Source organism: Meles meles, chromosome 9 (assembly GCF_922984935.1).
Source record: "Meles meles chromosome 9, mMelMel3.1 paternal haplotype, whole genome shotgun sequence".
NCBI classification, from domain to species: Eukaryota; Metazoa; Chordata; class Mammalia; order Carnivora; family Mustelidae; genus Meles; species Meles meles.
In genome coordinates, this window is record NC_060074.1 from 110777091 (window position 1) to 110921269 (window position 144179).

Here is a 144179-nt window from a genome sequence, read left to right on the forward strand (position 1 = left end):
ATGCAAGGGTAGAAAAGATGAAGGAAGAAATAAATTGAATGGGCATCTATTCTATATGGGAAATCACCCTGGGAAATGTGTAAGTATAATCTCATTATTTCTACGATTATTCTAGAAGGTAAGTACAATTATCATTTCATTTTGATAAATAAGAAAGTTATAAATAAATAAATAAGAAAATTAATTATTTGCCTCAGAGAAATTAAAAATAAATTTCCGTGGTCACAAAGAGGAAAATATGAAATTCAAATTCTGGCTGACATTGAGTCACTCAAACAGGCCATGGTTAGTAATGTAGGAGTTAAAAGTGAAAGGTAATCCTTTTTTAGCCTGGCTGGTCAGAGAAGGTATCATGGAAGATTGGTAGGGTTTATGGTGAGTCTTGGTAGAAGGCAGGAAGATAGAGCTTGGTAACGGATTTGTATAAGAGATGAGTTTGAAAGAGTCAAGTCAAATGTTTTGAGGAGGGACTTGAGAAAAAGAAATCATAAAAATCCCTAAAATATGGCAGAAATAAAACTTAAATAAAACTTAAAGAAAGACACTAAATCTTTTATGTATAATTTACTTTAACTTAGTTTGGATTAGTTGTGTTTATTGAGAAAGGATTTAATGAGTATAGGCATTGAAAATTAATACAAACTGCCTCCCATTTTTTAACATTCTCTAATTAAGTACTATTTGTATGCAATTTAGAAAATATAAATTCACAAAAAAAGAGAAAAAAATTGTCAGTCATTTCTCCCTTATACAAGGTTTTGGTGAATATTTTTTCAGGACTTTCTTTCCACCTAATATACTTGGGATCATCCTGAATATACTATGTCATAGGCATACTTCATAATGCATTGTGAACTTTTCCTATGCCATTTAGTACCTTTATACAACAACATATTTTAACATATATTCCATATTCTAAGAAAATGATAAATCTTGATTTATTTAATATTATTATTTTTCCATATTTACATTTATCTTCCAAATTTTTACTTTTTAAAGAAGTAAAACAGAATTTGTAAGAAACCAAAAACAAGATAAAAAATCAGTAAATAGAATAAAATGTTAAAAAATGTTTTAAGAATGCATTAAAAGTAAAGATTAAGGATAAATAAAACAAGAGTAAATAGCAATGGTCAATGATGAATTATTTCCCCCATCAATCAAATGTCAACATAATTAATTTGCTTTTGACCAAAATTTCTTTCATTTAATGTACTAAATTCATAACATGCTTATATATATATATATATATATATATATATATATATACCCTTTCAGAATTAGTATATTGGGAAAACCTGTCTGTTTAGCAGATAATACACTTTTTTTTTTTTTAAGACTTTATTTGTTTATTTGACAGAGATCACAAGTAGGCAGAGAGGCAGGCAGAGAGAGAGGAAGGGAAGCAAGCTCCCCACTGAGCAGAGAGCCTGATTCAGGGCTCAATCCCAGGACCCTGGATATGACCTGAGCTGAAGGCAAAGGCTTTAACCCACTGAGCCACCCAGGCGCCCCAGATAATACACATTTACTCTTCAATAGTGTTAGCACAGATGGATGACAACAACAAAAGGAATGATAATAATGAAATGATAAAATGTTTAGATATATGCTAATTCACTCTTGACAAATGATTAAAAACAGTGAGACTTTCTTATTTCCATTATACAGATGGAAAGATTAAGGCTCTTTGAGTTTCAGTAGTTTATCCAAGATGCAGAACAGGTAAGAGATGCATGTAGAATTTCAGAGACTTGTTAATGTCAAAGCTTTAGCATTTTTTACTCACAATTACTCTTCTACAAAAAGTGTTTAAAATATTAAGATGAGTGGTGGGTGTGTGTGCCTATGTGTGCTTGGTCTTGTGTGCCTGTGCAGGCACACACATGTGTGTTTGTGTGTACATAGGGAAGGTGGTGCACAAGTGAAAGAGAAGGGAAGCTTCTGTCCTGGTTCTGGCACCTCAATGGGGCAGCAACACAGCACAGCTAATAGAGATTGTTCCTGGGGAATACCTATCCCAGGTATTGAATACCTATCAATGACTGCGACTTACTGTCCCATTAAATCATTAAAGATTCATATGTTACTGAAAAGCTTTACCAGGGACCCCGTTGCCCAACTATTGCCTGATAGTAATTGCCCTCTGTTTCTTTCTTACCATTCTGTGCCACTATGGGGTGAATCTCAGCCAGTGAATAACAATAGGGGTGAAATTTGGCCCCCTTTTCTCAAATTGGAAAAATGTTGGCTCAGTTTATAATCCAGTTATAATCCTGTACCGAGCTGCATCTGCTTAACCAGATTCCACAATTACAGTTGTGTACAGTCAGTGATATTCAACAGTTATATCTGGGTCAGGGCTGTAAGGATATGGAAATCAGATAGAAAGTCCCATTATCAGCTCATCTGTTCATTCCTAAATCCATTTACTTGCTCACCCACTTGTACATTCACTCATTCATTTAATTACTTGTTTATTTAAAACATTACATGAGCATTGTTATGTTTGTTTATTTGCTTTAAAGTGCAAGTACTCAATGTGCTGAATCCTGAGAGTATAGAAATTACTAACACGGAGTCCATCCATTCAAAGGATTCACGGCCTAATGGAAGAAACAACCATATACCCTAATGTATCACCCTAATGTATCTGGTGTTTTATATGAGAAACTACAAGTGACAAGAGAGCAGTATGGTTGGGAGGATCACATGCCATCAGAAAGGCTTTATTCAGGAGGAAATACTTGATTTATTGTTTGCTGGTGAGAGGATGGTATAGGTGGTTCTCCAAGAGAAGAAAGGAGGGAATGGGTATTTTAAACAGATTACTGGTGAGGCAAAGAGCAATGACATAGTCAAGTTAAACACACTCAGAACAGCCAGAGCTCAGAACAGGGGGAGAAGGGTCAGGAAAGAGGTGCCTGGAAGGAAGTCTCCAGACAGAGGTTCTGAGTGCTGTTGCAGGGCTGAGAATCCACTCTATGCCAACAGTCAGCTTTTACCAGTGGACTTGGCAGCCAAGCCAGATGCCTCAGGCCTACCACACTGTAGTGAGTCGGTTGGAGAAACATGGTTGTTGAAATAGAGAGGACCCTTCATCGATCACCTTCTCCTGGAACAGAGAAAATTAGGAGAGCAGAATTGACAAGACATGGTCCCACTTTGTGAGTAGGGGTAGGAAACAAGGGTGAGGATGAACCGAGGAAAAAGAACTCAGGTTCTCCACAAGGATGACTACTACAGCCTAGTACACTGGCATCATGTTCACATATTCTTTGAAGCCTTCTTTCCAGAAAGAGATGTTGCTTAAATTCCACGATTTTTTAAAAAATAATAAATGCTTGATAATCCATTAAGTAGAACAGTCTCTATCCTGAGAGGAACTATACATCTCCCACTTCAGCAGGTTTTCCATGAATTTGATCACAGAACACAAATATCTCCCTTTGTGTAACTTCTCGTTTTTAATACCTTGGCAGTTTTGAAGCAGATTTTTCTACTCACTCAGCCTTAATTAAATCTGCAAATACAAAAGTGGGTTATTTCCAAAGGTTGTATTATTCCATCTAAATACCATGGCTTAATGCTTTTTTTGGCTTATGGAATAATGAAAGCATACAGATAAAAATAATCTTTAATATATTTCAGGTATACCAACAAGGAAAGTTGGAAATCTGAGAGTTCATTTAATCTCAATTTCTATCTTTAATATTATTTAAGGAAATTTCCCGTACAGTGTTGGGGCGGGAAGGAGGGGTGACGTAAGTGTCCATCCATCATCTTGTGCTAATGTTTAAGGTGTGTGCACCCAAAGCATTAACAGTTAATTTTAACAAGCAATTATTAAGCTTTTCTTAGTACCTAGTGCTTATTCATATATTCAGCCTGCCTTTTATGGTAATAGAGGGAAGGGAATAAATATTTTTAAGTACCTACTAAATGTCAGATATAATCACAAGCCGCTTTCGTGAGACACTTCACCTGATCTGCACAACAGCTCCGTGTGCTCTAATCTTGGTGAGCAGGCAGAGGCTCAGAGAGGGAAAATGCCACACAAGGGCAGTGCTAGGATTCCAGAGGGGAACTCCGAAAGGATTCCTCTCTAGGGCCAAGGCTCATGTTCTTTTTTCATCTGCCTTGTCATATCTTATTTTGATTTATCCTAAGTGATTCTTCCAAAATTAGATGAAGCTCTTCTACTGTTAGAATTCTAGAAGTGAAGCATACTTTTTACTTATAAAACTCAGATTGTTTAGAAGCAAATAAAAAGAGTAAACTAGAACTTAACTTTTGCCACTGTTTAAAGGAAGACAGGAAATAAAGACTGCAAATATCAATTTCATTTTTGCTTGGAATGAGCGAGGCCGAACATTTTCTTTGAAAATAAAAACTACAAATGGTATCCTATTAGTTTAATAGATGAGGTTTTGTATCCTCTTGAAACTTCCTGCCTTGAAATGGCCATGCCTTCCTCTGTGGCTGCCGAGTTCTTTTTTTTTTTTTTAAGATTTTATTTATTTGACAGAGATCCCAAGTAGGCAGAGAGGCAGGCAGAGAGAGAGAGGAAGGGAAGCAGGCTCCCTGCTGAGCAGAGAGCCAGATGCAGGGCTCAATCCCAGGACCTTGAGATCATGACCTGAGCCGAAGACAGAGGCTTTAACCCACTGAGCCACACAGGCACCCTGGCTGCTGAGTTTCTATGTAGGTTTCTTCGGTTTGGTTGGTCCTCATCATCCTAAGATATATCCCGAGATGAGTGGCTCTTGTTCACCTGTGTGAAGCCTTGGCCTTGTCTCCAGGACTAAGTGGATCAAATATCCACCTGCAGTCAATGCATGAGAAAACTAATTTCATTTCAGATGGTCACTCCAAGGGGTTCCTCTTAATGATGGAAATGTATGAGGACAGCTTATTTGTTCTTGTTGCTTTTCTCTTTTTAATTAGGTTATTAAGGGAACAGAGTCATATCAGCCATTTGTGTGCTCATTGTAATAAAGCTGGCAGGAATCAAATCAATTTTAAAATGGCCAATTAAGGAAACACAATTCCTAATTCCTAAGTTCAAGACAATTTAAATAGGGGCAACAGGCTTGCATGATAAAGATAATCCAATTGTTACTTATCTTCACATCTTTTTATTGAATAATACTTATAGATACTGCTCTAAGGTTTTTATGAATATTAACTCGTTTATTGCTCTTAACAGCCTCGTTATTATAACACTCCTAAATTATCACCCATTTTTCAGATGAAGACAGAGTCACGGAATTAAGTGACTTGCCTAAATTCTCACAGTTTATAAGGAAAGAGCAGATTTAAAACCAGTCAATCGGGCGTCTGGGTGACTCAGCTGGCTAAGCGACTGCCTTCAGCTCAGGTCATGATCTCAGAGTCCCAGGATCGAGTCCCGCATTGGACTCCCAGCTCTGTAAGAAGTCCACTTTTCCCTCTCACCTTCTCATCTCTCATGCTCTCTCTCACTCTCTCTCTCAAATGAATAAATAAAATCTTAAATAAATAAGTAAATAAAACCAGCCAGTCAACTTTCCATCCTCTGTTTGTTCTGTCCTACCTCTAGCAGCGAGCTAAGGTGTTTGTTTCATCCCTTCCAACACATTTGTTCATGCCTCCTTCCCACCATAGTGCTACCAGAGGTGAACCACATCAGTGAGAGAGAGGATACAAAGGCTCACTCACATACAGCTGACCTGTATTGAAGAATGTGCTCTCTAGACAAAATTTTACCCAAAGACATGATGATGTCAGACACATAGGATAAAGGACTACAGGAGGAAAATAACAGAGAGGTGCCATTTTTAGAATCCATATTGAGCAAACGTCGTGCTGATTGAAAGGCTACTGAATGCTAGCAGTAAAAACTATTTTTGCCGTGGCCTGAACCCCTCACCTGCTAAGGAAAAATGTACATTCTTTCTACTAGAGAAATGACCTAATATATCTCTCTAGTCATTTCAGAACTTAGCAGCAGTATCACATGAAGGACTTCCGTATTTATTCACCACACGACCTCACAAAAAAGATTTATTTTTCATGTCCATCTTCCAGATGGGTTCACTGAGCTTTGAGCTTCACAGATTTGATGTTGCCTACAGGTACACGGCTTCTAAGATAACACTGAAACCTAAAATTAAATGTAGACCTCCTTTTTTTTTTTTTTTTTTTTTTGAGGTAATCTCCCTAGATGCTGTCTTGAGACCAACCGACTAATCCTGAAAGGGCAATTCTGTAAAGAGAGGATGGTTTTCCACATAAAGTCCAGGGATAGATTACCTTTGGTTATTTCTCATGTCTTCCTCCTTCATGGCTATAATTATAAAAGTAAAGGCATGATGTTTAAGTTGATTTATGACCAATTACTACCATTCTGTGCCTATATCCTGTTCTGAACTACCCTGAAGGGAGAGTGAGTCAAAGGAATAACTTTCCCCAAATTCTTGTAAATTAGCAGAAATGTAGTTTTCAGCAAACCTATTGTTTGATATAATACTCTCCTCTTTTCAAATGTTTTTCCCCTTGACATTCCTCTGTGCCCTAAAGCTAGACTATAAACACTGCATCTACTTTGCGCCCTTGGTTCCTGATTATATCTGTGATACTAAAAGTGAAAAGAAAACTCATTATGAAGCTTCACTTATGATCCTGTCGTTATTTGAAAATTACAGGAGCTATTGCAAACAATTTCAGATCGGCATTTTCTTTTTATCATCTTGAATGTGTAATTAATTATAGCAGACCTGAGTTACACAAAAGTTGGGACTTTCATAGTTTTTATTTCAAGCAGAGATTATTCATATTTGAATATTATAATAATGCCTACCATTTAAAAGATCAGCATGTAATTTGGTCAAACCTTTTTGATTCTGAACAATAATGAAAGGAATAAGAGGTTAATAAATGGCAGATAAGATTGTCTATGGATTTGTCTTTTAGAGCTTATATTAATCTTTTCTGGATAGATAGGTATTTAAAAATATTAGTCCGGATAAACATATTGCCAATCTTGCCTTTCATTTCAATGAATCCCATTTCTTTTGTTTGCATTTAAATCCCCTTTGAGGAGTCACAAATAAAATATATTATATCATAAGAATAATAAAATGCAGGTGTTGAGATGAAAGAGCATCTTAGCACCTGCATTTTATGGGGATATAAAGGAGATATATACTACAGTTAAAAGAAAGTTTGCTTTGTCTTTGTTTCCTTTGAGAAAGAATTTAAAAGTATTTGGTCTATCAGGAAAGAAATATGCCAACCTAGCAATGTGTTTAAAAATAAAAGGGGGTAAAGAAAAGATATAGAAAGCCTTGGTTTAGGGTAAAACCATTCATGTACACATATTAGAAGATGCTTTAATAAATGACATTATAAATACAAAAAGTGAAGATAATTAAGAATGCATATACTATAACTGCCACTTATGACTTTCTAGCTTATTTGTATTTCTAAGAAATCAAAGTGGGTACAACTCTAAAAGCAGTCACCACATACAGAATGCATGCCTTGTCTGTGTACCTGAGGTGCAGGTGTACATGTAAAGCCTGCCAGGAAAAATGATAGGTGAGCCTAGGGTCAGCTTTGGCATCCTCCAGGACACCAAACAAATGCAAATTTATAGATCAAAGGCAGCCACAATCAATCCACTGTCTGATACTGGCAGCCAGGACATTAAAGTAATGTTAAGAGAATGTCTCAGAAAAAAGCAAAATCAAACAGCTTCACCAAGAGGAATATCCATCTATGTTTAAAGGGGCTTAACACTAGATATTGGTCTATTCAGGTTGTCAATTTCTTCCTGATTCAGTTTTGGAAATTTATAGGTTTCCAGGAATGTATCCATTTCATCTAGGTTGCTTAACTTATTGGCATATAACTGTTGATAATAATTTCCGATGATTGTTTCTATTTCCTTGGTGTTAGTTGTGATATCTCCCTTTTCATTCATAATTTTATTAATTTGGGTCCTCTCTCTTAGTTTGGCCAGTGGTTTATCAATCTTATTGATTCTTTCAAAAGCCAGTTTCTAATTTTGTTGATGTGTTCTACTATATCTCTACTTTCTATCTCATTGGTCTCTGCTCTAATCTTGATTATTTCCCTTCTTGTGTGTGGGGCTGGATTAATTTGTTGTTTATTCTCCAGTTCTCTAAGGTGTAAAGAGAGCTGGTGTATTTTGGATTTTTCAATTTTTTTTTGAGTGAGGCTTGGAGTTTCTAAGAAGTTCCTCCTTAGGACTGCCTTTGCTCTATCCCATAGGTTTTGGACCAATGTGTGTTCATTCATATTGGTTTCCATGAATTAAGTTCTTCTTTCATTTCCTGAAATGAAAACAGTGTGGTCTTAAGCCTCCAAATGTTTAAATTCCTTCCATACTTTTTTGGTGGTTGAGTTCCAGTTTCAAAGCATTGTGGTCTAAGAATATGCAGGGAAGAATCTCAATCTTTTGGTATCAGTTGAGCCCTGATTTGTCACCAAGTATGTGATCTATTCTGGAGAAAATTCCATGTGCCCTCAAGAAGAATGAGTATTCTGTTGTTTTAAGGTGGAAGGTTCTGTATTTATCTTTGAGGTCCATTTGGTCCAATGTGTCTTTCAATGCTCTTGTTTCTTTATTGATTTTCTGCTTAGATGATCTGTCTATTATTGAGATTGAAGCAATGATCAAAAACCTCCCAAAAAACAAGAGTCCAGGACCTGATGGATTCCCTGGGGAATTCTACCAAACTTTCAAAGAAGAAATAACACTTATTCTCCTGAAGCTCTTTCAAAAAATAGAACAGAAGGAAAACTTCCAGACTCTTTTTATGAAGCCAGCATTACCCCAACCCCCCAAACAGGCAAAGACCCCACCAAAAAGGAGAATTTCAGACCAATACCACGGATGAATATGGATGCTAAGATTCTCAACAAGATCCTAGCAAATAGGATCCAACAGCACATTAAAAAGATTATCCACCATGACCAGGTGGGATTCATCCCTGGGTTGCAAGGATGGTTCAACATTCGCAAATCAATGTGATCGAACAAATCAATAAGAGAAGAGAGAAGAACCACATGGTCCTCTCAACTGATGCAGAAAAAGCATTTGACAAGATATAGCATCTGTTCCTGATTAAAACCCTTCAAAGTATAGGGATAGAGGGAACATTCCTCAACTTCATATGAAAAACCCACAGCGAATATCATCCTAAATGGAGAAAAGCTGACAGCCTTCCCTTTAAGATCAGGAACACTACAAGGATGTCCACTCTCACCACTGTTGTTCAACATAGTACTAGAAGTCCTAGGAACAGCAATCAGAAAACAAAAAGAAATAAAATATATTCAAATTGGCAAAGAAGGGCTCAAATTCTCTCTCTTCACAGATGACATGATACTTTATATGGAAAACCCCAAAGCTCCATCCCCAAATTAGTACTCATACAGCAATTCAGTAATGTGTCAGGATACAAAATCAATGTACAGAAATCAGTTTCTATTTTAAACATTAACAACAAAAATATAGAAAAGGAAATTAGAGAACCAATTCCATTTACTATAGCACCAAGAACCATAAGATACCTGGGAACAAACCTAATCAAAAAGGTAAAGGATCTGTACTTGAGGAACTATAGAACACTCATGAAGGAAATTGAAAGAAGGCAAAAAAGGTGGAAAAGCATTCCATGCTCATGGATTGGAAGAATAAACATTGTTACAATGTCTATACTGCCTAGAGCAATCTATACTTTCAGTGCCATCCTGATCAAAATTCCACTGGCCTTTTTTAAAGAGCTGGAACAAACAATCCTAAAATTTGCATGGAACCAGAAGAGACCCCTAATTGCTAAGGAAATGTTGAAAAGGAAAAACAAAACTGGGGGCATCATGTTGCCTGACTTCAAGTTTTACTACAAAGCTGTGATCACCAAGAAAGCATGGTCCTGGCACAACAGACACACAGACCAGTGGAATAGAGTAGAGAGCCCAGATATGTACCCTCAACTCTATGGTCAAATAATCTTTGACAGAACAGGAAAATATATACAGTGGAAAAAAGACAGTCTCTTCAATAAATGGTACTGGGAAAATTGGACAGATATGTATGTAAGAATGAAACTTGACCATTCTCTCACACCATACACCAAGATAAACTCAAAATGGATAAAAGGCCTCAACGTGAGGCAGAAATCTATCAAAATCCTAGAGGAGAACATAGGCAGTAATCTCTTTGACATCGACCACAGCAACTTCTTTAAGACATGCCCCCAAAGTCAAAGGATACAAAAACAAAAAGTGAACTTTTGGGACTTCATCAAGATCTAAAGCTTTTGCACAGCAAAGGAAATAGTCAACAAAACAAAAAGGCAACCCACAGAATGAGAGAAGATATTCACAAATGACACCACAGACAAGGGGCTGATATCCAAGGTCTATAAAAAACTCCTCAAACTCAACACACACAAAACAGATAATCATGTCGAAAATGGTCAAAAGACATGGACAGACACTTCTTCAAAGAAGACAGACAAATAGCTAATGGATACATGAAAAAATGTTCATCATATTAGCCATGAGGGAGATTCAAATCAAAACCACATTGAGAGACCACCTTACACCAGTTAGAATGGCCAAAATCAACACGACAGTAAACAACTAGTGTTGGAAAGGATGTGGAGAACGGGGAACCCTCTTACACTGTTGGTAGGAATGCAAGTTGGTGCAGCCACTTTGGAAAATTGTGCGGAGATTCCTTAAGAAATTAAAAATAAAGCTACCCTATGACCCTGCAATTGCACTACTGGGTATTTACCCCAAAGATACAGATGTAGTGAAAAGAAGGGCCATCTGTACCCCAATGTTCATGGCAACAATGGCCGCAATCACCAAACTGTGGAAAGAACCAAGATGCCCTTCAATGGATAAATGGATAAAGAAGATATGATCCATATATACGATGGAGTACTATGCCTCCATCAGAAAGGATGAATATTCAACTTTTTATCAACATGGACAGGACTGGAAGAGATTATGCTGAGTGAAATGATCCGAGCAGAGAGAGTCAATTATCATATGGTTTCACTTACTTGTGGAGCATAAGGAAAAACACGAAGGACATTTCGAGATGGAGAGCAGAAGTGATTTGGGGGAAATCACAGAGGGAGAGGAACCATGAGAAACTGTGGACTCTGAGAAACAAACTGAGGGTTTTGGAGGGGAGGAGGGCTGAGGGGTTGGGTGAGCCTGGTGGTGGGTATTAAGGAGGGCATGTATTACATGGAGCACTGGGTGTGGTGCATAAACAATGAATTTTGGAACACACAAACACACACACACACAATTAAATTAAAATTAAATTAAATTTTTAAAAAGGGGGGGCTTAACACACAAAGTCAGGCTCCAGGACCAAGTAAACACCTGTGAGGTTTTAAGTGGATGCCTCCCTTCAGGTTTTAAGTGGATGCCTCCCTTTAGGTTTGAAGGGTCCTGATCCTGGCTCTGCCTTTTCCTAAGATTGGACAGGTAGAATTAAGCTAACATCCTTAACTTCCTTTAGCTCCTGGAGGTGGTGTGTTGCCTTCAACAAATGGAATCTCACACTGGCTGCTAAAAGCCTCCAATGTTTCATGCTAAAAACTACTGGCAGAACTCATCTCTCACTCCATTCTTTAACTGTGCTCTTCCAAATTTAATGTTTAAAAGTGTTCAGCAAAGATGTTCTCCACCAAACAATTGATTTTCTTAAGCAAAACAGAATTCGTTTACAGAATAAATTCAAGGACAAAGTTGTGAAGCTACTGAATTTGGTAATAAAACTTCTCCTCTAAAATGTCTTCATTGGGGGTTTTCTGACAGACATACCATGGGCAACAAACTGGCAACAATCAAAAAGCTACCCTGGGGCTCTAGGGGACAGGGCTCGATCTGATTTTCTTTTCTTTTCTTTTCTTTTTTTTTTTTTACATGTGAGAGGAGCCACAGATTAAAATTACCATGTTTAACTTCCTTTCTGGAGCAGAGGGCCATTAAAGAGGAAAGTTGCATTACAAGGCTGACCATAAATAATTCTAAAAAGTAATGGGAAGAAAACAGAGGGAGAAAAACCCAAAAGAATGGTGAGTAACAATGCAACCAAGATATGGCAGATCACTCCATGTGGGCTGCTTATGTTATCTTCCCTAGCACTCACATCTCCCTGTGAGGTTAGGCTAACATCTTCTCTTACAAATGACCAACCTGAGGTTCGCTAATGAATATTTTAATTTCAGCTAAAATAAGTTCTGAAAGAAGATTGCTTATCCCTTTGGGTGCACACCTTCCCACACTGCACTTTTATTGTGTTTACACATGCAAGGGTTTGTGTTTTCCTAATGGCCATGATAGGGCTCACTCTTTGTGTGAGGGGGGTTAGGGAGAGGAAGGTTCATAGTTATGTAGCTTCTCGTTGTCATACCACTTAAGGACACACTCAAAATTCCAACTTTTCGCTCTTGATGTTCACATTTGGGTCACAACTGGCCTCATATCATTTCCAATGTGTATTCACTAAAGAGTAACAAAATAAAGTCAATTTATTGACTGAACATGTCTCATCCATCAAATTATTTTAAAATGTAAAGATCTAAAAATCTGTTCTTGAAATGGTCAGTTATGTAACTCAGTCTTCAGAATGAATGAAAAAAATTGTTCCTGGAGCCCCCATAATTTAATTTGAAGTTTGATATGTTGTTTATATTTTCATCAAACCATTCTAAATATTCTCTCCAAATCTGATAAAAATCCATTAATCCATTCTTATTTCATGGGGTAACAAATCAATAGACGTTAAGACAGAAACAGAACTTTATTTCTGTGTTTTGGCATCAAAACTCTCTGAGACAACAAGAGTTGGCCAGATTATTTTGCATAAGGCAAGGTGAAGACTTTTTACTTTGATTCTGAAGAAATGAAGGAAAAAAAAGATGGGAGGAAATTTAAAAGAGAACTGAAACTAGAAGAAAGTTGAGATGAACAAGAGAGAGGCACCTGAACAATGGATTACAAGCTGGGAGTGGTCAAGTAATCCATTTCAAGCTGCATGTCTTGCTTTCCAGTCATCACATCTGTCTTGTGATAATTTTGAATTGGTGTTAATGAAGAAAATGGATGATGGGTTTGGGGGCATGTAGGGTGTAATGAAGACATGATTCTAATACTAGAAAGTAGCTTTAAGCTGGGGTGAACAGTTAATGAAGGATGTTTAGAGATGAGCTGGACACTGAAGGAGGGCTCTGGGATTCCTGAAGGAATCTTCCATCGATGGTCTTCTGCACCCCTTTTTAGCTCAGGAGTTAGAGGATAGCCATTGACATCTTGACTACATACATGTTATATACCAGTACACATACATGCTACATCTAAACATATGTATATACGTACTTTTAGGTCTACTAAGAGCCTTGTATTCACATGTCTTATTTAATCCTTATAACATTTTTAAAGTAATTTTTGTTCGGAGCCTCATTTTGCACATGAAATACAAGGGCCCAGGAAGATTAGATACTGTTTCATAAATACATATATATTTAGAATATCATGGACTTAAATGATTCCAAAGTCCACGATTCCAAAATTCCATGATACTGAGCACTAAAATTTCCTGATTTAAATAAAGTAATAACAGTAATCATAGCAAAAACATGTTTTGTACACTTACCATGTGCCAGCACTATTTTAAGAGCATCTGTGTACTCTTTACATCTCCGTAATCATGATGTATTACTAATATCCTGCTTTAAGGAAGAGAGGGAAAGCTGTGGTAACTAGCTCATGGTCACCATGCTGCCTAACTGAGGATTCAGGATGTCACACAGGCAGTATCCCTGGAGTCTCTGTTCTTTACTCCTTCCCTTCACCGCATCTCCCGCGTGTCACAGAAACCACTTGAAAGTTCCATGTCACATAAAATATCTGTTATTTAAATATTAAATAGCAGTCTCAGGTTTTAGGCCAGAGTCCACAGTGAAAACCAATGCAACTTCTTTTTTTTTTTTTTAATTAGTAGTTCTCAGATTTCAAAGATTTGTAAAATAAGATATAAAAAATACCACCTAATAGTATTATATCGCATATTTGAAAGTTAATAAGGAAAGCACTACTTAAAAATTCTTATCACAAGAAAAAAATTTTGTAACTCTGTATGGTGATAGATTTAATTCGACTTATCATGGCAATCATTTTTGCAATATATATAAGTATTGAAACATTATACTGTAAACCTGAAACCAATATAATGTTATATGCCAGTTATACCTCAATTCCAAAAAAACAAAAACAAACACACACAAAAAAACCAAACTAGATTGGTTCTACAAGTAAATGATGATTTCAGAGGTCACTTCCAGCATCCTATCTGGTTAGCAAGAGAGATCAAATCCTGAGCATTTTAAATTCTGTTTAACCCATTCAATTCAAAGTTAATACATTAAATGCAGCTCAGAGACACCTGACATAGAGGAGAATAAATTTTAATAATGATGGTATCAGTAACAGTTATTAATGTTGCTATTCACTTCAAAAGTGAAGGAGTTCATAATTTTCAAATGTTTCCTTTCCAGAGTACAGTTCCTGCAGTATTACTGACCATAAGACAAACAAAAATTTAACAGAAGTCTAAAAAAGGTTCCCTTGTCAATTTTCCCTGTCAAATTTAAATAGAGAATTTAAACTCTAGAAATGAATTTATAGGAAAAACAGCAGTAGTACTCAACATATAAATGTCTCTCCCACCACCTAATTGGAATATTAAGGCTTAAATCAAGAGTCCATAAATAAAGTACTATATAGTAAATGCAATAAAAAGGAAAGGAAGTCTCTATTTCCTGCAGCCTTCTGTCAGCACTAAAACAGGAACACTTCATCTCAGAAACAGAAAATCTTAAACCCTTCACAGTTAGCACAGTATTTTAATGTAGAGCTTAATGTTGCAGGAATTTTTCAGACCCTAAAAAACAATTAAAAAAAAAACAAAACCACCATCTCTCCTGATCATTACATAAAAGAACATTTTAACACCAAAATATACAAATATCACTCTGGGTTTTTTGTATTTTTGTTGTTGTTGTTTTTAAAGATTTTATTTGTTTATTTGTCAGAGAGAGATAAAGAGCACAAGCAGGCAGAGGCACAGTGACAGGCAGAGGCAGAGGGAGAAGTAGGCTCCCCACAGAGCAAGGAGCCAGGTGTAGGACTCAATCCCAGGACCCTAGGATCATGGCCTGAGCCTAAGGCAGCCACTTAACCCACTGAGCCATCCCCCAAACCTTAAACACTTTGAAAAATCTCCTTCTGATCCTGTCCATGCCACGCCTTACCATTATCTTATATACAAATCTGGAGAAGTATTTGGAGAGCCTATTCGATAAACTAGGCTTTAGTTTTTTACAATAATAGTTGACAACAATAAGCAGTTTATATCTATCCCTCACCCAAGGGTGTATTTTTTCCCCCTCACAATACTTTATTTTTTTCACTTTTTTAAAATTTCTTTTCAGCGTAACAGTGTTCATTGTTTTGGCATCACACCCAGTGCTCCATGCAGTACGTGCCCTCCCTATTACCCACCACCTGGTTCCTCAACCTCCCACCCCCCCCACCCTGCCGCCCCTTCATAACCCTCTGGTTGTTTTTCAGAGTCCATAGTCTCTCATGGTTCATCTCCCCTTCCAGTTTCCCTCAACTCCCTCTCCTCTCCATCTCCCCATGTCCTCCATGTTATTTGTTATGCTCTACAATACCCAACTTTTGTAGCAACGTGACGGGACTGGAGGAGATTACGCTGAGTGAAATATTCAAGCAGATAGAGTCAAGTACCATATGGTCTCACTTGTTTTTTTAAATTCTATTACAGACTGGTATTCCTCGTCATCATCACCTAGTCTTCTTTGGGGAGTAACTTAATTAATGTCCGTTGATGGAAGCTTGGGGGACACATGACCCCAGGGGAATATTAAGAAACACACAGAGAGGGGCACCTGGGGTGAATCAGTAGGTCAAGCACCTGCCTTCAGCTCAGGTCATGATCCTAGGGTCTTAGGATTGAGTCTTGCATGGGGCTCCCTGCTCAGCAAGGACCATGCTTCTCCCTCTGCCTGCTGCTTCCCCTGCTTAGGCTCGCTCTCTCTTCCTCTCTCTGACAAATAAATAAATAAAATCTTAAAAAGAAGAAAAAAGCAAGCACATGGAGTATTCTCTGTGAAACCAAAAGGACAGTGGGGTCATGTGGGAACAGCAGGCTAGTGCACTGGCAGTAGGAAAGACAGGGTGGAGGCTTGGAGCAGTGTTGGGGCTTCCAGAAGCGTCAGGGCACCAAGGCCAAAGCTCTACTATTGCCACAGGCCAAGGCAGGGGACGATGCCCTGAAGACTCCATGATATGCGTTTTTAGTGTCTGCAGATTTTAGAGCAAAATGTGGTTCAAAAACCCAGTGGTAAACAAATATCATCGTGCTACATCCCAGACCTTTTCCAAAAGAAAACAAGTGGCATATTTGCTCATCTATCTCTCTGCTTATAAATTGAGGCCTTTGAAGACAACTTAAATATTGGTTCCTCGTCGGAGAAGATTTATTCATTACCCTGTGGATTTGATTATTAGATTGATATTGCAAATACTGAGGTTTGTTAATTAATTTTTGAAAGAGTATTTCTGCTCAGCTTTAGAGTCGAGAAAATTCACTTCACTAAATGTCACATGAGAATGGGAAGAAAGAGACCTAAAATTTGGACCTCAATGCCATAATTATTTTTTCCCAAATATAGATTTCTTAGCAAAAATAAAAAATCATGGAATTATGCTCTTTATATGTTTCCTTTCAGAAAGACTAAGCTTGAAACATATAGAGGAAACATGAGTTTCAGCATTGTTTATTCAAGTCAAGTAAATACTTAAGTATTTAATTTGTGATTTTTTTGAATAATAATACTGCTACATTATTCATACATTTTCTTTTGGACATGTAAAGGATTTACTCAGAAATCTTTAACCATAGATTTCCATGATATTTAATAAATATGTTTCCAGGAAACATATTCAAACTATCTACCTTGCTCTCTACATAAGGACAAACTCCATTCTGCCTTTTTTTGATTTTTCTTTATCTGATCCTTTGTGTTCTCCCATAGATCAGCACTTTTTTTGTGAATGGTGGTGAGATTATGCCATTCACTACTTTTGAAAATAAAAATAACTTTTTGCTTGGGGTAACTATGGAAAGAAATTACCTTATTAAAAAGGCCCATGACAGCAGATCCTTAGAAATGCCTGTACTGCATGTCAAATATCTGAAGGAAATTTACATTTAGTGACAGAACCCTCTTAAGAATCCTACAGCTCCCTCCACCACCTTTCCCTCATTTTGAGCTCTGAAATAGAGTTAAGTGACAACTAGAGATTCTGATTCAATGCCAATTTTGTGGAAGACTTGCTCTTATAATAAACTGTGTCTCCTTTCACTTCATTATTATCTTCTCATCAAAATCTCCATCCACCTATCCACCTATCCATACATACATCCATCTCCTCATGATGACATGACTTGGTCTGATCTTCAAACACAGAAGAATTAGGGTAAAAATGAGAAAACAAACTCCATTATTTTTAAAAAGAAATTTTATTTTATAACAAGGACAGACTTTTGCTCCATGTAAAGTTATATTTTATGGAGACATCATATTCTTGAAATTTCAGATTCTGTATTGTTATTTGTACATTGTCTTAAATGTAATGATTTTTTTCAGCTATATCTTTATGCCACTGCCATGATCAATAATCTTTTGCTAGGGAGGCAGTTTTGTGTCATTCTGTTCATTCATTCATGTTTAATACATGAACATGAATGAATGAATAAAATCATTCAACAATTGTACATTGTATCCCTACCATATGCAAAATTATCCTAAATATTGGAAATAAAATAGTGGATGATATGCCATCTCTACCCTCAAGGACCTTTGGACTAGTGGAAACAGACAAGTCCAGTTATGATGAAATTTTTCTGTGTCTGTTAGCCTCTGTACAACCCAAGATATTTGCCAAGTACTTCCCCACTATCAGAAATCATGCATGGCTTCCTAGGAGAAATAAATTATGAATTAACACAATGACCTTGGGTACTGGAGTCCCAAAGACCTGGATTTGAATCCTGGCCAACCAAATAGCTAGTCTTGGGATTCTTTGAGCTTCCTCACTGGTAAGCAGTTGTTAATAACAACTGTTTTATAAATATATTGTGAACAGCAGATGAAGAAATTATAATTAATCCATCCCTTCAACAAATCTTTATGTCCCCTAAATATGCCAGGCACAGCAGTGAACAAAGTCCCTGCCCTCATTCTCTAATCTGGAAGAAAGACAGTAAACAAATCAAAAAATGGATATGAAAAGTAATGTTAAGCAACTAAAAGTGTTATGAAGAAAATATTGATGGATGAGCTGCAGGTTAAAAAATGCAGTTTGACATAAAGGACCTCAGTGATAGGATGACATATGGGCAGTCATGAGATAGAGGATGAACTCATTCTAGGCAAATTCACCTAGGGTGTGAGCTTGTTTAGTCTGTTCAAAACACAGGAGAGGGGTGCCTGGGTGGCTCAGCGGGTTAAAGCCTCTGCCTTTGGCTCGGGTCATGATCCCAGGGTCCTGGGATCAAGCCCCGCATCGGGCTCTCTGCTTGGCTGGGAGCCTGCTTCCTCCTCTCTCTCTCTTTGCCTGCCTCTCTGCCTACTTGTAATCTCTATCTGTCAAATAAATAAATCTTAAAAAAAAAAAAAAAAACACAGGAGAGCCCAGGTCAGCTGATCATAATGAATGGAAGGAGAACAAAATTAGAGCTATTAGCAAGAATACATTATATATGGCCTTGCACAGCTACCTTTGAATTCTCTTCTAAGATGGCTGGGAACTATTGGCATGTGTTGAACAAGGGAATAACATGATCTAACTCACAGACCTCTGGCTGTCACAAGAAAGACACCTGTGTGTATGGGAAGCGAAGTGAAATGAGATTATTTAGGAAGCTATTGTCCTTAGGCTAGATGGGAGAAGACTATTTTGTAAAAATGCTAAGTGATGAGAAGTGGACAATTCAAATTGTGCTAGAAGGTGGTCCTTACAAGATAGGTTGATATGCTGGGTTTGCTCTGTAAGTAGCAGTGTGTTGGTAAATGTTTAACAACCAACTTTCTGAAATGAAAAAGTCCTGATATGTCATATTTGACAGTTTCACTGGTGTACATATTCCCAATGTGGGTGATATCAAGCTACAAATCTGATTCCACTGAACACAGAGTTAGAGAATAATTTGCACAGTCCACTCTCCTGAGGCCATGCCCATCAGCTCAGCTCAGCACACGACTTGTGGAAGACAGCCTTAAAGATGACTCTCAGTGATGTCCACTTTCTGGTATTCGTCGTGGTGATGTAACAAACCCCTCCACTCGAGGATGAATAAAAGGTGGCAGAAGTGATTGAATATCACTTGAAGATCAAATGACCAGAAGACTGTGACTTTCCTCTTGAGCACACACTCTTGTTTTCTCACTGACTCTTGTTCTCACCCTCTATTGCTTGTTTCACTCATATTGGGGACAGCAAGCGGCCATGTTGTAAAGGGCTCCACTGGGAGGCTCAAATGATAAAGAAAGGATCCAAGGCTCTAGGTCTAAAAACCCATCAGAAATGGAAGCATGAAAAAACTATACAAAGCAAACTTTTCAAACACAGTGAAGTCTAGAGATGACTGTAACCCTGGAAAAAAGCTATCCTGTAACCTGGGGAAAAACTTTGAGCCAGATATCCACAACTAAGCCATGCCTTGACTCCTGAATCACAGAAATGGTAAGATAATATGACATTTAATTTAAGCCATTACATTTGGGGCAATTTGTTATGCAGCAGTATGTGAGTAATGTACACTTGTACGAGAAAGAGAGAGGTAGGATGACTCTAAATTTTGGTTTCTGAGCATCTGGGTAGTACTGCGGCTGTTTAGTGAGTGAGATAACACTGAGGGAAAATCAGGTTTGGGGATAGAAATTAAAGATTTGGTAAGGCCAGGGAAATCTTAAGAAAGATTTTAAACATTCTAGTGGAAATGTCAGGTAGGTAGTTATTTATATGAACCTGAGATCAGGGAAGGTATTATGGATAAATATATAAATTTGGGGGCCATCAGCTGGCCTTTAACTATACGGAGTTATTTGTATCATCTAGAAAGTTAAAGCAGATTGAGAGGAGAGAACATTAGAAGATAAGGCAGAGAGGAGAGAGGAAGTGAAAGGACTATAGAACATGTGAGTCTGGATGAAGGAACTGCTTGAAGAAAATGTGATCAATTGGGTCAAGTATAGGCTCTGAGGTGAGTGGGATGGATATTGAGAATTTACCATCACATATCTCATTATTGAGGCCATGAGTGAATTTGACGATGTGTCCTTAGGTATTGTTAGAAACAATGGCCCAAGAGAGAATGGGAGGTGAGCAAATGGAGGTAACAAATATTGACTAATGTTTTTAGATAATGTTTTCATAAAGATGTGTTCAGACAAGTGGAGCAGTGGTCATGGGGATAGTGTATCCCTTTGAATGGGAAGAAAAAAATAGCATATAGGTATGAATAAGGATGAAGAAAGATTTAGCTGTGAGGAGATCAAAAAAGTGCTAACTGATTGGTTTTATTTCCTCAGTGAAACAAGAAACAAGATCAGGAACTGAAAATGAGAAAAGGCGATGTGTCATGGAAGTCTGAAGAGCTGTTGATATGGGAATTTGCCTTTTCAGAAACTGAGACAGTGATTTGTGAAGAGGTGCATACTGGAATTGCTAGACAATGCTGATATCCCACTTGAGATTTCCCTATTAAACATTTCAGTGAGAGCGGTCAGCATTTTTCTGTTTGTTTTCCCCAAATATGATCAGCTGTCCTTGTGAAGGCACATAGTAGGAAGAGAGTGGACTTAACCAAAGATGTTTTCCTAGGAGAATACAAGAAAAAGGTAATGTTATGAGGGTGTGGAAATAGTGGATTATTTGAAAGTGCTGGCAAGGAGAACCCTCCTTCCAGTCAGTGCCAGCAGAAATGAGGACTAGAGGACATGGAGAACCACCTCTTTAAATGGAAGCAACGTCCTCAGAGTTCTTTAGACTTATGTTAGAGCAAGAAGGAAAAGCAAGTACTCAGAGAAGAAGTAGAAGAAATGAGGCATATTGCTTATAGACAAGCAGCACAAATGAAGAATTTAGGGGACCTGGGAGAAAGGCAGACTGGGCCTAATTAGGAGGTTCCTATCCCTATGAAGATGGTGGACACACATGGGTTTGTTGTGTTTTCTGAGATCATGGGGATGAAGACATGAGAGGATTATCCTGAAAATGTATGTGTGTACACGTGTGTGTTGTGGGGAAGCCTGTTGTGTGTGAAAGATCAATTGTAAGTTTACCTCCTGCCAAGGAATGTTTCTAGAGGTAGGAGGTGGGGAGATAGGGTCCCACCAGAGGAATAAAGGGTTCAGTGGACCCCTCAGACTTGCTGGGGCAGGCACTGTCTTTTAATATAGTTATCGTAGGAAAATACATTTCTCAAAAATAATATCAACATGAAACACTTGTACAGGAGCATGCACTAATCTTTGAAAGAGTCCTGCTTGATCCCTGTTGTGGGTGGAAGTTATAAAAGGACTCAGCCTGTCTTTTATTTTAACTCAGATAATGAAGGTCTGAGGTAGTGCCCTTCAGGAAATTGTGTTTGCAAGACATTAAGAAGGCATGAAACACTCTCGAAATGCCTTTTTCTCATATTTGGTTCTCACCGAAGCAAAAACAACAACAACAACATTATTTTGGAAGTCTTATCAAGGTTCTATCAGCTCATTAATATTCTTTTAATCTTCCATTTTCAGCAGTTTAATTTAGTTGATGTTTCTAATTTACATAGAGACAACATTCTTAATTGATTTAATCCCAGCTTCTGTCCTTCTAGCAAGCCTATTGCTATTTATTGATTTTCATTAATATATGCAGACCTCAGATTTCAGCTTTGAAATCCAAAAGTTCTCCTTTTGAACGGTCTTTCCTTTTGAACTAGAATATAACAGTTTTCTCTCTGCACCTGCCTATTCATTAATGTATTCATTTATTTATTCAAAACATTCACTGAGTATTTATTATGTCCTAGGCAATATACGAGGTTTGTTTGCTGGGAGAAAATGATAATAAACAAATCATATGGAGTGATGAGGGAACATATCTCTGATTAAATGACATTAAGGCTGAGACCTTAAAATGAAAACAATCCTTTATGGAAAGAATGGGATACAGAGATTTGTCAGAGCAAGAAGCCACACATGGGGGCGCCTGGGTGGCTCAGTGGGTTAAAGCCTCTGCCTTCAGCTCAGGTCATGATCCCAGGGTCCTGGGATCGAGCCCCGCATCAGGCTCTCTGCTCCGTGGACAGCCTGCTTCCTCCTCTCTCTCTGCCTACCTCTCTGCCTACTTGAGATCTCTGTCTGTCAAATAAATAAATAAAATCTTTAAAAAAAAAAAAAAAAGAAGCCACACATGCAGAATTGTTGGGCTTATACAGAGCCTGGTGGACCACAGACAGAATGGAGTAGAGAAGATGGGGAGATTGACAAGGATCTCTGTATGTGGAACTTCAGAGGTCATGATGGGGAGTTGTGGATATTACTCAATATGAAAAGAAAATAAATGGAAACATTTTAGGCAGGAAAATAACACAGTTCTATTTATATGTGACCAAGACTGCTCAGAATGACAGTTCTCCTGTCAGTCATAACCCCATGTGTTAGCACATGTAATTAAGAGTCAGAAAGATCTAGTTAGAAACCCCACTCTCAATGCTTACCTGCTGCAGTGTAATTTAACCTTTAAATATATTATCTGTAGAAGAGGGATGATGATAATCCGTGGTGTGGCTTAAATGATTGAAGAGATTGTAAAGAACACAGAATAATACTGGCATAAAGTAAACATTCAAAATGTAAATTCTCTGGAAATCTCATAATTTATATTAGCTACATCTAGCCTTGTATGGATGTAATATAAACAATAAATGCATAGGGCATTTTATTTCATTTAAGGAAGAGAGCAAAACAGATTTATATAATCAATTTAACAATATACAATTTACAACAATATACAATTTAACCACTGCTACAATCAATATATAAAACAGTCCCATTTCACTAAAGAAATTTCCTCATGTCTTTTTTCAATCACTCCCTCTCCTCCATCAAAGGAGAGTTTCCTGGCAATCTGATTTTCATCTCTACTGTTTTGCCTTTCTAAAATGTCATATAAATGAAAGCAGGTATCATGCTCTCTTAAGTGTAGCTTCTTTTACTTAGTATCGTATATTTGAACTCTATCCCTATTGGTGCACATAGGAAGTCCATTCATTTTTGCTGAGAATATGAATTGTATGGATATACCGTAATTCCATCCACCAGTTGACAAGCATCTAGATTGTTTCCATTTTGGGGCTCCTTTGAATAAGCCTACTATAAACACTTGTGCATAGGTCTTTGTGGAAACATAAGTTTTCACTACCACTGGGTAAATTCCTACGAATGGAACTGCTGTTTTATACTAAGGTTTAACTTTACAAGAAACTGTTGAAGAGCTTTCCAAAGTGGTTGTACCATTTGGCATTCACACCAGCAGTGTATGAGAATTCTAGTTACTCTGCATACTCATTGGCACTTAGATTTTTTTTTTCTAGTGGATTTGTAATGTTATCTCATTGACCCCTTTAATATGTAAGACAATTCAGTGTGTGACCCTAGCAAATTTAATTATCACTTATGTCAAACCACTTAATTTTAATTAATCTGCACATTTATCCATTTATTCATTCTGTAGACATGTACTCAACACCTACAAAAACTTTCTAAGAAGTTTATGTCCTAATGATAATAAAATGTGACAACTGATAGGGGTAGCCAATGGCTTGATGAGAATACAGAAGTTGGACAAAAGAGACTTGCCTAATTTGGACTAAGCTAAATCTTAAAATATGAGGGGGAGTTTGTCTGTGATGTAGGAAGATGAAGACAATCCAGACAGATGGTAGGATAGAAACGTCCAAAGGCATTAGCTTTTTTTAAGCTACATATAATTAAGTTCAAAATTGAGTGGTACAAATATTGCTAACTGATTACTTAGTCTTCTTCATCTAAAATGTAGGAGTCTGGAGTGGTTGAACATCTCCTTAAAATGGGAATTGTCCTTGCAGAATATCCTTCTGATATATATGCCCTTTTTCATGTTACTAAAGACTTTGACCATTACAAAGTAGTTACATATTTTTATCAGTGGAAGTGTAAAGAAACTGACATTTTTCAAACTCTCCTTTCTTTCCACAATTTGATATCTGATATATGTTATCTACAGTGAGGATGGAGTCTCAGACCATCAAAGATGGACTAAAACATATTTGGTTCCCAAACGACTGGTTTCCTAATCATGCCCCCATTAAACTCATTCCAGGTTGGCTTGACTTAATATCAGTGATTTCTCTGCTTGATGATATACAAACCTTGTGGTTGTGATCTATTTCAGGTATGCAATTTAATATAACAGTTAAATAATTTCTACATGGTTCTTTAATTATGCCATAACCCTTATCTCTGAAACACTAATATAGAGGAAACTCATTATTGTGGAAATGGGGGAAAAGACTTAATTTAAAATCAGAAGAAGATTGAGCTAGAACAGTTCCATAAATGTGAAGGACAAAATGTCAAAATTAGATATAAAGAGAAACAAAAATTAATTGAATACATTTATCTTATGGCATTTTGAATATATACATTCACAAGATATGTTAAATTTAATAATATATTTCAATTCAATTTAATTTGATAACCCAATTAAATTAAAATAATTAATCAATATTCATGGGGGGGGGAATGGTAGCATAGAAAATTTCCCTAAACACTTCCCTAAAACATTTGTAACCAGCATAAGACAAATATAGGGAAAAATCTCCACAACACTGTTATATCAGTCAGATTTTTGCTGCACAGCAAACTCCCAAATTCAGTGACTTACAATAACAAATATTTAAGTTCTCATTCACATTAAATACTGTTGACAGTTTTGTGTAGCTCTGCTCCACATCATTTTTACTCTGATATCTAGAGCCATACCTGGAGATAACAGAGGAAATAATCAAGAGAAAAATCTGGCATTTGTAGAAGTGAGAAAAATGTTATGTATGGTTCCTAAAATATCTGCTCAAAAACGGTCCTGATAAACTTACTAGGCTAATATTCCTTTAATTTTCATTCTATTGACTAAACCAAATGATAAAATCATAAGAAAATAGAATAACACAAATAACCTATTGGGACTACATCAAAATAAAATGCTTCTGCATTAAGAAAGCAATCAACAGGGGCGCCTGGGTGGCTCAGTGGGTTGAAGCCTCTGCCTTTGGCTCAGGTCATGATCTCGGGGTCCTGGGATCGAGTCCCACTTCGGGCTCTCTGCTCAGCAAGGAGCCTGCTTCCTCCACTCTCTCTCTGCCTGCCTCTCTGCCTGCTTGTGATCTCTGTCTGTCAAATAAATAAATAAAATCTTAAAAAAAATTAAAAAAAAAGAAAGCAATCAACAAAGCTAAAAGGCAACCTATTACTTGGGAGAAGATATTTGCAAATGATATATACAGTAAAGAATTAGTATCAAAATATATAAGGAACTAATACAACAACACCCAAAGAACAAATAATCCAATTAAAAATGGGCAGAAGATATGAACAGGTATTTCCCCAAAGAAGACAGATGTCCAACAGACAAATGAAAAGATGCTCATCATCACTTACTATCAGGGAAAGGCAAATCAAAACTACAATGAGATATCACCTCACACATCAGAATAATTAAAATAAAAAACATAAGAAACAACAAGTGTAGGCGAGGGTGTGGAGAAAAAAGAACACTTGTGCATTATTGGTGGGAGTGCAAACTGATTCAGCCACTCTGGAAACCAGTATGGGGGTTCCTGGAAAATTTAAAATAGAACCACCCTACAACCCAGTAATCACACCACTGGGTATTTATCTCCTTCCCCAAATACAGAAATACTAATTCAAAAGGACATATGTACCCCAATGTTTAAAACAATATTATTTATAATAACCAAATTATTGAAGCAGCCCAAGTGTCCATGGATAGATGAATGGATAAAGATGTGATATATACATATCCACTGAAATATGTGAAAAAAATATATCTATATATTCCACTATATCCAAATATATCAAAATATATATCCATTATATTTATGTAGTGGAATATCACTCAGTCATTAAAAAAAGAATAAAATCTTGACATTTACAATGACATGGATACTATTAAGCTAATTGAAATAAGTCAGGGAAAGAAAAATACCATATGAATTCACTCGTATATAGAATTTAATAAGCAAAACAAATGAGGAAATGGAAAACAAAAGAGAAAGAGAGGCAAACCAAGATAGACTTAACTATAGAGAAAAAACTGATGGCTGCCAAAGAGAGATGGGTGGGGGAATGGGTGATAGAGGTAACAGGGATTAAGGAGGGCACTTGTGATGAGCATCAGGTGATGTATGGAATTGTTGAATCACTGTACTGTACACCTGAAATTAATATAACACTGTTTGTTAACTATACTGAATCGAAATAAAACTTAACTTAAAATGTTTTTAAAAAAGAAAATAGAATGTCCCAACAATCATGGGCCTGGAGAATATGGGCATGTTAGAAAAACAGTGAATATATTGAGTGAAAATTTATACACACACAGACACACCCCTTCAAAAGTCAATTTTTTTTTTCTAAATGTGGTAGAAATATATCCAGATCAAAAGTGTCTGTTTCCACTGGGAAATTTCTACTGGATTATTTCAACCGAAAAAAAGAGAAAAATCCCGAGATGCTAAGACAAAACTAATAACAATGAAAGGGTTATTGGGGAGTCTGGGTGGCTCAGTGGGTTAAGCCTCTGCCTTCAGTCCAGGTCATGATCTCAGGGTCCTGGGATTGAGTTCTGTGTCTGGCTCTCTGCTCAGCAGGAAGCCTGTTTCCTCTTCTCTCTGCCTGCCTCTCTGCCTACTTGTGATCTCTCTCTCTGTCAAATAAACAGATAAATAAATCTTTGGAAAAAAAAAAAGAAAGGGTTATTAAGTATTATAAAAAAACAAATGAGGAAAATTACAAATGCCACTGGCAAGTTCACAAGAAAACAGAGTTTTAGGAGATATTGAAATCATTTCTCTTTAAACATAACTGGATGCTTGACCAAGCTGCATTGTGTTTCCCTGACTAGAATTCTTAACATAGGGGTGAAATACCCTGAATCTGATGAGAAACCATTTCTAAACTTAGGGGATCAAAATCAAGATGTGAGGGAGGAACACGAGAGAGACAAAAATTCTTTTGTGCTTAGAGTCATTTTCACCTCTGCCAACCAATGACAGTGCAGGGCAATTACTCTATCTTTACCTGGCAGAAAATTGGTTGATCAATGGGCTTCCCTGTAAACAAAAGAAAACCACAGAAAAAGTTCCCTTGTGTGACAACTCATGAACCATGCCATCACCTTCTTCTGAATTAATACATTTGATAATATAAACTCAAATCATTCAGGCCTTCACATTAAATTCAAAATGGAGAACTCTCACGGCGCCCAGGAGAATAGAAAGGGGGATGCAAAAAGAAACCAAACAGTGTTTTGTGACAAATGATAGGTTTAGTTATGTCTGAGCAATAGAAATTTGAATAAGCAAAACAAAAGTATAGTTCTTGTGAAGAAATTGCACAGCGTGAGGAAAGAAAAACAAGCTTAGCATGCAAGAGACAGATGAAAAGGACCCTTGGAGACTAACTTCATAAATCAGAGTAAAATTTTACACAGAAACTGCTTTACATGGACATCAAAGAAGTGTGGCCTTGATGATTAATGAGACAGGACAGCAAATTGAGATGAATTTGAAGTCAACTGAGTTTTTAAAAAAGAAAATATTTCCAGCGAAGAATTTACAACTACCTGAAAAATAGTAAGGGGTGGAACGACATGGCAGAAAATTGAGTTAGAGATAGGGAGAAGGACAGCTGGAAAGAAGAGAGATCCTGAAACCCAGTAGATGGAGAAGGTTATGATGATGAGGTCATTGCTTGAGAATGTGGAAACCTAGCCACATATCTAGGACATGAGCATAGACTCTTTGAACTGATGAATCATAAACTAAAAAGAGCTTATTCCCCAGGACCAGAATGTATCTGGAAAAGGCTTTCCAGGTAACTATCAAGGTAAGATAATATATAGGAATATGTAATTCTATTATGGAGAAACACTGATGAATTTAATCAAATAAATACATGAAGATTCTGCAATATCCCCTTAATATAAGCTTTTCCTTTCTATGATTTTAAAAGAGATACAGATTCTTTGTCTATATTTAAGAAGGCTATGTGCCTGGATGGCTCAGTCATTGGGCATCTGCCTTCCTCTCAGGTCACGGTTCAGGGCCCTGGGATCTAGCCCAGATCAGGATCCCTGCTTGGCAGGGAGTCTGCTTCTCCCTCTCCCACTCCCCCTGCTTGTGTTCCCTCTCTTGCTGTGTCTGTCTGTCGAGTAAGCAAATAAAATCTTAAAAAAAAAAAAAAAGGCTATGTGCTACCTTTGCCTCTGAATAACTTGTCCATAGCTAATTGTGATTCAGAAAACACTCTATACTCTGAATTTCAAGGAAATTTGGAAACATGCACTTATGTAATGTAATTTAAGAAAGTCGTATGCAACTGTGAGTTTTCTTAAAAGGATACATAATGGTAAGATAAATGCCTATTATTAAAGATCATGTAGTAACTCTTTTTCTCATGTGCATTGAATGCAGTAACATGTACTACATTTTTATTTTTTTCAGTCCATTGTAAAATTCATTAGGCATCAATTGCAACATTATTAGTGAGAAAAGAGTGTCAGCATTTATAGATTCCTGAGGAAAAAATCTTGAGCCATGAATCCTAGGTCCAACCAGTCTAAACTCTACCCTGAGTTCATGGTTTATACCTCTAATTGTGTATTTGACATTTTCTTACTTAAATGTCCAGTAGGTTTTGCAAAGTAAGTATGTCAGTACTGAACAAATCATCTTTCCTGTAATACCTGGCTAACCATGGTTAATAACAAACCCATTTCTTTTTCTTATACCCCAAAGATTGGGGTTACTTCTGATTATATCCAATGAACCAAAATCTCTTATCCTCTCTATCTTCAAGATGGATTCAGGGTCCTACTTTTTTTTTTTTTTTTTTTAACCACCTCCTCTATTATCACTATGATCAAATTAACATTATTTCTCCTGAGATGACTGCAAGATCCTCTTAATTATTCTCTTGCTAATTATGTTACTCTCATTTTCTCTGTTCTCTATTTGGTAGCAAGAGAGATCCCATTAAAATATGTTAAGTCATGTCATTCTTCTGTTCAAAGCTACCCAGTCACTTTTCATTCAAAGTAGAAGTCAAGGAGCTTATAATAATCGCCTACATAACCTCACGCAATGTGTCCTCAGCTTGTATAGCCTCTCCTCCAACATTGCCTGTTACTCTTCCCCATACTCCAATACTCCACTGGATTCCTTGGTATCCCTCAGCATGCCTGGCACTCTCCATGCAGAGCAGGACCTTCATGCTTGCTCTTCTCCTCTTCTGGAACACTCCACTCACCAATACTAGTGACTGCCTGCCTCAGCTCCTGCTTGCTCAAATGTCATTTTTTAAAAGATTTTATTTATTTATTTGACAGAGAGAGAGATCACAAGTAGGCAGAGAGGCAGGCAGAGAGAGAGAGGAAGAAGCAGGCTCCAGGCAGAACAGAGAGTCCGATGCAGGGCCTGATCCCAGGACCCTGAGATCACGACCTGAGCCGAAGGCAGAGGCTTTAACTCACTGAGCCACCCAGGCGCCCCTCAAATGTCATTTTCTTAGCAGCAATGTCTACAGCCACCATACTTAGGGTAACCTCACTCCAACTTTCCCTGAGCTCTCTTGTTGTTTTATTTTTCTACATTGTACTTGCAGGCATTTGCCCTACTTAAATCTTAAATTATTTATTTAATTTCCATCATAAACAATTAGAGTATAAATGCCGGGAGAACAGATAATTTCACCTATTTTATCATCTCTAGTACTCTCAAATCCTAAAATAGTGCCTTTCATAGTGCCTTTTAGCAACACTAAAAAAAAAAAAGTTGCACTGAATGAATAAATGAACCCTTTAGGGCAAACAAAGCCAACTTTGAGATCTGTAGGACCTTAAGAATAAACTTCATGTTCTTATCTAAAAAACTAACAAACAAAGCAATCAATTTACACTTGTCTTTCTCAATTTAGTCCACACAGACCAGAGTGATCAAGATAAAGGAGGATGAATATGAGAGGAAAGAATAGCAGGAAATTAATTATGCTATGACTAAAGAGATGATAAAATTTATTTAGGAATGTGTAATATAAATGCCATGAATGAGGTAAAGAACATAGAGACATATTGTAACAAGTATTAATAAAAGCTGAATATAATATTTTAAATTACTCAAACAAAATACATAAAGTTAAAAGGTGCCAAAGTTAGGGAGGAAGTAAATGTTTCACAAAAATTTCATCTAAACAAAAGTGGAAGTTGAGTAAATAGAATATAAACATAGTAAACAAACAAAGTATAAAAACAGACATAGAGTTACACTGTTGTGATCATTTGACCCACAAAGTGAACTACCATTAAATGTTACAAGGATTTCAAATTAAGAGGTAGGATTGGTGTATTCATGTAATTGTGGGGGAGGAGGTTAAAGAAGTGGTTGGTATGTGAAAAGGAGGAATTGAAGAAAGAGAAGATATTGATCTTAAAAAACAAAGTAAGAAAATAAAAAAGTAAGATACAGTTTCAAAAGTATAGTAAATATCTTCTATAAAATAAGACAGAGGGGACAAAATAAAATATTTCAGTTATGAATATGAGAGGACTGAATTTTACCATTGAAGATAGTCACTGGCTTAAAACTAATTTAAGTAAATGTAGTTATTAAGAATGATAAATGAAGAATAAAAATAAAGGATAAACAAATCCACAAAAAATTCAACATTAAAGATTTTGTTTATTTATTTTGAGAGAAACAGAGCATGTGTTAACTGGGGCAGGGGAAGAGTGAGAGGGAGAGAGACTTTCAAACAAGCTCCCCGATTATCATGGAACCTGATGTGGGGCTCAATCTCATGACCCTGAGATCAGGACTTGAGCAAAATCAAGAGTCGGACACTTAACTGACTAAGCTACCTGAGTGCCCTCTAAACTCAATATTAATATCAAAATTATAGCTTAAGGTATTCCACCAGGAAAAGAAATATAAAGATAAAAGGCAGAATTAATAAAAAAGTTATGACTATCTAAAACCTTAATACATCAATTAACAGGAGTCCAGGTACATCAATTGAAGGAGACTTTGATTAAAAAAAAAAAGTATCATATGGTCTCACTTATTTGTGGAGCATAACAAAGAACATGGAGGACATGGGGAGATGGAGAGGAGAGGGAGTTGAGGGAAACTGGAAGGGGAGATGAACCATGAGAGACTATGGACTCTGAAAAACAACCAGAGGGTTTTGAAGGGGCGGGGGGTGGGGGGAGGTTGAGGAACCAAGTGGTGGGTAATAGGGAGGGCACGTACTGCATGGAGCACTGGGTGTGATGCCAAAACAATGAACACTGTTATGCTGTAAATAAACAAATAAACGAATAAAAAAAAATTAAAAAAAAAAGTAACATTAATAAATTTTTAAATGTCTTTAAGGATTTGGTGGATCAAATATGCCCAAAGCACTTGGGGCTCCTCACTGAAGCATGGAAGCTTCCTTTCTTAGGCTGAATAGGTCCTGTGGTTTCTCTACCCATTAGCAGTACCTGGGCAGATAATGTTCCTCCTGGCACAATGAGCAAACAGAATGCACCAGAACAAAGTCTTCTCTCCTAGGTATCCCCATTCAAATGAATATTTATAGTATATAGTCTTGATAATAACAAAATAAACCAGAAATTAAGAAAAAAAATTGGCAAACCAAAACTGAGAAACAAATAAAAAGTGGCCATTTTGGAATTAATAAAAATTTTCTTTAAAAAACAATTCAAGGGGAAGAATTATTTGGAAAGTAACAAAATTAGAATATTTTATAATAAATCTTTAGGATGGAGCCTAAATATTTTCAGAGAAAATGTTTTTATTAGTAACATAAAAACCTAATAAAAATGTGCATAAACAAGAAATAATTCAAAATAAATCATAAGGAAAATTTAAGAAATATAAGAAATTAAATTAGTAAGATTGGAAGAAAAATATTTAAAAGAATAGTTTTTTACTCTTTCTTTGGAATGACTAATTAACAGATAAACCCTTAGCAATACTATTTAAAGGATGGGAGAGGGATCGCCTAGGCAGCTCAGTTGTTTAAGCATCTGCCTTCAGTTCAGGTCATGATCTCGGGTTCCTGGGATCAAGCCCCATGTCAGGATCCATCCTCACTAGGGATCCTGTTTCTCCCTCTCCCTCTGCTGGCCGCTCCTTCTGTTGTGCTCTCATTCTCTCTGTCAAATAAAAAAATAAAATCTTAAAAAAAATAAACTATGGGAGGAATAAAAATGGAGAATCAATCATGCATTTAAGAGAGAAGATAGTAATTATGAGACTTGAGAGTCCTGGCAAAATGGAGAACAGACTCACAGCTGTGAGTGCTACCATCTGCCTGACCCCAGCTAAGTCTGGGCAGGGAAGGATAAAGATCTGTAGTGTAAGTATTATGAGAAACCTATTGGTCTGAAGAGAAAACATCGTCTGGGATAAGGGAGATGTACAGGCAAAGACTTTATTTTGGTGCCTTCTGTTTGCTCTGTGCCAGGAGGAACTTTACCTGCCTAGGTATTACTAAGAGGTAGAAAAACCACAGGATTGGCTCAGCCTGAGTAAGGAAGCTTCCCTGTTGCTATAAGGAGTCCTGGATACATCCTCCTTCTTTCTTCCCTGCCCATAAACCTCGGATTAGGGGACTGTCCCTTGCAAAGTCTAGTATTAGTGAGGCAGCAAAGAGGAGGCCAGTGTTCTCTTGAGTGAAAAAGAAATTCCATGTGCCCAGTCTGTATTAAATAGAGCCTTTGGAAACAGGATATGCTTCCTCCCTTATGTCGCTTGGTGCATATTGCCAACAGACATAGCTGATACTCAGAACGAATATGACTTCACATGGAAAAATATCTATCCCTTTTTAAATAAAGATAAGAAACTAAGCAACTGTTATAAAACCCATCAGAATTAATGCCACTGATATACGATTTAATTAAACATAATCCATGTGCTAACATACGTATGTAAGAACATTGGCAATATGAAGCAGGAACATGAAGAAATAAAAAGGACCAAGGAGAAAAATTGAGGAAAATTATGCAGAAGAAAAAAGATATATAACACTTTTTAATTATATATAAATATATAAAATATAATATAACATAAGATATGTTATATTATATTTTTATATAATTATTATATTATATTACATAAATAATGTAATATATAACTATAGTTATAATAAAGAGGCCACTATGTAGAATTAAATAGTAGAATAGACAGACCTAGAGAATCAATTATTGAATATGAAGACTAGATCAGATAATTCTTCAAAAAAAATCAAGGAAAGATATATAGACATTATTTTTCAAGCTAAGAAATAAGATATACAAGAAGAAATGAAAATATCTGTAAAACAAGAATGAAAATAAATAAATATAGATAAATGGAAATAAAAGGGAGGAAAAAACACTTGAAGAATTTTTTTTTCAGTTATAAGAAGTTGAAATACCTCATTTTAAAAGGAATCTTAAAATGCCAAATACAATGATAGGAAAAGAGATCTATCCAGTAAAATTTAAGAAGGCTAAATATGAAAGGACAATTCTAAAGCCCTCCAGGGAGAAAGAAAGAAATATCCATGAAGACTCAATGTCCGGATGTTATCAGGCATCTCATAAACAGCTTCAAATGTCAGGAGAAAGATGGTTGTATTGTCTTCAAAGTTAAAATAACTGAGCCTGGAATTGCATATTCGAAGTATTTTAAATAAGGGAAAGCAATAAAGATATTTTCGGGAATTCTGCACCTTATTGTTTATAATATAAAATCTCACTTTTTAAAAAGATTTTATTTATTTCACAGGGAGAGAGAGATCACAAGTAGGCAGAGAGGAGGAAGCAGGCTCCCTGCTAACCAGAGAGCCCGATGCAGGCTTCAATCCCAAGACCCTGAGATCATGACCTGAGCCGAAGGCAGAGGCTTAACCCACTGAGTGACCTAGTCGCCCCTAAAATCCCACTTTGAAAATGCTTTGGTGAAGCTTTTCCAGCAAAATGAAAATAAAACCAAAAGAATGCTGTAAAAAGCAAGAATGAATAAATGAATTAGTACAATGTGTAAAGCAACAAGAATTTAAAGATGTATTCCATGTAATATGTAGTATCACAAGTCCCATAGATAACATCAGCATAAAGGGGTGATATAGAGTGTGGAAGGAAAAGTCAACACAGATTGAAAACATTCTAAAGTGCCTGGCATGGCTATGGGAGAAAGAAACTTTATTCAAGATAACAAAGTCATCAAGGAAAAGATAAATAGAGCAACCACTGAAGAAAAAAAAAAATATATATATATATATATATAGCTTTCAAATAATCAGGGACACCTGGGTGGTTCAGTCATTTGAGCATCTGCCTTCTGCTCAGGTCATGATCCCACGATCCTGTGATTGAGTCCCACATCAGGCTCCCTGCTCATGGGGAGCCTGCTTCTCCCTCTGCCTGCTTCTCCCCCTGCTTATGATCTCCCTCTCTGTCAAATAAATAAATAAAATCTTTAATAAGAATAATAAATAGAGTAAAATGTTCTTATGGAATGCAAATCAGGAAAGGAAAGAGAAAACATGACAACTCAAAAATATATGAAACCAAATGACAGAAAAGAGTTCTGATAGTGAGAGAAGTTATAGTAGGTGTAGGTAGGTTTAACTTACTGCCCAACAAACATTAATATTGTTTCAGAAAAACAGGATACAATATATTATCTGCAAGACAACATTTAAAAGAAAAAAAATACAGGGAATTTGAAAAAGATAAAGTAACTCCACAAATATGAAATGATTTTCACATCTGATGAAATAGCACATAAGCAAACATCGATATTGATAAGTATGTATCATTAAAATAGCAGATATGGGGCACCTGGGTGGCTCAGTGGGTTAAACCTCTGCCTTCAGCTCCGGTCATGATCTCAGGCTCCTGGGATCGAGCCCCACATCGGGCTCTCTGCTCAGCGGGGAGCCTGCTTCCCCCTCTCTCTCTGCCTGCCTCTCTGCCTACTTGTGATCTCTCTCTCTCTGTCAAATAAATAAAATCTTTAAAAAAAATAGCAGATATGTCTTAACAGTATAACCTTCATAAAATAATAATTGACAGAATATATAGGTAAATGAATAATTAAATATAGTGTCATGGTTAAAATTAACTCCTTTATTTTCAGACTTTCTTATTTTCTGATAAATGAATTTAATATGTAAAACTATATTTCCTGGGGTGCCTGGATGGCTCAGTTGGTTAGGTGTCCAACTCTTGATTTCAGCTTGGTTCATAATCTCAGGGTCATGGGATCAAGCCCTAAGTCATGCTCCATACTCTTCATGGAGTCTGCTTGAGATTCTCTCCCTCTCTCTTTCTCCCTCCTCTGCCCCTTCCTCTGGTCTCTCTTTCTGAAATAAAGAATATATTTTGTTTATTTATAAAATAAAATATTTATTTATAAAATAAAGTATTAAATTATTTATTTATAAAACAAAATATTTATTTATAAAATAAAGTATTAAATTATTTATTTATAAAATAAAATATTTATTAAAATATTTACTTATAAAATAAGATGTTTTATTTATTTATTTCAGAGAGAGAAAGAGAGTGAGCAAGCAGAGGTCATTTGAACATTAGTCCCCATGGGGACTCTAATTCCTGGTTCCTCCAGCAGAATATGAGTGAGAATGACCTGGACGTACTTTTGAACCAAAAGCTCTACCAACATTGTTTTTGGTGTGATCACTGAAGTCTTCCAGATTGTTAAACCAATGGTCAGTTTTGAGTTCTCACTTTTCTTATCATATCAAGAATTTGCCAGTTAATCACTTTCTTCTTTTGGAAACACAGTCTATTTGCCATCATTGCATTCCATCTATTGTTCTTACTTCACTGGCTAGCTCTGGGAGCTTTAGATTCTCAAATTTGGGGAAGTGATGAAGAATCTTATGAAGTATTCATCTGGGAGATGTTGTTCAGGATAGTCTTTTTAGGGCATATGTGAAAACAGAGGTCCTCTGAAGTATTTCAAGCTCTGAAGATAAATTCTCTGCACCATGAATTGTGAAGTTTGTGGGACAAGCTTTTGGCAAAATATTGCCAGGTCACACACAAACAAAAATGGCTGAAATAGGCATAAACTGAAGTCTGCAGAAGTGGTTGGAGTAAGAAGTAAGTAAAGCTGATGGAAAATGCAGACAAAAATCTGTCTAATAGACAACGGGGTAAAGGGAGAGGAGGAGAGACTCTTAAGGAGGCTTTTCACCCAGTGTGGAGTCCAACATGGGGCTCAGTTTCACAACCCTGAGATCATGATCTGAGGTGAAATCAAGAGTTGGACACTGAACTGACTGAGTCACCCAGGTGCCCCTGACTAATAGACATTCTAAAGAATAAGACCAAAATTCATTTTGGTCTTCTAAAATCTATTTCACCACAGCCATCCCCCTCTCAGTTATGGTGACACAATCCTTCCAGATGATTAAGCAAGGAACCTAACCAATATCTTTGGAACATTCTAAAACCATATATTCATCAGGAAATCCTGTTGGCTTTACCTTCAAAGTGTATCCAGAGTCTTGCCACTTTTTACCACCCTGAAGCCTGAACCACGTTCACCTTCTACCAGAGAACTCCATTGTCTCTTCAGTGATTTCTCTGTCCCCACTCCCCTCTCAACTCTATTCCCCATGAAGCATTCAGAGTGATCCTTTTGAAATATAATACAGAGAAGGTCACTGCAGGCTAAAAACTCTACGATGACTTCCTATCTCAGTAAAAGCCAGCATCTTTGCAGTGTCATAAATGATGCACACGGACTAGCTGGCCCCTTCCCTCTGCATCTTGTCTGTCAGTCATCTTCTCCTTCCTTCCTCGATACCTGACAACTTGCCCTCTTATTTTGCCTTAAAAATACAAAGTGTTTCTGTGTTTTAGAACTTCATATGTTCTACCTGTAATGTTCTTTGCTTAGATGTCTACATCTTTCAGATTTTGCCCAAGATTTATGTTTTAGTGAGGGCTATTCCCAGCACTCTGTCTAAATTGCAACCTAGACTTCACTCAGCTCTCATTTTGCATAGCACTTATGCCCTTCTCCCTTACCCTCCATGGTGATAATTTACTATATCTACCATTTACTGTGTGTCTTCCTTTATAAGAACATAATGTCCATTAGGAGTAGGAGTCTGTCTATTTTGTTCACTGTTGTACTCCAAATGCCTTAATATTTTCATATAAATGTATTATCTAAAACAGTGACTGGCACATGATAGGTGATCAGTAAATATCAGCTGAATCACTAAACAAATAGTAAAATGTGCTGCATTCAAAAAATAATCTTGGGGGGCGCCTGGGTGGCTCAGTGGGTTAAAGCCTCTGCCTTCAGCTCAGGTCATGATCCCAGGGTCCTGGGATCAAGCCCCGCATTGGGCTCTCTGCTCAGCAGGTAGCCTGCTTCCCTTCCTCTCTCTCTGGCTGCCTCTCTGCCAACCCGTGATCTCTCTCTGTCAAATAAATAAATAAAATCTTTAAAAAAAAATAATAATCATCTTGGGAGAGTTGGTTAATAATGTGGGAAAAATAACTAGGAAATAGTACTCCTACTTCATACCAATCCAAATGTTAATTGCCATTGTATTAAAGATGTGAATATAAAGAACAAAACTTTAAGATTTTTGGAAAAGGATATAGGTATTTTTCTAAGTTGATAGGATTTCCTAAACAAGATGACACTAACATAGTAAGTGAACTGTATAAAAAAGAAAAATTGGCTCCATTAAAATTTTAAAAGAATAAAATAGAACAAAATTAAAGTTGAAACAGTAAGGAGGAATAAAATATTTGCCATAAATACATCCTAAGGCTGAGTTAGTATTCAGAACATGAAATGAATTTTTATAAATCTACAAGAAGAAAAAAAGATAACAATATTAAATGCAGAAGGAGTTTCACAGGAAGTGAAACAGGAAGGTCCTTAAATGCATAATAAAGTGCTCAACCTGACTCTTAATCTTAGAAATATAAATTAAATCAAATTGACATCAGTTTAGATATCAGTTTAATAAGTGAATAAATATATAAAATAAAATGTCAATCCACAACCAATGCAGAGTCAGAGGAACTTTCATACAGTGTTAGTGGTGATATCTGTAGCTACATGATACTCTTAAAAATACCCATGTTACTCCATTACATGAAAATGAAAGTTTCAGAGTGATGAGTAGTGTGTAATTCACTTTTATTAGTAAAGTATCAGGAAAAACAAAAAATAACAAAAATCTCCTAAATTCAAAATATAAGAAATTTTAATTTTATGGATACTTTTTGAATAGTTAACATTGATGCCTGTATTAGATTGAGTTTAAACCACAGTATAAGAGAAGAGTTAGCATTTTCTTTGTGTATTTTTGTTTCACCTGTTATCATATACATTAATTATACACAAAAATAAAGAATATGTAGTACTTACAAAGTAAAAATTTTCAGAACATTTTATTTTTGTACTTGTGTAATAAATCAAAATGCCTGAATATATGAAGCAAACAGATTTTTTTTTTAAGAAAATGTGCCTTGAGGGACGCCTGGGTGGCTCAGTTGGTTAAGCAGTTGCCTTCGGCTCAGGTCATGATCCCAGCGTCCTGGGATCGAGTCCCACATCGGGCTCCTTGCTCTGCCGGGAGCCTGCTTCACCCTCTGCCTCTGCCTGCAACTCTGTCTGCCTGTGCTTGCTCTCTCTCTCTCTAATAAATAAACAAAATCTTTAAAAAAAAAATTACAAAAAAAAAAGAAAGAAAATGTGCCTTGAAATTTGGTGCATTAGCTAAACAAAATAAGTGATTACACAAACATAAAGTTTGTTACATCTACTAACCTTGTAATCAATTTTTGTTTTTATAATGCAAGTATAAATAAAAGAGCTAGACCATTTGGAAATTAGGATTATTCTAAATAACGTGCATCACACAATACATAAAAGTTGCTATTATAGACTACTTAGATTATAAATTAAAATTGTAACAGTACAAATCAATACCTTTGCAATGTGATCCAAACTTTAATAAAATCCATATGCTAAACCAAAGAAAAATAACAACAAAAAACTCCATGTGCTAAAACCCTTTCAGCGTTAATGGGCTTTAATTTGAATCATAGGTTAGCTACCTATTGCATGTTTGACATAACAAAAGAACAACAATGAGTGAAAGTAATTGTGAAGGTGAAAGAAAGCAGGACTTAATATGTTAGAAATCAAATTAACATTAAAATTGATAAATCTAAGTAGTTAAACTTTGAAAATCATCAAATAGACAAATGTTAGTATAAATAAGTAAAAGAAAAGCTGGGAATAAAAAATACATAAACAACAATCAAGATAAAAACTGTAGACACATAAATCAATGGCAAAGAATAGAAAGTCCACAAATAGACCGAGATAAATATAATCAGCCAATCTTTGACAAAGATGAAAACATAATAAAGTAGAACAAAGATAGTCTCTTGAACAAATGGTGCTGGGACAACTAGATATCTACAAGCAAAAATATATAAATAAATCTAAACACCAAAACTGATACTCTTCACAAAAATTAACTCAAAATCAATGATACATGCAAATGTCGAATGCAAAACTATAAAACTTCTACAAGATAGCAGAGAAAACCTAGATGACCTTGGGCATGGTGATTCCTTTTTAGATACAACACTGACATGTGGCACAATCCATAAAAGAAATCATTGATGAGCTGGACTTCATAAAAATTTAAAACTTCTTCTTTATATAAATCATATTAAGAGAATTAAAATACAGACCACAGACCAGGAGAACACATTATTAAAAAAGACACTTTTGATAAAGGACTATTATCCAAAATATATAAGAAATTCTTAAAGTACAACGATGAAAAAGTAAGCAACCCTACTAAAAAGTGGGTCCAAGAGCTGGACAGACACCGCACCAAAGAAGATGTGCAGATGGAAAACAAGCAAATCAAAAGATGCTCCACCTCATATGCCATCAGGGAAACGCAAATTAAGCTAATCATGAGATACCACCACGCAGCTGTCAAAATCAATTGGTGACAGCAGCAAATGAGGGTAGGGATGTGGAGCCATAGGAGCTCTTACTCTTTGCTGGTAGGAATGACAAATTTTATAACAAGTTTGAGAGAGAGTTTGGCAATTCCTTACAAGACTAAATATACTCTTATTCATTGAATCCAGCAAGTGTGGTCCTCAGTACTTACTCAAAGAAGTTGAAAACACATGTCACACAAAAACCTGCAAGTGGATATTTATAGTACCTTTATTCATGATTGTCTACTGTTGGAAGGAACCAAGACGCTCTACAGTAGGCGAAGTGACAAACTGTGGTACTTCAGACAATGGAATATTGTTCAATGCTAAAAAGAAATGAGCTATCAAGATATAAAAAGACATGGAGAAATCTTAAATACATATTACTAAGTAAAATCAGTCAATTTGGAAAAGTTACATACTATCTGATTCCAATTGTATGATATTCTGTAAAAGGTGAAACTGGAGACAGTAAAAAGATCATTGCTTGCCAGGGTTGGGGTAGATGAGAGAGATGAATAAATAGAACACAGAGGATGTTATTTGGTGGTGAAAATGCTCTCTGTAATACCATAATGATGGATATACATGTTATATGCATAATATATAACACCAGGGGTGAACTCTAACGTAAATTATGGGCTTTGAATGATTAGGATGTGTCAATGTAGATAAATCTTCGGTTTAAAAAATAAAAAGTACAATTCTGGTGAGTGTTGAAAATCAGGGAAATTATCCATGTGTGGGGAGGCAGGGGTAGATGGGAAATCTGTACTTTCCTCTAAATTTTGTTGTAAAGCAAAACTACTGTAAACAATAAAGATGTCTAAAAATTAACTAAGCTAGAAGTTAATGCAAAATTAAACAACAGGTACAATCAAATAAAATAGTGACCAAGTAATATTCATTTTGGAGTAAACAAATGATTTATTACAATGATATCTACAAATAGCATTCATGATATCGTTAGGCAAAAAAAAAAAAAAGGAGCAAAAGTAGGATTCTTTTAAGAGATACTGGGAAAAAAAACACATAATGATAGTCAATATTTATTTATTTATTTATTTTATTTTTTTCAGTGTTCCAAAATTCATTGTTTATATACCATACCCAGGCTCCATGCAATACATACCCTCCATAATACCCACCATCTGGCTCACCCCACTCTTAGCAAACTAGTAAAATGTCCTTAATGTGATTTTTAAAAATAATCATTTAAGAAAATAATAATAATAATAGTGAAAGGCTGAGTGATAATACAAAATGCTAGCCAACCCAGTTTTACAAGCAAGTTAAGCTGAAGAAAAATAATATAAACAAAATGAAAGAAATGTTATTTGAAAGAAATGTAATTCCCCATTGAAATACATAGAAAAACAGATTGATAACATATATAACTATGGTGTCAGCAAGGATTCAATGTCAGAGCAAATATACTCAAATCATTCCATTTCTGACAATCCTTAATAAATAAGTATACAAAAATGATAGAAACAGACTATTTTAAATAACAATGAAGTTCTATATTTTTTAATCTTTAAAAATATGCAAAACTTGGGTTTATGCTTATATAGCTTTTTTTCTGAGATCATACTCTATAAACATGCATCACAAAGCCTTTTTCTAGGGCTGCCAGAAAGATCTAAATGAAGATCTAAAATTCCAGCAGAATAGGAAGCCACAATAAAAGAATACCTGAAATCTTTATGTGAACTGATCTCATACATGTATCTGATCCGTGAACTGTGCATACATGGGGAAGACACCAGTCTGATGAAAATTAAGAGCATATGGAAAATATGCACAGAGTCTTCAACTACCATCTGCTAAAGAGAAAAACAGTATTTATAGTCTTAATCCCACCAACTTAGAGGAGCAATTCACCAAGTTTCCTACTGAATCCTAAGAAAAGCTATATATAATGGGTAAAGAATATTCTATACTAGAAATTTTCTCCAAGACAGTGGGCAAACCTGAACATAGCCTCACTAACAACACATGAAACCAAGCATCCAAAAGTTCAAGGTTGTCAACCAGGAATTTATCTACTTATTTAAACAAAAAGCAATGTCATTCAGAGAACAAAAATAAGAAGCATAAACTCTCTCTCTCTGTGTATACATATATATATATATAAATTTATATAAATATATATATTTCATCATATAATTAAAACAATATTCATGAAAAGAAACATGAAAATACAAACCATAATTAAGAGAAAAAAATCAGCCAATGGAAACAAATCTATAATTCACATAGATGTTCCAATTATCAAACAAGAACTTTGAAGAACTTATTATAAATATGCTGAACAACATAAGAAAGATGGTATAATGAACAAACAGATGGAAAATAGCAGCATAGTAATGCAAATGATAAAAAAGACCAATTTTGTATTCCAAAATTAAAAAGTAAAATATCTGAAATAAAAGTTTGTTATAGTGGTGTAACAGCAGATAGATGGCAGAAAAAATAATCAAGGAGCCAAAAGGTGGAAAAATAGACATGCAATCTGTATCCAGAGAGAAATAAGATGGAAAAATTAATTGACAAGCCACAGTTCTCTGTAGAACAATATAAAGTCATTTCACATATATATAAACAAAGTTCCAAAAGGAGAGGAGACAGGTACAAAAGAGGGCAGAAAATGTACTTGGGAAAAAAATAGTCAAAATTTGTCAAATTTCATGAGGCAAACAGTTAATACATTCAAAAATTTCAGCAAACCCTGAGAAGGATAAATTCAAAGAAGACCACTCTGAGACACATCGGTCAACATGCTGATAGGTGGAAATAAAAAATAAAAAATTGAAAGGCACATTTTATGCATGAGAATAAGTATAAGAATGGTGGCCAATTTCTTGCCTGAAACAATGGGGGCCAGAAGATAAAGTTCTGGAGGATAAAAAAATAAATTCTATATCCAGTGAAAACATTCTTCAAACAATGAAGTTCAAGAATTTTTCACATAAAATAAAATCTAAAGGTTACCTTCAGATGAAGTAAATTGGCACTAAGTTGAGATTTTGATCAACCAGAACAGAAGCCAACATTTTTGGTTATTCTTAACCAAAGAAAACTAAAGGGCTGCAGACTTCACCAGTGAATTACATCAAATATTTAAGGAAAATCCCAAACTTATATAAATACTTTCAGAGAATAGAAACAGAGGGAACACTCCTAACTCATTTTATGAAATCAACCTACTTTGATACTAAACCCTAATCAAGACATTATAAGAAAAACAATTATAGATCAACATTTTTCATGAATATGGGCACAAATATCCTTAACAAAGCATTAGGAAGTTGAATCCAGAAATATATAGAAAAAAAGATTAGTACATTTTGGCCAATTGAAGTTTATACAAAGAATACAAGTTTGGTTTAACATTTGAAAATCAACTGCATTATCCAGAGTAATGACAAAATAATTTTTAGAAGAAAATAATACTTTAAATGTTAATTTTAATTTAAATAACAATACTGATATTCAGAAAAGAGGTATTTGAAAAAACTCAACACATATTTATGATTAAAGCTTCAGCAACTAGGAACAAAACGGAACTTATACAATCTGATAAAAAGTACATATGAAAGCCTATGTTAGCGCTATACTTATTGGAGAAATATTGAATGTTCTCTTTCCCTTATTACTTTTACTGACACTTTCCTGAAGATCCTCATCAATCAAATAAATAAAGAAAAATATAGAATGCATTAAGATTTTAAAATAGTCCCTATTTGAATACTGAATGATAATTTTCATAGAAAATCTGGACAATTCTATAAAACAACCACTCAAAGTTCTTAGTATATTTAGGAATGTCAAATGATACAGAGTCAAAATACCAATAATAATTGCAATTTTTATATGAGAAAGTATATATTAGAAAATATAAGAAATGTATTTGGACAACACAAATAAATCTGGAAAGCCTTAAGTAAACAGCATGCCATATCTGTGCTGTGAAAATTACAAAACATTTCAAAGAGAAATTGAAAAATATAATTTAGATTAGAATATAAATTAGAATAAAAGATTCCATATTTATGTCAAATTTTCACAAACTTACCTGTAGATTAAACACAACTCAAAATATTATATTGGAATTTTTTTTTAAGATTTTATTTATTTATTTGACAGAGAGAGAGATCACAAGTAGGCAGAGAGGCAGAGGGGGAAAGCAGTCTCCCCACTGAGCAGAGAGCCCGATGCGGGGCTCGATCCCAGGATCCTGAGATCATGACCTGAGCTGAAGGCAGGGGCTTAACGCACTGAGCCACCCAGGCTCCCCTATATTGGAAGTTTTTACAAATATAAGTTGACAGGAATATTCTAGAAGTAATGGGAAAATGGAGAGGAACTAGAAGAGCCAAATCAATCACAAAGGAAAGATATTAATTAAGAGTGTTATACTGATATCAGGATATACAAATAAATAGATAATATGGGGAAATAAAATAAATCCACATCTTCGCCATGAACTAATTTTCACAAAGTAGACAAAAGAATTGAATAGAGAAAAGAAAGTATTTTAATAAACCCTACGCCTATATAAATATAAAGAAAATAATAAACCTCAATCATCTTTTATTAACACACATGAATATTAATTAATGGTAGAGAATAGACCTAAACATAAAAGCTTAAAGTATGAAGTTTCTAGAAGAAAACATAAGAAAGTATTTCGGAAAATCTTTCAACAAGACAACAAGAGCCTAAATCTTCAAGACACAAAACACTAAAAAAAAAAAAAAAACCTGGGATCGAGTCCCACATCAGGCTCTCTGCTCAGCAGGGAGCCTGCTTCCCTCTCTCTCTCTCTGCCTGCTTCTCTATCTACTTGTGATCTCTCTCTGTCAAATAAATAAATAAAATCTTTAAAAAAAAAACAAAAAAACAAACCCAACAACAACAACAAAAAAACCTGACTTCTATAAAAACAAAAAAACTTCTGCTGATCAAAATTTACCATTTAGAAAATACTAGATGAAACCACAGAATGGGGAAAGTATCAGTTATATGTTATATGTATCTAAAAAAGTACATTATTTATGGTATACAAAGAACACACACCAATAACAAATGGGAAAATGAAAACAATTTAAATAAAATTGAAAAATGGAAAAAGGACTCCATGAAAGATAAGGAAATGATGAATAAGCAATGAAAAGATACTCAACAGCATTAGTCATCCAAAGAGTTCTAAATAAAACCATAATGCTAAACCATTTCATACCTACAACACATCTTAATGAAGAAGTGAAGGGCCCAAATATTTTACACACTGCTGATGTGATTCTAAAATGGCATAACCTCTCTATCAAAGTTGTGGCAGTTTATCACAAAGTTTGACATACATTTCTTATAACCTGAATTCAAAATTATGTGGTTCTTTCCAAGAGCGATAAAAACACATACACATAAAAGATTTGTCCAAGAATATTCTTAGCAATTTTATTCATAATGGCCAAGAACTGGAAATAATCCAAATGTCATCAACAGAAGAATATATAAACAAATTGTGGTAAATTGTTGCAATGGAACTTTACTAAGCAATACAATTAATGGAAGATTGATATATGCAACAACATGTATGACCCTGGAAAAGATTATATTGAGGTAAGATCATCTATAGTGACAATCAGAAATTGTCTGTTTAGGGTTGAGACTGGAAGAAGCATGATGGTTTTTTCTATATTAAACATTTTACAAAAATGAAATCATATCGGGGTGCCTGGATGGCTCAGTGGGTTTAAGGCCTCTGCCTTTGGCTTGGGTCATGATCCCAGGGTCCTAAGATCAAGCTCTGCGTCAGGCTCTCTGTTCAGCAGGGAGCCTGCTTCCCCCCCACCCCTGACCTGTCTCTCTGCCTACTTGTGATCTCTGTCAAATAAATAAATAAAATCTTTGAAAAAATAAAATAAAATAAAATCACATCATATGTAACCTTTTGTAATTGACTTTTTTCACTCAGCATGTTTTCAAGATTTATCCATGGAGTACCAAAACACTGTATTGCTTCTAATTACCAAATAATATTCCATTACACGCATATCTCATTTCTAACATCAATGTATCAGTTCATAAAAATTTGAATAATTTTCAATTTTTGGATATGATAAATAATGCTACTATGAAAATTCACGTAGAAGATTGTGTATGGATATATATTTCCATTTTTTTGCAGTATATATGAGTGAAATTACTAGGTCATGTGATAATTTTATGTTTAAACATTTGGGAAACCACCACAATATTTTCCAAAATGACTGCTTCATTTGACAGTCCCATAAGCAGTGCCTCAGCATTCCATTTTTCCACATCTTTGTCAACATTCACTATTACCTATTTAATTATAATCAACACTTCCTATTATCTATTTTTTTTAATTTTAAGTATCCTAGTGAGTGTAAAATGGTATCTAGTTTTGATTTTGATTTGTAGTTCCATGATAACAAATGATGTTGCACATCTTTATTTGCTTATTGGCCATTTCTATATGTTGTATGGAGAAGTATATATTAAGATCATGTACTAATTTTTAAGTTGAACTACTTGTCTATTATTGAGTTATGGGAGTTATGACTATGTTACATATGAGATACAAGTCTGATTTCAGAAAAGATTTCCAAATATGTCTCTAGTTCAGAAGATGGTATCCTTTAAAGCACAAAAACTTTTTAAAACACAAAAGCTTTTAAGTCCAATTGACCTTATTTGGTTGCCATAAATTTCTGTTGTCATATTTAAGAAACCATTGCAAAATCAAAGGTACTGAAAATTTATCCCCAGGATTTAATTTTTTTTTTTTTTTTTACTTTCTTGTTTGTCTTCTAACTAGTTAGATTATCCATTATTGAAAATAAAATATTGGGGGCGCCTGGGTGGCTCGGTGGTTTAAGCCGCTGCCTTCGGCTCGGGTCATGATCTCAGGGTCCTGGGATCGAGCCCCGCATCGGGCTCTCTGCTCGGCAGGGGGCCTGCTTCCCTCTCACTCTCTCTGCCTGCCTCTCTGCCTACTTGTGATCTCTCTCTGTCAAATAAATAAATAAAAAATCTTTAAAAAAAAAAAAAAGAAAAGAAAATATTTAAGTTTCCAACAGCTGTTAAATTGTCTATTCTTACAATCTGTCATAGGTATATTGATAATTGCTTTATATTCTGGAATGATTGCCTCTTTCATCATTTAAAATCTCTCTCATTAAGTCTAGTAACATTTTGTTTTAAAATCTATTATATATGATTAGTATAATTACCTTTTTTATGGTTGTTATTTTCATGATATCATTTTCCATCTTTTTGCTTTCAACCTATTTGTATATTTTAGTGTAAAATATCTCCTTTAGACAGTATATAGTTGGATTGAGTTTTTTTTAAACTGAATTTGACAACCTCTACCTTTCAACTGAATTATTTTATCCACTTATAATTTAATGCGATTATTGATATAGTTGGATTTATATCTAACATTTTACTTTTTTATTTGTCTACCAAATTTCTTTTTGTTCCTCTATTTCTCTGTTACTCCTTTCTTTTAACTCAGGTGAATATTTTTATATTAATATTTTAATTCCTTTAATTTTGTTCTCTTTTTTGAGTTATTTCTTAGTAATTAATCTGGGACATTTTGAAAATGCATCTCATCATGGTCTACTTTGCCTCTATATTAGTTTAATTCAAATAAGTAAATAAACGTTAGTTCTATAGAACTCTATTTTCCCCCTTTATGTGCTGTAACTGATATGCATGTTTAAATATATATATATTACAAACCCCAAAACAGATTATTTTGATTATTACCTTATATAATTTTACATCTTTTAAAGATGTGGAGGGAAAGAAGAGCAGATATAGATGAAGAATATTTTTTACACTAATTTTGTTTATCATTTCTACTTGTCTTTTGTTGCTATAAATTTGAGTCACCACCTAGTATCACTTCCTTATTCTAATACAATTTTTCCCACTCATCTTCTGTGTAATATTATTCACAAATATAATCTATTTCTATATGTTAGTTTCAACAAAACTGATAATAGATTTTATACAATTACTTTTTAAATTAATTAAGCAAAGAAAACAGAAAGATGGATTTATACTGTCTTTTATAATTATATAATTATCCTTCTTGCTACCTCTTTTATTAATGTGACTGTATTCGAATTATTGTTTGGGATTATTTGCCTTCATTTGAAGAATTTATTTTAGTATTTCTTATAAGGTGGATCTGCTATCAACAAATTCTCTTATTTTTGTTTGTCTTTATGTATTGATGAGTATTTTCCATCACATTTGGGAAGACTTTAACCATGATTTCTTTGAAAAAAAATATATATATTTTTTTCCCTCCCCTCTCCTTCTGGTACTCCCATTATGCATATGTTAATGTACTTAATGGTATCCCACATTTTTCGAGTCTTGGCATTTTTCTTCACTTTTTTCTCTTTGTTCTTTGACTTGCATAATCTCTGTTGATCTATCTTCAAGTTTGCAAATTTCTTCTCCTACCAGCTCACATCTCCTCTTGAGTTTCACTAATAAATTTTTTTCATTTCAGTTGTACTATTCAAATCCAGAATATTATTTTTTTATTTTTTTTAAGATTTTATTTATTTATTTGACAGACAGAGATCACAAGTAGGCAGAGAGGCAGGCAGAGAGAGAGTGGGAAGCAGGCTCCCTGCAGAGCAGAGAGCCTGATGTGGGCTCGATCCCAGGACCCTGGGAATCATGACCTGAGCTGCAGGCAGAGGCTTTAACCCACTGAGTCACCCAGGTGCCCCCAGAATTTTATTTTTTAAATAAATTTTATTTCTACTGACACTCTCTATTTATGAGTCACTGTAAAGGATTTTTTTTTAATTTTTTCATTAGTTATTGAATATATTTGTAACGGCTACTATGTAACTCTTCATTTCTTCTACATGTGGACCCTCTCATTTTTCTGTTTCTTCCTTTTTTCCTGTATATTCCTATTTCTTTGCATACTTCCTAACTGTTTATACCTGGACTTTATACATAATATATTGTATAAACTCTAATTTCTTATGTTTATTTCTGCCTTCTTACTTCTGTTTATCTTTTCTGTTTGTTTGTTTGCTTGCTTAGGGACCAGCTGAACTGTTTTAATGATATCCATTTCTTCTGCAGGTGAATCCGGTAATGTTGTTTCAAAAAAGTATGCAGACTGGACTATCTGCAAATTCACTTTGGGATGACAGTGGTTTTAATAAGGCTCTTCTCTCTGTTTACTGACCACATCCAGCTATTAAATTCCAATAATTTCCAGCTGATTGCTCAATTGTTTTCAACAATACCCTGGGGTCTAACCTGTTCCACAGGCTGTCTGGCATCCTCTGCAGTGCTAGTTTGTGAGATCGATCTTTGTGCTTTGTTCATACTCCTGGCGGACTCTTCTTAGATCTCTTTCCCTCATTTTCTCTGGTAAACTAGCTAGCTTATCATTTAGTTTTCTTGCTATCAAAGTCTCCGTTGCTTTTTATGGTTCCCATAGGCCTGAAATTCCCCTTATACTGTTTTAAATAAGTTTAGTATTTTAAGTGAGAACTTCAAAGCTCTGTTTTATCAGCTGCCTCTACTCTTGATGAAAATATCTGAGCCACAGGGCTGAAGCTTATGTCAGAGACAATGCCACATTTCCTTCTGATTGATACCCTTGGTTTAGGGGCAGGTTAGGGCAAAGACAATAATCTCTATTCCTTTTGGCTTTTCTCTCCCTGGATAGGAAGCTGCACTATGAATACACTAAGAGCCCCATGGATACAATGAGATAAAGATGATTAGGGTTCGAGTGTTCTAACCCTGCCACACGTTGTTTGGAATTACTACCTGTCAGTAGAAGATGCATGGAAAAAGCGTTCCCCAGAGTCTCAGCCATACTAACCTTGAATTAAGCTTCAGCAACTCAAAGTTGGAGGGAAGAGGAATTTGGGGAGGTGCCCCCCTAGGAAAAGATACCATAGTTTTTGACTAGGAGCTGGGGATAGAGGGAATGCTTTGTTCTTGACAGCACCCACCTGATTTGGAGTTTCTGTCATGTTGATCTGGGAGGATCAAAAGGTGGGAGCTGGTCACAGTCTGAAAACCACAGACTTTAGCTATTTTATTAAACTATAGTAGATTTCCTTAACAAATGTTTCTTTATTTTTATGTATGCTATTAGGACAATTTCCAGAGACTTAAAGTGGTAGATTTTTAAACATTTTTTCATCAGTTATCCTTATTTCACTGGAGAGTGTATCTGTAGATCTTTGAAACCCTGGAAATTTCCAAAGTGAAGAAAATATTCTGTATCTTAATTGGGATAGACATCATAAAGTTATATACTTTTACCAAATGAATAAATTGTAAATACAATTTCTGCATTTCTTTATATGTCATCTTTATCTCAATTAAAATATGCAGGGTCTATATGAATATTAACAAAATTCTATATTCAAATATTTAAATTTAATTTAAACTTAAATTAAATATAATTTAAATTTAAATTAAATTTAAATTTAGATTAATTTAAATTTAATGTAAAATTTGAATATTTTTTTTTTAAATGCCGTGAATACAGAGAAAAAACACACTATGATCTTGGTTGATTCACCAGTCTCCAAACAAAAAAAGTAACAGCACACATAAACATAAAAAACAGATATTTAACATATGGTGTTTTGTTGCTGTTTTGTTTTGCCCAAATGTCATAAGTGCAGAGAAATTAAATAGGAAACAACAACAACAAAAAAAAACAATACCAAAAGTCCCTTCTATCTGTGTATTGGAGAGAGATAAACCCTAAATGGAATCTGAAACACAATGGGCTTTTGACACTGGAATTCAAGCCAGAAAGTAGATACAATCTAAAGCAGAAAGAGGTAAAGGAAATACCCTGATCCCTCTTCCTCTCATTGCCCAGTCTTATACTGGTGTATCTTCAGAAAGAAACCAGTGGATTTTTTTTAAGATTTTATTTATTTACCTGAGAGAAAAAGAGAGAGAGAGCACGAACAGGGGAAGGGGCAGAGGGAGAAGAAGAAACAGGCTCTTCCCTGAGCAGGGAACCAAATGCAGGGCTCCATCCCAGGATCCTGAAATCATGACCTGAGCCAAAGGCAGATGTTTAACCAACTGAGTCATCCAGGCCCGGAGGAAAGAAACCAGTTGAAATAGAAGCTTAGGACACACAGTCTGCAGGGATTAGGTCAGGAAACAGCAGAAAAAGGGGTTAATACCCAAAATATATAAAGCCCTACAACTTATCAACAAAAAAGAAAAAAAAAGCCCTGTTTAAAAATGGGCAGAAGTCTTGAATAGACATTTATGCAGAATGATGTACAAATGACCTATGTACATATGAAATGACACTCAGCATCACTAATACCAGAGAAGTGTAAATCAAAACTACAATGAGATCTCACCTGAGATCTCACAGTAATTATAGTGATTACTCTAAAAAGAATAAAAAGAAAGAAGAAAGAAAAAGAGAAAATAACAAATGTTAGCATGGGGAGAAATTATAGCCCTGTGCACTGTTTGTAGAATTGTAAAATGGTACAAGTGCTTTAGAAAACAGTATGGAGTTTCCACCAAAAAAAAATAAAAATAAAAATAAAACCACATACTATGATTCAATTTCTTAACTCAACTCCAGAGCTCTCCTGGAGATGTTTTTTTCATGGGTAGCCATCTAATGTTACACGGATATTTTTAATGGATAGCCAACCATATTGGTGATGTCATCTCTGTTTAGCAGAATAAATGAGACAATTTTATCAATTTTTAATAAAATGTCTGGCAAATGGGAGGTTCTCAGAAAGGTTAGCTGCTATCAGCATTCCTATTACTAATGTTTTATCGCTTAATTTTGCAAAACAATCATGAACTATCTTAAGGACTGTTTTTGCCAGCTCCCATCAGAAACTCAGCTATTTCTACCTCAATGCTGTCCGTACAGGTAAACTACAATCTTCTCTCCATCAGACCTGGGCAGTCTGACCCTGAATTTGATTCTGTATATATGTTCATGGAAAGATAAGATAAAAAATAATAATATTTGACCTAGGAAAACTAAAAACTAAAGTATTCTTCCGTATGTATTATTTCCAAAACATTAGCAAACTGAGTTGCAAACATGTGCTAATAGACACAGCATTTACTTTTTGAGAGTGAGAACCATGGCAATAGCTAAATTAAAATACAGTATGTTGAATATAATATTGCATAGAAGAATGTCACCACATTTGTTCCCACTGTAATAATGAAGGTAAATTGTGGTAAAACTTATTTATGAAGGAAAAAAATGATTATATACCCAGTGGTGGAGAAGCATGGGATATGTATAAACATTTTTCATTTTCATAATTGAAACTTGTGATTTTTTTAAGTGGAATGGAAATCATTGTTTTGAATGGAAAAGATTGCCATAATCTGGAAAATTTATTTATGAGAAGGTTTATCTTTCCATAACGCAAAATAAAAAATGGTTAATATATTAAGCATTTTTCTTCACAAGGTGAATAATAAAAGCTTTTTTAGAAAAGCAGCTCTCTTACTTGAAAAACAAATATCTCTGCTTTGCACGCTCTGAACAAGAATCTTTGGCTTTTTTCAGCATATCTTTTGCTATTTTGAACTTACACATTATTGCAGCAACCTAAATTCTCCAGTAACAAGCTCTTGGCCAGCTTCCCTCCTGCACACTTGTCCCCTGTTCAAGGAAAGTGCCTTGATTTCATTTCATCATGATGTACATGGTTTTCATATGTAATGTGTGCTCATTTAACTTTGTATTCCTGACCTACTTTTACTTTGTTTTCTCCTTTCTTTTCACCACCATCTACACATTTGCTTGTAATGTCATATCTACTTTGCATACTGGCCGTCTTATTTAGATATGCGCAATTAGAGTCTGCTCTCCAGAGCTCCCATTTTGGGAGCTTCTCTTTATATATTACTTAATCAGCTTCCTTTGGTTGGCCTTTCTCTCACTTACCTGTCCTTTGGATCTATTCCATCTGGAATCCATCAGCTATCCAGACTCTGCATATTTTAATACTGTTCAATGAATCTCTCATCTATTATTCATGAGCTCTCTTTTCATCTGCATTTGTTTGTCATGTTTATAGTGTGCTAACACTGCTTTGTAGAATTCATGTTTGATCTCCATCCTCAGTACTTGTGGATCAAATGTGCTGTCTGTCACTGCCCATTTAGGCCATTGTGTTTATGCTAAATAACTTTCATTTAGAACATAAAAGTGAGCAAGAAGCCTGCTCAGGACAAGTTTATTTTAAGTGAACTGAGGTCACTTTTATTAATAGTTAAAGAGAAGGTTAGTCATCCACCAGACATTTTGTCACTAACCACAGAAGTTCTACAATTGCCTGTTTTATTTTATCCTCTTTGAAGAAAGGGCATGATATATATCTAAAGCCTTCTAGTCATACAGAGAGGAGTTCTTCCTCAATCCAGACTAGAATATGTATTATATTTCATCTGCTCTTGCTGTTCTACAAAGTCCTATGCATTTCTCTAGTGCATGAGAATTTTACATCATTGAAATCAAATACAGGTACATTTTTCAAAACTTACCTTAATAGTAAGTATGCTGCATAAAAATACAAGAAACCCAGGACTTCTGGATGTAGAGGACAAAACAAAACAAAACAAAACAAAACCACTCTTGCTCTCCACTAATCACCTTTACTTTGTACTACTTGAGTCAGTCAAAGAGAAAAGGACATACCAAGTCTTGAAAGAATTTTCTCTGAGTGGTATCCTGAGGTAAAAACTGGTTTATGAGGTCTTAGTGGAGAAACGAAATAAATAAACAAATAACAACTGCAGTGATTTATTTACTGCCCAAGAAGCATCCAGTTCCCTGAGTATTTTACATTTTACCATGTGGCTTGGTCCGGGTCTCTGACTGCAAAATAGGGAATACCGGGACTCATGGGCTGCATTTTGCGTGAAGGCAGTGTGTTTAGCATTTTACATAGATTGGCACCTCAGTAGTTTATTTCCAAAATAAATTAAAGTGATCCTAGTAGCCCGAAATTTCCATTTAGAATTTTGGACTTTTCTGACACATTATTTCAACCATCTAACATCTAGCCCCATAGCACAGTTCGACTTTCCATCAATTACTTCTTTGTGATTTATAATTTGCAAAGCCTATACACAGACCTATCATCTGACCCTTATAATAATCTTGTGAGTTAAGCAAGTCCACGTTTAACAACAAAATAAGCTGAGGCACAAATAGATTAGGTGGCATGGCCAACAGGCCATGGTAAGTCCAAAACTGTGGCAAGAGCCCAAGACTGAAACTTCCAGCCTCCTGGGCGTCCCCCTTTTCCTCTGGTGCTTCTTTAACATTACCCACGGTAACATCCATGCCCCATTCCTCTGAGAAACTGGCCACATTTCTTCTGCCATTCTATTTATTCTGTCCATACAAATCACATCAGCTAATCTAGACTCTAAGTTGATATTTCTTTCCTTTATCTTGGCACAGACCAGAGAACAAAGGAGACAGATTTATAAGTAGAATTTCTCAACCCTCTGTGTGAAATTAAATCTAATACCAAGCGGGTCTTCTGTTAGGTGGCTTCATTTTCCCATCTCTACTCCCTTCATTGGGTACATTTCCCCCTTTTCACTCTGCTAAGTTAGAAGAGTGATGTTCCAAAGCAGAGACAGAAAAATCTATCAAAATATATGAAACTATTTTCAGTGAAATCCTCAAAATCAAATAAAACTTTAAACTTAAAGGTCTACCTTGGGTCCATAGGGATTCCAAATATCATAACCCATTGAACCAGGTCAGACGAAATCATTCTTGTGTAAATATCGAAACTTGCCAATTTTCTCATCATGATACACCTCTCATCAACCCCATGGTGGGCAGATTGTGTATCTGGTCTTATCAGCACATCCCAGAGCCCCTCCTCAGGGCTGATGCACCCATCCCTTGCCTGCTGGAATATCTCACTCCTGACAATTTATGGATACACAATCCTGCCTTGCTCAGAGGGCACCCCACAGCAGCTGACTGGCTGGTGCAGGAACACACAGTTTCCTGCCCATGCTCCAGTTAGGAGTACCTCTATAAGACTGTCTAGCTCCAGAGCTTCCTGTAGAATGATGAGGCCTCATCACAATTCACCTTCTCCCAAGAGTTTTCCTTAATAAATTATCTGCAGACAGCATTTGGTTTCAGAGTCTGTTTCCCAGGAAACCAATTTAAGACATCATATAAAATAGTGTCAAACTAATAAGGCAGTATGGCTAAGATGAATTGAACAATAATCAAAACTTTTTTAAAACTTCATTAAAGCTGTTATTTTATTACTCAATGCCAATTTCTTGTGTGTGTGTGTGTGTGTGTGTGTGTGTGTGTGTGTGTGTGTGGAGGGTGGGGATATACTCCTACTCATATCCACAATCACTTTCTGGTCTAATTTAGTAATGATGAGCTTGGTTCCCAAGAGTTAATCTTATTATTTTCATTTCTTTCTGCTTAATATGCCCACTGAACTCCAGTACATGTAACAATTTAGGTGAGCTATTAGCATTGGTAACACCTGAGACTTACAGTCTTCCTGACGAGGCTGCCTGTTTGATCATCTCGAGGGGGTCTCTTTGGATGATCAATCATGAATCACTCAGATACCTGTCAGTGCTTTCTGTACTCTTCAGAAGGATTCTAGAGTGTAAACACACGAATGCTTCTGATTTGTATAAGAATGAATGAATTAGACTTAACTCTAAGCTTTACTTATTCCATCACAGGAGATTTCATGTTTTTGAGAAAACATGAATATTTTTCCTTTGAGTTTTACTATTCTGAGAGACCACTTTGTTCTGAGAAGATAAACAGAAGAAAAGTCTGAAAAAAAAAATTGCCAGTGTTTATTAAGTGTGTACCAATCTCCAAGCAAAAGAAGGAGACAGAGAAATTAAACAATTTAACGATCATCCTGAAATATGGAGTGGGGAAGAGCAGTCACTGGATTAAAAGATGTGTTCATTTTCTAATGCTGAAGGCCTCCCAGATAACCCACCACCTGAATCCTCCCTCTCTGGGCACCATGTCTACCACATATCTGACCCCCTGCTCTGGTAATACTTGGTACACCCCATGCTGTTTGCTGTTTCTTGGTGACTGTTCATGTTCTTTTGGATGCCTAGAAACCTCTTCCTCATAGCTCTTTGTGAGATGACCTCTCTATTAAGATATGAAACAGAAGTTAAAATTACAAACAACAATGATTTTTTTGTGCAATAAATGCAGTGAGTATTACAAAGGAACACAGGTTTCTTCTCTGTGTATGCCAACTCTTTATTTAAAAAATAAAATTTTAAAACATCACTTTAGTATTTACATACATAGAAAAGAGAAAGATGCCTGATCACCACTATACGCCACCTAACGTTGCTAACCATCACTACAGTTAAGTATCAATCCACCTGCCTAGTTGCCTTCAAAATGGAAAGAATAGGTATCACTTTCATCAGGAAGCCTTTCCCCAACCTAAATTCCATGTTCCTCTTGATTCCTATTTTTAGCTGTGCATACTTCAGTCTTTTCCTATACCACAATATATTGAGAACATTAATTTCCAGAACATCGACAGTAAGAAATCAAGACTGAGATCATGCATTATTCATTTTTCTGTCTCATGAATCCAACAAAGCTCTAGGCTTATAGTAGATGCTTAATAAATGTCATTTGACCTGAAATTACTTGATGTGGGAAGTTTTATTCCATTTATACTTTGCAATTTAAGTTGAGAGGATTTGGGTTAAAAGCTCCTGGAAAGTATTACCAAAGTCTTTGTGAACTCACTTCCTCATAACCCACATCAGAGTCCTGCCCAGTCCTGTCAGTCACTATTGTCATCAAAGAAAAGTGTAAGAGGAAGGGACATGAGAAAACAGAACAAGAATTCGGGCCAGTCAAATCATTAAGGAGGAGGAGGAGGAGAAGAAGAAGAAACAGCAGCAGCAGTGGAGAGGAAATGCAGAAGGACATTGAATACCTGGGAGCAATTTATTATATCTTCCACCACTTTCCTTTCATTAGTAACAGCTAAGGTCAAACAGTCTCCACACATCCCCTTTACCCTCATGATCAAGTCTTTAAACCTGTTTGTCTGTTCCAAGGTTTTATATGTTTTTTCCAACCTACTGACCCTTATTTATAGACCCAGAGCTGCCATGGCCCTGCACACCTGTTTCTTCATTCATGCCCCACCCTCACTGTCTGGAATCCTCAGTCCATTGGAGGGTCAAACTCCTCCTTCAAGAGGCAAAGCAAATTCTATTTCATTTGGGAGAGTGGATATTCTGATATTCTCTAAATATATTACACATTATGCTAAAAATGTGTTTTGACTTTTGGCATTATTAATAATGTTTACTGTATGTGTGCCTGTCTCTCTGTATGTCTGTATGTCTGTCTGGCCTACTTTCCAATTTGACTGTAAATCTCTTAAGGGCAAGACCAGTTCTAGTTATCATGCAACCCTGAAATCTCTAGTACAGTGCCAAGTGCGAGTGGTATTCAACACACACTCCTTGCTTGGTGGACTGACTTTTCTGGAGGACTCATTGCAAATTAGCTAATTTTCAAACTGGCTCATTTTCTTACCCTTCCTTTCTCTCTCAACATTGACGTTCAAGTTCCCCAGGGCTCAGTCCTTGGTTCTGTTCTTTTCTCTCTGTATAAATCCTCCTTGTGTTCTCATTAAATCTCATGGTTGAAATGCCATGAACATGGTGTTTCTCTCAAATTTATATTTCTACCTCATATCTCTCACCCGGCATTCAGACTCACATTGCCCTTTTTTTATATTGACACTCCACATAAATACCTGATAAACATTTCAAAGTTGGTCCATCCACAACTGAATTCTGGATCCTCTTCCTCTATGTGTAGAAATGGGCTTCTCATCCAGAAAATGGTAAATCCATTCTTCCAGTTGTTGAGGACAAAATCCTGAGAGTTGTCCTTGGCTCTTCTCCATATCTCATTCACATTAAGTTAACCTATTGAATCTCTCTTCAAATATCCAAGCTATGAATCCTTCATGCCACCTTTATTGCTGTTCCCTGAATCTGAGCCTTTTTCATCTCTCATTTAGACTCACCTACAGTCTTTTATTAACCTTTGTGGCCTTGCTTGCAGTCTATTCTCAACACATTCCTTATAAGCACAAAATAAATCATGCTGCTTTATTTTTTTTTTTTTGAAATTCTACAGTGGCTCCCTACTTTTGTTTAATTATCAAAGCCAAAAGCCTTACAATGGCCTGCAAGCTTTTATGCAAACTATCCTCCTTGATCTTCTTACACACGCACACACACACTCACACACACACACGCATCTATTGCTTCTCCAATATCAGCTTTCTTTCACACTTAATCTGCTCTCACCATACTGCCTTCTTTGTTATTACCCCAAGAAATGCCTCCTGCACCTAAGTGCTAGCTGTTGTCTCTACTTGGAAAGACCATCTCCCAAATATCATTGTCCTTAACTTTGTGCTTCTCTAGTGTTTACTCCAATGCCACAAGCTCAATAAGACAACTCTTCACTACCCTATTCAAAATTACAGTCAGTCCTCCTGTATTCCCAGACACCTTTATGTTGCCCTATGTTTTCTCTTTATAGCATGCATCACCTTCTAACATTCTCACTAATCCCCAATGCACTTGTTCCATTCTTTATTGATCTCTTCTATTGTTAGACTGAAACCTTCACAGAGGACAGATATCATTGATATTTTGTTCACTGATAGATCCTAAGAACTTGGAACCATACCTGACACATAATACATCCTTGGAAAATACTTTTGAATGAATGGAGTTTTCAAATAAATTGTATGAGCTCTATATCCCTTACCATTTCTGTTTAGTACATCCTGGCTACTACTGAAATAGGAAATGGTTTAATTTTATTCAGTTGACTTCAGTAAATTTCTTTGATGACTTAGTACATATGTTTATATTTGGTCATGTTTTTAAGAAGCTTTATTGGAATTCTCCTAGTGATAAGAGAGACAAGAAACTAAGGAAATAGAGTGTGCTAAAAAGAACAGATGTAATCAAAGGCATAGAGACAATGGTGGTTAATCTAAATAATGATTACTGACTGGAGAGCATGTCAAAATAAAGACAACATATAAGAGCAATCCAACTTAAATAGTGGAGAAGAGAGAGAAGGGATTCCCAAGGAAGAGGATGGCATGATTGCAGACCCCAGGTAGAGAGCACCTAGTGTGTGATTAACACAGTGATTATTTGGAGATTTTATAGAGATGGAACAGAATGAGGCTGATCTAAAAAATCCTCTTTTACGTCTGAGACATCCTGTAGGCAGTCAGAAAAAACAAGATGTTTTCAAAATTAGGGTGAAAACAGAAGCCTTCTGTTTAAGGAAGTGTGGAATTTGAACTCACTAACCTAACTCAGGAGTAAATTCTACTCATGGCAACCCCACTGCACTAGCAAGTTTGCCCTGTTAAATTGAGTTTATGTCCCTTGGTTTTATTTCCCTCATTTGGATCTGAGAATAGGCTATGCTTGTGTGATTTTAATATAAACTGCAGTCTTAAGTTTGTTAATTAAGGGAAAGAATTTGTTATGAGAAGACATGAAGCATTATCACATATAAACACTGTATCAAATGACTCAGAGGTATTTTAGATTTTTTTCCCACCTTACAGTTGCCCACTAATTACTTTTTATCCTGATTAGAAACAGCGATCCCTCAGGCTTCTAGAAATAATTCCAATTAAGCATCACATAATACCAATTTAAAAACTTGGAAACCGGTCTAGATACCCTTTGACTCAGGTTGGCTTTCCCTCACTGCCTCAGGGTTATGCAGAGCTCAAGAGGAACCTTTGTGCCCTGACTGTCTGTCCCTTGCTTTCAAGGTCCTTAAGCCCCAGGCAGAAAGGAGGACAGTGTGAGAAGGCATTAGATAGGCCCGCTGCCAGACACCTGTGAGACTAACGGTACAAGAGTTGTGGACTGGGGAAACTTTTTTAAACAGGCAGAATCAATTTGAGCTTATATATGTTTATTCCCATCAAAAAAATGATCAAAAAATGGTGCACTTCTGAGTCTGCAGTGTGTGTCATGCTGGGGGAATACATACGTGGTAAATATACCAGGCCTATGTCATCAAAAAGACAAGCGGTAAAAAAATCTCAGTGAGTATGTGGAGAAAAGGGAACTTCTGTGCACTGTTGGTGGCAATGTAACTGGGTAAGACCACTGTGGAAAACAGTATGGATCCTCAAAATGTTAAAAATAGAACTGCCATATGACCCAGCAATTCTGCTTCTAATAATATATCCAAAAGAAATGAAAATACTAACTCAAAAAAGATACGTACGCCCCCATGTTCATCACAGCATTATTTAACAATAGCCAAGATATGAAAACAACTTAAGGGTAAAACAATGGATGAATGGATAAAGATGTGGTATTTATATACAATGGAATATTATTTAGCTATAATATTGAGGAAGTCCTAACATTTGCAACAAAATAGATGGACCTTGAAGGCATTATGCTAAGCGAAATAAATCAGACCAGCACAAAAAAAAAAAAAAAACCAAAACCAAAACAAAATCTTACTGAGACCAGACTGTGGATACCAGAGGCAGAGTATGGGAAGGAAGAGGCATATGGATGAAAGTGGTCAAAAAGCACAAACTTCCAGTTGTAAGACAGATAAGTACGAGGGATGTAATGCACAACATGCTGACTACAGCTAACACTGCTGTACTCTGTACGATATAGAGAAAAATTAAGATAGTAAATGCTGAGTTCTCATCATGAGATTCTCCCCCCTTTCTATTGTATCTATTTGAGAAGATGGATGTTCATTAAAACTATTGTGGTAATTATTCTACAACATGTGTACATCAAACCATCATACTATATGCCTCAAACGTATACAGTGATATATGTCAATTATTTTTCAATAAAACCAGAAAAAAAAGAAGAAATAATGTATTACTTCCGTCCCTTGGAGACTGAATTTGCACTGTGACAAGCAGTATGGTGATGTTCATAAAAACAGAGTTTAGTGCATAATATGCAGACTGATTTCTTATTTTGTTGGGAGCATGCTTTATTGTAGTGTCTTCACAATTGCCTTTGAAATCGTCCTAAAGCAAGTCATTCACTGTCAAATCAGTTTTCCCCCCTCAGGACAGATCTTAATTTTCCACTCTCACAGAGAGGAAAGAAAGAAAGAAAGAGAGAGAGAGAGAGAAAGAAAAAAACAAGTTTTAAAATCACTAGATGAATAAACAAGGCCAAGTAAATCATACTCGGGGATCTTCTCTTGTATATTTTAACCACATAAAACCAAGTATTACAGGCATTTGAGAGAGATAAAGAGAGACAGAGACGGGTACCATGTGACAGGAGGCCATTTTGGAGTGAAAGCCAGTCTCAGGGGGTAACTAGTGAACATTTGGTTGTGGAGGCAGAGTGGTGACTTGTCAGTATATGAGCTACACAGGTGTACCAAACCTTCTTCCTACCTAGTGACACTGTGTCCCTTATGAGTTGTCAGCATTGGTGGTTACCTCTGCAAGGAATGTTTTTATGCTGATCTACCTCTTTCCATGGTGCTGAGGTCCCATCCCTAATGCTTCTCTCATTTAGCACATAGACTGGTTATGCTCTGTTTACCATACAGACTTTCCCACTGGACAGTGTTACTCAGACTTCCAGCTTCCCAGACTGCCTCCCTAGCACCTAGCACACTACTTGGCATGTCGGAGATGCTCAGCCATGTTCATTAAACACATGTCAGGGTGCCTGGGTGGTACAGTCGGTTGAGCATCCGATTCTTGGTTTTGGCTCAGGTCATGATCTCAGGGTCCTGGGATTGAGCTCCATGTTGGGCTAAGGCTCAGGGCAGAGTCTACGTGGGACTCTTTCTCCCTCTCATTTTGCCTCAGCCCCAACTAAATACATAAAATTTTAACAGACAAACAAACATCTCCATAAAGGCAAGCCCCCATCTTCTCTTTGCTGTGACATAAGCACAGGGCACATATTGCAAATGCACTCACATTGGTTTTGCCCGTTTAAATGCTTTTCAGCCTCAGCTTTTCTCTGGCCTTTGGAAAGCCAAACAGCCTGATGACCATATCAGCACCTTTTCCGGCTGGTATCCCTAAGATTCTATGTGATCAGTGACTATGTGATCCTGCAGGTGACATCATGATTATCATGCCAATGTCAGGATTACAAACAAGCATGTGATTGTGATTTATTGTTAATATCTCAATATTCAATTTGAAACAGAAGAAAGCACCAGAGACATAACTTTAAATGAAATCTTCTTATGTGATTTATATGGAAAAAGAGTATCAGTCAGATGAATTATTTATCACCGCAAAATAAAATAATTCAACCATTAATAATTATGGTAAGAGCTGTTAGATTTTATGTACTGGAATCATTATTAAGAACTTTGAAATCATTACAAATGGGGAGAAATATTGACAGTTAAATACAGTATATCTACTAAAACTGTTGAGAATTTATGCTAACCAGGTAACTTTAGGAAGAACATTTTGTTCTTTTTGAACTAACAAATATTTCTGTAAAAATTTAAAAATAACATGGGATAGAAAAATAAGAAATAATCTTGTAAATTTACATATGTGGAATTAAATAGTAAATCAGATTCATAACTTAACCAAAACTGCCATGAGGAGCTGTATTTTGATTGTGATCATTTGATTTTATGTAAACCAAGAATCAAACAATTAAAAGAAAACTGCTTGAGAATTTTTATCATGAACAAAGTATCTACTGATTTACCCTAAAATTTCAGTATTTGTAAAAATTCCACACTCATTAATAACAATACATATGGCAAATCATGCTTATAAATTTGAGTCTAAATATTTAAATAAAAAGGTCAATGAAATAATTATTAAAGAATTGTCAACCACTTTCAACAAAGAAAAATGATTTTTGAGTTCCTCAAGTTATAAATCCCAGGGAACACATCTTCCTAGAAAATATGCTAGTAAAACAATGCTTTTGTTTAATGATAATATACTGTGCACAAAAATCAAGGGATTTATTCAATGTACTACTTATGTCTAATGAGATATTTGAGAGATAAACAATAAAAAGTCTTTTTTTTTTTTCATAAAACTCTGGAGCAAATTAAAGATTATACTTTGTGATCTATTTCCTTGGCAAAAGATGTCAGGATCTCAGGCAACTAGCAACATAGTAACTATTCGAGGAAATGCTTTAGAATTTCTTCTTAATTGACAGATAAATGTGTCATGCAATGATACTAACAAGAATAAGGTTTTCTGAGTAAATTTTATATTAACATATAATGTATTATTTGCTTCAGGGTGCAAATCTGTGAATCATCAGTCTTACACAATTCACAGCACTCACCATAGCACATACCCTCCCCAATGTCCATAACCCAACCACCCTATCCCTCCTTCGCCACGCCCCAGGAAACCTCAGTTTGTTTCCTGAGATTAAGAGTCTCTTATGGTTTTTCTCCCTCTCAGGTCCCATCTTATTTCATTATTTTCCCCCCTACCCTCCAGGACCCCTCGTCCTGATACTGAGTAATTTTAGAATTCTAAGGATACAGTGTCTTCATCACATTTTTCATTGTGTATTTAACACCATTAACATTAAAGAGTTACTGAACATAAATATATGTGTGTGTGTGTGTGTGTGTGTGTGTAGTCATATTTATTGTTCTTCTTTAGTCAAAGACAAACTACATGATTTTTGATCTTCCACAACATATGCAAAATATTTAATCAATATGAAATGGAAGCTATTACATTTTAAAAAGGCTGTTTAAACAAAAGAAGCCTTAATATTGTATCGTGCAGATAATGCAGGGCTTGCAGGGAAAGCAGTTTATTTGCTGGAACCTGCTGAATAAGTAATCAAATTGTTGTGCTTCAAGAGTGCAACCATTTCTTACACAAAATCTGCTGTAAAGATGTACAAATCATTCCACTCCAGGGAAGAGGCTGAAATTGGTGTCATACAATGAAAGCTGAGATGCAGATGGAAATTCAGAAGCAGTATTTGTGTGCCAATTACATTGCTCCGGACTCATTTCTAGATACAAGAATTAAGGACAAATTTGTTTCAAGTCACTATGAAGCAGCAATGTCACACACAGATATTACAAATAAAAAGGTGGGAGAATAACAACACTAACCCTGCTTCTGTAAATATTCACACACCATTTTTTTCAAACAGTGCACAAAACTTTTAGGTGTTGAATGGGTTCAGTGAAATCCCATGAAATACCCACAAGCCAAATCTCCAAATCCAAGAGTTGAAAGTAAATTAATCTTTACGTGATTCAGTTATAATTAAAGAAGAATAGTTCCATGATTTGAAGGGCATCATCATCATCTTCAGTGTCCTATAGCAGCAGAGCTGAACCACAAGAGTCAGATTCCCACTGACCTTAGTGGAAATGTTGTTCAGTTTTGCACATGGACCATGAAAACAGTGCAAAGCCATCTAGCCACTAACACTGTTGAGAACAGGTATCAAATTTTGATCACGTGACATTTGCAATTGTAACAATAATAGAGTAACAATAACTTTATTGGGTAAAATTTAGAATTTGTGCTTGTATTCCAAAAGCTTATTATCGGATAGTGATATGCAACTTCAGTCTTGGTCTTGGATTTGGCTAAATACTGACTTTAATGCTTAGACATTAGGCATTCAATCAAAATATATATTCTTGATTTTCCCTCTTTCTGTTTCTCTCTTTCTAAAATTTGCTTGATGTACATAAGGTAAAAGAAGATAAGGTATGCTCATTTCAGTTTGACTCAGCAGTACCGTCTTTGACAATACTAGATTCTGTGATAGAAAATAAGGAACCTCGAACCTTAAGGGTATCGTCTGTTGTCCCTATCATTCCGCCCAATGCCATTTGTACCTTTTGGCTTTTTTCTTTCCTAAGTGACTCTCATAACCTTCACAGCTTTCTTGTTTTCAAATACAAATATATTTGAAGACTTTTGAGCTATAAAAGGCAGATTGCTGATTAGAAAAAAAAATTGGAAAGGAAAAAATAGAATTTTGAAAATGTTATTTTTCTACGTAGGGATAATCATCTAATGACTTGAGTGCTTAACTTCCCACTACCAAACATACAGGCCCATAAATTATATCATGAGTGTTTACACAATTTGGATTTTATTTTCAGTTTGTATTAAATAATCAGTATTATTCTTTTTTTTTCAATTTTTTTTATTTTATTTATTTTTTTCAGCGTAACAGTATTCATTGTTTTTGCACAACACCCAGTGCTCCATGCAAAACGTGCCCTCCCTATTACCCACCACCTGTTCCCCCAACCTCCCATCCCTGACCCTTCAAAATCCTCAGGTTGTTTTTCAGAGTCCATAGTCTCTTATGGTTCGCCTCCCCTCCCCAATGTCCATAGCCCGCTCCCCCTCTCCCAATCCCACCTCCCCCCAGCAACCCCCAGTTTGTTTTGTGAGATTAAGAGTCATTTATGGTTTGTCTCCCTCCCAATCCCATCTTGTTTCATTTATTCTTCTCCTATCCCCCTAACCCCCCATGTTGCTTCTCCATGTCCTCATATCAGGGAGATCATATGATAGTTGTCTTTCTCCGATTGACTTATTTCACTAAGCATGATATGCTCTAGTTCCATCCACGTCATCGCAAATGGCAAGATTTCATTTCTTTTGATGGCTGCATAGTATTCCATTGTGTATATATATACCACATCTTCTTTATCCATTCATCTGTTGATGGACATCTAGGTTCTTTCCATAGTTTGGCTATTGTAGACATTGCTGCTATAAACATTCGGGTACACGTGCCCCTTCGGATCACTATGTTTGTATCCTTAGGGTAAATACACAGTAGTGCAATTGCTGGGTCATAGAGTAGTTCTATTTTCAACATTTTGAGGAACCTCCATGCTGTTTTCCAGAGTGGTTGCACCAGCTTGCATTCCCACCAACAGTGGAGGAGGGTTCCCCTTTCTCCACATCCTTGCCAGCATCTGTCATTTCCTGACTTGTTAATTTTAGCCATTCTGACTGGTGTGAGGTGATATCTCATTGTGGTTTTGATTTGTATTTCCCTGATGCCAAGTGACATGGAGCACTTTTTCATGTGTCTGTTGGCCATCTGGATGTCTTCTTTGCAGAAATGTCTGTTCATGTCCTCTGCCCATTTCTTGATTGGATTGTTTGTTCTTTGGGTGTTGAGTTTGCTAAGTTCCTTATAGATTTTGGATACTAGCCCTTTATCTGATATGTCGTTTGCAAATATCTTCTCCCATTCTGTCAGTTGTCTTTTGGTTTTGTGAACTGTTTCCTTTGCTGTGCAAATGCTTTTGATCTTGATGAAATCCCAATAGTTCATTTTTGCCCTTGCTTCCCTTGCCTTTGCCATTGTTCCTAGGAAGATGTTGCTATGGCTGAGGTCGAAGAGGTTGCTGCCTGCATTCTCCTCAAGATTTTGATGGATTCCTTTCTCACATTGAGGTCCTTCATCCATCTGGAGTCTATTTTCGTGTGTGGTGTAAGGAAGTGGTCCAATTTCATTTTTCTGCATGTGGTTGTCCAATTTTCCCAGCACCATTTATTGAAGAGGCTGTCTTTTTTCCATTGGACATTCTTTCCTGCTTTGTCGAAGATTAGTTGACCATAGAGTTGAGGGTCTATTTCTGGGCTCTCTATTCTGTTCCACTGATGTATGTGTCTGTTTTTGTGCCAGTACCATGCTGTCTTGATGATGACAGCTTTGTAATAGAGCTTGAAGTCCGGAATTGTGATGCCACCAACTTTGGCTTTCTTTTTCAATATTCCTTTGGCTATTCGAGGTCTTTTCTGGTTCCATATAAATTTTAGGATTATTTGTTCCATTTCTTTGAAAAAAATGGAGGGCATTTTGATAGGGATTGCATTAAATGTGTAGATAGCTTTAGGTAGCATGGACATTTTCACAATATTTATTCTTCCAATCCAGGAGCATGGAACATTTTTCCATTTCTTTGTGTCTTCCTCAATTTCTTTCATGAGTACTTTATAATTTTCTGCATATAGATTCTTAGCCTCTTTGGTTAGGTTTATTCCTAGGTATCTTATAGTTTTGGGTACAATTGTAAATGGGATTGACTCCTTAATTTCTCTTTCTTCTGTCTTGTTGTTGGTGTACAGAAATGTAACTGATTTCTGTGCATTGATTTTATATCCTGACACTTCACTGAATTCCTGTACAAGTTCTAGCAGTTTTGGAGTGGAGTCTTTTGGGTTTTCCACATATAGCATCATATCATCTGCGAAGAGTGATAGTTTGACTTCTTCTTTACCAATTTGGATGCCTTTAATTTCTTTTTGTTGTCTGATTGCTGAGGCTAGGACTTCTAGTACTATGTTGAATAGCAGTGCTGATAACGGACATCCCTGCCATGTTCCTGACCTTAACGGAAAAGCTTTCAGTTTTTCTCCATTGAGAATGATATTTGTGGTGGGTTTCTCATAGATGGTTTTGATAATATTGAGGTATGTGCCCTCTATCCCTACACTTTGAAGAGTTTTGATCAGGAAGGGATGCTGTACTTTGTCAAATGCTTTTTCAGCATCTATTGAGAGTATCATATGGTTCTTGTTCTTTCTTTTATTAATGTGTTCTATCACATTGATTAATTTCCGGATGTTGAACCAACCCTGCAGCCCTGGAATAAATCCCACTTGATCGTGGTGAATAATCCTTTTAATGTACTGTTGAATCCTATTGGCTAGTATTTTGGTGAGAATTTTTACATCTGTGTTCATCAAGGATATTGGTCTGTAGTTCTCTTTTTTGGTGGGATTCTTGTCTGGTTTTGGGATCAAGGTGATGCTGGACTCATAAAATGAGTTTGGAAGTTTTCCTTCCATTTCTATTTTTTGGAACAGTTTCAGGAGAATAGGAATGAGTTCTTCTTTAAATGTTTGGTAGAATTCCCCTGGGAAGCCGTCTGGCCCTGGGCTTTTGTTTGTTTGGAGATTTTTGATGACTGTTTCAATCTCCTTACTGGTTATGGGCCTGTTCAGGTTTATGATTTCTTCCTGGTTCAGTTGTGGTAGTTTATATGTCTCTAGGAATGCATCCATTTCTTCCAGATCGTCAAATTTGTTAGCGTAGAGTTTCTCATAGTATGTTCTTATAATTGTCTGTATTTCTTTGGTGTTAGTTGTGATCTCTCCTCTTTCATTCATGATTTTATTGATTTGGGTCGTTTCTCTTTTCTTTTGGATGAGTCTGGCCAGGGGTTTATCAATCTTATTGATTCTTTCAAAGAACCAGCTCCTAGTTTCATTGATTTTTTCTATTTTTTTTTTTTTTTGGTGTCTATTTCATTGATTTCTGCTCTGATCTTTATGATTTCTCTTCTCCTGCTGGGTTTAGGGTTTCTTGCTTGTACTTTCTCCAGCTCCTTTACATGTAGGGTTAGGTTGTGTACTTGAGACCTTTCTTGTTTCTTGAGAAAGGCTTGTACGGCTATATATTTTCCTCTCAGGACTGCCTTTGCTGTGTCCCACAGATTTTGAACTGTTGTGTTTTCATTATCATTTGTTTCCATGAATTTTTTCAGTTCTTCATTAATTTCCTGGTTGACCCATTCATTCTTTAGAAGGATGCTGTTTAGTCTCCATGTATTTGGGTTCTTTCCAGCTTTCCTCTTGTGATTGAGTTCTAGCTTCAGAGCATTGTGGTCTGAAAATATGCAGGGAATGATCCCAATCTTTTGATACCGGTTGAGACCTGATTTGTGACCCAGGATGTGATCTATTCTGGAGAAGGTTCCATGTGAACTAGAGAAGAATGTGTATTCTGTTGCTTTGGGATGGAATGTTCTGAATATATCTGTGATGTCCATCTGGTCCAGTGTGTCATTTAAGGCCTTTATTTCCTTGTTGATCTTTTGCTTGGATGATCTGTCTATTTCAATGAGGGGAGTGTTCAAGTCCCCTACTATTATTGTATTATTATTGATGTGTTTCTTTGATTTTGTTATTAATTGGTTGATATAGTTGGCTGCTCCCACGTTGGGGGCATAGATATTTAAAATTGTTAGATCTTCTTGTTGGACAGACCCTTTGAGTAGGATACAATGTCCTTCCTCATCTCTTATTATAGTCTTTGGCTTAAAATCTAATTGATCTGATATAAGGATTGCCACCCCAGCTTTCTTCTGATGCCCATTAGCATGGTAAATTTTTTCCACCCCCTCACTTTAAATCTGGAGGTGTCTTCACATCTAAAATGAGTTTCTTGTAGGCAACATACTGATGGGTTTTGTTTTTTTATCCATTCTGATACCCTGTGTCTTTTGATTGGGGCATTTAGCCCATTAACATTCAGGGTAACTATTGAGAGATATGAATTTAGTGCCATTATTAGTCTGTAAGGTGACTGTTACTGTATATTGTCTCTGTACTTTTCTGATCTACTACTTTTAGGCTTTCTCTTTGCTTAGAGGACTCCTTTCACTATTTCCTGTAGAGTTGGTTTGGTGTTTGCAAATTCTTTCAGTTTTTGTTTGTCCTGGAAGCTTTTGATCTCTCCTTCTATTTTCAATGATAGTCTAGCTGGATAGAGTAGTCTTGGCTGCATGGTTTTCTCGTTTAGTGCTCTGAATATATCATGCCAGCTCTTCCTGGCCTGCCAGGTCTCTGTGGATAAGTCTGCTGCCAATCTAATATTTTTACCATTGTATGTTACAGACTTCTTTTCTTGGGCTGCTTTCAGGATTTTCTCTTTGTCACTAAGACTTGTAAATTTTACTATTAGGTGACGGGGTGTGGTCCTATTCTTGTTGACTTTGAAGGGGGTTCTCTGCATCTCCTGGATTTTGATGCTTGTTCCCTTTGCCATATTAGGGAAATTCTCTCCAATAATTCTCTCCAATAGACCTTCTGCTCCCCTCTCTCTTTCTTCTTCTTCTGGAATCCCAATTATTCTAATGTTGTTTCGTCTTATGGTGTCACTTATCTCTCAAATTCTCCCCTCATGGTCCAGTAGCTGTTTGTCTCTCTTTTGTTCGGCTTCTTTATTCTCTGTCATTTGGTCTTCTATATCACTAATTCTTTCTTCTGCCTCATTGATCCTAGCAGTGAGAGCCTCCATTTTTTATTGCACCTCATTAATAGCTTTTTTGATTTCAACTTGGTTAGATTTTAGTTCTTTAATTTCTCCAGAAAGGGCTTTAATATCTCCAGAGAGGGTTTCTCTAATATCTTCCATGCCTTTTTCGAGCCTGGCTAGAATGTTCAGAATCGTCATTCTGAACTCTTGATCTGACATATTACCAATGTCTGTGTTGATTAGGTCCCTAGCCTTCGGTATTGTCTCTTGTTCTTTTGTTGTGGTGATTTTTTTCCACCTTGTCATTTGTCCAGATAAGAGGATATGAAGGAGCAAATAAAATACTAAAAGGGTGGCAAAGACCCCAGAAAAATGCGCTGTAACCATATGAGAAGAGACCCCAAATTTTTGGGGGGAGAAAGGGGATAAATAGAGGTTCAGAAAAAAAAAGAAAAAAAGTTAAAAAATAAAACAAATAAAAGAAATATAAAAAAGAAAGAAAAAATATATATTTAGATAAACTAGTCAAAAAACGTTAAAAAAGAAAAGGGTAAAAGTTTTAAAAAGTTTAGCAGAAGAGGAAAAAAGAAAAAAAATTGAAAAAAGAAAAAAAAAATTGAAGTAGCCACAAGACTAAAGAATCATGGGGAGAAAGCCATGAGTTCCGTGCTTTGCTTTCTCCTCCTCTGGAATTGCGCTGCTGTCTTAGGAATTGAACCTGCTTTCCTTGATAGATGAACTTCGTCCTGGCTGGATATTTTGTTGATCTTCTGGGGGAGGGGCCTGTTGTAGTGACTCTCAAGTGTCTTTGCCCGAGGCGGAATTGCACCGCCCTTACCAGGGTCCGGACTAAGTAATCAGCTCGGGTTCGCTTTTGGGAGCTTCTGTTCCCTGAACGCTTTCCGTAGAGTTCCGGAGGATGGGAATGAAAATGGCGGGCTCCTAGTCTCCGGCCCAGAGGAGCTGAGAGCCTGGGGCCCCACTCTTCAGTGCGCCCCCAGAGGACAGCACCCAATCACTCCCATATCCCCAGCCTCTAGCCGCGCTCCGAGCTCACCCAGCCCGCGACCAGTTCAAGGTAACCCCGAGCTGAGAGCTCAGTCCTTGGCTCTGTCTCTGCAGCCGGCTTCTCCGTTCTAATACCTGCGAGCTCTGCGACACTCCGACACCCCCGATCCTTCTGTGACCCTGCGGGACCTGCGGCCACACTGACCCCGCGTGGGCTTCACCCTGGTTTAGCCTCTGGAGCAATGTCCCTCAGTGGTACAGACTTTTAAAAGTCCTGATTTTGTGCTCTGTTCCTTCGCCGCTTGCCGGGAGCCGGCCCCTCCCCCCGCGGTCTATCTTCCCATCGTTTTAGATTCACTTCTCTGCCAGTCCTACCTTTCAGGAAGTGGTTGATTTTCTGTTTCTGGAGTTGCTGTTCTTCTTCTCTTTGATCTCCCGTTGGATTTTTAGGTGTTTGCAATGTTTAGATAAGCTATCGAGCTGATCTCCTGCTACCTGATGTAGTCTCAGCCTGCTACTTCTCCGCCATCTTGACTCCTCTCATAATCAGTATTATTCTATGTCCTTAAGTATTTCTCAAGCTGTCTTTTAATACCTGTAACCTATTCAAGTATGTGAATTTTTTTTTTTTACTTTTCTCAACTAGGTAATGCTGTCAAGAATTTCTTTTTGCCAAAGACAAACAATTAAACTAGTAGTAACTCACATATGTATTTCTAAATTTTACATTAGATGTAAAGATAAAAGTGGAATCAAAGGATATGAACTTTTGAAATTATACTTATGACTCTTCTCATTTTGTTTTCCATTTTGTGCACCACCAAAAGTATATTAGAATGCTTAGCTCATTACCTTCCAACATTAAAATAATAATTTTTCCTATTACTATTCTTTCTTTTTTTTCTTCTGTCTTTGCCTTAGGTTAATAGAAATTAATTTAGAGTTTATGAATTTCTCTCATGTTGTTCAGGTCCATAGCAGGCACTTGGATTTTTATTTAGTGATGAAATGTTTATCACATTTTGTATTAGTCGGGGTTTAAGGGAGAACGAATTAAGGAATTGTCATGTGACTGTGAACACTTTCAGATGTAAAATCTGCAAGGTAGGCCACACAGCTAAAGACCCAGGGAAGTACTGATATTCTAGCTTAAGTCTGAAAGCAGTCTGGAGGCAGAATTCCCTCTTCCTTAAGGAACCTTGGTCTTACCCTCTTAATACCTTTAGCTGATTGGATGATGCGCACCCACATTATGGAAAGTAAGCTGCATTCATCAAAGGCTCAAAGATTTAACTATTAATTCCATTAAAAAAATACAACTTCATAGCAACATGCAAACTGGTATTTGACCATGAGCTGGTCAAGTTGCCACATAAAACTAATGTTCCAAAAAATCAAACTCAGAATGAAAATTAAAACAAACAAACAAACAAACAAACACGCAATGCTATAATTAACTTAATCAAGCTACTAAGAAACCATCTCTGGTATTTCTTTGAGAGAAGAATTTGAAAACTTAGCTATGGGGATATGACAAATACCAGTGACCACCTAATGAAGGTGCTCCCAGAAGGGTCCTTATGAACCAACATCATCTTTTTTTTTTTTTTAAAGATTTTATTTATTTCTTTATATTTGACAGAGGTCACAAGTAGGGAGAGAGGCAGGCATAGAGAGAGAGAGAGGAGGAAGCAGGCTCCCTGCCATGCAGAGAGCCCGATGCGGGTCTCAATCCCAGGTGGGATCATGACCTGAGCAAAAGGCAGAGGCTTTAACCCACTGAGTCACACAGGCACCCCATGAACCAACATCATCTTAAGCCATAATACAGCCAAACTACATCCTAATGACAATGCTATAAAACACTCGACCACTTCCTTCTGAAATACTTTGGGCCAGAAACTAATTATCAACTCCAGGATAATGGAGGGTTCTCATAGCTACCTCTCAGAATTCTCTTGGCCATTATATCACAGAAGGCCTCTACCATAGTATAGCACAGAGTCGGCATTCAACAAGTTGCATGTCCCTCCCTCTCCACATCACCATTCTTAAAACATCTTTCCTTGATGTTGAGTCAGAATCAATCAATATGATTAATCATTAAAAATTGGCCCAGGGGGGCACCTGGGTGGCTCAGTGAGTTAAAGCCTCTGCCTTCGTTCGGCTCAGGTCATGATCTCAGGGTCCTGGGATCGAGCCCCACATTGGGCTCTCTGCTCAGCAGGGAGGCTGCTTCCCTTCCTCGCTCTCTGCCTGCCTCTCTGCCTACTTGTGATCTCTGTCTGTCAAATAAATCAATAAAAATCTTTAAAAAAAAAATTGGCCCAGGTAGGTTTCCTCCTGTCTTTTCAACTTTGTGTGCTTGAGCCAAATGATTGGAGGAATATATTCCCAATAAATAGTAATAGTCAAAAGTGGTAGGAATGTCTTTATCACCCTTTTCAACATGGAACAGACAAGGACTAACTAGATATTTTAACTAGATATTTTCCATTATGATAAAACATTATTATTATTATTATTATTTTAGAATATAGCTAATGCTTGGCTACTGCTTAAACTGACTTTACATATTTATCCAATGATATGTGAATTATATATATGTATACCTACTATACATATATAAAAGTAATAAATACACATAATACATATTTTCATTATCCCATAGCCAGGTGAAATCACATGGTAGTTGTTTTAAATCTGTCTTCAAATCAAAACTTCATTCTAGATACAATTTTCTTGTCCCCCATTACAGGTGGAAGTACATTATCAGAGGGCCAACTCAAAATTTAGTAAGTGCAGTGTGAGCCAAGTAAATGGCAATTATTGACACGGAAGAATTTTCATTGGAAAGAGGATTCAATATTTGACTTGAAGAACCAAAAACATGCTTCATTTATCTATTCTAGATTCACTGGAACATTTTACTGTTTGTCTCATGAAGCAGCTGATGTAAGCTACTGATTAACAGAGAACACTGAGGCTATCCTAATATTGTCTGAATACACTTATTTTAGAATATATGTGATTTTTTTTTTAGATCACTTGCCTGTAGGTTAGTAAGGGGAAAGGAAATCTCATGTGTCCCTTAGGTGCTTAGAGCTCAGATTACTAATCTATCAAATGGGAATTCTAATATCCTTTTCCTGAAGCTTAACCAAGAGAAACATTCACTTGGTTTGAGGTCTTCATGATGATATATGACTGTAAAAAGGAAAAATCAAATTAGGTTTGACTCTGGCTGGCAGAAGAAAGAAGGAAAAAAATAACTTTGTTTAGCTGTTGGTGGTATTGACTTTAAAAATAACTAGAAATAGATAGATGATGATGGTCCATGATAGATAGATAATAGAGATCGGTAGATAGATAGTGGAATGCATGGTTTTGCACAGAAACCAAGGAAGTTTAAAGATTATGGAAGTGGTATCAGAAATTTGTAACATGTAGCACAAGAAAGTTCAAAAGAGAAAGTAGCAGGCAAGCAATAGCTGTACCAGGATCTTGGCCAGGTTAAGAAGAAACACAGAAGAGACCCCATAAAGAAAAGCTGGCTTGCTGAGTCGGGAACCAGGTGGCGAGAAAGCAGATAAGCAGATGGTGGTATTGGCCAGACAACAAGTGATCTAAAGATCTAGGAAACATGAATCACGAGAATGTGTGTGTTCCATGCCTGGCCCTGTGCCTTATTTTGAGTGCTGGTTTTAGGTTGTAGGTATCTTGAGTGCCTCAAATGCTTTCCTGACGGTTGGCCATTTCTCTGCACAGTCATTGCTGTGGAAAATGGTCCTGAGGCCTCTGAGTTTCTACTGTCTGAAGGTGAATGCCCAGAGCTTCTTGCTTCTCTCATTACTTCTTCACACAGAGACCTACAGGACAAAGATAGATTGCAGTTTCCTAGTTGCTGTCGGAGAAGCTATGTGACACCACCCAGAAATGTGGTTATGTGTGTCGGTAAGTAGTGTCATAGAAGACAAAAGGAAGACAATGGATAAATTGCCTCTTCAGTGTTCCCTCCACTGGGTGGGCCTTAAACTTAGTTTCCCATGCACCTGTTAGAAGGCATGCTGTGTCTCTTGGTGAACTAATGACTAGCTTTACAACATACCATCTGGCATTCCTTTTTCTGTCCTATTATGCCTCACTTACATTTCCCTCATTCTTGCTGGTCTAGGGCTGCCCTTTGCAATAATGCTTTAGCACATAAGTTTTGTTTTGAACTGTGTTTTCTGGAGAACTTGAGCTAAAACAATAGTTCTACAAATAGTACTAGAAAGCAAACACTGAGGATGAGGTTTTGGACTTGCATTGCCTACTCATGTGAGACCAATAAGAACTCATTCTTGGTGGGCACCAGAGTAATTATTATCCTAGCATGGAGTAGCCTCAAATTTACTAAAACTTTCACATGTGGTTAATTGAGATGAGAGGCAAGTGAAGGACAGGTAACTGGGAGAACAAATACCTGTGATGCTTAATCAGCATGACATAAATATATACTTAACTACCTCCTTTTGATAGCACTGGAGGCTTGCAAAAGGAAATTGATGGGCTTAGGGGAATTACTTGCCATTTTAAGGCACACTCTGAGAGAGTTCCTTGATGGTAGTCTTAAAAGAGGCCCTATCTTCAGCTTCAGAAAATGTTAAAAAATCAAGCCCAGAATCTTATTTTGAGGGTAGCAGGAATGTAAAGGAGAGAAAAATATGCAGCCTTATCTCCTTTATCAAAGACAGAGCCTGGATAGGAAAGAGTGAGATCCTTAGACCAGGAATAGGGACATTTTAGTGGATGAGTCCAGCTTTATTGAAGTATAAGTTAAATATAAAGCACTACACATTTTACAGTGCACAATTTCATAAATGCTAGCATATGCATAGGCTTATGAAATCATCATTAAAGTCAAGAAAATAAACAAATATATCACCTTCAAAATTCTTTCTTTTGTGCTGCCTCCCTCCTGACCCTTTGTTGTACAATCACTGATTTGCTTTCTGTCAGAAAGAAAAAAAATTGCGTCTTCTAAAATTTTATACAAGTGAAATGAAACATTATGAACTGTGTTTTTTCTGGATGTGTCTTTTACTCAGTATAACTAGATTGGGCTTCATCCATATTTTTATGTGTATCAATAATTCATTCAATCTTATTGCTGAGTAGTAGTCTATTGTACAGATATACCACAACTTGTTTATACATTCACTTCTTGATTGATGCTAGACTAGAATTATTTCCAATTTGGGGCTATTATAAACAAAGTTATGAAAACTTATATACAAGGCATTGGATGGGCACATGCATTTATTTTTCTTGAATAGATGCCAAGGAATGGAAAGACCAGGTCATATAGTAGGAATATGTTTAACTGGCTATCTCTATTTGAAAGTAGTTGAAGGAATCATAATGTTTTTTTTCACTAACAGTATAAGGGAATTGTAATTGCTTTACACTGTTGCTTAAACTTGGTATAGCTGATTTTTAACTTAGATATTCTATTGGAGTATAATGGAATATCACTGTTATAACTTGCATTTCTTTAAAGATGATGATGTTGAATATTTCTTGTGTGGTTATTTGATATAAGCATAACTTTTTGGTGAAAAATATTTTTTAAATCTTTTGTCTTTTTTTAAAATTTAATTTTATTTATTTATTTGAGAGAGAGACAGAGTGAGAGAGCATGAGAAGGGAGGTCAGAGGGAGAAGCAGACTCCCCATGGAGCTGGGAGTCTGATGTGGGACTCAATCCCAGAACTCCGGGATCATGACCTGAGCTGAAGGCAGTCGCTTAACCAACTGAGCCACCCAGGTGCCCTTCTTTTGTCTTTTTTTTGGGCTTGTTTTCTTACTACTGAGTTTTAATTTTTTTTTCTATTTTGAATACAAGGCATTTATTTGATATATGATATGTATATATCTTCACCTAGTCTTTTGCTTGTCTTTTCTTTCTCTTAACAGTGTATTTTCAAGAGAAAAAATACTTATTTTTATAAAGCCAATTTATTTTTTATTATTTTTTTTATTTTATAGGCAGTGATTTTGGTGTTGGAACTAAAAAATTATTGCCTAAGTCAAGATTACAAACATTTACTCATATATTTTCCATTAATAATATAGTTTAAGGTTTTTTTTTTTTTTGAAAGATTTTTTTTATTTATTTATTTGACAGACAAAGATCACAAGTAGGCAGAGAAGCAGGCAGAGAGAGAGGGGGGGAAGCAGGCTCCCTGCCAAGCAGAGAGCCCGATGCGGGGCTCGATCTCAGGACCCTGAGATCATGACCTGAGCTGAAGGCAGAGGCTTTAACCACTGAGCCACCCAGGCGCCCCTAGTTTAAGGTTTTTATTTAGGGCTATGATCCATTTTGAGTTAATAAGTTGTATGGTCAAAATAAAGGATCATTTATTTTTCTTGTTTTTTAAGGACCAATTTTTTTCTTATATTTAAAAGATTTTTTTAATGGAATAGTCAATTATTTCAACTCTGTGGAAAAGAGTATTAGGTAATGGAATGACATTTTTCCTTTAACAAAAGTAAATTGATTTTATAAATGTATTTCTTCACTTTCCTCCTATTCCAATGACCTATTCAAAGAGCTTGATGCCAATATAACACTGTCTTGATTCTTACAGCTTTATAATGTGTTGAAGTTAATGTAATCCTTCTAGTTTTGCTTTTTATTATTTTATTTATTATTTTTATTAAGAATTTTCTCAACTTCTCAATTTTTATAACAAAATGCAATCAGGACACTGATATCCTGTTGAATTTACAAATTCATTTGAGGAGGTTTGTCATCTTAAAAATATTGATTCTTTCATCAATGAAAACAGTCTATCTCTCTACTTATGTCTTTTAAAATTTATCTCACCATCATGTTTTAGTTTTCATTGTACATGTCAAACATCATTTACCATATTTATCCCTATTATTTCATAGGTTTGATAGTGTTGTAAACAGTGTTTTGTTTTTTCTTTTACTTTAAATTTCTGATTGATTGTTATGTTTTGTAAAACTGCATTTGTTTTTGTTTAATGACCTAGGATCCTCTACACAAACTAAAATTCAGTTACTTTTTCTACTACAACTTTTTTTGTGTGTGTAAATTTCATAGAATTTTCCTCATAAATGAGCTAAAACAGTCATATCTTTTTGGTTAGAATGCCTTTCATCTGTTTTCTTTTTACTGTTATTATTATCATTATTTTTGTCTTATTGCAATGGCTAGAAAGTTCAACACTAGGCTAAGTCAAAGTAGTGAGAGGAGACATTTGCACTTTCATTATAGAAGTATAATGTCAGCTTACAGGCTTTTCATAAAAGACCTTTTTCTAGCTGAAGAACTTTTTCTTCTTTTTATATTTTGTGAAAATATTTTTATCAGGAATGGATGTTGAATTTTGACAAATGATATTCCTGCATATTTTGAGATAAGTTTTGTTAATATTATGACATATAGTGACAGATTTTTTTTTATTTGTTTATTTTCAGCGTAACAGTATTGATTGTTTTTGCACAACACCCAGTGATAGATTTTTGAATGTTAAATCAGTCCTGCAGCTCCAAGATAACCCTCAGTTGGTGGTGGTATATTATCTTTCTACAAATAGCTGTATTCAACTGGATAAATTTTGTTAAAAATTTTTAAATTTGTGCTCTTGAGTGCTTTGAACTTGATACCGATACGTAGTTTATTTGTTTTTGTATCAGAATTATGCTGACCTCATAGAAACAATTGAGAAGTCTTCCCTCCTTTTTTTTGAAAGTTTTTTTTAATTACTTTTATTTTTTATAAACATATAGTATATTATTTACCCCAAGGGTACAGGTCTGTGAATCATCAGGCTTACACATTTCATACCACTCACCACAGAACATACCCTCCCCAATGTCCATAACCCAGATTTTTATTGAAAAATAATTATTATGCTTTTAATATTTAGTAGAATTTTGTAGTGAACACTTTTGGGCTTGGAGTTTTCTTTGTTGAAAAGTTCAACTTACAAACTCAGTTTTTTTTAACTGATTTGGGACAATTCAAGTTATCCCTTATTCCTCATGAGTTTTGTTAGTTAATGTCTTTCTAAGAATTCATTAATTTTATGTAGGTTTGGATTTTATTGACATTAAAATATTCAAAACTCTTAACTAAGTAGTTGTAGAAGAAGTGTGTCTCAACATAATCAAAGTCATATATGACTTGATATTCTTTGGTGAAAACTGAAAGTTTTTCTTCTAAAATCAGAAACAAGACAAGGGTGACCATTCCCATCACTTTTACTCAGTATTGGAAGTCCTGGCCAGAGCAATTAGGCAAGGCAGAAAAAAAAAAAGTAAAAGATGTCCAAATTGGAAAAAAAGAAATTAAAAAAAAAATCATTATTTCCAGATGGTGTGATATTACATATAAAAACCCTAAATACTCCACTTAAATACTGTTACAATTAATAAATAACTAATTAAAGTTATAGGATATAAAATCTTACTAGAAAAATTTGTTCCATTTCTATATGTTAGTAATGAATTATCAGAAAAAAATTTAAGAAAATAATCTCACTTAGAATTACGTAAAAATTACTTAGAAATAAATCTGGACAAAGACCTATACACTGAAAACTATGACACTGATGACAGAAATTAAAGAAGACACAAATGCATGGAAAACAATATTTAGGACTCAAGGATTGGAAGAACTGGAGTGAGTGCAATCACTATCAAATTTCCTATGGCATTTTTCACAGAAATAGAACAAAACAATTCTAAAATTTCTAAGAAAACAAAAAAGACTGCCAAGTAGAGCAAACTTGAGAAAGAACAAAGCTGGAAACATCACACATCCTGGCTTCAAACTGTAGTACAAAGCCATATTAATCAAAACAGTATGGTACTGGCATAGAAACAGATACATTGATTGATAGAATAGAGTCCAGAACTAAACCCATGCATATACAGTCAATTAATCTATGACACAAGAGCCAATAATATATAATCAGAAAAGGACAGTCTCTTCAATAAATTGTGTTAAGAAAGCTGGACAGCCACATACAAGGAATGAAACTAGACCTCTACCTTATGTCATATAAAAAGATTAACCAAAAATGAATTAAAGCCTTGAACTTAGGACCTGAAACCATAAACTTCCTATAAGATAATGTAAGCAGTAAGATCCTGACATTGGTCTTGGCAATGAGTTTTTGGATGCAACACCCAAAGGAAAGGCAACAAAAGCAAAAATAAACAAGTAGAAGTACATCAAACCAAGAAGCTTCTGGATAGCAAAGGAAATCATCAACAAAATGAAAGGCAGCATACTGAATAGAAGCAAATATTTGTAAATCATGTATCTGATAAGTGGTTAATACCCAAAATATATAAAGAACTCATACAACTCAGTGCAGCTCAATACATACAACTCAATGAGATTTAAAAATAGACAGAGGATCTGAATAGACATTTTTTTCCCAAAAAAGACATATAGATAGCCAAAAGGTGATTTAAAAAGTGCTCAACATCTGATTATTAGGGAAATGCAAATCAAAACCACAATGAGATATCATCTCACATCGGTAAGATGTGAGATTCCTTCTCTCTCCTCCTCCTTCCCTCTCTTTCTCTCTCACTCTCTCAAAATAAAACAAAATAAAATAATTAAATATAAAACAAAGAAGCTAAAAGTAGAATAATCATATGACCCAGCAATTCCTCTTCTGTGTATTTATCCAAAGGAAATGAAAGCACTCCCTCAAAAAATATCTATGAAACTCAATTATGACTGCATTATTATTTATAACAGGAAAATCATGGAAAAAACCTAACCATCCATCAATGGATGAATGGATAAATATGTGAGATGCACACACACAGAGACACGCACACATACACACACACAGAGCTGAATATTATTCAGCCAGAAAAAAGAAGAAAATCATGACATTTGTGGCAACATGGATGACCTTGAGGACATCATGCTAAGTGAAATAAGTCAGACAGAAAGAGACAAGCACTATGTGATTTCATTTATATGTGGAATCTTTCAAAAAAATAAAAGGTGGGGGCACATAGGTGGCTCAGTCAGTTAAGCATCCAAATCTTGATCTAAGCTTTCTTGATCTCAGGGTTGTGAGTTTGAGACCCATGTTGAACTCCATGTTGGACATGTAGCCTACTTAAGAAAAAAAAAAAGTAAAAAAGAAAAAAACTAAACCCATACATGCAGTATAGTGATTATAGTTAATACTGTGTTGTAAATTTGGAAATTGCTAAGAGAGTAGATCTTAAAATTTCTCATCCCATGAAAAAAATTTTAACTACATTTAGTGATGGATGTTAACTGGGATTATTGTGGAGATCATTTTGCAAAATATTGAATCATTATGTTATACACCTGAAACTATCATGATGTTATATGTCAATTATAACTCAATTAAAAATATTTATTGGTGATTTAATTTAAACCAGACACTTCTCTGTATTCTGGTTGTAAAAAATACCTTCTTTCCCCATATCAATGAGGAATCACTTTATATTTAAATATTTTTTTTTTCAAAATGTTAATTATTAAACTGGTTTGGAGGTATATGGAGAGTCTCTGTAATATTCTTGTAACTTTTCTGTAAATATAAAACCTATTATAAAGTATTATTTATTAAATTTTTAAAAATTCTAAACAGTCCCTTATTGTCATTTTAATACTTTTAGAGTTTCTCATGATATCAACTCTTTCATTCTTGATGTTAAAAATTTGTGTCTTCTCTCTTTTTCCTAATCAGTGTGAGTAAGGTTATCAATTTTTTAAACTTACCAAAGAACCAGCTTTTGGATTCAATAGTTTTTTGTTTTTTGTTTTTTGTGGGTTTTTTTGGACTATTTGTCTGTCTTCTATTTCATTGGTTTCTACTCTGATCTGTATATATTTTCTTCTCCTTTCTTGAGATTTTATTTATTCTTCTTTTTGCAGTTTCCTATAGTAGAAGTGAGGGCCACTGTTTGGAAACACTGTTTTTGAATACTGTGTTTAGTTATGTGCAATAAACTTTGCACTTGACTGGAGAAGTTTTGCTTTACCTGAATCTCATAAATTTTGACATGATTTGTTTTATAATTTATTTCAAATACATTCTGATTTCTACTTTTTTAAAGATTTATTTATTTATTTGAGAGAATCCACAAGTATGAGTGGGAGAATCTCAGGCTGACTCTACACGGAGCACAGAGTCCAATATGGGGTTTGATTCCAGGACACCAAGATCATGACTCCAGTTGAAACCAACAATCTATGCTCAACTGACTACCACCTAGGCATCCCTTTAATTTCTATTTTGAATGTAACTTTGTACCATACATTATTTAGAAGTGGTTTTTATTTGGGAACTTTCCAGATATCTTTCCATTATTGATTTTTAATTGAATTCCATATTGGTTAAAAAACAAAACTTTAGTTACTTGATTCAATTTAAATTATTGTAACTTATTTTGTTTCAACATATGATCAATAGGTCACATTTATATGATATAATATGATGTTATATGATTGAATAAGATATGATAGATCTTATCATTGGTAAACGATTTGTGTGAATATGAAAAGAATGTGTACTTTGTTGTTATTGGATGAAGTATTCTATAAATGTAAATTTGATTAAGTTAGATAATTATTTTTTCAAGTTTTCTGAATCTAAACTGATTTATAAACATTTGTTTAATAAATTATTGAAACTATATGCTGAAATTATTTATATCTCCTTACAATTTTGTTAGTTTCTTATATATTTCAAAATTCTATTATCATATGCATAAACTTTTAACATTGTATGTGTTCTACAAAAATTGAACTTTTATCATTGTGAAGTTACTCTGTTTATCCCTGCTAATGTATTTCCTTTATTATGTCTAATAGCAATATAGCTATATAAGCTTTTTCCTTATGTTCGGGTTAGCATGATGTATCTTTCTTCAACCTTTTACATTTTTCTATTTGTGTCTTCGTATTTAAAGTGGGTTACATGTAGATAGTATATAGACTTTACCTACTCTGACAATCTTTGCCTTTGTAGTCTTGATTTGCATTTTGCTGATGATAAGTAATGTTGAGCATCTTTCCATTACCTGTTAGTTATTTGGATGTCTTTTGTGGAAAATGTCTATTCAAGTCTTCTACCCATTTTTAACTGAATTATTTGTTTTTCTATTCTGTTTTATTGACCTATGTGTCTAATTCTGTGCCAGTTCCATACTGTTTTATCATTACAGTTTTGTGATACGACTTGAAGTCTGGAATTATGATGTCTCCAGCTAGCTTATCTTTTTTAATAGATATGTTAGAACAGAAGAAATGTTTAAAAATCACAATTTACTATGGTGAGAGTTGTCAAGTGTGTAAACCTGGCGATTCACAGATCTGTACCCCTGGGGCTAATAATACATTATATATTTATTAAAAAATTAAAAAAAATTTAAAAATTGCAAATTTCATTAGCAAAAATCTAGAAAAAGAGCAGCATATTAAACCTCAAGAAAATAGAAAAAAATATAAAAATAAAAGCTGAAGTAATTGAAAATTACTTATAAATATGGAAAATCAGAAATTCCAAGAGGTGGTTATTTGACAAAATTAATAAAAGTGAACAGCTCCTAGTAAAACTGAGCAATAAAAGAAAGAAATGAAATGCAACTCTTCATATCAATAATAGTTCAAAAAAGGGTACATCTGAAAATCTTGTGAAAAAGATTTAAAAAATATTACACTGGGGCACCTGGGTGGCTCAGTGGGTTAAGCCACTGCCTTCGGCTCAGGTCATGATCTCAGGGTCCTGGAATCGAGTCCCACATCGGGCTCTCTGCTCGGCGGCAAGCCTGCTTCCCCCTCTCTCTCTCTCTCTGCCTGCCTCTCTATCTACTTGTGGTCTCTCTCTGTCAAATAAATAAATAAAATCTTTAAAAAAAAATTACATTGATAAATTTAGAAAATTAAAGAGGCACAGGTCTTGATATAACTTACTAAATATTGCAATGAAATGAAGATATAACTATTCCTGTATGTTTAAGAAATGAAAAATATTGTTAAAAATATTCTTGCAATAAAATTATAGACCCAGGTACCTTACCTGTGTAATTCTTCCAAACATATAAGAAAGGTATATATTGGGCACCTGGGTAGCTCAGTCATTAAGCTCTGTCTTTAGCTCAGATAATGATCCCAGGGTCCTGGAATTGAGGCCCACATCTGGCTCCTTGCTCAGTGGGAGCTTCTCCCTCTCCCACTCCCGCTGCTTGTGTTCTCTCTCTCTGTGTCTCTCTCTCTGTCAAATAAATTTTTAAAAAATGTATATATTTACATATAAATAAGCACATAATAAAAATGGCATAACTAGGAAGCTGAGAGGAGATAAAGTGAGATTAATTAACAAACCTGATTAATTAAAGACAGAAAATGAGCATTGAGAAGGAAAAGCAAAAGAGGCAAATGGAAGAGAAATGGAAGAGTGTAGCCTCCAACTCAAATATATAAATAGTCATATTGAATGTAAATAGACTAAGCAGTTAAATTAAATGTAGAGATTGTTCCAGTGGTGAGGGAAAGATTTAATAATACATATTTATTTAAACTGCATTTGAAATTTTAAAACAGAAATAGGTAAGAGTAAGCATATGGAAAAATTACACCATAGAAAGAGTAAGCATCAAAAAGGTCATGCAGCATGTTAAGTAGATGTCAAAACCAGGAGTACTATAATAGTTAAAAGAATAATTTCATAATGATAAATTAGAAAATTTATGAGAATTATGAGAATGTTAAAGTGAGTGCATATCAAGTTTCAATATAAATAAAATATAAACTTATAGAGCCAAAGGAAGAAATAGACAAATGCAAAAATCATGGACTTATATTTTAGCATCTCTGTATCAGCAGCAGAAAAATTAGGGGTATTCAGTAAATACATAGGAAATCTCAACAAAATCTCAGTCATTGTGATCTAATTAACATCGTTGAACTCCACCCTGCACAACTACAAACTATGTATTCTTCCCAAGTGAATATGGAATATGGCATATGGAATATATTTGCCATAAGATAAATCTCACTAAAATTCAAAAGACTGCAAAGTTCAGAGAGTTCTCTATGGCAGCATTAAGTTCCAAATGAATAACAATAAGTAACTCTGAAATATTTAGAAATTACATATCACACTTCTAACCAACTCATGAGTCAAAAAGAAACCATGGGGAAAATTAGTAAATATATCAAATTAATTGATTGATGTGATATTGTTAAAGCAATGTTTAGAGGGAAATTTATAGTTTTAAATGCTTATATAGGAAAAGAAAAATGTTTAAAAGTAATTACCTATTACAAAACTAGAAGACAACCGACAGAATGGGAGAAGATATTTGCAAATGACATATTGGATAAAAGGTCAGTATCCAAAATCTATAAAGAACTTATCAAACTCGACACCCAAAAAACAAATAATCAATAGACAAAATTCGCAAAGCCAATAGCTGGATTTTTTTTAAATGATTAAAAATTGCTGAGCTCCTAGCAAGATTGCTCAGGGAAAAAAAGAGAGTAGACACAAATTCTTATTATCAGGATTATATCAGTATAGATGCCATAAATATTAGAAAATGATGAGGATGTATTATAAAGATATATTCTAGGAATGTGATAAATGAAATGGACATATTCTTTGAAAAACCTGACTTACCAAACCTGACTCTAGCAAAAGTGAAATACCCGAATGGCCTATATCTAGAAAAAGAAACAACACATACCAAAGACGCCAGGCCCAGTGGTTTCCTTCTTGACTTCTGAAAGCCATTTATAGCAGTTATGCTACTAGTCTTACAGAAATAGACATCCTGCTTCGGCTGTGGTTCCGCAGGGCTTATTGTATACAATTGGTGAAAGGATGTGGATTTCTCATCTCTTTTTCTTTGGATTTCAGCTTGTCCTTCTGTTTTCATCACCCATGTTTACCCTTGCTTTGATGATCATTAACCACTGAAATTCTGTCACTTTTAGAGGGTTGTGTGTGTGGCCTTCCCCCTCACCCAAATGGGCACTTCAATTTCTGGGCTATACCCTTTACTAGTATTTGTAACAATTTAGTTAAATACAGTAGTCTAATCTGTCAATGTTTTATCTGAGAAAATCATCCATCTCCCTTTCTTTCCATACTAGTATCAATCATAATATCTTCAGCTCAATTTTAACTTTCCTTTGTTAAATGTCATGTTTTTATTCTTCATTGAGTTTATTTTGTGACAATTTCCCTTTATTTAATGCCTATTAATTCTATTTAATGTGTTACTTTTTCTAAGGTTTTAGATATCTTTAATATCTTTATATATTTTTGATATACATTCATTACACATTACAGATTGTTCTAATAGCTAATAAATGATTAATCTCCTATATTAAAGAAACTCTAGCATATAAATATGTGTTTCTTGATGCATTTTGTATTTGAATTTGTCATCAATGGAGATCTTCCTATAGAAATTCATAGTGCATGTGTTGTAGGTGTTTCTGAAAAAAAAAAAAAAAAAAAAAAAAAAAAAAAAAAAAAAGTTTCCTTTCGCATCTACCAGAAATTACAGGCTTGTTATAGTGCGGAACTTCTTTGTAATATCAATAATTTGTGTGGGTGCTTCCCAGACTTCTGTGCAGTGAATATCACAGGCTGTTGACTAAGGAAAGGGACAGCTGAAATAAAATAAAAGCATTTATTTGGGGTCTCAGAATTGTAATTCTGGGAGCACAGATTCAGGTAACAATGCGAACTGTGCCAAGGATTTTTAAAAACAGAAGGGAGTGCTTGAATGTGCTGTTTATAAAGAATTTTGATTACTGTTGACACCAGAAAAGTAGTCTTGGCTGAGTGTAATTCATTGCTAAGGCTATTATTAAGCAAAGTCTCTTATAGCAAGTTGCCAGTGTTCAGGCTGAACCCTTGGAGTACTTATAGTTTGTTTCAGTTCAAAGTTTATGGTTTTATCTGGTGAGGATGTGCATAAGGTCTCCTTCCTTAATGGTCTCTCAAATATTTTAAAATCCCTGGATGGCAGGGAGTCAATTTTATTTTACTTTTGGACAACTAAGAACTTGAGCCTTTTCATTTCTTTAGCTTTTGAAAATTTAATAGTATACAATTTTTGATTGTATCAATTTATTAATTGATCATACCAATATATCATTTGAAATAAATATATATTATTATCATTATTATTGGCCTTTTAATCCCTTTAATTCAGACAGTGGTAAATTTTCATACTCTATTAACTAGAATTATGAGTATTTGAATGAAAACCTGGTCTCTGTCCTAAATATAATACATGTATACTTAACTGCATTCACCCAAATTCACAAGTGTACATGCACACACACACACACACACACACACACACACACCAGTATTGTAAAGGCAATGTTGGTGACTAAATGTTCAGTGATGAAAATGTGCATTACAGATAATAGGGACCTTAATTTATAACTCTTTAGGGAATTTTCCAAATGGAGAAGATACTTGGATTACTAAAGCAAAAACAAGATTTAGTTAGTTTGTAGTAATTTCCCTTTTAAAAAACCACTCTTGAAAATAAATGAAGCTTAGTTACAAAAGGAAGTGTGCAGACTCTGAGATTAAAAAGTAAACTCTCTATCCCTAGAATGTATTTTCAATTCATTTTTGAATAATGACGGATTTATTTTTAATTCATTTTTCTTGAGATGCAATTGACATATAACATTGTGTAAGATTTAAGGTGCACAACGTGCTGATTTGACAAATTTATATACTGCAATATGATTACCACCATAGTGCTAGCTAACACCTCTAGCACATCACATAATTATCATTGTGTGTTTGGGGCACCTGGGTGGCTCAGTGGGTTAAAGCCTCTGCTTTCGGCTCAGGTCATGATCCCAAGGTCCTGGGATCAAGTCCCACATCAGGCTCTCTGCTCAGCAGGGAGCCTTCTCCCTCCTCTCTCTGCCTGCCTCTCTGCCTACTTGTGATCTCTGACTGTCAAATAAATAAAATCTTTTAAAAAAATTATCATTGTGTGTATATGTTGGAAATGATTATATTTATTACTTTAGCGCCTTTAAAGTTTATAGTACAGTATTGTCTGTAATCACTATGCTATACATTGGATTTCTAGGACTTATCTGTCTAGTAGTTGCAAGTTTGTACCCTTAAACAACACCTTCCCCAAAACTCCCAACCTGTGGCCCTTGTTAAACACCATTCTACTCTCCTTTTACATGTACAGTTTTTTAAAGTCTATATATAAATAATATCATACAATATTTGTCTTTCTCTGTCTGATTTATCTCACTTAGCATAATGCCCTCAAGATCCATCAATAATGAATGGATTCCCTTTTTCCTCAGGGCTGAATAATATCCCATTGTATATACATGCCATGAGTTCCTTATCTATTCATCCACTGATAGGCACTTAGATTGTTTTCATATATTGGCTATTAGAAATATGCTGACATAAATATAGTGGATGTATCCCTTTGTTTAAATATTCTTTGGATTTGTATCTATATATAGAATTTCTGGATCACATGGCGGTTCTGTTTTTAACTCTCAGATGAAAATCTATACTGTTTCCATAGTGCCTGAACTATACACTCTCATCAACAGTGTGCAAAAGTTCCAGTATCTCCTCATTCAGGTTCAACACTTGTTATAGCTTGGCTTCTTGATAATAGTCATTCATACAAGTGAGAGGTGATATCTCATTGTGGTTTTGATTTTCATTACCCTAATAATTAGTGATGTGGAGCATCTTTTTCAGGTACTTGTTGACCATTTAGATGTCTTCTTTCTTTTTTTTTAAGATTTTATTTATTTGACAGACAGATCACAAGTAGGCAGAGAGGCAGACAGAGAGGAAGGGAAGCAGGCTCCCCACTGAGCAGAGAGCCGGATGCGGGGCTGGATCCCAGGACCCTGGGATCATGACCAGAGCTGAAGGCAGAGGCTTTAACCCACTGAGCCACCCAGGCACCCCTAGATATCTTCTTTGACAAAAATCTCTGTTTAGGTCCTTTGCCCATTTTGGGGGGCGGGTGGTTTGTGTTATTGAATTGTGTGTTCTTTACATATTTTGGATATTAGCCACTTATCTGATATATGATTTGAAAATATTTTCCTCCTATTCTATAGGTTACCTTTTCATTTTGTTTATTGTTTTGTTTTGGGTTTTGTTGTTGTTGTTGTTTGTGATTTTGGTGTCATATTCAAAGTATCATTTCTTAAGCCAGTATCAAAGAGCTTCTTTGACATCTATGTTTTCTTCTGGAAGTTTTACGGTATTAATCTTGTTTTAGCCTTTAATCTATGTTGAGTAATGTAAAATAAGGGTCCAGTTTCATTTTTCTGTATGTATGTATCTACTTTACCACAAGACTATCCTTATCCCATTGTATGTTCTTTGCTCCCTCGTCAAATATTAGTTGGGCAGCATACATGAAGGGGTTTATTTCTCGGTTCCTGATGTGGTCAATGTGTATTTTTTTTCCTTTCTTTCTTTCTTTTTTCTTTTTTTTTTTTACTAGCACATAGTATTTTAATTACTATAGCTTTGTAATGTATTTTGAAATCAGAGAGTGTGATCACTTTGGCTATTTGGAGTCTTCTGTGGTTCCATACAATTTTTAGGATTTTTTGTTCTATTTCTGTGGGGAAAAAAACAAAAGGCATTGGAAATTTGATAGAGATTGCATCGAATCTATAGATGGTTTAGGTATTATGTGCATTTTAATAATATTAATTGTTCTGATACATGAACATGGAATAACTTTCCATTTGTTTGTGTCCTCTTCAGTTTCTTTCATCAAGGTCTTGACAGTTCATTGAATAGATCTTTCACTTCCTTAGTTAATTTTTTTTTTTTTAGGTTTTAAAAATTTATTTTTTAAAAGTTAACATGTGCAGGGGTGCCTGGGTGGCTCAGTGGGTTAAAGCCTCTGCCTTCAGCTCAGGTCATGATTTCAGTGTCCTGGGATCGAGTCCTGCATCATGCTCTCTGCTTGGTGGGGAGCCTGCTTCCCCCTCTCTCTCTCTGCCTGCCTCTCTGCCTACTTGTGATCTGTCTGTCAAATAAATAAATAAAATCTTAAAAAAAAAAGTTAACATGTGCATAAAAGGAAACCAAAAAACAAAGTCATCCATAATCATAAGCAGTTTACAGTTTGACTTCTAGGTCCCATGTAGATAGTTAAATTTATTCCTAGGTATTTTTGTTTGCTTTTTATGCTATTGTGAATGAGATTTTCACTTCTTTTCCAGATGTTTCATTGTTAGTTTACAGAAACATAACTGATATTGATTTTACATCCTGCAAATTCACTGAATTCTTTGATTTGTTGCAACAGTTTTTTTATTGAGTTTTTAAGATTATATATATACATATATATGTATATATATAAAATTGTATAGTCTTTAAGACTATATTCTAATTGTAGAGTCTTTAAGATTTTATATATACATATGTTTATGTGTGTGTGTATATATATATGTACATATATATACATATATACAATTGTATCTGCAAATAATGACAATTTTTCTTATCCCTTTTCAATTTGGATGTCCTTTGTTTCTTTGTCTTACCAAACTGCTTTAGCTAGGACTTCTAGTACTATGCTGTATAATAATGGCAAGCGTGGGTATCCTTCTCTTATTTCTGTTGTTAGAGGAAAACGCTTTCAAATTTCCACAGTTGAGTGTAATAGTAACTGTGAGTTTGTTATATATAGTTTTTATTATGGTGAAGTATGTTTCTTCTATACCCAATTTGTTTAGTATACAAATGAAATACATGAATATACCCATGAGTATACCCATAAATGGTCTTATTTTTGTCAAATGTTCTTTTTCATCTATCATAATGATTATGATTTTATCTTTCAACCTATTAATGTGGTATAATCTCATTTATTGATTTGGGTATGTTGAACCATCCTTGCATTCCAAAGATAAATTCCCTGCTCACCTCATAAAATGAGTTTGGAAGTCTTCTCACCTCTTCAATTTTTTGGAAGAGTTTGAGAAGGACTGGCATGAATTATTCCTTAAATGTTTGGTTGAATTTACTAGTGAAGTTGTTTGGTCCTGGAATTTTCTGTGTTGAGAGGTTTTTGATTACTGACTCAATCCCCGTATATTTGTTATTGGTATATTAGATTTTCTATTTCTTTCTGACTCAGTCTTAGTAGGTTGAATGTTTATAGGAATGTATCCATTTTTTCTAGCTAATCCAAATTGTTCATGTGTTGTTCATAGCAGTCCCTTACGATCCTATGTATTTATGTAGATTCAGTGCAATGTGAACTGTTTCATTTATAATTTTATTTGTCTTCTTTTGTTATTCATTAATCTAGTTAAAAATTTGTTGGGGTGCCTGGGTGGCTCATAGGGTTAAGCCTCTGCCTTCAGCTCAGGTTGTGGTCTCAGAGGCCTGGGATCAAGCCCCTTGTCAGGCTCTCTGCTTGGAAGGGAGCCTGTTTCTCTCTCTCTCTCTCTGCCTGCCTCTCTGCCTATTTGTGATCTCTCTCACTGTGTCAAATATATAAATAAAATAAAATTTGTTAATCTTGTTTATCTTAAAAAACAGGTCTTAATTATGTTGATTTTTTCTATTGCTTTTCTGGTCTCTCTCCCATCTATTTGCATGTTGATTTTTATTATTTCTTTCCTTCTGCTAAATTTGGGCCAGTTTTTCCTGTTTTTAGTTCCTTGAAGTATAAGATGAGATTATTTTTTTATTTGAGATCTTTCCATTTTCTTAATATATGCATCTGTCACTATAATTATAATGGATTTAGCTTTAACCATGTTTTATGTGTTTTTACATATTGTATGTGGAGGTGGAAGTAAGAAATGACTGCATTTCTGGTACATACACAAATGGAAACTGACTGTATCCTCAAACAAGCTATTTGTTTTGCTTTAACAAAAACAAACGAGGGGTGCGTGGGTGGCTCAGTGGGTTAAGCATCTGCCTTCAGCTCAGGTCATGATCTCAGGGTCCTAGGATGGAAGCCCACATCAGACTCTCTGCTCAGTGGAGACCCTGCTTCCCACTCTCTCTCTGCCTGCCTCTCTGTCTACTTGTGATCTCTCTCTGTCAAATAAATAAATAAAAACTTAAAAAAGTAATAAAAATTTTTAAAAAAACAAATGAATTAAAAATATACACAGATGATATACTTCATTCACAATTAAAGAAATTTTAAAAGTTAATAATTTCCAAGATTTTTTGAAGTAAAACTTATGCAGTTTAAAATACATATTTTTTACAATCTGAAGATTCTTCTTAATCCCTAAAACAACCTAACTCACCTCTCTTCACAGGATACCCTCTGAGCTCTTCAGTACAAATCCAAAGCAATCACTGAATACATAGTTAGTTCTAGAATATGCTGGTACAGAGCCCAACTGTGTATTGTTCTTTACTCTTCTATTGTCATGTTATGTCCTTGATTAATAAATGAGGGTGTGTGAGGCCAGTGTGAATGTACGTACAAACACACACACACACACACACACTCACATACATAAATCCACACATAGTATATACACAAAATTGTTAAAAAATGGCGAATTGGTTATTTTTTTATGAATTCAGAAAATACTGTTAGGTGTCAGTGGAGGATGCTTTGAACTGAAAAAATAATTAAGACCGTTCATGAATCAGGAATAACAAGTAGTAAAACAGGAGAATCATAAATGAAAAAGTGATTTGGTGATAATTGATGGTGAAGCTTGAGAGTTCTCAACTTTATTGTTGGAAGAAAAGAAAAAACAACAAAGCTGACTCTTCAAGCTACCCAGATTCCTAATGGAAACAGCTTATTTGAGGTGTCACAGAATTGGAAACCATAAAATTAGTTCTGTCCATCAAAATTAATCAGCTTTATGGAGAAATGTACTAATGATTCAATGCTTCTACTCAGTGGAGGAGAGACTGACAAGAATCTGAAATAATGTTCTAAATTCCCCAACTGCTGAATTATTTTTCTAATAAGTTCAGTAATTATTGCACATACTTCATACTTTTACCTTCACTTAAATCAGTTCTGCTCCAAATATGACATGAGGGAAGATATTGCTGAACATTAGTCATTAATGTGCTTTGATTTATAGCAAATGGTGTTTAATATCCCTATAATTACTAATAAAACTCTTTTATTTCATTTTTATATTCCTATGGAAGAGAGCTAAAAAGTGCTAATGGAATTGATTGTCAGAGTTATTTCCAAATTCAAAAATATAATTTCTCTAATATTAAAACTCTCTTTAGTTCTCTATATTTTACATCTTCAGTATAAAAAATAAAGAACTGAAAGAAATATTACATTTTATAAAATTGACTTTAATTTAATATTTATGAAATAAACTCCATTGCATGAATATCATATTCCAAACATTGACCAACATTGTGCATCCATATATTAATTTCCTTATGGGTAATATATTTCTAGAATTTTATCACATTTAAAATGAAATAAAGATTTCTGGATTTTATTTTATTATTGGAAAACACCAACTATTTGAGAAACTTGGTTCTAAGATAGCTTTATACCTTCACACTAATCCATTCAAATCACTGCCATAATACACACTTAAATTATAAGTAATACAAAATTCCATTTAACAGATAAAAATCCAAGTTGACAAAGAAAAATAACTTTCTTTGTCTAAACACTAATTTCTACTTTGACCACCTCTATCTCAGCATTCCTCTGTGGGCTTACCCAAAATACATAAAGGATTTTCTTTTACCTTCCCAGACCTTAAGAGGTAAGGAGGATTCTTGTAGAGGACTGGGGCTTGAGCACTGGGAGATGTGTGTGATCCTTGTTTGTCATCCATCCACTATGGTGTCTCTTGAGATGCATAGTACTCCTATTAAGCATTAATTGTTAATTCACAGATACGATTCCTGAAGCCTTCCTTATTCCAGCATCAAGCCTCCTGAGTTCTGGAGGCCACATGAGATTATTCTGGTTCTAACAAGCCACTTTGGATCCACAGGGAAATGCTTCAACCTCCATTTACCTAGACTAGGTTTTCTCAATCAGGATTTCTCATCTGAACTGCATACCAGTAAATGACTGAGTAACTATTTTCTGAACTTCCCAGGCCTGATACATAATCAGTACCATTCTAGATGCATAAGGTATTAAGTCAATTCTCTAGTGGAACCAACAATTTCTACACCATGCAGGGGTGTAGTAATGTTTTCAGACCTGTCTGGAAATAATATGGGAGTCTTATAAGGGTTAAGAGGAGTGCATAGTACCTCTTCTTAGCAGCCCATCAATATATAAACTCTACTGACTCTCTGATTTGCTCACTACCCCATCTGGAATAATATATGTAGTAGGAAAGATTGCTTTAGTTTGTTATTTCTACATCTAATTTTCTTCTGTAATGTTTAAGCCTACGTGACAACCCAACAATTTGACACAGAATTCTGTATAATGAACGAATGCAGAATACCAAAGCAATTGAGTAAGGTTAAGGATAATCACTGGAGGGTGCCTGGGTGGTTCAGTTGGTTAAGCATCTGTCTTCTACTGAGGTCATGATCCTGGACTCGGATCGAGTCCCACTTGGGCTCCCTGCTTAACAGGGAGTCTGCTCTTCTCTCTATCCCTCACCCCACTCTCATGTTCAATCTCTCTCAAATAAATAAATAAAATCTTATAAAAAAGATAATCACTGGAGGGAAAAAAAAGGGGTGGTTATGTAGTGGGGAATATAGATCAATATTTCAAAACTATTTGCATGCCACACAAACAATAAAAATGTGAATATGTATAGTCCTCATAGAATTAACAATCTGAAATAAAACATATAATTTAATAAGTAGTTCACATAGAGTTGTTTTTAACTGAAATACACAAGACATGAAAATAAGTAATACTGAGGAGTCAAGATGGCGGAGAAGTAGCAGGCTGAGACTACATCAGGTAGCAGGAGATCAGCTCGATAGCTTATCTAAACATTGCAAACACCTACAAATCCAACGGGAGATTAAGGAGAAGAACAGCAATTCTAGAAACAGAAAATGAACCACTTTCTGAAAGGTAGGACTGGCGAAGAAGTGAATCCAAAGCGACGGGAAGATAGACCGCGGGGGGAGGGGCCGGCTCCCGGCAAGTGGCGGAGCAACGGAGCACAAAATCAGGACTTTTAAAAGTCTGTTCCACTGAGGGACATTGCTCCAGAGGCTAAACCGGGGTGAAGCCCACGAGGGGTCAGCATGGCCACAAGTCCCGCAGGGTCACAGAAGGATTGGGGGTGTCAGAGTGTCGCAGAGCTCGCAGGTATTAGAACAGAGAAGCCGGCTACAGAGACAGAGCCGAGGACTGAACTCTCAGCTCGGGGTTACCTTCAACTGGTCGCGGGCTGGGTGAGCTCAGAGCGCGGCTAGAGGCTGGGGATACGGGAGTGAATGGGTGCTGTGCTCTGGGGGTACACTGAGGAGTGGGGCCCCAGGCTCTCGGATCCTCTGGGCCAGAGACTAGGAGGCTGCCATTTTCATTCCCGTCCTCTGGAACTCTACAGAAAGTGTTCAGGGAACAGAAGCTCCCAAAAGCGAACCCGAGCAGATTACTTTGTCCGGCCGCCGGTAATGGCGGTGCAATCCAGCCTCGGGCAAAGACACTTGAGAGTCACTACAACAGGCCCCTCCCCCAGAAGATCAACAAAATATCCAGCCAAGACGAAGTTCATCTACCAAGGAAAGCAGGTTCAATATCTAGGACAGCAGCGGAATTCCAGAGGAGGAGAAAGCAAAGCACAGAACTCATGGCTTTCTCCCCATTATTCTTTAGTTTTGTGGTTAATTCAATTTTTTTTTCTTTTTTCAATTTTTTTTCTTTCTTTTTTCTTCTTCTGCTAAATTTTTTAAAACTTTTACCCTTTTCTTTTTTAACGTTTTTTGACTAGTTTATCTAAATATATATATATTTTCTTTCTTTTTTATAATTTTTCTTTGTTTTATTTTAAAAATTTTTTTCTTTTTTTTTCTGAATCTCTTTTTATCCTCTTTCTCCCCCCCACAATTTGAGGTCTCTTCGGATTTGGTTACAGCACATTTTTCTGGGGTCTTTGCCACCCTTTTAGTATTTTATTTGCTCCTTCATATCCTCTTATCTGGACAAAATGACAAGGCGGAAAAAATCACCACAAACAAAAGAACAAGAGACAGTACCGAAGGCTAGGGACCTAATCAACACAGACATTGGTAATATGTCAGATCAAGAGTTCAGAATGACGATTCTGAACATTCTAGCCAGGCTCGAAAAAGGCATGGAAGATATTAGAGAAACCCTCTCTGGAGATATTAAAGCCCTTTCTGGAGAAATTAAAGAACTAAAATCTAACCAAGTTGAAATCAAAAAAGCTATTAATGAGGTGCAATAAAAAATGGAGGCTCTCACTGCTAGGATCAATGAGGCAGAAGAAAGAATTAGTGATATAGAAGACCAAATGACAGAGAATAAAGAAGCCGAGCAAAAGAGGGAAAAAAACAGCTACTGGACCACGAGGGGAGAATTCAAGAGATAAGTGACACCATAAGATGAAACAACATTAGAATAATTGGGATTCCAGAAGAAGAAGAAACAGAGAGGGGAGCAGAAGGTCTATTGGAGAGAATTTCCCTAATATGGCAAAGGGAACAAGCATCAAAATCCAGGAGATGCAGAGAACCCCCCTCAAAGTCAACAAGAATAGGTCCACACCCCGTCACCTAATAGTAAAATTTACAAGTCTTAGTGACAAAGAGAAAATCCTGAAAGCAGCCCGGGAAAAGAAGTCTATAACATACAATGGTAAAAATATTAGATTGGCAGCAGATTTATCCACAGAGACCTGGCAGGCTAGAAGGAGCTGGCATGATATATTCAGAACTCTCAACGAGAAAAACATGCAGCCAAGAATACTCTATCCAGCTAGGCTATCATTGAAAATAGAAGGAGAGATCAAAAGCTTCCAGGACAAACAAAAACTGAAAGAATTTGCAAACACCAAACCAGCTCTACAAGAAATATTGAAAGGGGTCCTCTAAGCAAAGAGAAAGCCTAAAAGTAGTAGATCAGAAAGGTACAGAGACAATATACAGTAACAGTCACCTTACAGGCTAATAATGGCACTAAATTCATATCTCTCAATAGTTACCCTGAATGGTAATGGGCTAAATAGCCCAATCAAAATAAACAGGGTATCAGAATGGATAAAAAAACAAAACCCATCAGTATGTTGCTTACAAGAAACTCATTTTAGACACAAAGACACCTCCAGATTTAAAGTGAGGGGGTGGAAAACAATTTACCATGCTAATGGGCATCAGAAGAAAGCTGGGGTGGCAATCCTTATAACAGATCAATTAGATTTTAAGCCAAAGACTATAATAAGAGATGAGAAAGGACACTATATCCTACTCAAAGGGTCTGTCCAACAAGAAGATCTGACAATTTTAAACATCTATGCCCCTAACATGGGAGCAGCCAACTATATCAACCAATTAATAACAAAATCAAAGAAACACATCAATAATAATACAGTAATAGTAGGGGACTTTAACACCCCCCTCACTGAAATGGACAGATCATCCAAGCAAAAGATCAACAAGGAAATAAAGGCCTTAAATGACACACTGGACCAGATGGACATCACAGATATATTCAGAACATTTCATCCCAAAGCAACAGAATACACATTCTTCTCTAGTGCACATGGACCCTTCTCCAGAAGATCACATCCTGGGTCACATATCAGGTCTCAACTGGTATCAGAAGATTAGGATCATTCCCTGCATATTTTCAGACAACAATGCTCTGAAGCTAGAACTCAATCACAAGAGGAAAGCTGGAAAGAACCCAAATACATGGAGACTAAACAGCATCCTTCTAAAGAATGAATGGGTCAACCAGGAAATTAAAGAAGAATTGAAAAAATTCATGGAAACAAATGATAATGAAAACACAACGGTTCAAAATCTGTGGGACACAGCAAAGGCAGTCCTGAGAGGAAAATATATAGCGGTACAAGCCTTTCTCAAGAAACAAGAAAGAGGGGCACCTGGGTGGCTCAGTGGGTTAAGCCTCTGCCTTCGGCTCAGGTCATGATCTCAGGGTCCTGGGATCGAGCCCCATGTCGGACTCTCTGCTCAGCGGGGAGCCTGCTTCCCCCTCTCTCTCTGCCTGCCTCTCTGCCTACTTGTGATCTCTCTGTCAAATAAATAAATAAAATAAAATAAAATAAAAGAAATAAGAAAGGTCTCAAGTACACAACCTAACCCTACACGTAAAGGAGCTGGATAAAGAACAAGAAAGAAACCTTAAACCCAGCAGGAGAAGAGAAATCATAAAGATCAGAGCAGAAATCAATGAAATAGAAACCAAAAAAAAAAAAAAAAATAGAAAAAATCAATGAAACTAAGAGCTGGTTCTTTGAAAAAATCAATAAGATTGATAAACCCCTGGCCAGACTCATCAAAAAGAAAAGAGAAAGGACCCAAATAAATAAAATCATGAATGAAAGCAGAGAGATCAAAACTAACACCAAAGAAATACAGACAATGATAAGAACATACTATGAGCAACTCTACGCCAACAAATTTGACAATCTGGAAGAAATGGATGCATTCCTAGAGACATATAAACTACCACAACTGAACCAGGGTGAAATAGAAAACCTGAACAGGCCCATAACCAGTAAGGAGATTGAAACAGTCATCAAAAATCTCCCAACAAACAAAAGCCCAGGGCCAGACGGCTTCCCAGGGGAATTCTACCAAACATTTAAAGAAGAACTAATTCCTATTGTCCTGAAACTGTTTCAAAAAATAGAAATGGAAGGAAAACTTCCAAACTCATTTTATGAGGCCAGCCTCACCTTGTTCCCAAAACCAGACAAGGATCCCACCAAAAAAGAGAACTACAGACCAATATCCTTGATGAACACAGATGCAAAAATTCTCATCAAAATACTAGCCAATAGGATTCAACAGTACATTAAAAGGATTATTCACCACGATCAAGTGGGATTTATTCCAGGGCTGCAAGTTTGGTTCAACATCCGCAAATCAATCAATGTGATAGAACACATGAATAAAAGAAAGAACAAGAACCATATGATACTCTCAATAGATGCTGAAAAAGCTTTTGACAATGTACAGCATCCCTTCCTGATCTAAACTCTTCAAAGTGTAGGGATAGAGGGCACATACCTCAATATTATCAAAGCCATCTATGAAAAACCCACCGCAAATATCATTCTCAATGGAGAAAAACTGAAAGCTTTTCTGCTAAGGTCAGGAACACGGCAGGGATGTCCATTATCGCCACTGCTATTCAACATAGTACTAGAAGTCCTAGCCTCAGTAATCAGACAACAAAAAGAAATTAAAGGCATCCAAATCGGCAAAGAAGAAGTCAAACTATCACTCTTTGCAGATGATATGATGCTATATGTGGAAAACCCAAAAGACTCCACTCCAAAACTGCTAGAACTTGTACAGGAATTCAGTAAAGTGTCAGGATATAAAATCAATGCATAGAAATCAGTTGCATTTCTGTACACCAACAACAAGACAGAAGAAAGAGAAATTAAGGAGTCAATCCCATTTACAATTGCACCCAAAATTATAAGATACCTAGGAATAAACCTAACCAAAGAGGCTAAGAATCTATATGCAGAAAACTATAAAGTACTCATGCAAGAAATTGAGGAAGACACAAAGAAATGGAAAAATGTTCCATGCTCCTGGATTGGAAGAATAAATATTGTGAAAATGTCTATGCTACCTAAAGCAATCTACACATTTAATGCAATCCGTATCAAAATTTAAAAGAAATGGAACAAATAATCCTAAATTTTCAAAGAAATGGAACAAATAATCCTAAAATTTATATGGAACCAGAAAAGACCTTGAATAGCCAAAGGAATATTGAAAAAGAAAACCAAAGTTGGTGGCATCACAATTCCGGACTTTAAGCTCTATTACAAAGCTGTCATCCATCAAGACAGCATGGTCTGGAACAAAAACAGACACATAGATCAATGGAACAGAATAGAGTGCCCAGAAATAGACCCTCAACTCTATGGTCAACTAATCTTCGATAAAGCAGGAAAGAATGTCCAATGGAAAAAAGACAGCCTCTTCAATAAATGGTGCTGGGAAAATTGGACAGCCACATGCAGAAAAATGAAATTGGACCATTTCCTTACACCACACATGAAAATAGACTCAAAATGGATGAAGGACCTCAATGTGAGAAAGGAATCCATCAAAGTCCTTGAGGAGAACGCAGGCAGCAACCTCTTCGACCTCAGCTGCAGCAACATCTTCCTAGGAACAATGGCAAAGGCAAGGGAAGCAAGGGCAAAAATGAACTATTGGGATTTCATCAAGATCAAAAGCTTTTGTACAGCAAAGGAAACAGTTAACAAAACCAAAAGGCAACTGACAGAATGGGAGAAGATATTTGTAAACAACCTATCAGATAAAGGGCTAGTGTCCAAAATCTATAAGGAACTTAGCAAACTCAACACCGAAAAAACAAACAATCCAATCAAGAAATGGGCAGAGGACATGAACAGACATTTCTGCAAAGAAGACATCCAGATGGCCAACAGACACATGAAAAAGTGCTCCATATCACTCGGCATCAGGGAAATATAAATCAAAACCACAATGAGATATCACCTCACACCAGTCAGAATGGCTAAAATTAACAAGTCAGGAAATGACAGATGCTGGTGAGGATGTGGAGAAAGGGGAACCCTCCCCCAGTGTTGGTGGGAATGCAAGCTGGTGCAACCATTCTGGAAAACAGCATGGAGGTTCCTCAAAATGTTGAAAATAGAACTACCCTATGACCCACAATTGCACCACTGGGTATTTACCCTAAAGATACAAACGCAGTGATCCGAAGGGGCACGTGTACCCGAATATTTATAGCAGCAATGTCTACAATAGCCAAACTATTTAAAGAACCTAGATGTCCATTAACAGATGAATGGATAAAGAAGAAGTGGTATATATACACAATGGAATACTATGCAGCCATCAAAAGAAATGAAATCTTGCCATTTGCGACGACGTGGATGGAACTAGAGCATATCATGCTTAGTGAAATAAGTCAATTGGAGAAAGACAGCTATCATATTATCTCCCTTATATGAGGACATGGAGATGCAACATGGGGGGTTAGGGGGATAGGAGAAGAATAAATGAAACAAGATGGGATTGGGAGGGAGACAAACCATAAATGACTCTTAATCTCACAAAACAAACTGGGGGTTGCTGGGGGGAGATGGGGTTGGGATAAGGGGCGGGGGTTATGGACACTGGGGAGGGTATGTGCTATCGTGAGTGCTGTGAAGTGTGTAAACCTGGCGATTCACAGACCTGTACCCCTGGGGATAAAAATACATTTTATGTTTATTAAAAAAAAAAATTGGAAGGGGAGGTGAAGCATGGGAGACTATGGACTCTGAAAAACAACCAGAGGGTTTTGAAGGGTCGGGGGTGGGAGGTTGGGGGAACAGGTGGTGCGTAATAGGGAGGGCACGTATTGCATGGAGCACTGGGTGTTGTGCAAAAACAATGAATACTGTTACGCTGAAAAAATAAATAAATTTAAATACTGAAAAAAAAAAAAGAAAAGAAGTAATACCTATTGAACCCAGATCATGAAAATGACTTTTACATTTGGTATGCTGTCTCTGTTAGATGCTATCACCAGCATTTTACAAATAGGAGAACAATGCTCAGAGAAGTTGACTAAGATAATAAAGGTAGTTAATGGTGGAAGCTAGAGTTCAACCCATTTTGTTAGTCTCCCATTATTTTACATGTAAGGACAGAAGATATTTAGTTAATGCTACTTAAATATTTTTTTAAAATCATGTATAATTAACATTATTATTAGATTCAAGGATCATCAAGTGGGACAGAAACATCTATATATTTGTCATAATGGTGACAGTGACTGATATGAGGACACCAAATTTTCTATGTAAAATAATTTTTTAAAAAGTTCCTGTAATATAATTAAAGATACAAAATACACATAACGGCTACAGGAAGCAGAGCACATATGGCATATCCTCAAGGGTTTTACAGCTCCTAAAGATACCTCCAGTGAAAGAGAGGTTGCTGTTAATGGAGGATAGTATTGTCTGTGAGTCTCTTTACCCTTGGCTTCACCTCATTTTTGGGAGACTTAAGCCTTCTCACCAGCTGTGGACAACAACTAATGCTTTTTGTGAAAGTGTACTGACAGGTGGGCAGACAGACCAGTATCCAGTATCCAGGGAAAGCAGGGCTAGTAATTAGGCCCGTTTGAAACATGTTTCTCTAGAGCCCCTGCCAACGGGTCACTAAGACTGTCCTTAATTTCTACAGAAAAAACTCTTTTTATCTCTGGACCATTCTATATTTAAAATGTTTCTGATATTCAACTGAAACCTATTTTTGTACATCTTTACTACATAGAGCCTAGAAAGGGGCTGCTGGCTATCTAAAATTTTACAACACTATAGACAATTCCCATATGTACACAGGTTTAAGAACCATTGATCTAAAACAGTAGTTCTTAACCTTGGCTGCACATTCTAATTACCTGAGGAATTTAAATAAAAATGATTATGTCTGGTACCACTCCAGGAAATTCTGATTTAATTGATTTGTGGTATGATCAGGACATCTGATTTTTTTAAAACTCCCCTGGCAATTTTAATATGCAGCCCATATGGTAAATGCTGATCTAGAAGAATGGATGAGCAGTTTGTCCTTCAGTCCAATCCTCCAAAATACTTTTTTCTTTTTTCAAGATTTATATTTTAGTCACTCTTTTCCAGTACTACCTTTAATCCAGTGTACCAGATCAAGTGGAATGAAATTCAAGATTCAGTATCTTGATTAGATACTAAAAAATAATAAAAAATTATAATTATTTACCTCAATAAATAATACTGAATAGACATGACCCATCTATTAATATAAAAAGTTCTTATATTTCAATGTACCTCTTTTTAGGCTTAGAATGTTTCCTCCAGTCCTTCAAAGTTAAGCATCATCATACTAGTTGCTTCATTCAATGGGATGAAGGTCAAATGGCATAAATCTCTGATGGCCCATGCCATTATATATATATAGGGAGAGAGAGATAGAGAGAGAGAGGATATCTGTACAATTGTATCTGTACTCTATCTGTCATCTATCTCTCTTGAGGTATTGTACCATATTGTATAATACTGTATCTCTATAATATATATATTAATATATATTATACTATATGTATATCTATCTATATCTATATCTATATCTATAATCTGACCCCAGTTGCTAGGACCAAGCTTCTAAATTCTTTGTAACTTCTTGAGTGATAGAGATGATAAGGAACATCTTTTGCTTTTCATAATGAGTCCCTCTCAACTGTACCTGAATTTATGTTAATGAGAGGAAATGAGGAGACTCTTGGTGGGCACTTCCATAGTTCCAGAAGGGGAGCATGTTGTCAGAAGTATCAACCATGTGATTAGAGAATTGGACCTGGGGTCAAGAAAAAGAGGATAGAGACTGAATTAATCACTAATGGTCTATGACTTAATCATGCCTATGTTTTTAATGATGGGGTTCAGAGCTCTGAAATTTGGTAGGCTGGTGAACATTCTGGGAGTGTAGCATATCCCAAACTCTTGAGGACAGAAAGTTTCTGCACTCAGGATCCTTGCCAGTGAAACTCTTCACCTGGTTGTTCATTTGTATCTTTTTTAATATTCCTTAAAACTAACTGGTGATAGTAAGTAAACTCTTTCCTTGAATTCTGTGAGCCATGCTAGAAAATCATCAAATCCAAGGAGGGGAAGGTGTGGCAACCCCTTATCTATAACATGTTAGTCAGAAATACAGATGTTCTGAATTCACAATGGATATCTGAAGTGGAAGGCAGTCTTTTGGGATTGAACTACTAACCTGTGGTCTGCATTAACACCAGATAGTCTCTGTCAGAATTGTTTAGTGTGAGGAAAATAAAATTTTATATGTTTGGCAGCAAAAGTGTTGAGAGTAGGAGAACAATTACCCAATAGACTAGTATAAAACTTGTTGTATCTATTATCCACCTAATCCCAACAGAGGTTTCCCAGATTGTGGGGATTCTTTCAGCCTAGAGCCCTAGTGAAAATGTTGTGAACAAGAGTCCCAATTAAACAAACAATGAACATGTGTTAGTAGAAAGAAATTAAAAACTGTTGATACTGTAATACAACATAAACTATACTGACCATTTCACAGATGAAACTTCTTTCTTAGAAGCATATTATTCCAATTAGTATCTTTTGTGATAGTATTGTACCACTAAATAAATCACCCAACTGATTTTTACATTCAATTTGACTTAGCTGCCTTCTTCACAAAGATGTCATGAGCCATTTCATTAGATATTTTCCTGAAGTACAGATCTAAGATTTGCACAACTTTCTTTTGCCCATTCATTGATAGTTTCAGGAAAAGAATAAAGTTGTTTTAATGAACTTACATGAGGCCCCATCAATAAATTATTTATTTTCAAAGCCAGTGATTTCTAAACACTGGGTCTTGAAAAAGTTCCTTTCTGGCAGTATGATAATCACCTGAAGAATTTAATAAACATGCATATTCCTCATCTGTACCTGAGGGAAATCTGTTCAGTAGATCAGTTTTATATCTGAGACTCTATGCTTCATAGGCTCAATTTCTGATGAGAGTCTAATGTGAGTCATATTTGGATGGCTGATTTATGTCAGTGATTCTTAATTATATTGGCATATTGGAATTAATGGTTTACCCTTTTTAATATTGTCACATCAGTACACATCAGTATAACAGGCAATATAATAAAATACAGAAATATGATTTGATAAAAGAATAAAGAATGGATATTCAAAAAAATTTCTCAGCTAACTTTGAAATCATTTCTTCTTGTCCATTAAAAACAAATGTTCTAAGCACTCACAAAGTATACATTTAATATGGCAATTATATTGATAAAGCTTCTTAGCTGTAAATGGAAAAAAACATATAGATTGTTTAAAGAAAAGATATTTATTTTAGGGTATTTTGTAGCTTCTAGAATTTCTAAAGACCCATAGAACCAAGATTGTATACTACCTAGTCAAGAACAGCGTGGTTGGCAGAGATATACAAGATATTAGGGGACCATCAGTAGAAAGTCTTCCATAGCTGATCCAGAAAAGGAAAAGTATCTACTCCAGATCTAGTCAACCCATTTTCTGGTACAAGGTCAAGTGCTCACTTTTGAGGTATAATCTGAAACTGGCCCCTGTACATTGAGGATGGGGAGAGACCCAAGAAAGAGGCAGACCACTTTAATTTAGTAGGTGGCAGGTTTACTAAAGGAAATCTACATACAAGTCTTACCCATAAAACTATTAGATCTTTGCACAAGCCTGCTAAATTGTAGAAGCTCACCTGGGTTCAGTCACGTATATTACGCAGTGTATTTGGGTAACTTCGACCACAAGAAAGACAAACAAATTGCACATTCCAAGACAGGAAAGGGGCGTGAGGAGCCTCTGATGGCCCAGGATTAGCTCACAGGTCAAGCAATAGTCATATCCCCTGGATAACCTCTAACAATCTAGGTCATAGAATCTTACCCTTGATTGATAGAATAAAATAATAAAAACAAACAAATCAACAAAACAAAACAAAACACTTTAATATGTATCTACTTGTAAGGGCTCTTTATTTGCCTGAATCCAGGCTTCCATCATAGTTTCTCAGTCTTCATGATGCCTTAACAGCTATGTCTTCTAATTTCTTAGATCTCATACTCCTTGGATTATCCAATACTCATAGTCATGTTGAAGAGCTAAATAAAAAGAAAATCATGGTGTTTATCCATCCATATTAAGGAAATTGGAACATGCTCATTTAAAAATTATATATTTACTTACATATGTCAAATTACATATGTACACACATTGTATATGATTTAGAACAGCAACGAGAGTGCTAGAGATTTCACAGAGTTGTCTTGGTTATTATTACCTCCAGAACTTCAGTTTCTTTTTGTCTGATTTACGTGGATATTTTCTAATAATAGAAGCGTTCTATTGCCGAATAAACTCATTAAATTTATAGAATTAAGCTTTTATTTGGGTCAAAACTTAGCCTACCACCGAGTGATTTAATTCTCTAATCATCTCAAAGAGTGCGGAAATAAAATCTTTGATAAACACATAGGAAAGCAAAAATGGCCATTCTGTACAAAATTAAATGAATGAATAGCTATGCTACTGCAAGTAGCGCCACTGCTCTTTGGTCTTGGCCTACTGTAAGTGGTAACAGGATGTCACAAATGAGATGCGGGGTTTCCATGACAATCCACATTACCTGAAACCATAGAAATCCCAGTTGCTTCTCAGTGTTCCTTTGGTGAACTTATAGTAAGTAATAACAAAGTCATATTCTTGGAATGAATGTATAACTCACTGTCTATTTTTTGAAGGAGAATAATTTGGTTCTGATGTTGAGCTTGGGGTCATATAGAAGTTGTCTCTGGTTTACATTCCAGAAAACATAACCATGAAGAACAATTCACTCTACTTTTCATTTTTTTTATCCATTTTAGTGACTGATCTCTTAGGTAGAAATTTATACAAATACAACTTAGAGGAATAAATTATTTAATGTGTCCATGGCCGCCACTTCCTATACCAAGCAACTATTTAGCATAAGAATTTACAAATTAAGAAAAGTGGAAAGGATAAATAAGTTAAGGTGATTTCCTTGGCTGGCAATGCAAAGCTGGAAGTTGCCATAAAACCACCAGCTCTTTTGATTAAAACTTAATTGCTTGAGAAAGCAAGATTGAGCAGCTCAAATGTGGTGGTCTAAATTTAGGAGGCTTTATTGGAAGGGCTGCTTTCCCCTCCTAATGCTTTCTTTTGGATTCAAATGAATCTAAGGAATTTAACATCCTTAGAAAAGAGAGAGAATTACAGGGCATTAAATCTGTCTTCCTTTTCAAAGACATCATGTTATTCTTACTTGCCTGGCACACTAAGCTGGTTTGCAATTAGAGGATGTCTTCACCAGCTAAGCCCTTTTGCAATGCTTGCTCTGCATGCACTTCTGGCAGCCTTATTCTGGTGCCTCCTGGATGCAATTTGATATTTAAACCATTAGCAGAATGACAAGTGTGGACAGTACTCAGACAACACAACCTCCTAAGCGATAGAAAATTACAAAAGATTACACTTAGGGCAATTTGTGACTCTGAAAATTGTCTGATGGCATGATATGGTGGCGGGGGAGGGGGTAGGCTGAAACTGATGGGCAGAGATAGACAGAAGGAGTGGTGTGAGGCAGCTGGTACAGCCTGTGAATGGAGGGAAATAAAAAGGGCTGATTGGCTGATATCAATTGTGTGCATGATTTTTAGACACTCTTTTGAATTACTGAACTATTGATCATACGCAAAGTCCATGATTCTTAATGAGCCATTCTTTTGCTTTCTTCATCTTATTGTCAGTGTTTAATAACATATGGATGGTAACCTGACATGCTGTAGAAAGATGAGGTGATGTTATAATTGCCTTAGGAATTATAATAGCTGATAAAGTGAAACAAATAGCAAAAGTGGGATTTTAAATGCCAAGCATTTTTTCCTCCCTTATTTAACTTTTAATTGGAAACGCTTAGCTTTTATTTACTCTAAAATGTAATGATTTTTGCCAGAGGAAGATCTATCTCTTTAATGTCAAGCATGATTCTCTTCTTGGGAAAAAAAAAAAGGGGGAAGTAGGAAATAATGGATCTTGGAGCATCCATTAATTTATGAGATTCAATTTGCCCATTTCTTTAAAGTGTCCTATATTCCTGCTCTGCTCCTGGACATTTACATAAAATTCAAATGTCCATGCTAATTACATTTGTTAAATCTTCCTTAAGGAGAAAGTCTGAGACTATGTTCAAGGTTCAAATTCCAGACAAGAGATGGCCAAAATTTTCCTTTTAAAATTGAGTTATTCCCATCATTAATATGGTTGAACTGGAAGGGAAGACGACTGGACTCTGTTTCTTCTCTATAAATCATTATAATAAATGAGGCCTCACTTTGCATCACAAATAATGTTATCATTTACTTTTCCTTTGTGGAATTCCTTGTGGAATCCTAAGCTTTAGATGATAAATTAGAGATTCCAGTACATAAAGTGTCTTGCTTGAAAACACATAGTTAGACTGTGAGTTAGGATTTCTAACCCAGTATATCCTTCACTGATGAAGGAAAGATGTTGGAGTTTGAAGCCAATAGCCAAGAAGGAATTGTTGAGACATCTTCAGTGCAAAAAGGTAGTTTTATTAAAGCCCTGGGATGAGACTCCTGGGAGAAAGAACTGTGCAAGGGTCTTAAGGAGTGACCCATTATGTACTTTCAAGTTGGGAGGGGATTGGTGTTAGCATAAGACTCTAAGGAATTTTGCAAGCAAGGTTTCCAGGACCTTGAGGGGTTAGCTATTGTTAGGAAAAGGTCATTTCTTACTGTCTAATAAAACCTTAGTCATGAGACCCTCAGATGTTATCAGTGGGTCATATGCTTGGGGAATGATTGCTAACATGAGTCTTGGGAGGTAGAGATAAAGGAAGTTTCCAAAGAATTTTTATATGTTAAAGTAGACTCACAGGATCCTGGGGGTCAGGCTAAGATTGTCTTTTGCCTTTAGCAAAGTATTAACATAGAGGCAGCTGAGCTTCAAGAGGAATGTCACTCTTCCTGTTTCAGGGACTTGTCAGTGGGCTCTAAGTGGTAAGGAAATTTAATTTTTCTTTTGCCTTGGTCTCCCACATCATTCACTACCAGCTTCGAGGGCAGGATCTGACTAACCACAACAGCGACCCTGCTTCAGAACTTCATTGATGGGGGCTAGTGATAAACCTCCTCATGTGGATTCTGAGCGTTGTTGGTCTGCTGACCTCAGGTGCCTGATCATCCTTATCTTTAAGTGTATATACCTAGAATTCTAACCTTCCTTCTGCTTCGAGGACAATGGGATTACAGCATTTAGGGCTGGAAAGGTCACTAGAAGTCACCAAGTCACTCTGACTTTCCAGATGAAAGAACTGAAGCTCAGAGTGATTAACCAAGTCACACAGATCCCAAGAGTTACGAACAAGCCTCCACTTGTGACTCTGTCTTTAATACAATTCTTCCTTTGACCATTGCTCGCTACTTAGCACTTGTTTGTGTTGCATGGAAGTGGTATAGTAGGGGTGGATTTTGAAAATGTTACTTTTTAATGGAGAAAACATTCATTTGGGGAAAAAGTGTAACCCTCTCATTTAGGTATCTTTTACATATATGACTATTTTTGTGAAATAAAAATTGCGTGTGTTCCAGGGAGTTAAATTTGAAAAGTTTTTATTTTGGAAAAATTTAAGAGGTGCTAATTCAAATTATCTATGAATGTGTTCATTTGAATTCCAACAGAACTTTAAAAGAATCCAACCTTCTTTATTTCTGCTGGTTTTGTGAGAAGCAGGCAAAAGCTTAAACATAAGAGTAAACATGAGTCTATCATTACTTTAGCACAACAAAGATCTGTGTTGTTTTCTGAAGTAGGAACTTCCACAGTATAAAACACATATAGAAGTGACTCATTTCACAAGGAGAAAAATGAAAAGGAAAAAGACTCTTGAACTTACTTTGAACTTACTAAAAACAGGGATTCTTTTTGTGCCTTTTGATCTTTCGGTAGGAGTAAGCCCACAAGCAAAGCAGACAGAATATTCTCCCTTGCTTTTCCTCCCCTCTCCTGTTTTATGTTGCTTTCAGTCACTGGAAGGGCCTTGAGTGACAGTGCAGAGGAGTCATTAAAACTTCACTTTGGAGCAGCAGGGCCAGGACTGAACTCTCACAATAGCTGACTCACCCCAAAAGCTACATAAAAGAACCTCTACTGTTGTTATTATTGCTATTCCCAGTTAAGAATTTAGCAATTAGGGGCACCTGGGTGGCTCAGTGGGTTAAAGCCTCTGCCTTCAGCTCAGGTCATGATCCCAGGGTCCTGGGATCGGGCCCCACATCAGGCTTTCTGCTCAGCAGGGAGTCTGCTTCCTCCTCTCTCTCTGCCTGCCTCTCTGCCTACTTGTGATCTCTGTCTGTCAAATAAATAAATAAAAATCTTAAAAAAAAAGAATTTAGCAATTCATTTGGATGACAGAAGATAGATTGAAAGAGGCAAACATTATTAAACATTTAATTCATAATTGTTTAAATCAATTGTGACAGTAAGAAATATATATTGAGTTTTTGTCCCTCGATCCTGACAGGTCCCTGAACTTCCTGGGTGATGAGAGTGATAACATCTTTCCCTACTCATAATAACCCCCTTTCAGCTGTACCTGAGTTTATGCAAATAAGGTGACTCTTGGTGGCCCTTAGATACCATCAGAATGGACACTGTTTCCCATGTGATTAGATAGTTGGAACTTAGAGCTCCACACCCAATCTCCGGGAAGGGAGAAGTGTTTGGAGATTGAGTCAATCACCAATGACGAATGATTTAATCAGTTATGCCTATATACTGGAACCACCATAAAAATCCCTAAACAACAGGGCTGGGAGAGCTTCCAGACTGGCAAAGAGATTCCAGGTTGGTGAACACAGCAGAGTGCTGGGAGAATGGTGTGCCTGGAGAGGACAAGGAAACTATGCTCTGCTCCTTGAATCCCACACCTGCCCTATGCATCTCTTCCATCTGTTCCTGAGCTATATCCTTTAAACTGGTAAATGTTAGTAAAGTATTTCTCTGTTCTATTTAATTACGGAAGGGGTTATGAGAATTTTGTGAGGTGTAGGTGGCTGGAACTTGTGAATGCAGTCTGGAGTGGGGACAATCTTGTGGGCCTGAGCCCTTACACTGTGGGGTTTGTGCTAGACCAAGTCAGCAAATGCCATAGTTGAAGTGAACTATATAACACCCACTTGTGTCTGGAGACTTGGAGAATTGGTTGTGTGATGAAAAACACCCACACACTGGGTGTCAGAAATCTTCAGGGGAAATATAAGTTAAAAAGAGCTCAGGAAAAAAAAAAAAAGATATTTTGAAACATTTTGTAAGTCCTTACAGCTTGATTTTATATGAAGGAAAGACACTAGAACTGTAAAATTTGAATTAAATAAGTCTATGAAAATATTTTTCTAAAATAATAAAATTCACTAATTTTGGCCATGAAGATTCCTGGAGATATTTATTATTTCATTTTTATAGTTTTTATTTCTCTGTCCCTCCATATTTCTCTCTCTCTCTCTCTCTCTCTCTGTCTCCTACATTTAATGAGGAGTATGTATTAGTATTAGTCACTTTTCCAGAAAGAGGGTGCAGTAATCAGTCCAGATCCTTCATAAATAGAAAGACTGGTATGCAAACAAATATCTGTAATAGAATGTATTTTTTTAAAAAAGGAAATGATTTCTACTTCTCTGAGGGATTGTAGAAGCCTTACCATTTGGGAAGCAGGTAGCATTTAAGATGCAACTTGAGGAATGAATGACATTTTAACAACACTACAATTTTAAAATGAAACAATAATAGAATCTTAAAGTGCTCAGGAAAACTATGAGTAGTCTGGGCTTTTTTGGATTTGAATTCATGGAGGAATATTTATTTTGGTGGCATAGGAATACATAAACTGAGAATGGCAAGGCAGTTTAAAATTATATTGTGGAAGTTTTGGTTGGAGTGACAAGAACTGTGTGTTAAGTTCTTTAAGTAATGGCAATCTAGAGTACACTTTTAAAGAGAGAATAGATTGATCTGTTTAGGTTTAAAAATCATTCTTTTGGAATAGAATGATGGATGGAAAGGCAAGAGTTTGGGGAAAGGAAAAGAGGTGGCGAGGTATTAATTCATGCCATTTATGAAGCATACCCATGACAAAGGTGATACAGAGGAGAGAGGACAGAGGCAGAGAATGTGAGAATGGCTTAAAAAAGCAGTTTATTATTCACTCATTTATTCATTCATTCACTTAAAAATATTTGAGTTAACTATTGAAGAAAAGACTTAGCTTCTCTTCATTGCAAAAGAAGCTAAAAGGTGCAGAGCCGGAAGTATAGTAGGGCAAAGGATATTTCTGAGTCATAAAACACGCCATTTCAAGAGCTGGGAGTGGACAGATGTTGACAATATTGGACAAAGCAAAGATTGGATTTGAAAGACTTAAGTCATACTGAACTTGAATGTATTCTGAGGTTTATAGGGAATATAAACAGGTTCTTCAGCACATTTGTGTTTTAGCATTATTTTTCCGGTAGCAACATGGCATTCAATTTGAAGTAATGGCTCATTCCTTAAGTTTATCTCTGTAATTATTTTACCTTGGAGGATGAAGAAAGGATAGAATACATGAACCACACTTTTGTAAAAATACATTATCATAATCAGATCCTTTGCAAAATGATGAATCTCATCCTTCATAATTCTTTTGAACTTGGTCAGTAAAACCTGGCCATGAAATATTTTTCTAAATATTTAGAGAACAATAAAGTATTGTTCTCTAAACAAGACCAAGAAGTTGTACCACCACTGGGCAAACTGCCCACTCAGCAGAAGTAAACATCAATGAAAACTAAGTCCCGCTTATGCCAGAAATACCTCAAAAGGAGAATGAACAGTGACAAGCAAAATTTGCTCTGATGGGCACTTCTCTTTGTTTACTATATTCAACAGTGTTCTTTTTTTTTTTTTTTAATTCCTTTAGCATGGCTTTAAAAATGTGTTCAATATTCAATCATATAAATTATAGAGTTTAATTTGTTAATTAAAAATTAACTAACAGAATTTGATAATCGGATTCTCTGTACTAACTCACCAAATTAAGTAAGAGACGTTTTTGGAAAAAGACAAATCTGACATAAGAAAATCTGGTTAAAAATCTGTGCCAATAATGTTTGTGAGGTATACGATGTGTTTAAAACCTAGATATATGAATATTTAAGGGACAAAGGAATATGTTGAATGAGGGAAGGAGTCAGGATTGAATAGATGTATTGATTAAGATTGTAATGGTGTGGTCCCAAGATTGCAGAGCTTCTGTTTGAAGATTTCTAGTGTCTCAAGAGCAGAAGTCAAAAGTCATCTATTGAGAATAAGAGGAATCAAAAAAAGTTGAGCTCCATTGTGAAGTCTGGAAAATCAGAAATGTGAGAACACTCTCCTCGATTCATAGAATTTCTAGGCAACCCAAGGTATAGAGGCTGATTCACACCTCTTATCATCTCTATAACCATACACAGAAGCTTGGGTTTAAAAGCAGCTGATTAAAGATCAAGCAAAGAGATCAAATCAGGGATGGGTTTTAAAGGACTAAATAAAAGGGGAAGAAGCTGAACATATTAGCAGGAGAGTGCAGAATAGTGAGCCAATTGAATATACATGCATGAGTAGAAAAATCATCATCTACAGACCAGAAAAGAACAGGGTTTTAAAAAATGAGTGTCTGAGACAGAGATAAGTCAAAGATGTCTCCATCGTTTCTCACATAAATTATTGAAATACTACCTAAAAATCAATCAAGATGGGGTCCATCAGAGAAGCATGATATGGATAAAACTAACAGGATATTTTGAGTTACTGTCAAGAAATTGACAGGAAGAAGCTAAGTAAGTATGGAAATGAGTGATGAAGACAAATATACATTTTGAAATCATAAGCACATGAGTTATCTATGAAGTAATAAGAATATTTAAAATCACCAAGAAAATGGGGAGTAAACGAAAAAACTTTCCAAGGAGAGCATTATAGGAAAATATTTATTGAAGATAGGCAAAGACAGAAAAGGAGAATTTGGTAAATATAAAAATATTTAAGATAAAGAGTATAAAGAAAAAAAATACAACAAAATTGAATATGAGGATAACATCAATACTTTAGAGTTAAAATGGGCGGCAAGAAAAATAACAGACTATTTGGTTTCTTTGCAAACCCAGGCTCTAAGACTCTAAGATCTTTTCTAAAACTCAATCGAATGTAATCAAATGTAAAGAAGTAATGAAACAAAACTCTTTTCAAAAGAAATATCACTTGGATTCTGTATTTGACAAAAGCAAAAGGTAAAATCTTACATACACACAAACAAAAACAGACAAAACAAAACAAAAACCCAAACAAGCAAAAAAAATCCTACACAAATACGCACAGTAATTTTGCCATTGTGTGTTTAAATATTCACATTACCTTTATTAACACTGATTTTAATTACATGAACTCATGCGGTTAGGAACTTTGAGTTTGAGTTGCTCACACTAAAAAGTTGTGTGACCTTGGGTAAATTACAGAATCTTCCTGATCGGCATTTCTTTTAGTGTGAAATAATGAAGTCATTCACTCTGAATATGACTCAGTTAACTGTCACAATTGTCATAATTAATTAAGAAGTTGAGACCAGAAAAGTAATGGCATTGGTATGCTAACTCTCTTACCTTCTCTTATGAATTTCTCTTGGACATAATCCCTGTTCTGATGCTAATTCACATTATGGAGCCATTAATTTTCATATGGATCTTCATAACTCAGTCGCACAGCCAAAACCCCAATTATAAGAATACTGTATATGAAATATATTACTCTTCACAAAGTAGCACCCTTAATAAAATATATTAATTTTACACCATAATAAATAAACTTTTTGTCATTTATTGAAATAGATTGGAAGATGCAAGCCATACCAATGGGAGTAAATATCTGGAGATGTTTACCTTCACCATACTGTTCATCTCTAGCACTGATTATGCTTATTATGAACATAATTTGACTATAAAGATAGGAAATATTACTTCTAAGCAAATTTTTCCCCCAAAAGTGTAGATACCACATTTAACATTACAGAATTAGACTGAAGGCTGAATTTGAGTTTCATAAAATAAACGCCATCCTTCATTCACTTGTGTCTACTAAATACAGTTGCTAAGGAAATCAGCAACTTGAAGAATAAGTTAGCAGGGAAATGGAATAAAATTGCCCTGGTTAATGGTTTGTGAAAGAAGCAAATGCAGGGGCTCATCTGAACCTTACCTGCATCAATTACTTATATGAACAGCTAACAGGCTACCTTTCAAAACACTGCAAATGGTATCAGCGGGCTAAGCAGAGAAAATTGGACTCCAGATGCTGCATAAGTCAGTGACTTTGCCAAGATTTTGATCAGAAGTACACTTGGCAGTTGGAATTTAGCATGGGTAAGTGACGTTTGCATAATAAAATTTAAATATTAATTATGTATTTGAAGTAAAAAGAAAATATTGCAAGCAAAAGACATTAGCATAATTAAATGGATTTTAATACATTTTTCTTTCAAACTTATATTCTCAAAGACAGCAAATGGATTGGGAAAAAGATCCAAAAAATACAAATCCAAACAAATTGTGTCCTGCATATATTACATTTTTGCCAAGACTGCTAACTTCTATTTGGATTAATTTTGTATGAGCTAAATATTTCAACTCTAATAATAGATAGTGTTCCTGATAGTTTGAAAAGGAAAACATGAAGTCTAAAAATTTTGCATCATCTCTGCCATGTGTTAGGTGTTTGATTTGGGCAATCTGTTTAGCCATTTTTGGTCATATTTTTCTCATCTGCATAATGAGAAGTCTATAAAATATGTATGATAAAATATCTTAAAAATAAATATCTTTCTTAATTGAGGCAAATTTATTAATGTAGACAAGGTGATTTATTTGTATTTTATGACAAAAAGTCATCAAAGGATCATTGGTCTGAGATCAAAAACCAAGAGTTCAAACTGGTTATGCTGATACATTGTGTGACCCAGGGCAAACCACTAAATCTACTAATAGGCTCAGACCTCTTCTAATATCCTATGTTTCTCAGTCCATGGACAAGGACAGTAAAAGCTCTCTCTTTGACATACAAAGAGGTCTACTTAGAAAAGGAAATTCTATTTCCAAAGAGACCGTTCAGTGAGAAGTTTTATGATTTTGATTTCTCTATGCCCAACCACTATAACAGATTTTAAAAGCAACATTTATTGCAGTTATAAAAGTTCCTTAGAAACATAATTACATTTCCCCACAGAACACTATTATATACAAAAGTCACCATTTTGCAAGCTTTTGGAACTCCAAGTTTCAAAATTCTTCAAGAAGTTATGCTCAGTTTTCAAAAGGTGTTTTCAAACACTGTAATGGCTTACTTCTTGTTTGTCCATAAGGGAAATTCTCTATAACATAGCTGGAGAAATAAGACATAGGTATGAAAAATTGCTATTACTCTCTTGGACTGGAGTTTACTGTTCCCTTACCTAACTGCACATGGCCTGTTAAGTCACCTTTCATGAACTACTGCTCTTGGCTGCCAAAAGGCAGTATACAAAATGTTGCAGGAAATGTGCAATTTTGATTCCCAGCAGGAGGTTCAGTAATGGGCCCTTATCTCTTCTGCTGTCAAGCAAGGCATGTCCCTAAGTTCTCTAGTTAAAAGAAAGAGAAATAAAGGGAGAAGGAAGAAAAGTTTTTCTTTCTCTCTTCCTTACCTAAGAACAAACAATGTCCATTCATCTTCCTGGTGTCATCTCTGACTTTTACTATATAGATAATGTACAAGGGAAGACTGGGGACCTTCTCTCTCTACCAGAAGAGTTAGATTGTGTGTCCAACAGTCTCCAGAGGTCATGCTGAAGCAGTGCTCTAATGAACACTCAGTGGTAAGATACAAACAGGTGCAATTAAATGTCACCCAGGAAAAGAGAGATGTTAAATGTATTAAAATATGAAAAGTGATATCTAAACAGTTTATAGGCATGACCTTACTGTTATTTGTTTATAAATAACTCAAACTTAAGTTAGAACTGTATTGCTCCTCAATACATAACTCTTGTAGAGTGATTAATTCCTTGTCAAGTTATCAACACTTCAATGACTTAGCCATTATTATCTCCCCAACAATAAACAAAGAGCCAGGATAGACTAGGACAGTGTTTGCAAACTGTGAAAAAAACAATGGTATCTAAAATCCTTTTGGTAGGTCCTGACTAGCAGAGTGAGTGGGGTAAACAGAAAAAAAGAGATACATAAATGGATAGTTAAAGATAGATGATAGAAACGTAGATGATAGATATATATAGATAAATAATAGATAGATGGTAGATGATAGATAGATGACCGATAGATAATAGATGATAGATAGATGATAGATATAATAGATAAGTAATAGAGAGATGATAGATGATAGATAGATGATGATAGATATATGATAGATAATAGATGATAGATGATGATGATAGATACCAGATGATAGTTAGATGATAGAAAATAGATAGATGATAGTAGATGATAGGCAGATAGATAGATGATAGAAAGATAGATGATAGATAATAGATTAGATAGATAGATCAATACATACATACATACATACATACATATTATAGACACTTGGCTCATACCATTATAGAGGTTGAGAAATCTGAAGATCTGTATTTGGCAAGCTGGAGATTCAGGATTGATGATATAATTCTAGTCCAAGCCCAAAGGCCTGACAACTAGTAGAGCTGATGGTATAAGGATCTCTGTGGAAGCTGGGAGACTTGAGACACAGGAAAAGCCAATTTTTCATCTCAAGTCCAAAGACAAGAAAAGACCCATGTCTCAAAAGTTAGGCAGTTGTTCCTTCTTACTCAGACTTTTTGCTCTATGCAGGTCTGCAACTGAATGAGGACTACCTACAATAGGGAAGGTTATGTTCTTTACTTAGTCTATCCATTCCAATATTAATTTCATCCAAAAATACCTTCACCAAAATACCCAGAATAATGTTTGACCAAATATCTGGGCACTCCATGGCCCAGTCAACTTGACATATATAATTAGCCACCACATATATGTTCAAACCCTCAGTTTATAACCACTTAGCTCTGAAAATCTAGCACTAATTGGTTTAATTTTCAAATGCATATGTTCCCATTGGGCAGTGAGGCTCAATGGTATGCAGGAGCTGATTAATCAGGGTAGTGAGAACAAATTACTACATTTTCAGGAATTTTGTTGGATAGTTGTTAATCCATTAGTAGATTGAACTTGAGCACAACGTATTGATACCACAGAATTTGACAAACATTATAAATCAGAGCCTTTTTCTTTTCAAACACAGAGGACTGATTATTAAACATTATGGTGCTGCTATGATGTCTAAGGAGCCGTGAGAGATGAAAATTTTTATGAGATATTTGAGATTTATTAAAGTTTTTAAATATCCCATTTTTGCTCAGTCTGTGATTTTATAATACATGACCTACTCATTTATACTTCTTATGAACACATATATCATTATTATTGCTATTATTGGAAAAATTACAAAAAAGATTCATTTTACTCTAGAGGCCTAAGTTAAATAAATATATTACCTAGACAGATATGGATCACAATCAGTGGATGTCATGATGTAGGTTCATCTTGATAAGATGATTTAGTTTCCTTGCTCACAACCACATTTCTTCTTTCAAGAGTGATTTAAATGTCAGTCTTTAGTTATACCTTTGCATGAAGCAGTACACACTAATTTGGATCCTTCAAAATGTTGTTGTTGTTGTTGTTTTTTCTTAACCACCTGCTTTCAAATAATTGTAAATAGTCCTTTTCTCGCTTATCTGAAGAACAGGATAAACTTGTCCTAAAATCAGAATGGAAGAATGTCATAACATAAATGAACCCTGGATTAGAAGTTAGATGTTAGAAAATCTAAGCCCAAATCCTGACCCTGCCAATAACTTACTGATTGATCTTGAACAGGTCTTCCTTTTTTTTAAACAAAATAATAAACTGTATCATATCAATAGATTCCAAATTGAAGATATGACCATATTTCAGAATCATCAAGAAAAAAATTGGGGGGTAGGATAAATTCTAAAAATGAAGTCTCTTTTCTACACTGTCCTTCACAAGACACTTTAGCCACTGTTAACAGTTTCTTATATATACTCCAAATATTGTCTGAAATTGGACACACATAAACACACACTAACTCACACCTACAGCATACATATTTGGAGAGAAAAAGAGAGGAAGAGAAAGAAAGAATAACTTAATAAACTTAATTCATCTTTTACTCAGTTCAAGTATACCCAAACCTATTGCATCTACAACCCTAAACACTTCCCTAGAACATTTTAAATTAATTCTTAATCACCATATAATTTCTGCTATAACTATTTCAGTATATATGTAAAAAAATAAGATATAGATATAATCATATGATATCTACCACTATTATGACCTTGCTCGGTGTTCCATGGATCTTCTTCCCATTGAAACAAATAAAAGGTATATTTAAATTTTTCCATTTAAAGCCTATGGGAAAGTCTGAAGGATAAACAGCCAATGGATAAATATCTACTCAAGAACATGAACAAGAATTTGGTAAGAAATGTGAAAGTTTGTAGTATTTGAATTAAGACTGCCCTCTCTCTCTTCCTTCCCATCTTAGTGAGGTAGATACTAAACTCCAGGCTATTTCAGCAATGAACAGAAGTCTCCATCTCCCCTATCTCTCAAGCAGAGGACTTTATTCCTGGATAGAACAGGACAAGTCCTGCTGAGTGCAGTTAAAAGGTAGGGGTTCTCTTCTGAGGCTTTGTCGTCACTTACCTTACAAATGTAAGGTAGACTTACCTTACAAATTTCTTTGGGCACAGCACGTTGAGAAGACTGAGGCCCTCAGCATCTTTTCCCTGGTTGGTGAGGCTGTGGTTTCATGCCACGCCCTCTTACCAATCCTCCCAGAGCAGGAGTGTTGCTCGGAAAGAAGCTTGCCATGATCCTTTCACTTACTCTAGAGCTCGGGTTGAGAGATTTTTGCCTAGATAGAGGAGATCCAGACTATAAAAAAGAGAGCTCCTAATCTCTTACCAAAGGAACTCAATTTATTTACAACAGAGTGAAGTTCAAGCCTACAGACACTCTTAAGAACAGTGGATATTGTGGAGAAGGACATTTGGTAGGAGATTCAATATAGAGGTTGAAGTTTAAGCCAACCAGTGTGCTATAGAAAGCTAAGGAGTAAGTTAGTTGAGAAGAGTCCTCCTGAGTTCAGAAAAGATATTAAGCACTGACCTCAGAAGCTACCCCTGTGAAGAAACTACAATTTGATTTATTAATTTGTAATCAGTTTGTGCCACAAAATAGTGTTGAAAACAATTGAATAATTATCCAGCAAATGGCTGATATGCCTAACACTTTGTTGTAATCAAGGAATATAGTGGAAAAGAGGACTACCAAAACCATTGTCTTCCCCAAAGCACTGTGAGCATACCCAAAGTCTTGCCTCCCTGAGGAGCAACAACAAAGGCTTAACACAGTAGGAGGAGAAATATACATCATTGAATTGAGGAAACCAAAGACACAACAAAGAAACAGAAAAATAATAATAATAACCCCTCCCAGGATTGGGAGGATGTATTCAGATTTGCTACAATATATTATCTAAAATGCTCAATTTTTTTTCTGTTTATTTAATTTTTTTTCAGTGTTCCAAGATTCACTGTTTATGCATCACACCCAGTGCTTCATGCAATACATGCCCTCCTTAATACCCACCTCCAGGCTCACCCATCCCCTGCCCCTTCACTTCCAAAACCCTCAGCTTGTTTCTTAGAGTCTACAGTCTTTCATGCTTCATCTCCCCCTCTGATTTACCCCAATTAACTTCTCTTTCCATCTCCTAAAGTCTTCCATTATGGTCCACATGCTGGAGAAAAAAAAAAAAAAAAAAAAAAAAAAAAAAAAAATATATATATATATATATATATATATATATACATGACTATAAGAGTAGCCAGTCATTGGATTTATCAGAAAACAACTTCAAAATAGCCATTATAAACATGTTCACAGAACTAAAAAAAAACCATTATTAAAGAAATAAAGGACATAAAATGACAGTGTTGCACCAAATAGAAAATACCAATTAAGGGATGGAGAGTACAGAAAGAACAAAATGGAAATTCTGGTGTTGAAAAGTACAATAACAGAAGTTTTAAAAAAATAATGGAACATGTGGGTGGCTCAGTCACTTAAGCAACCAACTTTTGATTTTGGCTTAGGTTATGATCTCAGATTCATGGGATAGAGTCCCAATCAGGCCCCACACTCAGTAGAGTTGACAGTCGAGCTGGTGGAAGAAGGAATAAGCAAATTTGAAGATGGACTGATGGATTTTGTAAACCAAAGAACACAGAGAAAAAAGAATGAAGAAAAATGAAGTCAGACTCAGAGAAATGTGGGACACCATTAAGCACACTAACATAGGCATAATACAAGAACCAGAAAGAGCAGAGAGAAAGGAGAAGAAATATATGCAAAGAAATAATGGCAGAAAACTTCTCAAATTTATCGAAAAATAATACCCTACATGTCCCAAGAAGGTCAATAAATTCCAAGTACACTATAATAGCAAATTTATCCACAAACATAAGCATCATAATAAAAAGGCTGAATGTCAAAGACAAAGAGAAAATCTTGAAAGCAGCAAGCAAGAAAAAAATAAATGGTACTTACAAGGGAACTCCAATAAGATTTACAACTGAGTTCTCATCAGAAATGCTAGAGTCCACAAAGCAGTGGGAAAACTTACTGAGTGCTCAAAACAAACCAAAAACAGAGACAAACTATAAACCAAAAATCCTGGGTCCAGAAAAGCTGTCTTTCTAAAATAAAGGCAAAATACTTTCCCAGATAAACAAAAAAATGAATTTGTTGATAGCCCACACGCTTTAATAGGAACCATAAGAAAGTTTTTCAGGCTGGAAGCAGGTAACCCCAGACTGTAATTCCCATCCACAATGAAAAACAAAGAACACTGGTAAATGTAATTATAAAAGACAGTTTAAATGTTTATTTTCCTTCTTTCTCTCTTATTTTAAAAACACTTCAATGAAATATGTATATGATATACTGTTAGATCTGTAACATAGAGAAATATAATATATATGTGTAATGTATGTGTAAATAACAGCATAGAGGAAGTGAGTGGAAGAAACTGTACAGAACCAAGGAATTGACTGCAGATGGTGATGTTATATTTATAGTAATGTATTCTTGGGTTTGTAACATTAAGAGAAGTGATATGCATAACAACAAAACAAAGTAGGGAAGGGAATAGAGCTATACAGAAGAAATGTTTATATCTCTGGAATTAAACTAGTGTAAATCTAAAGTTGATTTTGGAAAAAAAAGCTGATTTTGATAAGTTAAGATGTATATGGTAAACTCTAGAGCAATCACTATAAAAAATTTAAGAGATATAGTGAAAAAATGAGTAAAGAAATTTAAATGCTACCTTAGAAAACATTTACTAATGGGAAAGAATTTTGTGAAAGAGGAATAGAGAAACAAAAAAGGTATGAGAAACAGTAAAAGGACAGATAACAATAATAACAATGAATGAAATGTACCAAACAATTCAATCATCAGAGAGAGACTGGAAGGCTGAATTAAAAAAAAAAAATCTAAAAAAAATTTTAAAAATGATCTGATTATATGCTTGTCTATAGGAGAAATACTTTGGCTCAAAGATATAGTAGATTGATGGGGTGCCAGGTGGCATAATTGAAATGTCCAACTCTTAGCTTCAACTCAGGTCATGATCTCAGTGTCATGAGATTGAGTCCCATGTCAGACTCTGAGCTCAATGCAGAGTCTGCTTAAGACTCTCTCTCCCTCTGCCTCTTCCTCCCCCCACCCCTGCTCACTCTTTTTCTCTAAGATAAATAAATAAATCTTAAAAAAAATACAATAGATTTAAATCAGTGCTTGGAAAAAGTAAATATCATGCAAATAGCAACCGTAAGTAAGCTGATATGACTACACTAATACAAGACAAAAGAGATATTAGAACAAAAATGGCACTAGAAATAGAGAGGAGCTTTTTTTTTTTTTTTTTTTTTGGTCAAAGAAAGAGTGTGAGAGAGAGAGTGCACAAGCAGGGGAGGGGAAGGGGCAGAGGGAGAAGTAGACACTCTCTGAGCAAGGAGCCTGATGTAGGATTCCATCCCAGGGCCCTGGGATCATCACCTGAGCTGAAGGCAAATGCTTAACTGACTGAGCCATACAGGTATCCCAAGAGGTACATTTTATAAAAACAAAATAATCAATCTATCAGGAAGACACCAAATACAGAAAATTATAAATTATAATAGTCATAGCCTAAAATAGCTCACTTTCAATAATAGATAGAACAACTAAACAGAAAATCAACAAGAAAACAGAGGACTTAAACAGCACTATATACCATCCAGAACTAACACATATCTGTAGAGCATTCCACACAACAACCTTATGATATACATTATTTTTAGGTATGCATGAACATTTTCCAGGGTAAACTAGAAGCCAGATGTGAAACAAACCTCAATAAATTAAGGATAGAAAAAATACAAAGTATATGTTCTGACTAAAATGGAATGAATTTAGAAGTCAAAGCAGGAAAAATATGGAATGCAAAATTATGTAGAAATTAAACAATATACTTATGAATAACCAAAGGGACAAAGAATGTATTGAAAGGAAAATTAGAAATTGCTATTAGATAAAAGAAAATGAAAGTATATCAAAATGTTTATAATGCAGCTAAAGCAGTTCTTACATGCAAATTTATCAGTGTAAATGCTGATGGTAAGAAGAAAGATCTCAAATCAATAACCTAACATTCTACATTAAAGCACTAGAGAAACAAGAGCAAAGTAAATTTAAGGAGATCACAGAAGGGAAGTAGTAGATTAGAGTGGGAAATAATTAAGTAGAGAACAGAAAAAGGATAGATAATATCAATGAATCCAAAATTGTTTTGTTGAAAGATAACTATTTAACAAATATTTAGCTAGAGTGACCAAGAGAGAAAGAACAAAGATTCAAATTACTAAATTGAGAAATAAATGTTATTACTTATCTTACAGAAATATAAAAAGGTTATAAGACATTACTATAAAAATCATATAACTAAATCTAATTCTAAATAAGACAACTTAGATAAAGTGAACAAATTCCTAAAAAGATAAAAGCACAGAAACTAATCTCAAAAGAAATAGACATTTTGAATAGATCTGTTTAATGAAAGATACTGAATCAACAATTTAAAAAACCTCCTACCCAAAGAAGCCAAGTTCCAAAGGGTTTCACTTCTAAATTCTACCACACTTCAGGAAGAATTAATATCAAATTTTTATGTTTTACAAACAGTAGAAGAGGAAGGAGCTCTTCTTAACTGATTTTATGGGACCCATATTATTCTGAGGGAATCACAAGAAAAATACAGACTAATATTTCATATTAACACAGATACAAATTATTGAAAAAAAACCAAATCCAGCAATATAAAAATGTATATATATCATAAAACATAACCAAGTGGGATTTTGACAAGAATTCAAGGTTGACCTTCAAGCCAATTAATGTTATACATTATATGAATAATGACAAAATCACATGATTATCTCAATAGATGAAGAAAAAGCATTTGGCAAAATTCAGCATGCTTATGAATAAAACACTCCAGGAATAAAAGGAAACTTCCTTAACTTTTTTCAAAACCTAGTTTCAGACTTAATGGTGAAAGACTAAATGCTTTCTCCCTCAAGATCAGCAACAAAAAGAATTTCAATATTCGCTAATTATATTCAACATTACACTAGAGGTACTAACTTAGTCAGTGAGGCGAATCAAGGAAACTTGAAAAATCCAGATTGTGAAGAAAAAGTAAAACTATCTATTTGCAGATGAATGATTTTTAATATAGAAAATCATAAGAAATCCACTATAATACCATTCAAGCTAATGAATGAGCTCAGTAAGTTTGCAAGATACAATATCGATATATAAATATCTATTGTATTTCTATATTCAAGCAATAAATAAATCAAGATTAAAATTTGGAAAATTAATTATTACTATTATTACTAGGATATCAAAATTTTTTGAAAATAATTTAACAGAAATATTAAACCTACTTTGAAACTATAAGACATTGTTTAAAGATCTATATAATTAGAAAAATATTTCATGGGGCACCTGGGAGGCTCAGTGGGTTAAAGCCTCTGCCTTTGGCTTGGGTCATGATCCCAGCATCCTGGGATTGAGCCCTTCATCGGGCTCTCTGCTCTGTGGGGAGCCTGCTTCCCCTGCCCCCCCGCTTGCCTCTCTGCCTGCTTGTGATCTCTGTCTGTCAAATGAATAAATAAAATCTTTAAAAAAAATAAAAAATAATAAATTAAAAAACTTTAGAAAGAAAAATATTTCATGATCATGGATCAGAAAACAACATTGACAAGATGGCAACACTATCCAAACTTACACACAGATTCAATGCAATCCCTGTCAGACTTCTAGATGACTTTTTTGTAGAAATTGAGCTGATTCTCTTTTTTTTTGTTGAAATAGAGCTGATTCTAAAAATCATACAGAATTGCATGTGAATTAGATAGATGGTGATAGATTGATAGCAAAATAATATACATATTATTGAATATGGAGATTAATACACTATACGAGAGAGAAATGAGAAATATGGGAGACATGAAATAATGTAAATAAGATACAAAAAGAAAGAAGAAACTGAAAATTAGGTATTATTTCTTAGTGATGTATAAAGAAATTCTCATATAAGTGAACAAGGATATGTACAGGCAACGTCAGCAATTGTAAAATATTTGAAGCAAACTGAATGTCCATCAGGAGGAGAATGGATAAATTATGTTACGTTTATATTATGGAATACTGCATAAGAAGTAAAGCAATGAATTAATAAATGCTACAGACACCATTAAGGGTCATGTAAGAAGAGGTCCAATAAACAGAACTATAGATTAATATGATCAGTTTGATAGAAAATGACATAATGCTTAAATAATGTAAAATAATATATTATTCATAGATCCACAGATATATAGAGATTATATCAGCATATAGGTAGTAATCAAACACATTGAATTCCATTTAATTGCTACATTCTGGGAATTAGGCAATTATTTTCTTCCACACTTTAAATATATGGTTCCAGTGTCTTCTTTTCTTTATGGTTTCTGATGAGAAATTCACAGTTATTTAAGTTGTTATTTTCCAATACTTAAGGTAATGTGTCTGGTTTTTGTTTTTTGTTTTTTGTTTTTTGTTTTTTGTTTTCTTATTGGTGTCAAGCATTTTGTTTGGTTTGGTTTGGTCTGGTTTTGGTTTTGCTTGGTTTGGTGATGTTGCACATAGATCCCAGAAGTTGTGGTCATTTTTTTTTTCAATATGTTTTTCTTATTTCTTGATTCTACAATTTCTATAGACCATTTTCAAGTTCACATATCCATTCCTTTGCCATCTCCATTCTACCTTGCAGAATGTTTATTTAGTAATTTAGTTGTCAAAATTCTTGCTGCTGTCTATTTGGGGTATGTTCCACAAATGTGCAACTTAAGAGTGACCCCAGGTTTTGTGTCATATCCAACACAATGGTAGGGATCTATTTTTTCATCTCTCTTCTCAAGAAGCCACTGGAAGCTCTTTCCCAGTTTTTATGTCTACAAAGGTGGGTTTCTCTAAGAATTTCAGTCCCCTGTACCATGACACAGTTCTGTAAGACTGAGTCTGCCCTGGGCAATGTGGCAAGAGAAAGAATGCCACTCATATTCTTTTCCCAGCCCCTCCATTCATGGGGAAAAGTGTTCTCAGGGCAGTTTCACTGCTTGTGCTTCCATTGTCTTGCCATAGGAGGATGGTTCTGGAATGAAGTTGCCCTTGAGGAGGGCTAGTAAGAAAAATAAAGTTAAAAGAGAATTTTCCCCCACAGTCTGGGCAATCTTTTTTCCCTGGTCTTCTGGCTAGAAAGACAGAATGTCTTGGAGATCTTGCTGATTATCCCCACTCTTTATTTCTCTGGTTTTCCCTGCCCTATGATCGGAGCTGGGAGATAAAAAGAAAGGGAACAGGAAATTCACTAACACCCTTTTAGTCATTCTTCAAGTGCTGACTCTTTTTCCTGATGTGTTTGTTGTTATTCACTTTAAGAATCCACAGAGAGTTGCTTTTTGTTTTAATCTGAGAAATATGATACAATGGGCTTGGTTCATCTTGGTTGCCAACAAAGTAATTTTTTTTTAATTAACTTTGTATTTTGGAATAATTTTGGATGCATAGAAAAGTTGCAAAGGTAATAGAGGGATTGCCTGTATACCTCATGCAGCTTCTTCTAATAATATTTTCTATTTCTATAATACATTTGTCTAGACTTAGAAATCAATATCACTGTTGATCATACATTGGTAACAAGTATTTACTTGGAATTTTAGTATTGTTTATTCATCTTATTTTCTGATCCATGATTTAATCCAAGATATTTGTTTAGCATAGTATGTTTTGAACACACATATTCAAAAAGGAGACATGGCTTAATATTCTAAGTGGTGCTGGAATATGCAAAGTCACTATTGGCAGAGGCTGGGGCATGCACTGCTTCCTGGAGATCCAAGATGGGCTCTGTACATATGGAAATTTTTTATTGTTTAAGAAAGACTAAGATGGCTCTCAGAGATCCTGTCATAGTTAGAGAATCCCAAGTGTGTGTCTTGATGTAAAAGTTCACATGGTCACTCTTACCCCCACAACCGCTGACTTCATGAGGTAAACACAACCTGATATTTACTACAGCGCAGCCACCATCTAGGTCAGGGATTTCAGTGGAAAGATATTTGTGGTAATCAGAGAGCACTCATAGAAAGCCAGTTCAGATAAAAAGAATCAATGTGATTCTCATGAAGACAAAGGAAAATGTTAAGAAGACAGGATCTAGGGAGTGGTGGTAAAAGTTAGGAACTGGGCAAGCTGTCTGAGTTCAGAGGACTAAATCATGAAATACAAGGATGGCTGAACTGGTTATACAGGAGAGGACCAAAATCCGCTGGTTCAGGCCAGGTCAAAGGACATGGGCAAGACAGTAAAATCTTCCTATATAACAATAAGTACCAGTTTTCAGCATTCAAAATAAATAAAATAGTAGATAATACATTAAACTGGAAAATAACATTAAAATTTAGATGAAAATGAGGTGATGCATGAAAAAACATATCAGGTCCTGACTACTGGCAAGAAACAATAAGGACAGATCGTTTAGAACTCTAAATCCACATAGTGAACCATGGGGTCTAGATCCCTTAGAGACACCATGTAACTGATCTGAGGTGAACATTACATACCTATCTCACTACCCATTTTGTTCCTTCCATAAGATAAGGACCAGACAGACCATAAGATCTGTTAAAGACTAGACCCGCATTTTTTAATCCAGCTTCTTTTCTCTTTTGGACTTTATTTTTGAAACTTCACTTAGCGTTTTCTCTTCTAGTGTTATATATCTATGAACAGATCAACTGATGACACACATTTTCAGGAAAACCTTCAAGCTCTCCTCCCACACCCCTATCCCTTTTGTTGGCATATCTGATCAAGTTTTCCATCCTGGAAGGGTGTTAATTGACTCCTGACACTGATGTGATGCTAGTCATATTTTAGTTTACTAGTCTGACAGAACACAAGGAAGAAAAATTAAGGATATGAGGTGGTGAAATATCTACTATTTACTGAAAGTTTACCATGCCCCCAGTGCAGTTCAGTCATCTCACTGATAGTCAAAAAACCCTAAAAGGTATCATCATTCAACGTCAGGTGAAGACACTGATACCTAAAGAAGTCAGGTGCCTTGCTCCGTTCTGAGCTATACAGAGAAGTCATGCTGCGTGTGACTTTTGTACTGCTTCCTACTGAACCTTCCAAGTCACTCAGGAGACCTTTGCAACAACTCGGCATAGAAATGTCAACCGTATCTGCTCTGAGTTTTTCTTCTTGAACAGACTGAAAATGACATCATTCGCTAAGTAGAAAATCTCTGTAAACTGATTCATTTCCAATGTGATTATTTAAGAACTAACCATCAATTGTTCACACCCACATGCCATTTAGTAAGCCTGGCTAGATACGGTAGAGCAGACATAACATGCTTCAGTAATAAGGTAGGCTGGTTTATAAGTATGTCGAGGTATCACTTGCCTCAGGTGCTGCAAAAAGGCACAGTAGCTATAGAGTCAGGAATTTTAACTACTTGAAATGTGTCATAATTTCTGCAAAGTGCTCTGCCTGTCATATTTTACTGAGACTTTGAAATAGAATTTATAAATTAAAAATAAGGCATACAACATGCGTTCCCACGTCCTGGATGCGGACATGACTTTAATGGCAGTCAATCAGAAACTTCCATTAAGCAGCACTTGAGTTCCAAAGACAGTATCCCCAGGAGTCCTGAAAATTCCTTTGAAAAAAATACATATGTAACATCGTAGACGGAAAGGAAACCACTGGGTCTGAAATGTGCTTGCTTTTGTGCCAGCCAACTATTAATTTTCACAATGGCTGCTTAGAAAGCCAAATAACTCTCAGACTAAGCCCAGTTTGTCAAAATTACCTTTCAATTTAATAGAAAATTTGGTTGACATGAAAGCATGTGGTTTGGGTTCAAATTATGTGGTCAGATGTGTTCTTTTACAAATGGCCTTCACAAGCACTGGCCATCTCCACACCACCAAGTTTACGCACCTTGCTTACTGATCTCCCTCCTCCAGCTCCCCGGCATAACCACTCATCATTATGAAATACAAATCCTGCCCAACATTCAGGCCAGACTTAACTGTCAGCACCTCAGGAGTATCCAGTTCCCATTCTCATGTCCATATTTCCACCTTTTTTTTTTTCCTCCTGTTTGAAATATTTATTCAGTTCTTAAAATACACAGAAAATGAAGGCATAAGTGAATAAATATTAATGCCTTACCTTTTTTGTATCTCCTTTCCACGTAGTCAATCCATGCTTTTCTACCTGGAATGCACTCTCTTAAACAGTTCTTGAAACACATGTTCACGGATCTCCATTACAAATAAAGCTCTGTCCAAGGCTGGGGAAAAAAGAAAAGAAAAGAAAAGAAAGAAAGAAAAAAAAAGAAAAAAAGGACAATACCTCTTCTTTTAAGGAGATAGTGTCTAATGGACTATATTTTTTTATTTTTTTATTAACATATAATGTATTATTAGCCCCAAGGGTACAGGTCTGTGAATCACCAGGTTTACACACTTCACAGTACTCACCATAGCACAAAACCTTCCCAATGTCCATAACCCCACCACCCTCTCCCTACCCCCCTACCCCCAGCAACCCTCAGTTTGTTTTGTGAGATTAAGAGTCTCTTATGGTTTTTCTCCCTCCTGATCCCATCTTGTTTCATTTATTCTTAATCTAATGGACTATTATGCTTCTCCAAATGTCTTCAATGTCATAAAGCTTTACAGAAGGGATTTGGAAGGTACAAGAAAGGCTTAAGATTAATTTGTCTAGGGGCGCCTGGGTGGCTCCGTGGGTTAAAGCCTCTGCCTTTCGCTCAGGTCATGATCCCAGGGTCCTGGGATCGAGCCCCGCATCGGGCTCTCTGCTTGGCAGGGAGCCTGCTTCCTCCTCTCTCTCTCTCTCTCCTACTTGTGATCTCTGTCAAATAAATGAATAAAATCTTTAAAAAAAAAGATTAATTTGTCTACTTTAATACTTAACTGCACACTTTCCATTTGATACGCACTCCCCTATAAAGCAGAAATTACTTAGTGGTTCCCTTTGCACCCACATGACCATATATACAGAAGTAGAGAACCTAAATACATATACGACATAAATGTATATATGACAAGGAAATTCACTGATTAAATTAGAAACATAGTTGTGTAGTTGAAAATCCGGGTTTTGAAGACAAAAGAAAGAAGGAATTTGTCACTGGAATTTTGAAGAACACCTCATGCTTCATCTGCTAAGAAAGGTCCCCAAAGTTGTCTGTCAGTGAGAAGAGGAGTCCTAAAATAAATACGTGGATACCTGAAAATGTCTACTGCCTTTAAAGGGCAATCTTTAGGGATAATTGTGGTCTAGATTAAAGTAGGCCATTCTTTGTAGTTCCATATTTTTGTCACCTGGAGATCTCACTGATGTCTCAGTTTTAATGCCTCAGCAATGAATGTATCATCTTCTTACCAAAATATATTTTACACACTCAGCCATTTCCTGATCATTGTTTCAGGCAGTCCTAGAAGGTATTTCATCCCTCAGGAGTTCAAAACTTTAATTATATTTGACTTGACCCTTGCCTTTGGGTTTCACACCAAATCAGTTACTGAGACCTACTATTCTAACTCCAAATGATTATCTTATCAAATTTTCCATTCTATCTTTATTAGCATCAACTGAGTATAGACTGATAACTCAAATATAATGGAGGGACATGGAGGGATAATTTTTTTTAAGATTTTATTTATTTATTTGGCAAAGAGAGAATGAGATCACAAGTAGGCAGAGAGGCAGGCAGAGAGAGAGAATGGAAGCAGGCTCCCTGCTGAGCAGAGAGCCCAATGCTGGGCTGGATCCCAGGACCCTGAGATCATAACCTGAGCCGAAGGCAGAGGCTTAAACCACTGACCTACCCAGGAGCCCCTGGGGAGATAAATTAGTGTGTATATTTGCTGGGGCCAGACATCTGCTCTCTAAGAATATAAGTACTGGAGGAAGAGGTTCTTGCTGATCTGCCTATTATTTCCTAAAAAGTTCGTAGATAGTAGAGGCAATCACTAAACATATATATGTATATATACACATATATTTAGATATATCTAACTCTATAGATATATATTACATATATATAACTATATATATTTAGATAGTAGATGCAATCACTAAATATATATATATACACACGTATGTGTGTGTGTATATACGTGTGTGTGTGTGTGTATATATATATATATACATGTGTGTGTATATGTATATATACATGTAGATGTATATATACATATACACACACACATATATATTTCTCTTCTTTGGTTACCTGAGAAAAGCAATCATAAGTTCGATATAAAAGTGCACTGCTTGAAAGAGGAAGTACCAGTGCTCTTTAAATGTCCTTGAACCAACGGGTGTGAGAAAACACATGGGAATGTAACCATATTTGAAATGGTAGTACTCTGAATGGGAGGGAAACAAATTATATCCCATGAAAGTATGGTTTTAAGTGGTCATTTGTTTGGTGAAATTGCTATTACAATTGAAACAAAAATCGGCAATCTGCCTGGATTCTTTTAATAAACAAAAGTTATTTAACAAAACTATAAATTACATTTCTGTGGAAAGAAAATAGGATCAACCATGCTGAAATGATCCAGCTGTTTTTAGTTTTGTCATTTCAAAATATTTTGTCTCCACTTCTCCCCACATATATTTGTATTTGTTTAAATAGAGTGCATTGTGGCACTGATTGAAAGAACAAATTCCTATTCTTTCAACCCTGTGATTATGCAGCTTATGTATTGAGTCCTATTTGGTTGTCAAACTAGGCAGGACTTTTCACGTTGGACTGTTTCTGTACTGGCAGATTTAGGACGGATAGCATGGATTTTTTGCTCTCTGACAAAATGCCATGTATTTCCCGTCCCAGAGTTCTTCAAGATCCTACTGGGTAGCGTAGTCTAATCTCCAATACATATGTGTTACATTGTCTCACAGGTGCTCTCCTAAGGTATTTCCATTTCTTTTTTAATTTTCTTCTTAATACGTACAGAGAGTTGGCTTTAACATTTGCATAATTCCACAAAAAAGGCTAATATGATTTGAAGATGATTAATCCATTCTGCCTGTTAAGGAAGACAGAGTATGACCAAGAAGGACATTTTGCAAGGGTAATTCTTGGGCTAATCAGATTTAGAGAAGTTTATTCATAAAAAAGTAAGGAGTTCTGCAGAGGTGCCAACAAACATCAGTGTCCAAAGCTTCCCTCATTAAGTCATATACAGATAATGTGTCCCCAAACCTGTACTTTTAACTAATGAAAAAAAAAATGGTGCTAATTTAAAAACCTCAAAATTGAATTTCAGTCTTTACAACATTTTGTCCTACTTTTTATAAAAACAAAGCCACTTTAAGCACATTCTACACTTTTTGGTGGAATTTTAGCATCTACTTAAGGTACTCTAATGTGAAGAATCGGTACACTTAATACTCTTAAATTATCAAAGGGTACTATGTCATCCTGATGCAATTTTAATAGACTTGTTATAAAGTCTTTCTATTTTAAATCTTTTTTTAAAGGACCACCAACCTTTCAATAATTTCAACAAAATTATTTATCCAGGTAATCGTATCAAGAAAATCAGGCAAAATGAATCTTTAGTCTGTAATTGTAAAAGCAATGAGTTAGTTAAATGTAGGGGCACAGGAAATAAATTGTTACCTGCCCTTCCCCTAACTAAACATCTTGCCATTTCATGTTATTCATGTTACATATTACATTAAATTTTTGAAAAACAATTTAAGAAGGAGATACCAACAAGTGTTTAAATTCTACCAGTTTTTATACTTGTCTATATATTTATCTTTACTGGAGAATTTTATTTTCTTTATTGGAGAGTATTGGCATACAATATTTTATTAATTTCATGTGTACAACATAGTGATTTGACAATTCTATACATTAAATAATACTTACTACAATAAGTGTAGTTAGCATTTCTCCCCATAAAAAGCAATTACAATATTATTTTCTAAATTCCCTATGTTGTACATTTCATTTCTGTGCCTTATTTCCGGAATTTTGTACCCCTTAATCTTCTTCACATATTTTATCCATCCCCTCCAACTCCCTCCCTCTAGCAACTACCAGTTTGTTCTCTGTATTTATGAATCTGTTTCTATTTTTTTGTTCATATGTTTAGTTTTTTAGATTCCACATATAAATGAAATCACATGATATTGTCATATTCTCTCTAGACTCCATTTTTGAAATTTTTTAATTTATTTTTTAAAATTAACATATAATGTATTCTTCGTCTCAGGGGTACAGGTCTATGATTCATCAGTCTTACACAATTCACAGTACTCACCATAGCACATACTCTCCCTAATGTCCATTACCCAGCCACCCCATCTCTCCCATCCCTCTCCCCTACAGAAACCCTCAGTTTATTTCCTGAGATTAAGAATGTCTCATGGTTTATCTCCCTCTCTGGTTTCATCTTGTTTTATTTTTCCCTCCCTTCCCCTATGAGACTCCTGTCATTTTAACTTGAAGGAGTTCCTTTAGTATTTATTGTAGGGCAGCTCTAGGTAAAAAATTCTTTTGGCTTTTATTTACAAGGAAATACCTTACTTTCCCCCTCATTTCACAAAGTAAAATTTTGCTAGATATAGTATTATGGTTGACAGATTTTTTTTTTTTTTTCACTTTGATTGTATCATTCCACAGCCTTCTGGAATTCAAGTTTTCTCCTGAGAAATTCACTAAAAATTTTATTGAGGGTCTCCTGTATGTGATGAGTCACTTTTCTCTGCTGCTTTCAAGAATCTTTGACTTTCACTTTGGCAGTTTGATTGTAATGTTTCTTGATGTAGGATTTTTTTTAAATTTTTCTTTTGAAGTTCACTAATATTCTTGTATTTGTATACCTAAGTCTTTCCTCAAAATTGGGAAGTTTGGGCTATTATTTCCTTGAATAAAATTCTCAGCCCCTTTCTTTTCCTTCTGGAGCTGCCATGATGCAAACATTACTCTATTTTTTGGTGCTCCATAAGTTCCTTAAATTCTGTAATTTTCTTCCATTGTTTTTTTTTCCCCCCCTCTATGGACTCAATAATTTCAAACAATCCATTTTAAGGTAATTGATTATTTCTTGTCTGTCCAAGTCTGTTGAGTCCTTCTTAAATATTTCAAATCAGTTATTGTATTTTTTAGCTTGAGAATATTTTTTATATTTTATATCATTTTTTTATTGTCTCTTTTTGCTTATATATCATTCTCCAGATTTCCTTTAGTTCCTTTTCTGTGTTTTCCTTTAGGTTTTTGAGCATATGTAAGAGCAATGTTTTAAAATATTTGTCCAGTAAATCTGAATCCTATGATTCTTTCATCAGTTTCTGGAGATTTATTTTTTCCTATTTATATGTCTTGTGATCTCTTGTTGAAAATTGTCCATAAAAATTAAACACACACACACACACACACACACACACACATCTTTGCAGATTGGCTCCATGCAATGGAGCACCACTAATCAGCCCATCAAGAGGGCTAAACTTCTTTTCAGTTCTGGACATGGACCTTTTCTATGTCTGTGTGTCTGCTTTTCTTTCCCAGTTGACTCATACACATAATCACTTTTAAATTTTTTTAATTTCCCTGAGTGTCTCCCTGCTTCTTCTCCACACCTTAGATATTTTGTGTGTTCCTCTGTTTGAAGGCTCTTACTCTCAGGCTCCTGTGGGTCTCTAATCTTCTTGCATATTTCACATGCTACAACACCTTCCACTGCCTTCAGTGGCTTTCAACTTGATATCCAGACCATGCTCCCATTCTTGTCTGAGCTCAAGTCAGGAGCAACAGAAACCAAGCAACCCCACGGCAAGAAAGTTCTACTCTTCCTTCCTTGCTAAGGGAGAATCATGCAATTGGATGGCTTTCTCCCAAAAGCAGCTGCACTGCTCTGAGGAAGGGATGAGAAAAGAGTGAGAAAACACCACACAATTTCTTACTGCTCTGTGTGTGTGTGTGTGTGATTGTGTTCTTGATTGGGACTTCATTTGGCTGCTTCAGAACCTTGACCATTTTCTATAGCTACCATAAAGCTATTCCCATTAGTGTTTTGTTATTTACTTGATGTTTCCATATAGGAGCAGGAGTCTGAAGCTTTATAGTCTGCCATCTTGCTAATATCACTCTCCTAGCACAAATTACTTCTGAAAGTATAGAAGATCTTGGGAAATGAAATGCCACTTCCAAACTGGCAAAAGATAGACTCTGCTGGTTCCACTTTTTGTAGAACAGAAATTAAAAAATTATGATTTTGCACACGGCTTATAGTGGAGTAAAATTGAAGGGGCAAACTTTCTTGGATAAAAAAAAGAAAGAAAGAAAAGAAGAGTTAGCACTTCATGTTTTTTCAGGAACTTCAAAAAGAAAAACAAGTGGATCTCTTCAGGCTTCTGATGTAGAAGGTGAATTTAAGTTGTTGCAGGCATAAGATTACTTACCATAAAATAATTTATATAATTTTGTAGAAAAAATAAAATCTCAATAGGAAGTAAAATTAATTATATTTATGTTGGTTCTGGTATATGATAGAATGGGATCTTATCTAGAACAGAATGGGATTCACTGAGAGAGGCAATTTAAATTGATATAAACTTTTTGGGGAAACATTTTACAAAGGAGAACATAATCCAATGGCATGTTCATTCATTTATTCATTCATTCATTCATTCAATATTTCCTGATTTATTGGTGTAAGTTATGTTCTTTAAATAGCAAGTAGAAATGAATGGTCTCCATATTATCCTTATACATCTTCTTCTTTTTTAAAGATTTATTCATTTATTAGTGAGAGAGCAGGTGTGGGGAGAAGAAGGAGAGAGATTCTTAAGTCGATTCCTCACTAAGCATGGGGCCCAGTGCTGGGCTGGATCTCACAATACTGATACCATGATCTGAGCTGAAACCAGGAGTCTGATACTTAAGGGACTGTGCCACCCAAGTGTCCCTCTTTATACATCTTCTAACTACATACGGAAGATATATCTATCATCTATCTATCTATCTATCTATCTATCATCTATCTCTTTTTATACATAACAATGACCAGTTAAATATAAAAGTACAACTGTGATGTATAAAACGATGGAAAGATATGCCCCACTGAGAAAGTGTAGACTTAAGAGTAATTTCTCCCTAAGTTAGGCGATCAAGGAAAGATGCCTTGAGAAAACATTGTTTGAACTAAGATTTAAAAGAGGAATAATATTTAAGTAGCAAGGGACAGGGGAAGAATTTAGATAAAGGAATAGTAGAGTGTAAAGTTCTGAAAGAAAACAAAAGAGCACATTGAAATATTTTTTTCTTTTTTTTTATTCTTTCTTTCTTTCTTTCTTTATTTTTATAAACTTATAATGTATTTTATCTCCAGGGGTACAGGTCTGTGAATTGCCAGGTTTACACACTTCACAGCACTCACCATAGCACATACCCTCCCCAATGTCCATAACTCCACTCCCCCTCTCCCTACCCACCCTCCCCCCAGCAACCCTCAGTTTGTTTTGTGAGATTAAGAGTCACTCATGGTTCTCCCTGATATGAGGAAGTGGCGATGCAACATGGGGGGTTAGGGGGATAGGAGAAGAATAAATGAAATAAGATGGGATTGGGAGGGAGACATTGAAATATTTTAAACTACAGAGTGACTAGAGAGCACAGGATAGGAGTTGAAGGAGTTGCGATAGATAAGACCAAAATAGTCGGGATGTTGTCTGATCCATTATGAATTATGGCATTTATCCAAAGGCAAATGATTAAAAGGTTTTAAATGAGAGAAGAAGATAAAATGTAAGGGTTGGTATGGACCAAACATAATTATATTTCCATTTGGTAAACACTGGCAACTAGATGTAAAATGGACTTGATGAGATGAATAGTTAATGTATAAAAACAAAAGAAGTCTGACTCAGTCTAAATGATACTGACTGGTGATTAGAAGGTATAGGAAAGGTGAAAGTAAAAAAAAGTAGACATATTAGAAAAATATGTAAAATATGAAATAAAGACCTGGTGATAGAATGGATATGGGAGCTATTAAAAAGAAGATGTCAGGGGTAATTCCTGGGTTTTGATTTGCCCTACTTGTTAGGTGATGCTGTCAATTATTTAGGTAGGGATGTGGATGAGTACCTGGTTGGGAGGAAAAGTTTTTCGTGTTTTACATGTGGGGAACAACAGAAGAGAGCAATATATTCATAACACTTCCTTTTCTTCCTGAGCACTAAAAAAACTGTTTTTTCCAGTACATGAAGATCTAAGAAATTCCAGTTCTTTGCCAATAAAATATGTGCAGATGTAAAATAGTCATTTCTATTTTTGGTGCCTGTAATGTCCTCTGTGATCTCTTACTTTAACTCCTTTTTCTTGCACACAAATTTGGAAGACTATGACTGCAAATTAGGGAGGAACATTTTGGAAAGAGATGGTATCATTTGGAGAAGATCTGACCAATCGTTTTCAAACATCACCTGAGCTATGAATAGACATTTATAATGTTAAGTAGCTATAATGTCTGAGTATATTTGTTACCTTATCATTGACTTAAAAGGACCTTCAAGATATTCTTATCTTATAAATACAAAATGTATTTATTAATGGAGAAATTAAGGCTGAAAATGTATTTGGAGATTGCCCGTATGTGGATAATAATTAAAATTACAAGTTCAGAAGGAATTGTCTGGTAAGGAACTAAAGAGTAAAAATGCAGGAATTTGTGCTCAATGATGTTGAAAGCTATTAAAAAAGCAAGTGAAATGGAAATATAAAAAAATATGCATTAGATTTATGGGAAAGTGGGCAGCTGGTGATCTTTGGAAAAGCTATTATTACCTTATAATTTGGACAAAAGCAAATTGGAGTAGGTTGAGAAACGAAATGTGATAAAATAGAGATGGTATAGACAATGTTCAATGAATTTTGACCTTAAAGGGAATTCTGTTTGTTACATAATAAGAGAACTAAGTAAATTTAAATATTGAATATTTAAAGTGGATGCAAAGAACACAGAAGGGACAGTCAATATTTTAGTTTTTTGAGAAGACAGGAAGTTATGATACTCAAAGGCCTTGTGGAAGAATTGACCTTGGATATAAGAAGGAGAACTCTTCCATTGTAGCCAGAAGAAAAAAGGACAAGCAGCAAAGCATGGATCTATCAGAAGGTTAGTCATTAAAAAATGGAAGATATATTTATTTCCTCTGTGCTTTGGAGGTATAGACATTTGCTGAAAGGGTGGGAAGAGAAACATGATGAAGACTCTGAAAACAGAGAAACAGTAAATTGACAGTGAAAATGTGGCTTATAGCGTTTAGGTCAGTAAAAATACTTATATAGAATTCCTCCCTTAAACTCTAATTTCAGGGAAATAATGAATGCATACAAAACTTTATCAATAATTACGTTTTCATCATAGATTTATATATGATAGCAAAAATTGAAATAATCTAAATACTGAACAGGAGGATTATTCAGTGCATCATAGCACATCTGAAATATATACATTCATTAAAATGTGTAAGAAGGGGGAGGAGTCAAGATGGCGGAGAAGTAGCAGGCTGAGACTACATCAGGTAGCAGGAGATCAGCTCGATAGCTTATCTAAACATTGCAAACACCTACAAATCCAATGGGAGATCGAAGAGAAGAAGAACAGCAACTCTAGAAACAGAAAATCAACCACTTTCTGAAAGGTAGGACTGGTGGAGAAGTGAATCTAAAACGACGGGAAGATAGACCGTGGGGGGAGGGGCTGGCTCCCGGCAAGTGGCAGAGGAACGGAGCACAAAATCAGGACTTTTAAAAGTCTGTTCCACTGAGGGACACTGCTCCAGAGGCTAAACCAGGGTGAAGCCCACGCGGGGTCAGCGTGGCCCCAGGTCCCGCAGGGTCACAGAAGGATCGGGGGTGTCGGAGTGTCAGAGAGCTCGCAGGTATTAGAACGGAGAAGCCGGCTGCAGAGACAGAGCCGAGGACTGAACTCTCAGCTCGGGGTTACCTTGAACTGGTCGCAGGCTGGGTGAGCTCGGAGCGCGGCTAGAGGGTGGGGATACGAGAGTGATTGGGTGCTGTCCTCTGGAGGCGCACTGAGGAGTGGGGTCCCAGGCTCTCAGCTCCTCCCAGCCGGAACTAGGAGGCTGCCATTTTCCTTCCCATCCTCCAGAACTCTACGGAAAGAGTTCAGGGAACAGAAGCTCCCAAAAGCGAACCCGAGCTGATTACTTAGTCCAGCCGCCGGTAAGGGCGGTGCAATCCCGCCTCGGGCAAAGACACTTGAGAGTCACTACAACAGGCCCCTCCCCCAGAAGATCAACAAAATATCCAGCCAGGATGAAGTTCATCTATCAAGGAAAGCAGGTTCAATTCCTAAGACAGCAGCGCAATTCCAGAGGAGGAGAAAGCAAAGCACGGAACTCATGGCTTTCTCCCCATGATTCTTTAGTCTTGCGGCTACTTCAATTTTTTTTTCTTTTTTCAATTTTTTTCTTTTTTCTTTTTTCTTCTTCTGCTAAATTTTTTAAAACTTTTACCCTTTTCTTTTTTAATGTTTTTTGACTAGTTTATCTAAATATATATATTTTTTCTTTCTTTTTTATATTTTTTCTTTATTTGTTTTATTTTTTAAATTTTTTTCTTTTTTTTCTGAACCTCTTTTTATCTCCATTCTCCCCCCCACAATTTGGGGTCTCTTCTCATTTGGTTACAGCGCATTTTTCTGGGGTCTTTGCCACCCTTTTCATATTTTATTTGCTCCTTCATATCCTCTTATCTGGACAAAATGACAAGGAGGAAAAAATCACCACAAACAAAAGAACAAGAGACAGTACTGAAGGCTAGGGACCTAATCAACACAGACATTGGTAATATGTCAGATCAAGAGTTCAGAATGACGATTCTGAACATTCTAGCTGGGCTCGAAAAAGGCAGGGAAGATATTAGAGAAACCCTCTCTGGAGATATTAAAGCCTTTTCTGGAGAAATTAAAGAACTAAAATCTAACCAAGTTGAAATTAAAAAAGCTATTAATGAGGTGCAATAAAAAATGGAGGCTCTCACTGCTAGGATCAATGAGGCAGAAGAAAGAATTAGTGATATAGAAGACCAAATGACAGAGAATAAAGAAGCCGAACAAAAGAGGGACAAACAGCTACTGGACCATGAGGGGAGAATTCGAGAGATAAGTGACACCATAAGACGAAACAATATTAGAATAATTGGGATTCCAGAAGAAGAAGAAACAGAGAGGGGAGCAGAAGGTCTATTGGAGAGAATTATTGGAGAGAATTTCCCTAATATGGCAAAGGGAACAAGCATCAAAATCCAGGAGATGCAGAGAACCCCCCTCAAAGTCAATAAGAATAGGTCCACACCCCGTCACCTAATAGTAAAATTGACAAGTCTTAGTGACAAAGAGAAAATCCTGAAAGCAGCCCAAGAAAAGAAGTCTGTAACATACAATGATAAAAATATTAGATTGGCAGCAGACTTATCCACAGAGACCTGGCAGGCCAGGAAGAGCTGGCATGATATATTCAGAGCACTAAACGAGAAAAACATGCAGCCAAGAATACTCTATCCAGCTAGGCTACCATTGAAAATAGAAGGAGAGATAAAAAGCTTCCAGGACAAACAAAAATTGAAAGAATTTGCTAACACCAAACCAGCTCTACAGGAAATAGTGAAAGGGGTCCTCTAAGCAAAGAGAGAGCCTAAAAGTAGTAGATCAGAAAGGTACAGAGACAATATACAGCAAGAGTCACCTTACAGGCGACTGCTGTATATTGTCTCTGTACCTTTCTGATCTACTACTTCCAAACTCATTTTATGAGGGCAGCATCACCTTGATCCCAAAACCAGACAAGGATCCCACCAAAAAAGAGAACTACAGACCAATATCCTTGATGAACACAGATGCAAAAATTCTCGCCAAAATACTAGCCAATAGGATTCAACAGTACATTAAAAGGATTATTCACCACGATCAAGTGGGATTTATTCCAGGGCTGCAGGGTTGGTTCAACATCCGCAAATTAATCAATGTGATAGAACACATTAATAAAAGAAAGAACAAGAACCATATGATACTCTCAATAGATGCTGAAAACGCATTTGACAAAGTACAGCATCCCTTCCTGATCAAAACTCTTCAAAGTGTAGGGATAGAGGGCACATACCTCAATATTATCAAAGCCATCTATGAAAAACCCACCGCAAATATCATTCTCAATGGAGAAAAACTGAAAGCTTTTCCGCTAAGGTCAGGAACACGGCAGGGATGTCCATTATCGCCACTGCTATTCCACATAGTACTAGAAGTCCTAGCCTCAGCAATCAGACAACAAAAAGAAATTAAAGGCATCCAAATTGGTAAAGAAGAAGTCAAACTATCACTCTTCGCAGCTGATATGATGCTATATGTGGAAAACCCAAAAGACTCCACTCCAAAACTGCTAGAACTTATACAGGAATTCAGTAAAGTGTCAGGATATAAAATCAATGCACAGAAATCCGTTGCATTTCTGTACACCAACAACAAGACAGAAGAAAGAGAAATTAAGGAGTCAATCCCATTTACAATTGTACCCAAAACTGTAAGATACCTAGGAATAAACCTAACCAAAGAGGCTAAGAATCCATATGCAGAAAATTATAAAGTACTCATGAAAGAAATTGAGGAAGACACAAAGAAATGGAAAAATGTTCCATGCTCCTGGATTGGAAGAATAAATATTGTGAAAATGTCCATGCTACCTAAAGCAATCTACACATTTAATGCAATCCCTATCAAAATGCCCTCCATTTTTTTCAAAGAAATGGAACAAATAATCCTAAAATTTATATGGAACCAGAAAAGACCTTGAATAGCCAAAGGAATATTGAAAAAGAAAGCCAAAGTTGGTGGCATCACAATTCCGGACTTCAAGCTCTATTACAAAGCTGTCATCATCAAGACAGCATGGTACTGGCACAAAAACAGACACATAGATCAGTGGAACAGAATAGAGAGCCCAGAAATCGACCCTCAACTCTATGGTCAACTAATCTTCGACAAAGCAGGAAAGCATGTCCAATGGAAAAAAGACAGCCTCTTCAATAAATGGTGCTGGCAAAATTGGACAGCCACATGCAGAAAAATGAAATTGGACCACTTCCTTACACCACACACGAAAATAGACTCCAAATGGATGAAGGACCTCAATGTGAGGAAGGAATCCATCAAAATCCTTGAGGAGAATGCAGGCAGCAACCTCTTCGACCTCAGCCGTAGCAACATCTTCCTAGGAACAACGGCAAAGGCAAGGGAAGCAAGGGCAAAAATGAACTCTTGGGATTTCATCAAGATCAAAAGCTTTTGCACAGCAAAGGAAACAGTTCACAAAACCAAAAGACAACTGACAGAATGGGAGAAGATATTTGCAAACGACATATCAGATAAAGGGCTGGTATCCAAAATCTATAAGGAACTTAGCAAACTCAACACCCAAAGAACAAACAATCCAATCAAGAAATGGGCAGAGGACATGAACAGACATTTCTGCAAAGAAGACATCCAGATGGCCAACAGACACATGAAAAAGTGCTCCACGTCACTCGGCATCAGGGAAATACAAATCAAAACCACAATGAGATATCACCTCACACCTGTCAGAATGGCTAAAATTAACAAGTCAGGAAA